The sequence below is a fragment of the Panthera uncia genome, chromosome F2 (genome assembly GCF_023721935.1).
Source record: "Panthera uncia isolate 11264 chromosome F2, Puncia_PCG_1.0, whole genome shotgun sequence".
In the NCBI taxonomy this organism is placed as follows: Eukaryota; Metazoa; Chordata; class Mammalia; order Carnivora; family Felidae; genus Panthera; species Panthera uncia.
In genome coordinates, this window is record NC_064812.1 from 58,705,747 (window position 1) to 58,841,951 (window position 136,205).

The 136,205-nt window shown below is 41.1% G+C and overlaps 2 protein-coding genes across 2 annotated transcripts in view; one reads left to right on the forward strand and one right to left on the reverse strand.

The window, feature by feature from the left end:
* GDAP1 (ganglioside induced differentiation associated protein 1) overlaps nucleotides 1-9,699 on the reverse strand; it is a 17,961-nt gene extending 8,262 nt beyond the window's left edge. The window contains exons 1-2 of the mRNA XM_049633238.1: nucleotides 9,545-9,699; nucleotides 8,638-8,830 (exon numbers count right to left, since the gene is read on the reverse strand). Of these exons, the coding sequence (XP_049489195.1) occupies nucleotides 8,638-8,830; nucleotides 9,545-9,661 (310 nt within the window). The 5' untranslated portion in view covers nucleotides 9,662-9,699. The remainder of the gene's footprint in view (nucleotides 1-8,637; nucleotides 8,831-9,544) is intronic.
* A 27,112-nt stretch (nucleotides 9,700-36,811) lies between these two features.
* On the forward strand, nucleotides 36,812-120,327 carry JPH1 (junctophilin 1). Its single transcript, XM_049633239.1, has 6 exons — nucleotides 36,812-37,398; nucleotides 43,057-43,816; nucleotides 95,809-95,927; nucleotides 110,976-111,625; nucleotides 117,747-117,842; nucleotides 118,013-120,327. Exons 1-5 carry the CDS (start codon nucleotides 37,020-37,022, stop codon nucleotides 117,825-117,827), a joined length of 1,989 nt encoding a protein of 662 aa, XP_049489196.1. The 5' UTR covers nucleotides 36,812-37,019; the 3' UTR covers nucleotides 117,828-117,842; nucleotides 118,013-120,327.
* The last annotated feature ends 15,878 nt before the right edge of the window (nucleotides 120,328-136,205 follow it).

The following is a 136,205-nucleotide window of genomic DNA, read 5'->3' on the forward strand; positions in this document are numbered from 1 at the left end:
CCAACTCCGAAATCTACATTGGAATAACTGAGAATGAAGTGTCAGCCACATACTGCTTGTCAACAGTGAATTTACCCAACTAGAGCACACTTCCTTGGTGATCTTTGAGGATTTCAGTTTATCACTAAGATCCCAACCAATGCATGGTAGAAATTTCCATAAGGACAACAGACTGGAGTCCTTCTCAGGCCCTTGAAATACTAAAGAGTTCTTAACCTAATGTCCTTAAGTGCATACAAGACATAGGATTGCAAAGGAAATTGATTATATTGAAATATATTTATCAAATTATTTTTAAATTATAAAACATTAGTATGGGTGCCTTTTTTTTAACACATTAACAATATCTAGAAGCAGGTCTAATAACTACCATAATTTCAAAGTAATTATGAGCATAAGTTATTTTTAAGATATCTACAATAACTTGATATGCTATGAACATACCTGTGATTTCTATTGGTAACAAAGTCACAGGCACTCCTGATCAATTGCTGTGGTTTATCCCTACACTAGAAATGAAAGGAAGTAATGTTTCTGTTGGAAATTAGTGAAAATAAAGATATAATAATTTTTCTCCTCTAGGATCTCAAATCTCCTGAATGCTATTCATAGACCACTAAGGGCAACAGTTCTCAAAGCGTGGTCTAAGAATCCCTGGGCTTCCCCAAGACACCCTCAGGGGGTCCACAAAGTCAAAGCTACTTTCATAGTAATACTACAATGTTAATTGGTTTTTCACTCCTATTCTCTTTCAAGGATACAGCAGAGTTTTCCAGAGGCTACAGGACATGTGATGGCTCCATCACTCTGACAGTTAATGAGGTGTGGGCTTATGTATTTGCGTGTTTCAAATTTTTCTCAGTTTTAATTTCTAATTTGGTAAATGTTGATACAGCCCACAGAAACTAAAGCTCTCCAGTGTTCTCCATAACTTTTATGATAAAGGGGACTGGAAACCAAACAGTTTAAGAACCACTGCTCTGAGGGTCCAAAAACCTCAAGTTAATAACCAAAAATGGTACAGCATTTTAAAATGCTTACAAGTGGTTAAATTTATGGCCAGTGGCTCAGGCTACTTTCTGGTGCCAGGCCTGGGGCATGTCTTCAGAAGAGCATACCACTTCCTTCTGGGAAAGTGAATAAAAGCAGGAAAAACACTGTCTAGTAATTGCTTTCTGGGGAAGTTCCATCTGCCTATGCCTGAGTTCTCAAAGGAATATAAATGTTTAAATCCATGAAAATAAGTTTCTTCTACTCAAGGCACCATTACAATACAACTGTCTCCTCTAACACTTTGTCAGACAGACCATAAAATATCCACTGAACCAAAGCTCTCATCCAGCCTCACGGTCTCTCTTCCAGGACCTCCAGAGCAACACCTGCCATGTGTTGGTCATTGTCCTCCTCAACACCAAAGCACAATAGTGTCCACTGCCCCTGGAAACAGAGGTTTTCAAAAGCAATTGGGAATTTCCTTTTAATTATACAGATCTTCCCTCTCACTCTCATTCTATTTTATTTTTCAATCCTTCCATAAAGCATTTGTGTTAGAACACTAAAAGGAGAAGAAGAAGAAAAGGGATCACCTGGCTAGCTTAGAGCTATGCAATTCTTGATCTTGGGGTCATGAGATTAAGCCCCACGTTGGGTGTAGGGATTAAATAAATAAATAAATAAATAAATAAATAAATAAATAAAAACTGTTCTTGCTATTCTACCTCAGTCAGGAGCGAAAAAGCAAAAGCAATAGAAGGCCTAAAGGGGCAGGGCAAGGAATCAGGGGACTTTTAAGAAGCAGGCATTGAAAAGAGTTTCCAGCATTAGGGAATAGGGTTGCTGTACTGGAAACCAGGATTAGTGACTAAGCTGGAAGAAAAAATAAGAATAAATGAATAAATTGGCAGAAGACCTGACTTCCTAGAAGAACTGAGTAGGGGACAAAGGCAGGTCTTGTATTGCACCAAAATTTTGGCAGCAAATTAGAAACAGACGGGTAGACACAAAGCAGAAATATGAGATAACGAGAGAAAAACATAGTTTTTTAAAACCAGAAAGAAAAGACACAATGCAAGTGTTCTGCAGCTATTTAACAGGGACAAACAGTTCCCCACATTCTCAAGTCCCTATACTGCCTTGTAGAAAAACCATGGCCTTGAGCCATTAAAAAAAAATTACATTGTTTATATTACATTGTTTACCCAAGAGCAAAAATTTAAAAGAATTTAGGGTCTTACAGGCTAAGCTTCCATTATTTTACTACATTGACTGCTCTGATTTCCTACGTTCCCCAGTGATGGCAGACAAAGAAGGCATAATTATGTCTTGTTTTCAAGAAAGACTTCCCCCTAGGTCTATTTGAATAATTTTCAGTTCTTACTTACTATTAGTAGTTCAATGAAAACAGACCTCATTTCTATCTTTACTCCTTTGCTGATTTTTTAATTTTACTTAGTAGATCACTTTGTGATGACATCGATATATAAGAAGGTATGCATCATGTAGCAGAAAAAAAACTGTACCCTTCAACTAGTCAAACACCAGGCTATTAAAAAAATATAATAATGTAAATAAGTTATAACCTGAGGCAAAAGTTATGGTTACAAACTGACTACAATTCAAAGCTGTTACAACTTTGCAATGAGAACAATCAAATCTAAACACAGATGAGGAAAAAATACATAATGTCAAATTATAGAAGTTCACTATATGCAGTCATGATCTGCTGAGACAGAGACAAATTTATACCATCATTTTCACTAAGCTTTATACCTTAAATGTTTAACTTCTCTTTATTGGTATTTAAGGCTTTTAACAGAAACATTTGTAATTGGGAGCAAAACTCCTTTATCAGACAGTTTGTTCCAATTATTGTTTGCACATAATATAGAACCAGAGTCTCTGCATTTTGACACCCCTACCTGTCCACTGAAATTGGACAAATCAAAGAGGGGAGAAGAAGTTACTTTTTAAAGCCACTTTCGTTGGCACAATCATGAGTTTTAAAAGGTTCATTTTCTTTTCCTTACCACATATTTTCTCCACACTTGGTTAGAACCTTTGTGCTACTCTACAATTTCAGTAGATGTGCTAAAATACATATAAAGTAATTCAACTATTTATGAGAGGCTTTTATTAATATACAAAAATATTGTATAATTGGAATAATCGGAAACCCTTACATAAATAACTTTTTAATGTAATGGTGACTTCAGAATTAATGTTCTTTTTAAAAATCTGAGTTGATATTCAATAGATATTGACAAAGATTTTATCTACAAAATATATTTCCTAATGAGACTTATAAACAATATTTTAATATCATACCAGAATACTTTATTTCCAAACCAAATTCCATTTCCTAAGAATAAATGATGTATATACAGACCTAAGGTATCGGATATGATCTTCAGAGAACTGTTCTATATTAAATTACCAAAATTCGATATCACCATATGAGATCCTTGATTCCAAGTTACCACTGAGTCATTTGGCAATAATAAATAGTAATGTTCTAGTATTTTGTAGTTATTTCATACTCATTTTTTCAAGTTATCTAGAGGTCAAATTCACTGAATGAGGTTATGAACAGTATTAGAAATATCCAGATTTTTAAATCTATATTAATAGTGCATATATTCAATTGTTATGTCCACTGTTCCTGAGTTTCCCTAGTTTGCTTCATATCATGCCTTACCTAGTTTAATGAATTTCATGCTTTAATATATCTACTCTTCTTTACATGCACAAAGAGAAATAGGTGTCATGTACATGAAAAAGTCTGTAAAAGTGAGTAGTAATAGCACACGCATGTAGTAAAGACAGGTTTGGTATTATTTTCAAGTTTATAGAATGAAACTATCTTTTTAGATTAGTAAGATTCCAATGATTAGGAATCTTTGAAATATTCCAGGTCCTTGCACCAATTAACACCCCCAAAAAATAGCTACTAAAAGAATAAAGAGATTGTTCTTCACCAGCCCTTGGTTGAGCAGCCATAACTGAATACTTCTAAATTCTTTGTTTAACCCATGTTCTGACATCAAGAATAACACTGATATCTACATCTATAGCTTCTTTCAAAAAAAAAACACCATCATCCAATTTAGATATTAACTATTTTTAGGCTAAGACTTGAAAAAGATTGCCTTGGCTACCAGATTTCTCCCCTAATACTATTAGCTATCTAATGGACTTATCCCAAAAGCATAAGGATGTAAATAGCAATTATATACAAATGTTGAGAAATGTCTACAGGTCAGCAAGCCATCATTTTTTTTTTTTAAATTTTTTTTTTCAAAGTTTTTAATTTATTTTTTTTGGGACAGAGAGAGACAGAGCATGAACGGGGGAGGGGCAGAGAGAGAGGGAGACACAGAATCGGAAACAGGCTCCAGGCTCCGAGCCATCAGCCCAGAGCCTGACGCGGGGCTCGAACTCACAGACCGCGAGATCGTGACCTGGCTGAAGTCGGACGCTTAACCGACTGCGCCACCCAGGCGCCCCTACAAGCAAGCCATCATTTTTAGTACAATTTCTAGCTGGTAAGCAAATAAGATATGACAAATAACAGCAAAAGAGATACCAGTTGACTATATTCTTCAGGTGAATAAATTCACTTAAAGTCTCCTCTTATAATCATGGGCAACTATACATCTCATGAAATCAACTCACTCATTATTCTAAGTTGTAAATGTTCTTTTAAGTTCCACTCATAATTGAACAAAATGTTGCATATTCTGACCAGTTCACAATTTGCCATGTTCCAGATAGAACCTATACTTTTAAAACAACTTCAGATCATACCAGCCTTTTATTATTAGCTTAAATTATTGATAACTTTTTAGCAAGCTAGGTCTCCCATCCTTCATTAATGCAGCTGATTTTTAAAAATAAAATGCACATACTACATTTAGTCTTGTTAAACTTCATCTTAATTATTTTTCCCTTTTATTGTTCCATGACAAACATTTCACAAGCTAGCCGTTAACTATCCCAGCTTTTGTCATCCCTTATTTCCACAATGTCTTATTCAAGTCATTTATAGAATTGTTAGGCTCAAGTCAGAGAACAGAAACCTATAAGGACATCAGTAGAGATCCCTGTCCAGGCTCACGTCTATTTTCAAAAGTGCATTTTAATCATTTTAATGATTCATTTTCATCATTCAGAAGTATTAATTAAGCTCCTGTTAAAGAGCTTATATGAAGCACTATATGAAGAACTGGGGATTCAGCTGTTAGTGAGACAGACACTGCCTCTGACCTTATGGTGTTTACCGTGGTCTACCAGTAATTGAAATAAATGTAATAAAATTATATAGGATAAATCTTTAGCTAAATGGGCAACATGTGCAAGACATTTATAAATAAATATTCTTCAATATGGTGGTTTGAATGTACATCACTTTTATCCAGCCATATTTGGTCCTTCGTTCCGCAAGGGTATCTTCTGAGACAATCTGAAGTGCTCTACTTAAACCAAGATACGTTATATCTAGAACCATGCCCAGTACACAATAGATTCTTTTTTTTTTTTTTTTTTTTTTTTTAGGCATTAAAGCCATTCTTCAGTAATGTAAAACTTGTAAAACTTACGCTGGTCTGGTTCCTTTTAACGGAGATACTCAAAAGTTATATATGTGTATATATATATATAAAATTATATATGTGTGTATATATAAGTAATTTATAGTGCTGCTTACAGCTTAAGCAATTAACACACAGTAATCTGCATTAGTGCTTCTGAAACTTTATATATGAATCACTTAAGGATCTTGTTAAAATGCAAATTGTGATTCAAGAGATCTGCAGTAGAGTTTAGGATTCTGCATTTCTAACAAGTTTCAGGTGATACCAATGCAGCTGGTCAATGGAACACACTTTAAGTAGCAAGGATTGCTAGAGTTCACTTTACCCCATCCTTGACAATTAGGATAGTAATATCTGTCTTGTCTGGTTCTTTTCCTAATATCCATAAGTTCTTAATGACAAATATAAATTATCTTAATGATAATTGTGATAACCCACACATGTTTATTTTTTATTTTAATACTTTGGGATAAACTTCATCTGTAGACTACCTTTCATTTGGAGCGTCTGTGTGAATCAGTCAGTTGAGCATCCAATTCCTGGTTTCAGCTTAAGTCATCATCTCGGGGTTCATAAGATCAAGCTCTATACTTAGCATGGAGCCTGCTTAGGATTCTCTCTCTCCCTTTCTCTCTGCCCCTCCCCCATTCTATCTCCCTCTCTCAGAATAAATAAACATTTAAAAAGAATTAAATAGACTAGCCTTCATTTATATAACTGTTTTCTTGCTGTCTTCATATCTAAGGGTTTGGGGTCCCTTAATCTTCTTTTAACTCTTCCCAATGGAGTGACTACTCTCCTGGGAAAGAGAAAAGAGTTAGGTAAGAGTTTATTGGACTTGCTTTATGTCTGCAATTGATAAAGCTCTATCACCTAATCTAAGAGGATAAACAGAGAAGTCAAGTCACCAAGGATATGCTACAAGTTAGCCACAACTTCAGACTAAGAGCTAGGATCCTTCATTGTTTATTCTATTGATATAGCCAGAGTTAAAGTCCTTAGTTTCCATATTTTCATCTTAACATTTAGCCCACAGTGCCTTCTCCTCTGATTCCGTAAGTAGTAAGAAGAAGAATTTAATATTTCCCTTCTTTGAGTAGGGCTCAGAATGTATTTCAGTTTTGTTTTTATATAATCAAAGCAAAAGAAAAATTCTAACGAACACTTTAAGAAAGCCTAATAATCATTACCATGTCGTAAAGTAACATATTTTATATTACTGAATATCTTAGAGAAGAAAGAATGCAAGAAGAGGAGGAAGAAGTGGAGAATGGCTAGCAATAGTAGTTCAAAGGATGCCAACAAGATATTTAAGTATGATTTTCCATTTATGTATCTTTTGGAGACTTTTAATGATTTAAAACAGAATTATTATACCATGATTTTGCTTTATTCACATTATAACCACTTCTCTCAAGAAATACAAATTACTTAACAGACCTGTCCATTTCCAAAAAGCTCAAGGTTGAGAAAAATTGTCTTAAATCAATTTGCCACCATTTTCAGTACTGTCCCCAGCATATAGATATAAAGAATAGGAAGTAATTATAAAGGAGAAACAGTTCATGACACTCTTTGGTTTAGGGGCGCCTGGGTGGCTCAAGTCAGTTAAGCGTCTGACTCTTGGTTTCAGCTCAGATAATGATCTCACAGTTCAAGAGTTTGGGCCTGTGTTTGGCTCTGTGCTGACAGCGTGGAGCCTGCTTAGGATTCTGTCTCCCTCTCTCCCTGCCCCTCCCCTGCTCTCTCTCTCTCTCTCTCTCTCTCTTTCTCAAAAATAAACTTTTTTTTTAATCTTAAAAAGAAAATAACTCTTTGGTTTACACCAATGGCCAACTCTAATTAAAACCTCCAATCAGAGTCCTAGGAAACCAAACACTTGGAATAAGAATAGGGGCAGCCCACTGTCAATCTAATTCCCTGGGGTTCCCTCTACACACTTTTAGGTCCCATACCTATTTTCCTTCTAAGTACCTCAGGCACTTTTTTAGCCTAGTAAGTTCCTTTCTCAGTTTCCAGTAATGTGGGGTTATATTCTGGTTTTATCCTGCCCAGTTAACATCAATGTAACTAGTGGCAGATGGAAAGCAACTAGATCTCGTGTAGCTTCTTTTTCAGAAGAGCACTCAGCTGAAAGCTAGGAGCCTTCTGTTCTCTCAGTTGTGCCAGTGATCAGCTATATGATCTTTGGTAAATATTCAAGATATAGTTCATCTCAAAGGATTGTCATCAGGAGCAAACAAGATGATATACAAGTGGCAATGACTATGGGAGACAGCTGGTATAACATGAAGGTATGGATAGGAAAGACCTGCATCCCAGCCCCACTCTGCCATTAAATATCTGCATTATCTTGGGCAACCCCTTTGTTTCTCTTTCCTCATGTACAGTGGGAATAACTAGTCCATCATGCCTGTCTCAGATGGGTTCTTTTGAAGACTAAATATAACAGAATTATAAAGCACCTGACATAAGACAGGCTGTCAATAAATGATTATTACTTAAAAGCACTTTACAAAGTATTAAAATTCTTCACAAAAGATATAAATTTAAACTATAGAGCAAAGATCTCCACATATACCAACATTCTATTCTCCCCTGCCTACATTTGATTCCTCTTTTTTTCTCCTATGGTGTTTAAGGTGGAACTATTTGGTAGACTATATAAAGCTGATTTTCATAGTGTACATTTCAAATAATTAGGAACTTTTACTTCGAGGCTAAAAATTCATCACCACAAACCACACACCTACAGAGGTGTTTCGGAAGTGAATTTAAAAGGAAAGTTCCAACATTAAAATTTGTAGTTTATATAAAATCTTTTAAATGGAGTTACACTGGCTTACATAAATTTATGGTATTGACCTATTTTATATTTGTGTGCTTATGGAAATGGAAAAGGTTTTTAGCATGAAACCATCATCATAAAACCAAAAAAGGAAGGAAGGGAGGGAGGGAGGGAGGAAGGAAGGAGGGAGGGAAGGAAGGGAGGACATATATATTTGTGTTGAAAGTAAATCCAAGAAATCACAAATAGCCTTAACATTACCATCCAGGAAAGTCTGTTCAAGATAATCAATGATCTGAGTGGCCTCACAAATAATGTTTTCCCCGTGGATAAGGACAGGCACTTCTCCAGTTGAGTTCAAACGCATAAACCAAGGCTCATTGTGCTCACTCAGGGGCAGACTTACATCATGTTCCTCGCACTTCAATGCCTTTTCAGCAATTACCAATCGCACCTGAAAGAGTTCACACTGGTTACTACAACACATGTAGGCTTTGAATTAAATGACATCCTGGATACCATTAAGCAGACTTTCTGTGCTTCCCTTCGTTATTAATATTCTCCACATTCTTTTTAACTATTCCTAGTCTAGGAATTAACAAGTGAGATATATTCTAGCATCTTACTCATATAAATTAGGATAATAAGGAATGAAAATAATTCTGGCTATATTTATTCCACAGTGACTCTCCATCACCACTACTATCTTTGCGTCCTAAACCTAATTATGTGTCCTCCCCAGACAAGAATCTGATATATAGATGTGCTAGGCCTTGTTGACGAGAGCGAATGCGTACCAGAAAGAGTAAAAGAAGGAACTGTCAATTATGCATGTGGTTGCATGAAGGAACTTCCCTCTGCCTCACTCCCCCTAAGCCCAGGGGACAAGGCCTCCTGCCCGAATACCTAAAGTGATGCTTTTTTTTTTTTTTTTTTTTTTGGTCGCATCTCATGTGTGGCAAAGCCTGAGTCATACCCTTTCCATCCCAGACTGATCATCCGTGCTCGCTCGCAGCGCGCATCCCTGCCCTCAGGGAGCGCCTGCCCGGGTTAGGGCTTTAGAGGCCTACTTGCAGATGCGCTGGAGTACCCGAGACAGCCCTGAGGGAGCTGTCCCGGTGCTGAAACCCGAGCCGCGCCGCCCGCCCCAGCAGAGGCCTGTAATTACCTTTTGAGAGCTGAAAGAATGTGTCCAGTGGTACAGAATGAGCCTAACCTCCGCGTCCGACTTGCCTTCCGCCATCAAGGGCGCGCCCCCTCTCTGCTCGTCCTGCTTCCGAGCCATTTTGGGGTGCGCGAGTACAGTAGGGCCTTGCCCGTCGGCCCTTTATTTCTCCCACCCACACTGCCCCGCAAAGCGTCGTTAGTTTTTCCGAGTTGCCGCCCGGATCCGGGAAAGATGGGTTCGCGCGGACGAACAGACCACTGGGAAGTGTAGTTTCACCGGCAAGAAAGCTGCAGCGCCGCGTCCGCCGAGATGCGGGCGTGTCTGCGCGCCTGGAAGTCTCTGGCGTGTGGAAGACACATGGAAGGCGCAAGTGGATGTGTTTGGGGAAATAATCTAAAATTAGAGTCCCTGAATACTAAAGTTAGTAATGAATAATGTTGACTGCAAATTACTCATTGGTTTGGTAGAGTGGAGTAGAGGTTGCTCACGTATAAAAGCAGCAACTTCCTAGGATACTTAGGTTTCCTCTTGGAGGGTTTGTGCCCCAAGCGGAAAGGAAGCTCTGGTTGACAAAACAGGGTGAAGATCCGTGAGTTTTCATTAGAAGATGCTCTTATGGAGTCATGCAAAGGAATAATAATAAATGATAATAGATCTCATAACCAACGACGACTTAAAACAGCCTAGTTGTTAAACACAGAATTTTTAAAGCAGAACTACCCCGGTTCATGTACTGGTTTTTGAAGTGGAGGTGATAATTCTCTTTAACCCATAAGGTTTTCCTGACAAATAAGTAAATACAATGTTAAACCCTCAAAATAGCCTGACATGATGTAGACAATAATATTCACAAGTTCGGTTGCTTTATAATATCCTCTTCATAGCCAGAGTGAAAACCATAATTTTATACTAGTTATTATTGTAGATCTCTTAAAATTTGGCATAATATTAAATTAATAAAAATTCTCCATTAGCCAATGTGTTAATATGACCATAAAATGAATGTTTGTATAACTCATTCGGTAAATCCTTACTGAACACCTACTACATTCCAAGCAATGCAGTAGGCTCTGAGAATACAAAGACCCAGCACTCAAGAAATGTCTGGTGGCAGAGACAACAATATCAATAGACAACACAATAGAGATGAGAACTGTCAGCCTTAGAATGAACACAAGGTTCTATAAGAAAAGAGAGGCAAGTATGCAACTCAGGTCAAAAAGGAAAGACAAAATCTCATGAGGTCTTTCCTCCCCTTTACAACACTTCACTGTTCTTTATAATTCTTTTATAATTTTTAAAGATTTTAAAATGTCTTTTTATGGATATAAGCTATGGGTTAATAAATTAATATGTTAATTCAATATGCAAAATGACCCTTACTAAACTTGTTTTTTTTTTTTTTAATCAGTTCACTCTTTATAGTAGAAGAGGGAAAAGTAAGACTTTGAAATGAGACAGAGTGAGGTTTAAATTCTGGCTCCACCCCTAACTTGACCTCTCCTGAGACTTCACTTTGTCATGTGTAAAATATGGATATATAAAAATATATGGCTGCTGTGGGAATTTAGTAAGAGAATGTATATAAAACACTTAGGATATTGCCTGGAATATAGCGGTTGATGAAAGTATATGTGGAAACCTCCTCCGTGAGATTAAGAGGATATGATATACTTTCAAAATTTTTACAACTACCTATATAATCCTCCATTTCCATTCCTCTTCAGAAAAAAACTTCCTTTTAAATTCTTCAACTTCAGTTTCCAACAAATACTATACAGTTACCTTTCTTTAATTCACTCGCCTCACTATCTGAATAGAATCAACACTCTTGGCATTTCTTTTGTCACTTGCTGCTGAAAGCATTCTCACAATAAATCTCAGGTCTGTCAAACACTGAGTACTTTCTCTATCATATCTTCCACAAAGCCATATAGCAAACACTGAAGGAACTGATCCATTACTGTGTGGGTGTTTAATGTTAAGTATTCATAGATGTCTTTGGGAGTACCAATGTATACATAGCTTCTGAAAGGAAATTCATACATATGCATCAGAAACCTTAAAAATGGGCATAACTTCTAACCTAGCTATTCTTCTATTTTCAGTTTAACTAAGGAAGTAACTTTCAGCAAATCCCAGCAGATGGCCCTAAAATTCTACTTTCTCTTTCGTCAGTGGTAATGGAAATTTTAGCTAAGCACATACCTGCTGAGAATAAAGACTGCATGTCCCAGGTTCCATCGCACCTAAATGTGACTTTATGACTACATTCTAATAAATGGGATGTAATGGACATCCCATAGGGCAAGTTATAGGAAGTTTTCTTAAGAAAACTGTTAGTCCTGTGCCTCTTCTTCTTTATCCCATCCTGCTTCTGGGAGGGTGAAAGCTGATTTGGACCATGAGGGGTGGGACCACATCCCAGGGATGACCAAAGCCATGAGCTGCAGGGTAATTGAGCCCCTAAGGACCTGGGAGCAGAACCAACCACCACACCAATCTCAGTCTGCAAACCTCCAATTATTAGCTAAGCCATTGTAATTTTTTGTGATTACCAGGTGCTATTGCCTTAACCCATCCTCACGAATGTATCAATCTTGTAAAATACAGATGGCTTTTATGTCTTTATGCTTCTACATATAGTAATTTTTCTATAAACAGATATGTGTTGCTTTTACCTCTTAAAGATGTGAACGTTAAAACAACATCATTAAGTAAACAAGATAAGGAAACATGGTGGTGTTTGGGGGTTTTGTTCTGTTTTAATCATGCTAGGGGTAGGAAAAAAACTGTTACATCTTTTCTCATTGATCCATAATTCCTGTTATTTTCCATCCCACTAAAATCCACTTGTAGGTTATATGAAAAATGTATTATCCATTCACTTGTTTATTCAGAGATTTGACTAAATTGTGTATATATTCTGTAGCTGTGTGTCCGTAATAATAGATCGTGGGTTCCTGGAGAACAGCAGCCAGATAAAGGTCAATTAATCTCTTCAATATGCATTGTTGATCTTGTCCCAGGAACAGTGCTAGATACAGAAGACAAGGAGTTCAAACTCATAGTCACTGGGAACTCAAGTGTGAGGAAGAGAAATGAGATTTCAACATATGTGGTAATTGCTTTGATATTTAGGAGATTATGTTAGGAATACAGACAAGGCACCTCATACAGATGGTCTTCCCAGAAGAGGTGATGATCTTTACTGTAACTAGTACCATAGTAGTGCAATTACCAGTATATCCATTGTTATGCCGCCTCTGGCTCATACAGGCTCTTGAGAGCTGATGGTTACATTTTCAGGAATTTTACAAGCTGGATGTTCAACCCAGCCATTACTAAAAATTATGTAAAATTGAACTGCATTTAAACGAATGATTTTTAAAATAAAGCTAACAAGAACTCAAAACTCCTATTTTGTTAATTATTATTTATACTCTTGAGTTTATTTATGTCTCTTATATCTGTGATGGAAATCATATATAAGGGTGTGCTACAATGCATCCCTTCCTAACTCCCTGTTCAGGGATGTCATGTTAGTAACTTGAAATTAGTCATGGTAGGGGTATTGACACTACAGAAATCAGCAAGTAGTATATATAATCTGTTTGGTTTTTTTTTTTCAAGAAAGTTGGTTTTTAAATATTTACCAGCACACCACTGAATGCACATATTTAATATTTAATAAACTGTCTTGATGATCAGGAGAACTCTAAGTATATTTGTGAATGCATACATTTGTATATTAATTTGTACTTGGTACCTTTCCCAACCGGCTTTAGTTCTGCTTCCTTCTCCACTTCTCAGACAACCACTCCCTACTTCCTTTTCATTCCTGTCACTGTGTTTAGGGAATAAGTAGATATGCATGCATCTATCAGCCCACTTTCAAACAATGAGCACTTTCTCTAGCACATCTTCCCAGCAGCACAGCCATGAAACACAGTAAACACTGAGTGAATTGAATACTGCATTGGTGTTTAATACTAATAATACCTTCTAAACAAAAGGCATAATGTAGAATTTTTTTGCATTAAAGATCACAGACCACTTTCTTACAGTTTCATTTGATCCCCATCATAGCCTGTAAGGCAGCTACCGCCCCTAATTTATAATTGAGGAAATAAGGTTTAGCGACTGAGAGACTAGTCCAAAATCCTATAGTAAGTGAAAGAACTATAACTCAAATGTGACTTTTCTGACTACTCATCAAGGTATTATTTTCTACTACATTATGCTAGCTTTAAGCCAAAGTTGTGGACTTTCAAGCTTTACACAGCCTGTGATAGACTTTGAGGAAAATACAGTCACCTTCTTGAAGATTAGCCCCACAGTTATACATACTTCTATTAAAGCATAAACTGTCATATTAAATTACTGTTTACATATCTTCCTTCTGTGTTGCATTCTGAGCCTTGGTATCCCTAGAAACCCTAAATAGTGCTTGGTACATAAAAAAATGCTCCAAACTGCTTTTTTAAAATTTATTAAATATTCATTTACTTATTTTGAGAGAAAGAGCTAGGGAGGGGCAGACAGAGGGGGAGATAGCATCTCAAGCAGGCTCCACCCTGTCACAGCAGAGCCTTACGCGGGCTCCGTCTCACGAATCACAAGACATAACTTGAGCCAAAATCAAGGGAGACGCTAAACCAACTGAGCCACCCAAGTGCCCCATCCAAACTGTTTTTTAATTAATAGAAAAAAAATATTAGCTAGCCATCACCGCCACCACGAGCAGCAAATAATGACAACAAAAAATAATAATAATAAATTGTAGCATGTTTGGTTTATTGCTCTAGAAATTCTGTGTAAAGCTAATTTTATTTGAAAGAATTTGATATTTACAAATCTGGACTGTGGATCCTGACTCTGAACTCTGACTCTGAACTCATGACTCTAAAGTGAACTGCCTTTTATATTAATATGTACTGAAGTTCTTTATTCATTTAAATATTTTAAAGAATGAAGTGAAAATGAATTTGATTGTTAGAAATAATAGATCACATAACCTCTCCGTGCCTGAGTCACCTGACCTATACAATTACAATAAAAATCCTCCAGATATTCTGGCTATGCAGATATAACCAGTTTGGGAAAGGTCCTTGTGCTAGACAGTTATAATATGTCCCTTTGGTGTCCTGCTTCAATCAAGTCTTGATTTATCATAAAGAACTGTCATGAAGGAATGATGTATATATTTATAAAAGTTACTATTATTCAAGGTCCTACCAGTCATCTATTTTGGCAGGTATTAGATAATATACGTATATGTTTGGGTGTGTGTGTGTATATATATATATATATATATATATATATAATATATATTATTTTAACGTATATCAACTAAGCCAGAGATCTTGAAACCTTTTGACAAATTGTTAATACTCTAGGTTTCTGTTTTTTAAAGTACTTTTATGAATGACCACAAGAGGTCTCTATTTTTTTAAGAATAGTCTTTTTTTTTTTTTTTTTTTGCTTTGCAAATTAGAAAACAGAAATGGTGGTATTCCCAGGAGAGTACACTTAACTAATTAAGCTATCTCATTCAAAATCAAATTTTCCAAAATCAGAAGAAAATCTTTTACTCATGTAGAAAAACAGCATTGTCTCCACTTCCTCCTGATAATAGCAACCTTAACACTAAGCACCCAGAAGCTACTTCCCCTGCTCTGCTTTGACCCATGCCAGTTATCTGACCCATGTGAATTGCATAGAATTTGTAATTGGTGTGAGCATTAGAAAAAAGGAGGGGAAGTCCTTATTTAAAAATTATTTTTGAGATTTTTTTTTTTCAAACGTGAATAAATCCTGTTGTCTAACATTCTCAAGCATCTGCAGGACTCAAGGTATTATCTAATTGAATGGGCTAAGAGATGGCTCGTGGAGTACATTGATTTGGTAAAAGAACTACAATAATTCTGGCTAGTTGACCAGAGCTCTAATCAATGTGACTCCTGTACTTGATTTATCATAGTGGTTCTCAAAGTGTGAACCCCTGACAGACAGATCAACCTCACTTGGCAACTTGCTACACATTCTACTGAATCAGAAACTCTGGAGCAACTGGTGTTTTAAAAAGCCCTCCAGGTTTCTCTGATGCTGGTAGGGTTTAAGAACTACCAATTCAGTATAAAATTGATGAACGGTTCCAATTCTCTATCCCTGCTTTGCCCCATCTGTAAAATTTATAAAGAATAGGGTATGGAAGTCAAAAGCCTGACTTATGGTATCTGGGGGAAAAAAGGCAAATAATTTGAAACTACTTCCACAAAACAGTCTGGTAAAACCATGGTGCCAAGTTACCAGTTATAGTTTATAGGCCCAAGATGCCAAGACACCTCCACCTTCCTCTCAAAAAAATGCAGATTACCTCCTGCAGGCTTCTGAGCAAAAGTCCCAATGACCTTAGAATAGCCCAAACTTCACTTGTACCCCAATGTTTATAGCAGCACTCTCAACAATAGCCAAATTATGGAAAGAGCCTAAATGTCCATCAACTGATGAATGGATAAAGAAATTGTGGTTTATATACACAATGGAATACTACATGGCAATGAGAAAGAATGAAATATGGCCTTTTGTAGCAATGTGGATGGAACTGGAGAGTGTGATGCTAAGTGAAATAAGCCATACAGAGAAAGACAGATACCATATGGTTTCACTCTTATGTGGGTCCTGAGAAACTTAACAGAAACCCATGGGGGAGGGGAAGGAAAAAAAAAAAAAAAGAGGTTAGAGTGGGAGAGAGCCAAAGCATAAGAGACTGTTAAAAACTGAGAACAAACTGAGGGTTGATGGGGGGTGGGAGGGAGGAGAGGGTGGGTGATGGGTATTGAGGAGGGCACCTTTTGGGATGAGCACTGGGTGTTGTATGGAAACCAATTTGACAATAAATTTCATATATTAAAAATAAAAAAAAATAAAGGGATCTCTCCAAACCGCCCCCCCCCCAAAAAAAAAAAAAAAGAATAGCCCAAACTTGCTTCTGAAACTCTAAAATGTTGCCTCTGGTCTTTCTTGCATCCCAGAGCAAATAATCATATTCAATACCAAGTGCAACTTATTAATTCAGGAGGCTCTAGCTGTGAGGTTACTGTAGACTTATAATAATTTGATTAATTTTCTAGTCCCTCAAAGAATGGCTACTAATGTTAATGCACTAAGTTCTTTATTTTTGAGTAGAGAACTCACTTTAAGCCATATTTCTGGTGGAAAAAATTTGACATATCTGTTCACCCTCTCATCTATCTCATCTATCTCTGTGATGAACGGTATATACTTCAGAATAAACACATGAATATGGACTAATATATACTTTGAAGAAAGATGTATTTGTCTTACATGGTTGCTAATATTTTTTGGAGTGTTTACTGTGTGTCAGGAACTGTTTCAAGCACTTATGTGTAGATTGTATTTAACACTTGCAAAATCCCTTAAGACAGGGAGAAATATCATCCCCGTTTTATAGATGAGGATATTGAGACATAGACAGGTCACAAAATTTCCCAAACCCACACTATTAACCCCAGAAGTCTGGTCTAGAGATCATGTTCATGCCACTACAAGATGCAGCCTCAGTATATGAGGGACAACCATAGCGTCATCAGCTCTGATTTCTCTAGCCTCATATGCAAATATTACCTATTCCTTCAGTCACCAACTGTTTTAGCTCAGGAATTTTTTGTCCAGGATTGTTTAGAGTTCATAGAAAACAATGGGGAATAACAGGACGGAAAAACTATGCTCTTAAAACTAAACACTTATTACAAATTTCTACCAACACTCCTCTAATAGTATCTAATATCTTTCAAGAGTTTACAAAGTGCCTTAAAAACAGTATTCATTTGATTTTCCCAACAATCCCCCTTTTAAAGATAAAGAATCAGCACTGAGATATGACGTATACCACCTCACTGATCATTGGTAGAGCAGGAACTAAAGGCTTCCAGCTCTAAATCCTACGCACATCCTATGCCACCCCACATCTTCCAAGAGGCTCCCCACTTGCCTCAGCCAAGATACAGGCCAACCCAAGAGCCTTCCATTGCTTATTACATCACAGTCTGACTTCGGTCCATTTCTTGACTGTCCAATGAAGGATTTGGACACAGCGATCCCATATCTATCATGGGATCCTCTCATTGTATGGGTGTGGTGCCTGCAGTTATACTTCATTGTGTAACTTGTCCACTTTAATTTAGTGCCACCCCCCACGGCAGACCACAGCATAGCAGTTGAGAGCTCGGACTCTAAAGTCAGAGCAGGAAACAAATCCTTGCTCCACCGCTCACCAGCTATGTGATCATGGGCATAGCTTCCTCACTTATAAACCAGGAAAAACAATCATACCACTTTCATTGGGATAGATTGAGGATTGTGACTTATAAAATGTTAAGTATTTAACACAATTTTTTGCATAGGATATGTAAGAATTAGAATAGTGATAGGATGGTAAAAGTAACCGGTATTTTTTTTAACACGCTGGGTAAATGTTACCTCTCCAGTCAGAGGAGTTTCGTTGCCACATTGGCTGAAACTTGGAACTTCATTTTTGGCAATTCTCTCTAATAATTTCATGTAAATTTTAGCTATTTACACTTCACAAATACATAATAAATCATCAGCATTAGGTGGAAATTAAATATTTCCAATGAAAGAAATAACAATAAAATACTTAGGTACTACGCATAGATCTACACAAGTTCATTTCTAGACTTGATGCTAGCCACTGGAGTAGATCACTAGAAGAACATTTTGATGATTGTATTAATCATATTAGGCAAACATCAATTATAATATGAAGGTAAGAGAGGTCAAGGAGAAAAAAAGGAGTCGCTTCCCAGTGTGCTTAACTAGTATTTGGATGATATCACTAACGTTTCTTTCATTAATGACAATAATAAAAAGGTCTATTTATAAATGTTTGTAGCTCTAAAAGCCTCTAGGATTCTTAGACACAGTCTTAGAAAAAGCATATTCCCTACAAGATACTTACAGCTTGGCTCTGAAATTACAGCTTTGTATTAGTTATCTTTCCTAAAGTTAAGAGTTTTCTTACCAATTTACAATGTGCTTGTGTACTGTTCACCCTTTCATGGCAGAATACCATTCTCTCAGTGGAAAGTGACTTTTTCTCCCCATTTCCCAATAAGTGCCTCAGGTAGCCTTCCCAAACACCTTATCACTCTCTTTTTATGTTTAAAGGAATCTTTCCAGGGATGTAAGATCATTCAGCACTTACCTTTGTAATTCAAATTAGAATATTCAATAATACGTTGGAATTTATTTTTCCAATACCTTTGCTTTTGTGTTCTTTCAGTCACTAATAAGTGGAGAAGTTAATTTATGCCTACACTGTCTCTGGCCACATGAGAAAAATGGCATAAAAACTCAGAGACGTAAGCTTTAAAGAAAGAAAATGCTAATGTTGCAAGGATTGCTCTAAGTAAGATTTTGCTTTGTTAATGTATAAATAGGACAAGATAAGGTTCTGGGCAGCAGCGTATCCTGGGCACCAAATAGTCGTCTATGTTCCTTTGGCACCAACTCCAACACAATGGAATGACTTTCTTCTTAACCACCCAATGTCACCAGGGATGCTGGGAGAACAAACATAAGAGCTAATGCTACAGAAACGACTTCATTTATCTTGTTGATCTTAACAAGATCCTAAAGAAGCATAAGATAATAGTGACAGTAAAGTACGGAATCTTACATGGAGATAGCAAAGTCTAAAGCAGCATTTGCTTTAATTTTTTCATGCCTTTTTTTTTCAGATAAAAGCAATATTCTGGTTCATAGAGAAAAGATTAATTTAAATCCTAAGCATATAACTGAGACGAATGACAGCATGGAATTGAATCTGTACTTGTTAAAGCTGCATGAAAGAAATGGGTGACATGACCACAACGAACCTGCTTACAACAACTCCCTAAGTGACATTGGGGACTGGTTGGGGAGACCAGTGAGCCTCACAGAGAAAAGGAGCTTGGCTTTAGAAGGAATTACATCCTTTTAGGGCATGGCAGTTCAATAGAAAGAAAAAAAAAAAAACTGGTCAAATTCAGGTGATACTTTGGGTTCCAAAAAGATGCGTACGTCAACTTTTCAGCCTAAAAGACTAGTGTTACATGCAAGTTCTGCAAACGTAAAAGCCCAGTTTTGCCAATTCCAAGTGGCAAAACGATATGAAGATGGTAAGATCACAAGCACTCAGAGAAATAGCCATACAGTATGTGACACTGAAATACACACGAAGTGGGACAGAGGAAGATGAAGCGCCACGAGTCCCAGAAATGTCTAGAGCCCAGAAACTTGGTCTGGAGAGGAGACTTGAGTAGGTTTAGAGGGAGGGAGACGCCCCTTCCTCCCAGACTTTCCCAGAGCAAAGGTGCTGATTCCGTACAATGAAGTAGCTGAAATCCGATGGGCCCTCCTCAAATAACCGATGACCAACAAGAGCCCTCTTTTTCACCTTCCTCGTTACACAGGTGCCTTGATGGCTGTGGCAGCTGCAGATAACAGCAAGTTCTCAGGCAGACGTGCAAGGAAGTTCACGGCTCAGCTCTCAAGAGCCCTGAGCCAGCTGTCCTAAAAGCTGATTTAGAACTTAGTCCCCTGGGGCCAGAAGGCTGCAGGGCCCCGTCTAGCTCTGTGGTGGGTTCTGTGCCCTCTCATGTCGTGTGCTAAATCACAGCTCCAAAATCAAGCCTCTCAGTCGGCATCAGCTTTTGTACATGTCTCCTCCCAACTCCTGAGCCAGCCCCCCATCGCCAGTAGGCCTGCTTGGTGCTGCAAATGTGATCCTGTCTGTCGTTTCGGCCTCAGCAGAAGAGCGACATGACCATATTTATTGCTGTTGCTATTCTGGGGCCCGGATGACGTTTTTCTCCCCTTGTGGCTGAGCACTGCCCGTTCATCTTTCACCACTCCCTCCAAGTCTGCTAAGGCTAAAACCAGGGATACAAATAGACTCTATCAGGAGGAGAGTTATAATGAGAAGTTCTTAAGTATTCCCAGTCTATTTGCTTTAACGCTATGGCTTTAAAAGCTTTAAATTCTGTAGTCCTAAGTTTTACATGTGTACCATTTGTATCCCACTGTTATCACAAACCGCTGTTGGTGGTAACTTTGCTCAGGAAAGAAAACTTTGCAAAGCCGGAGGGGGGGGGGGGGCGGGGATGCAGGGAAACCTGACTGATAAACACAATTTGGAAATTTGGCAAATGTTGAGTTTTCCACTGCTGTCTGTTGGGAATGTCCAAATGTTACCAGAGCACTTGAAGACCTCACTTGGTTCCATCCCTTCACTCCTCGTTACTAAGACACTCCCCTCTTGGGACATGGAAGGGACCAAATGACAAGCCGCAGAAATTCCTATTAAGGATACAATGATACAGGGCACAGGTGACAGCTCCTGGAAAGTAACTATATACAGATTTTCTAAATGAAGAACGTGGACACATAAATAACTAATTACCACATGCATTACCCCATGCACCAGAAGTGAGTGGCTCTGACTTTACCACTGGCCCCTAGTCATTTCCCAGTCCGTCAGGTCTTCAGCAAAGCTCATAATCCATCCACGTTAGTGCTCACCTTGGCTGATCATCTGCACTTGGCAATAACCACGTCTCTAGCTTTGCTAACAGGACTCTTTAGGTTTCACGTGCCCTGACACAAATCACATTAGTAATGGACACAGAAGCAGAAAGCGTGGGGGAAGCAGTGGGTTGCAGGGGTGACATGTGTGCCTGTGTGGGCTAGGAACCAGCCACCTGGGTTTGAAGCCCTGCTCAATCAAGGCCCCACTGGGGGACCTCTTTAAGCTTCCATTTCCTCTATAAAAATCAGGATGATAATAGTAGCCCCTCAGGGGTGGTTGTAAGAATTAAATGAGAAAACTATATGGAAACACAGGAAGATTAAAAGGCTGAGAACGGAAGCCTTGTTTTTTTCATTTTAGGGCAGAGAAATTTAACCTCACTCTAGCACATTGTGGTTCTCCTTCCGTCTGGGCCTCTTAAAATGACAATACGCAGGAGTTGTGCTCCAGATTCTGATGTTTCTGGCTGCCAGCCGGGGAAATACCTTTTCAATATCCAGGGTAGTATTTAAAGTGTACTATCAGCTGGCACTTGGATAATTTTCACCTGAACGGTCCATAAATTACAGAACAATTTAAATAGAGGCCCTTAAAACAAGGCCTGATTCTTAGTGTTAAAGTGATATAAATATATATCACATATGCAGCCTTTTGTGCCCTGATTTATGTTTTTGTCTTTACTCCCTCTTTTCAGTTGCATATTTCTGCATTCATTTCCACTGATGGTGGAATAACTAAATAAGAGACCCATTTCCACCCATTTCCTCTTAATTTTGTCCCTTTCCTGGTAATTCAGGCACCTGCCATATAATACAAGTCTCTCTGAGGTAAATACTCATTCTCCATTATCCCTCTCTCTGGTGGTGAACATGGGGGCGGGGAATGGGTCTAGTGTTCTGGTGCCTTAGTTTTCACCTGACCTCAAGAAAAGGGACATCTGATTTGACAATCGGCCTCTTGTCCTCACTGGCCTCCCTGAGGTATCTTGTCCAGGTGGATCTTTGGAACTTGAGCTCTGGCCTTGCTGCATGTGCTGGAGGGTTTATGTCCGAGGTCATGCATGGCCGGTCCCTCCAGCATGGCCAGGCGTAGTCAGCGTGTGGCGGTCTCCCCTCCCCAGCGCGGACTCAGTCTTGGCTCTAACTAATCATCTGGAATTCAACCACATCTTCCATCCAGTCCCTGCCCTTGTGTCATCTACCCCGCTGCTGATGGATGGGAAGACTTGTGACAACTTCCAACAGTAAACTTTAGTTGACATTCCACATATATTAACCTGATCAATTTACTACTACATCATCTTCTGCCTTGTCAGGAAATGCACATTTTACCAGCTCTTCTTTGCATTTGGAAAATTATACAAACTGTTGAGTGCTTAGTTTTACAGAGTCCCCACTCACATTTCTTTGAAAGCTGTTCTTTATGTGCCTGAAGGCAGAGCTAAGCTTTCCCAGGACCCTTAATATTTTCTTCCCATACTCCAATGGATGGGTTTGTGTACCTGACTTGGGAAGCTAGTGCTAGAAGCCTTTTCACCCACAAGGCCAGGGAGGCAGAGACCTCTGGATTGCCTCTTTCTGATCTTGTCTTCCTTGCCGTAAACAGGAACCACGGGCACTTGTTGACGACACCCCAGTTGGTCTCTCCTTAGGCTCAAAACTTAATGATCCCTCTTGACTCCACCAAACCTTGGATTCCAAAGATCCCTTTGGAGACTGTTAAAAGAAACAATTCATCCTGTCCCATGGCTCTGTGAAAAGGAATAGTTTCCTCTAGGAAGACTCTGGGAATAATCCACTCTCATATAGAACTGTCTTCCAAACAGAAGTCCACATGCCCGTGGGAGTTAACCCATGTATTCTAAGGGGTCTAGTAATTCCAGATTTTTCCATCTCCATGGACTGTTGCTGATCTTGTATTAACATTTAGGCTAACTTTGGCACTGAGTCTTTCTACTTTGTTTATGACTAATGAGAAGAGAGGCAGACCTAGTTGTAAATGATGCACTTCTACCAAGCAATAGTCAAATGGCCTGCCAGTACACCGTACAAAGAAAGGCTTCCTAATAGATCCTATACAGGAGTCCTCAAAGGCATCACCATGTGCTGAATCAGGAGAAGCTATGTCTCTGTGGGCATGGCTATAATTTTTTAAAATGTAAGCATTAGTTTCAATTCATCAAAACATCACCTGTCACATTAAATTCAGGTTGTTAATTTCAGTATCGCTTTCAACTTATGTTGTTTCATGTTGTAAATAAACTAAGCATACAGAAGTATACTTTGTGGTTTACATATTTAAGTATACATATGCAAAGATCACACATTCAAATAAAAATAAAATTATTTAAACCACCATGGGAGGAAGATCTGGATAATTTTTTTTTCCTTCAAAAGCTATTTGTACATCTCTCAAGATTGAAAAACACCGTTCTCTAGAAGAGGGGGGTCACATCTTGCTTCAGGGTGTGTATCAGAATGAACAAGGAGAGGCTGGCATTTAGCACTAATTTCGTATTTTTCTTTCCAGCACTACCCTTCTTCCTCTTTTTTTTTCTCTACCCTACCTCCAACTATGGCATAAGTGACAAAACAGTCATCATTTCTTACTGACCTCTTAGAATAAGATCACAAATATGCCCTCATTCCTGCCTCCCTCCCCACTATCATCTCTCACCAAGATCCTCTCCTTTGCTCAGTGAGCCTCAGCATATTTTCCCACTTCAGTTCCTTCTATGTGCCAAGCTCTGTTCTACCTCACAGTTATTTCCTCTTCTCCAGCTGATCTCCTATGTACTTTCCAGGCTATTTCCTACTCGTTCTTCAGAGCTTAGCTTAAATGTCACTTTGTTAGAGAAGCATCTGAGCAGTATCTATTGATATGATGGATGGCTAGATGGGTGGGGAGGCCTTTCCTGACCCTGCAATCTAAATGAAAGTATTGCTTGACATTCCTTTCCATAGCATTACTTTTTCTTCTATATTACAGCGATTTTCAATATTAACTTACTATCTATCCACACCCCCCTCAGTGGACTGTACATTACATGATTATTACATGTAATTAAATATATATTACATAATATATATATTATATAGTGTATATATAGTATATGAGATATATATATAACATATATATAGTAAATGAACAGAAGGAAAACCTGAAGACTACATTCACAGGAGTAAAGTAACTGAAAACACTTTAATGTCTTTTAAGTAATGATGACATTAACATGGGACAATCTAAAGAATGATAAATTTTGAGGAAAATGATAAATTTTGGCCTTTGAGGTGAAAAAGAACCACAAACTGAAACCACCCTTGCATACAGCCAGCCCCCGAGACTCTAATCAAAGAAAAAATATAGCATTATATTTTCACACATTATAGCCAGTGTGAAAGTGACTATAAAGACTACAGATTTTTTTTAGTAAAATTCAGTTAGCGATTGGGCAGAATGGCTCTTAAGATATGTATGATTCAGTCTTCTCTAAACCATTTGCTCATAATAGATTTTTTTTTTCACTTAACGGATATAATTATTTTTTTTAAATCTAGAAGACGTGGTCCCAGGTTCATTTGGACACATTTTCTTCCCATGTGTTTAACCCTAAGCCCCTCCTATCTCAACACTGCTCTAAACTCCCAAGAGTGACAGAAAACCCAGCTAATCCAGGTACCAATAATCAGTAGCAGGGGGCAGGCCAGTGTGCCGAGTTGCCACAGTGTCCAGCTAGTCCAAGGCCACATGACACTTGCCAGGTAATTCTAAACTGTCTGGAAACCTCAGGAGCTGGGGCTCGAGGTCCTTTGCTGTGTGGCAACCCTCAGGTCTTCCCATCTTAGCCCAGACTCTGTGCCCTGCTGCTTCAAGATGGATGAAGGACACAGTCCTCTCAAAGCCAGTGATCACTAAACATAGCATAACTCCCTGAGTCAATGCTCCAGAGATGTTAGGGGAAGGAATGGAGATTGTTCCTGGCCACCAACTGATTTGGTCTAGAGTTATCAGATTTTTGTTAAGGTCTAGATTGCAAGGCCACCCCATTAATGGCTTGTTTTATTTTGTAAGTATTCACTGTCTGCTGTGCATTTATCCTCAGGAGACAGGCTCTTACATAGTCCTTTTGAATTTTGCTTTTAAAATGATGGGAGAATATTATTTGTAATATCACAGCATTCTGAAAGAGAATCCATGCAAGAAAGATGAACTAATATTAGGATCACTGGTGTCAGGCAACATTGAATTTGTTTTATAAATTTATGGACTATAAGGTAGTCCACATGGAGGGACTGCCTGCCCTACAATGTTTCCCTGAAGAACACTCTGATTCCTGAGCCCCAACTGAAACCCACTAAATCAGAATTCACCATGGGAGACACTTGAGCATGTGTATTATTTCACAAGTAACCCCTGGTGATTGTCATGAGGGGAGTTTTGGAAATTGCCCTACATAAGTGATTCTTCATCAGGGAAATACATTAGGATCATGGGGATGCTCTCAGAATGTATGTGATGAGATTTTGCTAGGGGAGGGGGGAACCTGAACAAGCATCTTTTGAAAGTGTTCACCAAGAGATTTGAACCTGCACTTTGATGAAGTATCAGTCCTAAAGGAATATTTCATATGGATCTGAGGTGTGGAAATGAGGCATAATTTAGCCTAGGCTGTAACACAGAAGAAAAAACATGGTGGTGCCTACTACCTCCCAGAAGTAGCAAACTTTTCAGACCAGCAAACACAGCAGGAATGATACACCAGTATACAGCTGGAGGTTTCTAAATGTCCACTCTGCCACAGCCAGGCAGACAACCTATGAATTATTCAATCAGTTGGTGAGTCAGAAATCACTCATGCCATCTGGACTACCCAGTCTTTTTCCATTTGGGACGCTGTTTTTGAGGGTCATAAAATTCATTAGGTCCACTCACTACTATACACATTACTGTGTCATATGCCAACCAGCAGTCTATGCAATCATGTATAAAGTACTGACTTTTAAAATAACATGCTAAGATGCAAAATTGATTACAATTATCAATAGGTAGTACAATTTCAAGGTTCAAATTAAAAGCAAATCAAAATGCTCTTCAGGAAGCACTGCCACCCGCTTCCCTTTATTTTTCTCTGTTATCTTTACAGGTTGTTACATACATACAAATAAAGAAAAATACAGCCATGTTACACACACTATACTGTACCTTGTTTTTTGCATTTAATAGATCTTAGGGAGTTTTCCATATCATTTCATAGAGAACTTTATTCTTTTTTTCAAAAAAATGTTTATTTTTGAGAGGGAGAGAGAGAGCAAGACAGAGAGAGCGCACACACAATTAGGGGAGGGGCAGAGAAAGAGGGAGAGAAAGAATCCCAAGCAGGCTCCGTTCTCTCAGTGCAGAGCCTGACGCAGGGCTCGATCTCACAACCGACCCTCAAAGATCATGACGTGGGCAGAAATCAAGAGTCACTTAACTGACTGAGCCACCCAGGCGCCCCTAGGGAGCTCTCTTCTTAAGGGAAAGCTTAGAAAAGGGGAGTTAATGGGACAAATAGGAGCCCTGTAGTAGGTCCACAGTAGCAGTAGACTGTAGTAGGTCTTGGGGCTGTGAATGATTATCTTCTCCCTTTCCTCTAACCATTCTAAATTCCCCTCACCTACCTTAGCTGCAGGTTCCAGTGGTTTACCTGGTGGTGTGACCTAAACTTTCATTCCTAGAGGGTCTGAATCTTGGTAAACCATGCCTTTCTCATACCAGGGACGCTGAATTTGTGCATCCATAGTCATAAAGGGTCAGTGGAGTACTAGAAAGCACCCAATGGACCACCTGTGTTCCACATATCTTCCCTACTGTCCCCATTATAGAAAAGCCTCTTCCTCCTCAAAACTTGCAGTTAAACAGGACTCTCATTTTGTCCTCTTACAAAAGTACTTCCCTACTAGACACCCTGCAAAGCCCAGACTTACAGGGACAGGAAGAACAAAGACCATGAACAGGTCATTGGACATGAGGTTGAGTGAAGTACACTTGCTTCCACCTCTTAGTTCCCAGGCCTATGGGTTCTTCCTAGAGAGCATAGTGCTACACAGAAACTGATTTAGTGAATATACTGCATCCTGAAGGGCACCACTCCACCTTTGCAGATCACTACCAGCAAATTGGAACTTGAGCTGTGCCTTTAGACCATTCCATCACTCTGTGAGGCTAGCTCCTCATAGACAATAGAGGTATGCAGTATCTAATATGTAAAGCAGCATGTAGTAAGACCAATGGATCCCACGGTCAGGGCTCATTTTAGGATCTCGTTCACTCTGAAGTAGGTCCCCTGGTCACTCGTGACGTGCGAAATTCCATGCCTGTGATCAGGTATTCTATAAGTTCCTGGCTAGTGGTGATACTGGTTGAGGTTCTGTGAGCAGAATAGGTAAACCCATACCCAGAAGAGAGTCTCTCCCTAGAGAGGATAAACCACTGGCTCTTCCAGGCTGGAAGGGGCTCAATATATAGTCAACTCGGCACCAAGCAAATTATTGGTATTCTCAAGAACTAGTCTCTGTTGCTGACAGGTTGGACATTCAGAGGCAGAAGTAGCTAAATTAGCCTTGATAAGCCTGAGTCCTTCTTGGCGGGCCCATGTATAACCTCCATCTCTGCCACTGAGGCCACTAAATTCATATGTCCCTTATTCCAGATCTGGGGTGGTTGATAAGGAAGAGGGCTGACATCAACTGGCTGAGTACTTTTGTCTGCTTGGGTTTTCAGTGCTTCTCCCATGGAAGGCATTGGCATGCAACACAAAACTCTTTACATTTCCTGTCCATTCCCATGTGTTCATTCCCACGTCTCTACCCTAAACTTCCATGTCTCCAATCTTCTAGTCTCTTTCCTTCCAGGCCTCTGACTAGATGCCCAGGCTGTTACCCATTACCCAGAAGTCTACATGCATTCCTACCTCAGACCACTTTTCCTTCCACACAAAATAGATGACCAGGTTTACCACTCACAACTCTGCCCCTCTGAAAGATTCTCCCTCTCTAGAGACTTTCAAGACCACTCCTGAGTGCAGCCTCCATTCATTTTCAGCTTCACCCGCATACTGAGCCTGTCCATCTATAAACCAAGTGCAGGCTTTTCTTCCTTTTTCAGCTAGTTGTATAGAACCCCAATCTTCCCACAGGTGAGAGTTAGGGAAGGGGTCCTAGTGCAACACTACAGATATGGGGGTCTGGGAAACCTGTTCTGGCAACTTACTCATGCCCCTTGCTTCCACTCAGCTTGACTCTGTACATACTGTATCCAACTTACAGTATACTACTTTGACCCCTTCTGATTTTTGTTTTGGCAGGCTCCACAAGACCCAGTTTATAATGGGAAATTCTAGATGACTGGTCCCTTGGTGTCCTATGATCAAGCATTCCTTTTCTACCAAGGTCAAGCAACATACCAGGAACTGTTTCTCAAAAGATAAACAATTCTAGGGGCTCTTAGGTGGCTCATCAGTTAAGTGTCCAGCTCTTGATTTCGGGTCAGGTGATCTCAAGGTTCGTGAGATCAAGCCCCGTGTTGGGCTCTGTGCTGACGGCATGGAGCCTGCTTATGATTTTCTCTCTCCCTCTGCCCCTCTCCCCCCAAAATAAATAAACTTTTTTTTTAAAGAAAGATAGACAATTCTCTTTTGCAGATGATATAGCCTTGCCTCAGATCCCCCACGGACCTGCATTGTGATTCTTCCACTGGGGCTTGCCATGATCTCCCTACTGTATCTTTTCTCACCACTGACACCAAACACCAACACGAAAGGATCTGCCTGATCGTATGGCCCAAGAGGCAGGGGTGCCTGCATTACAGCTTGGGCCTTCTGCAAAACTCTTCCCTGCTCTGAGCCCTCTCCAAATGGTAGCTTTCCTCCGTGTCACTCAGCACATAGGCTGCAGCAGTTTGCAAGTGTGATCTGTGTTGCTTCCAGGGCCCAAGAGGGCTACCTTTCTGGATAAGAAGGCATAAGATACAGCAGTTTGCCTTTTGTTTTGGAGGGGGCATCCTGGGAAGAATGTGGCCTTGATGTGACCACCACAGCATATCCGAAGTTGCACCAGCTAGAGGCTGTCTGATAAGTACCCTCCTCACTGCAGGGTCTCTCTAAGGGAGATCTGAGTGCTGCTCTCCATGGCCACCCCATAGAGTGTTTCTACTTCTCAGTAAGCTTTACCAAGTGCTTGCCATGGGAAAGTAATAAGTAAAACGCCAGCGATGACAAAAATGCTAGGACATGTTTAAGGAAAGGAAGAGGAATTTAAGCTTTATCTGGAACACAGTCAGCACCTGAAGAATCCAACAAGGCTTCGAAGTGTGCATGTTGAGGTGAGCTGTGGATCAGGACAGCAACAGTTGGCAAGGATAAAACATTCTCCTGTGTCATTCAGTTAGAAGACAGCCTTTTCTATTATTGGCTATTATTTCAAATTCCATTCCAGAGCTCTTCATGCCCCAATTGTAACTTGCCTTTCTTTTTACTTCCTAATGATTGATTTTTTTTCTCTCTCCTTCAGCTATCAGGCATCTACCAGCTACTTACCTTTAGTTGTGCCTTCCGCAAATTGTGTGCCTCCGTTCTTCATTCAATTCATTATAAAAGGGTTATCTCATCAATTTTCAAAACTTTAAACATCTTAATACCAACACTCCCATGAACACCAGGTGTTGTACAAAGTGTTGAATCACTATATTGTACACTGGACACTAACACTACACTGTGTATTAACTAACTATATTTTAAGTAAAAATCGAAAAAATGCCAGCACTTCCAAATATGTTTTTATATTCCTTTGCCACCCCCAATGTGTGCTATTTCCAATATCCAGTTGCCTCAACATCTTCCTATTTTCAGAATAAAGCACTGTGACTTTCCAGGTAGCACAAGAGAAATGAACTTATCACCTTATGTCTGCAGATTCCAGGAGGCCTCCTCTTGCTCACCATCGCAGGCATGGGTTCCCTTCACTCCCTCCCTCTGTAGGGCAGCTCTTCACGCAAGAAGGTCATCCTGTATAGATGTCTGCAAGAGAGCCCCTTCTATTTTACCCACAGAGTGAAACAATATGCATGTGATTCCTACAAACAGCTTCAGGTACTGTAGCCCACAAAAATCACTCTGTCCTCTGAGCTCCTAGGACACTTGGCATCTATTTGCTGCTTGTAGTTGTCTCCCTTGTCCCTTTATTACTTTTCTTTTTAGATCTTCTGCCTCTAAAGAGATGTTTTATACCCTTAGGAGCAAGGGCTGAGCCTTCTACTTCTCTGCGTCTCCAAACCTAACCCACTACTCATATATACATGTACATATCTGCACACATATGCACATAAACACAGACACACGTACATTTTATGTTTGGCTTCATTCAGGTACTGGGTCTTTGGTACAGACCTGCAGCCACACGGTGTCTTCAAGCTTACTGCCTGTTTTAAGTCTCCCTTTAGTCTGTTTTCATCTTTGTCACTGTGAGAACTTTCCTGAAACCTTTTGTAAGCCTTATCATTGGACATGTACACTAAGTCCACGTGGATCTCTGCCCATTAGGAAGAGCAGGCAGAGAGCCACAAGGGACAAGTCATGGGAAGAAACCAAAGCACTGCCCTTAAGACTTAAATAAGGCTCAGCTGGTGTTTTTATACCTGAATTAGACTATTTCTAAATTAGACTCTTAGCCCCTAGGGCAGGATTGCCTAGTTGGATAAGATAACCCAACAAGTATCCAGCAATTATACAAAATTCTGCTACCAAGAAGCTAATGCTTAGAACACAAAAGACAGCCTAAAATTAAGGAGACTAGAAAGGGATAAGAAGAACATACAGGGGATGAGACAGCCGCAGTGGTGGGAGAGGTACAGAGCAAGCAGAGGCGAGAGATGCGGGTTTTTCAGAAGCTGAGGGAGAGAACTGCTCACAAGTATCAAATTCACAGCTGCCACTAGTGGGATAGAAATTGAAGAGCTGCCATTATATCTGTCAGCTAGGAGGTCCCTAATGGTGAGATTAGCTTCATTAGACTCATGAGGACAGAACCCAAATCCAGAGGCCTGCGAATGAGAGCTGGGATACGTGAATGTATATATGAACATATATGATACTTGAATATGTATGTTTTATGAATGTAATAGACTTTCAAGGAGGTCAGCAGTTTCGAGAAGAACAAACATAGAGCACTTGAGGTGAACCAGGAAATTCGGACTGTTTTTACATGGAGGACACATGAGCATGTTTGTTGGACAGAAGAAAAGAAATTACAGCATATTCAAATGAGAGGAGGAATTGACCCAGAACAAGGAAAAGAAAAGGGATATCTTTTCCTCTGGGACAGAGTAGATGGGAAAAGGAAGAAAATGAGAACCAATGTTAAGTTTCAAAGAGAGGAAAAAGAGGGAAGATGTTCCCAAGTTAGCCCTTCTCCTCTGTGAGGGAAAAGAAAGGCCCCTGTTCAATGGGAAGCAGCTGGGGCTGAGAGGGGAGCAGGTGACAGGCATCTGGAAGTTTCCTGGGAAGAGATCTGCTGTGTGTGTGGAAAGACTGACATTTGCCATGGCAATGGCATTCAGTACATGATGTGATTGTCTCCAGAAGGGGCTTCCTAAGAGCAGGGGATGAGATTGGGGATTGGGCAGGCACCAGGAGATCACTGTGTAAAGCACAGTGTGGTAGAAATCATTCACCAGGGCCTTCAGGCAGGGTAGGGAAGGGCTAGGAGGACACGTAGTGCATGAAAGGAGTAACGGCTGGTTAGTCAAGGGCTTGTTCAGTGTGTGGAAAAGACCAGACAGTGTTGTCAAAGAGTAGGATTGTAAACTTCCAGCTTTCAAGCTGGCCTACATCACAAAGTAAGGTCCAGACTGTGTCTGATGATACATTAGGATAAAAGTCATGATGCTGAGAAAGACAATGGACTGTGAGGCAGGACAAAGCTGCTCAGGACAATGACAGGGAACAGTGTGTGGGGTGAAGAGGGCATGAGCCACCAGTCCTGGATGAACATGGGGCAGTGACTTAGAGAAGATGGAGCCAAGTTAAGAATTATTTACTTATTGACTAATTTATTTCTAGTTTTTGACCTGCATTACCCAACTGTCTACTGAACATCTCCCCTGGGATATATGTCTGAATCTTTTTCTCCTTAACAAACCTATCTTCCCACCTCTGTAATTTACTCTTCTTCCTCCATTTCTCTATTATTTCTTTAAATGTTTGTTTATTTTTGAGAGAGAGAGCACAAGCAGGGGAGTGGCAGAGAGCAAGGGAGACATAGAATCTGAAGCAGGCTCCAGGATCTGAGGTGTCAGCACAGAACCCGATGTCGAGGGGGCTCTCATGAACTGCAAGATCACAACCTGAGCCAAAGTCAGCCACTTAACCCACTGAGCCACCCAGGTGCCCCTTTCCTCCATTTCTTTGATTTTATACAGTAGTATCACCATTCATCTGTCCAGCTAGTCTAAAATATAAGAAATGTCACCTTCACCAGCCCTTCCTGCTCTCCACCCAGCCACTAACTTCCCTCATTTGAAAGCTCTAATCCTTGCTCCAGTGAAGGATGGTAATAAAGAGAACCATGTCTGAGGTGCCTGGGTGGCTCAGCCAGTTGAGCATTTGGCTCAGGACATAATCTTATGGTTCTGAGATCAAGCCCCACGTCAGGTTCCATGCTGAGTGTAGAGCCTGTTTGGGATATTCTCTCTCTCTCTCTCTTTCTCTCTCTCTCTCTCTTTCTCTCTCTCTCTCTCTCTCCATTCCCTGCCCCTCTCCCCAGCTTGCTCATACTCTCTCTCAAATTAGAGAGAGAGAGAGAGAGAACGAACTACCTCTAGAGTCAGACAGACCTGGTTTGAATCCCAGCTGGACCATTTCTACCCAGAATGATCTCGGGCACATAAATGTCTTAAACTTTATTTTCTTCTTCTGTAAAAAAAAAAAATTATACCACTAATATTAATCACATGGGTATTATGCTATTATGAGATTTAAATGAATTAATGCATGTAAAGAACTTAGCACTGCATCTGGCACTTAGTATTTGCCTTCAAAGTTTTGAAGACCATTAATTTTGGAATTTTCTTCCCCTTTTGATATCAAGTTGTCTGCAGAGCTTATAACCATATTTCTTAACTTTTGTATCTATTCCACACCACATTAAATTTTTATGAATGCTGTATTACAAATGCGATAATGATACTCAGTTTGATTTATTTACCTAATGCAGTAATTTTAATTGCATGTGATTTTTTACACACGTTGAAGCAGCAAACACACTTCAGACCATACACACCTACAGATTAGACTTTGTCATTTGTAAATATTTACCAAGAATTTCAACAATTCCAATATGTAAATAAAATGGGGTCCCCAATACATTTTTAAGCACATCTTCATCATAAAGTATTAAATTCTAAACAAAACATCCTCACCAACAGGTTGTCACTAGACATTCACACTCAAAATGGCTTACGTTTTGTTACAAATTTTTTTAGAATAGAAGCCTATAATAGTTGAATCTTGAGCATGGAGAAAAAGAAACTGCTAGAGTGGTTGTTGGCCCCTGGGCTTTGATGGCCTCCCCCATCCCACCTGTCAAACCAACATTCACATTCTCTTCTTACTAATCCCTTCTTAAAGCTAAATTCAACTCCCCCTTATCCAGGGCAAAGGTTCAGAGTGAGAGGGAAAATAAGGACATTACTAACCCCGACTAGTGAACTACAACATTATTCCACTTCTTACTATATGCAATGCCCTCACTGTCAGCACCTCCTCCTTCTCCTACTTCTCTTTCCCAGTCTTCTCCAACCATTGAACCTGAACACTTACATTAACAAACACATCAGTGTGACTGGGGAAACATTCCATTGTGATGGCAGCAGGTTAAGTGGAAGCATGGCTTAAATGGTTACTGTGCCAAAGTTGTTCTTTTGAATTTTGAACCAAAAATTCGATACTAATTTCCTCCCATGAAGAGAGCCAATGGCAGACTCAGGTTAGGATTATAATTACTTGAAATGGAATACCACATATCTGGTGGTGGATTATCTCTTTTAATGAAGATTCCTTCCAAAGAAGACATCTATTACGGACAGCAAGAGATAAAGAGACAAATGGCCTTGTCTCTTATCTTCCCCTAATCTCCATATTCTATCCAGATATGTGTGCATCATCATCCTCTGTCCACCCACCACAGATGGAGTAGACATCCGTCACAGAAGCCAGAAACTTGCTCAGTGAGAATTTATTTCAGAAAAATCCATCATTTGCATGAGAGCTCATTAGGAAAAGTTTTTTTAAAAAAGTGTTTCTGGGGTGCCTGAGTGGCTCAGTTGGTCAAGCGTCCGACTTTGGCTCAGGTCATGATCTCACGGTTCCTGGGTTCAAGCCCCACATTGGGCTCTGTGCTGACAGCTTGGAGACTGGAGCCTGCTTCAGATTCTGTGTCTCCCTCTCTCCTCCTTTCCTACTGTGCACGCGCACGCTTGCTCTCTCTCCCTCTCAAAAATAAACATTAAAAAAAATTTTTTTTAAAGTGTTTCCACCATGCTTGCAAACAAAAACTTAGCCGTGAGATGTTCCTATATGGATTCTAACACAAACGGGTGTAGATTTTTTAAACAATAAAAAGGCAAAAGGACAAAAGTTACTTCATGAGAAAAAACAGTTTAAAAAGAAAAAGATGTTGACTTGAGTAACTACACTGTTTTTCACATCAAATAGAACCCCACAATAGATGGCAATGTGCGTCTCTATGCTAGATCCTGATCGTGGTGTACCCCATAACAGAGAAATGGAATTATGGCTCAGCTGCAAAGTCCTGGGCCCTTGTTTTCCCAGTGGCCTAAATCAATCCCTAGTCCAGGACAAGATGCTGAGCAAGACGCGTAATTATTCCAGGCCACTAGGGTAAGCACTATTCCGGGCGACTCTGCAGGCGGTGCCGTGGATGAGGGTTTCTAATTCTCTTTGGTGATTTCGTTCTGTGTAAACTGAGATTTTTTCTTTCAGTATTTCAGCCAGATAAGCAGGAAAGGCCAGCTCCAATCCTGAGATAGAGCCAATCAAGGTCAATTTCGGTTCCTTTCCTGTGTAGTTTAATCTATATTTCTCCTGCTCCCTTACCCTGACACCCTGACATCAGATCATTTTTTATGATTATCAAATACCTACTGAGAGAAACTTTGGCAGCCTCTGGTGCTCCCCCAGTCATCCAAAAGCCTCTCAGCCTAGGAATATCATGAATACTCTGCAAAGCAGTATCCTTGAGAGGCCAACCTAAGACTCCCGGCGCTGAACCACAGAAAGGTGTCTCCCATAAACATTTTGAGGGTGAGGTTGAGACCAATGCCTGCTTTCACCAGAGACAATACTAACTTATTCAACTTGCCTTTTACCAAATCTCTAATTCTTGGTTTTGCACTATACCACAACATACTCCGTTATTATCTAACATAGAGAAGGGCAAACAAATCTTGTCATTCCCATTAGGCAGATAGTGACACACAGGTTTGCAAGTTCAAAAGAGTTGCCTAAAGTGAATTCAACAAAGCAGTGTTGTAGCTGGAAAGTAGATCAGCTGACACCTGTCCCCAGTTTTTTAGGTCACAGGCTTTTTGTAAGTTTAGATTAAGCACTGTCTTACTTACCATATTCCTCCTTGAGATCTTCTATTTACTTTGGTAAACTGTGGATACCGGTGGAGAGGTACCAGGTGTACATTCCAGATACTTACACAATATTCAAAGACTGCTCTGTCTGCCTGTTGGGTACATAGCTCCTGACTGAAGAATTTCTAAGGTTGTCAGAAGAACAAATGAGGCATTAGGGGCTCTGATGTGAAAGGAAATAGCTTATACCCCTGGAAAGACAGATGAAAAACATCCTCTTCGTTATTAGAAATAAAAAGCTAATCTATTTAGTCTGCGCCTTTTCAAATTTCATTGCTCCCCCCGCCCAGTATCTTCATTAAATAAATGCAAACACATGTGCTTAGAAATGGGTAGGTGTAAAAGAACATTCTGCACAATTATATCTAGGCTGCCGGAGATTTATATCACATGCATACATCTATCTAGGAGCTGTTAATTCACGATGACAGCTGAGCATGACAAATGCAACAGTACACAAGTTGGAATGCCGAAAAAATGCAACTACAAACCCCATGCAGACAAACACGCATACAGGAGTTTTCCCTCAACGCACACGTGGTCGCACTTACAGGAGCTTAACCACTTTGATAAACCCCAAACACAAACACAGGAGGCTCCGCCGCCCGCGAGCTGCCCCCACACATGCAGCCGCGCCTTCGTCTACCGGCAGGGATTCTCGCGCGTCCCTGGGTACACTCGCCCCCCCACCCGCATCCCACTGCGCGAACACACGCGCGCCAACCGCTCCCCGCGCTCGCCCGCCCGCCGGGGAAGCGTTGGCTCCCGGGGCTGGGGGCAGGGCCGGGTGGGGCCGGAGCGCCGCGGGGCCGGGCCTCGGCGCCCGGGGAGGGGACGAGGGGCGGGCGCGGGGCGGCGCCCGGCTCACGTGGGCGGGCGGGAGCAGCTGAAGGTCCGCTCCGGAGCCTGGGCTGTCCTCTCGCGCGCGGCGCTGGCCGGGGCGGCGGCGGGGAAGGAGGAGGAGGAGGAGGAAGGCGGCGGTGGCGGCGGCGAAAGAAGAGGGGAGGACGGGGGCGGCGTCGGACTGGAGCCGAGCGGCGGCGCGAGCTGCCCGGGGCGCTGTCGTGAGCTCGCCCGCCGGGCCCCCATCACCGAGCTACACCCTGCCGTGCCCAGCTCTGCCCGCGTCCGTGCCCCCGCGGGGAGCGCGCCGGGGCTGCCCCCCGAATGACGGGCGGAAGGTTCGACTTCGACGATGGCGGCACCTACTGCGGCGGCTGGGAGGAGGGCAAGGCGCACGGGCATGGCATCTGCACGGGGCCCAAGGGCCAGGGCGAGTACTCGGGCTCCTGGTCGCACGGCTTCGAGGTGGCTGGAGGCTACACCTGGCCCAGCGGCAACACCTACCAGGGCTACTGGGCGCAGGGCAAGCGGCACGGGCTGGGGGTGGAGACGAAGGGCAAGTGGATGTACCGGGGGGAGTGGTCACATGGTTTCAAGGGGCGCTACGGGGTCCGGCAGAGCCTGTGCACCCCCGCTCGCTACGAGGGTACCTGGAGTAACGGGCTGCAGGACGGGTACGGCGTGGAGACCTACGGGGACGGAGGTGAGCAGCGTCGCAGGCGGCTCGGCTGCTCCGTGAGCTGGTGCGGTGGGCTTTGCCCAGGCTGCGGGGAAGCGGGGAGGACGAGAGGCGCACGTGTCCGGAAACCCGCCAAAACACCTGGGAAAGCCTCCCACCCACCTCCCGCGCCAGCGTGGAGACGCGACTAGTGCGCGGGGGTTTGATCTGCCCTGGTTCTTGGAACGGGCTGTGTGTCCACACCCGGGGGAGCAAGGCGTGAATATACCTGGCCGGCGCCAGCGCTGCACTGCCACCAGGAGGGAGCGCCGCCCGGGTGGGTTGGGCTGGAGAGAGGACGCTGTCACTTGAGCCCGTCACATTACGTTCCTGATCCCTCCCTCTCCCGGCCGGGTTTGAAAACGCCACTCCCGTGGAGTTAGAGCGAACGCCCTGGGCTTGTGAGCCTGGCGGTCGGTGCTGACCGCTCCCCGGATTGGTTTCACGTGGAGTCGTATTTCGCTTCTGGTCCTCTCGTAGCCTAAAGATAGAAAACAGAACCCCATAACTAGGATGTAGGGGAATTGTGCCTTATTTGGAGTGCATTTGGAAATATCCTAGCTATGGAAGTGGAGAGGCCACCTGATGCAGGTGGGGCTCAGAGGGTGTGGGTTTTTCTTCCTAGTTTTCATTCGTTCCTTAAAGTGGCTTTCAATCAAAAGAATGGTTGGTAGTCATTGTTGACCTGGAGAGCTTTGGGCAAATTACTAGGAAAATGTCTCAGAAAGGAACGAGGAAGCCTCCGTTTTAAGAAATATATTAGAAAGCTCTGGTCCTGCAGTTGCTAAGTTAGCCACTTTACTCCAGAGAGTGGCAATATGGAATCACCAAATTGCACTAAGGTGTATGACCTCAACATGCTGGCTATGCACAAAATCACCTTATTTTAATATTTAACAGTATTTGCAAAATGAATTGTGTAGAGGCAGAGTCCTTTTTTTTTTTCTAATTACAAAAAGTATACATTACTGAAACAGGTGCAAAACCTGATGAATTTCCTTGTGCAATAAGTGGAGAAGGATGAATGGGTTATACTTTGGCAAAATACATTTTCTGGTAATAAACATAATCATAGTTAATTGAAAAGGGTTATAGGAGGCAGTGTCAGCTTCGTAATTATGCAGCTCAGAGCTGAAGGGTATGAAAAGGATCCAATTAAAAGTTTCTCCAGCCCACTGCAACCTCAGGCCACTACTTATATAAAAGCTTATACAATTTGTACACTTCAGTTACTCAGAACACTTGGGCTGTATTTCAGATGCAAAACAGTACAATGGTAGAATTCGATAAAACGGACATCTTTCCATCCCACAGTATAAATAAAGGATATGGTTCTCATGGATTAAGAGGCGGGCGGGGGTGGGGGGGGGGGAACTGTTTCCATAATACTTTTATAAGGGTTGCATTGGTCTTGAGCTCCACAGTAGTTAATTCGGGCCCTTAAATGTTCTGAATGGGCATATAGTGCCTTGGTTGACAGCCCTATAAATATGCTAGCTTGTGATTGGATTTTATTGGAGGCCCCAGATCTGTAATATAATTAAATTCCATGCTCAAAAGTAGAATGCAAAATTTATTTTTTAAATGTGTGTGTTATTTTACAATCTTTTAAGAAGGACAAGGATAGTTCTCTTCAGTTTGGGAAGGTTAAAAATAGTCTTTTAAAAGTTACTACTCATTAAACAAAATCTCTTAGTTTAGAATATTCATTACACTTAGCAATAAAATACATGTATATATATAATATGTAGCAATAAAATACATGTATATATATAATATGTAGCAATAAAATACATGTATATATGTGTGTGTGTGTGTATATATATATGTGTGTATATATATATATATATATATATATATATATATATATATAATATGCAGCATAGCAAAGGTCCTCTATGTGTTTTAGAAGCTCAGTTAAGTGGGATGACTTTATGGATAATCTGCCTTCTGTTTTAAAACTAACTTAAAAATTTTTTAAACCCTTAAAATTTGGCATCACCATAGGACTGTGGTTTTCCTTTTCTATTAAAAGAAATCAAATATGCTACCAATTAGGAAGGGAAAAAAACCCTTAAAAATCACTTTCAGGGTCTCCTCTGTGAAAGTTGATTTTCTGCTTTCTTTCATATGTCACTCCATTTAATTAGAAGGTCCTTAATCATGAAGTGGTGCTCTAAGTAGAGGTATATTGCAATAACTTATTTTATACAAAAGTTTTGGCCAAAATAGGAAATATCACCTTCCCTATTCTTACTTAAGAATTAGCTTATTTTTGTCTCTGCACCACCACATGCCCATCCCTGTGCACCTTCTGTCAAACTTAGGGAAAATCTGATTCCATGTATTTTGTGATGACATTAAACTAGAAGTTTCATGTGGGAAGTACCACTTATTTTATCAGTAATTTGTGTGAAGTGTTGCTGGCATAGAACTTGCCTGAAAATTAATTAAAAATAAATTAGTACCATAGTAATGAAATCACATCTAGGTGCCCAGAATTTTTTGCATAACTTCTGATCTGCACCTCATTTTTTTCTACCAGTCATAAAACTATTGAAAATATCTAGGAAGATGCATTGCTTTATCAACTGTATATGCTTGCATATGCCCATTCATAGCACGTAGATGTAAGTTTGGCATAGCACAGTATACCTTTTACTGGAACTGGATGCCTTCCACTACAAGGCTGTAGTTAAAATGGCTATATCTAGAAAACCAGCTCCCAGATGAAAAATCATAGAACGTAATTTAAAAACCCATCAAAATACTTTTTACACTTGTGAAATATGCATCTTTATTTGAGGAATGGAGAGGAACTAATTAGAACTTTATTTGGACAGCGGGGAGAAGTTGGTACCCACCTGCTTCATAAAAATAGAAGCCCTTTTTTCCTAAGTTCATTGACTAACCCTATTTTAAATTTCAGATGAACTACTAACAGTTTGACTGTAAATTGGTTTTTAGCAATTCTATGGAGGAAGTCTTCCATATACTGTGATTTAACAAAATAGGATGGGAATGTGGCCAATGCTGTTGCCCACCCCCCTCTTCCCTGTTTGACAGTTAAGCATAGAGATAAACTTTCTAATTACTGCTGTTGCCTCAAACTGCTTGGATTTTCAAGCAGTACTTATTTGGAAATTCTGAATGCTTGTCTTTTGGAGATACCAGTTCAAGGAAGCTACTTATTAATTCTCCCTCACTGTTAAACATTTACTAAGATGATATGGTTGCATTTTAAAAGTATAAAACTTAATTGATCTCAGATAGCACCTTTGGAAACTATTTTTGCAAAATAAACTTGTCATGATGTAGAAAGGTAGGAGTTGATTATAGGATCCCTTGTTTATCTAAACAAAATATTTTTTAAAAAGGTTGTTTTAGTACATGTAAGTCAAGTTGTAGAACTTTTATCCTAGAACTTGTATTTTATCTATATAGACAAAGGAAAAGTCAAAGCTCAAATTTCCTAATAATTTAATTCCCTTCCCTGTTAAGGTGGTGTATTTGGAAATGGCTAATATTCAGTAGAAACCTTCTTAACCTGAATTGTCTAAATGACTATCTTATCCTTTTGGATTTACTCCTTTTGAGAAAGCTATGGCCCACCTACCTTCTTAGAAGTTCATAAAGGTCAGGTTCAAACTTTTACATTTGCCTAGAATAGGGCATTCATAGTACCAGGCATCCTAGAATTTCATTGTTGCCCTGCTGTTAGGTCTGTTTATAGGACATAAATATATCAGAATAAACAAAAAGAGAAGGTAGTCTTGAAATGAGTCAAAACTTTTGATTTTGGATCCATTACAGTTTTAACTTCTAAATGCAATGAAATAATCAGCACGTATTAACACAATGGTACAAAACCACTAGCATCATTGCTCAGTATTTAAAAAGTAAATGTATGCCACACAGTGGAAATCTGTGTGTAGCAATATAAAATGAAAGGCAACTGCAAGGTGGATCTATATAATCAGAAACTGAGAGAGGTCAAGACATTTGATTACATCAAATACTTATATCGCTGTAATTTATCTTCTATGATATTGTGAGTTACTATGAATCATACAGAAGTACTTACATCTTAAAATTTCTAGATAACTTCTGGGGGATACTGTAATTTAAAATGTGCCTTTAAGTAAAGGAAACGGCCTTGATTTTGAAAAAATTCTAAACTCCTAAATTTAATTTTTTCCCTATGTTCCCTAATATTTGTTAAAGTTATATTTATTTTGAGAGAGAGAGAGAGAGAGAGAGAGCAGGTAAGGGGCAGAGAGAAAGAATCCCAAGCAGGCTCCATACCACCAGGGCAGAGCCCAACGCGGGGCTCAAACTCCCAAACCATAAGGTCATGACCTGAGCTAAAAATCAAGAGTCCTGCAGCTGACTGAGCCACCCATAAGTTCCCTAATTTTAGTATTCAGTTTTTCATGTGATTATTTTAAAAGCAGCACTATGTTATTTTGCTAACTTGTTTAATAGAAAAGTCTACTGAGCACAAATGCTTTAGATTAGAGATTATCCTATTCCTAAAAAGGCATAATATTCATTGAAGTGATCTGGTGTCAACAGAGTTTTGAGGGACACTGTCAAACACCCCTTTGCTCTGAAATGAATTCCAGACTGTTAAAGAATGGAAGTTTTACTTTGGCCTTAGTCCAGTTTTTCTAGGGGTAAATAGCATATTCTTTTGAGCCATCATAGCTGTTTACTATAAAGTCATCTACACCTGCAGACCACAAGACACATAAGCCGTGACACTGGAAATTTTGTCCTCGCTTAGGAGGGAACTCCTGCTCTCTGAGTGCTTCTAGTCCATGATGTGGCTCATGTAGTGGCAGTGACTAGGGAAATCCATGAAGAGAATGACGGGGAGAAAGCAGAAATCTGGCAAGGAATACAGGGCAAATCTTTGACCATTTCACCTGGAAGTACAAAATGTTAAATTGCCCATTTTTTTTCATGTCCCACAATATTCAGGATCTGTATCATATTTGTCAAATCACTCTTCGCTTCAAAAATTTCTCCCAAATCTAAGTAATCCTAAATATTAAAGTTTTCCCTGCCCTAAAAAAAGATGGTGAACATGGAAGACAGAAAATGTAAAGTAAAATAATGTGTTTGATGACCCATGTCCCGATCATTAACAATTTTAAGTCTTTTAGCTTGTTGGAATGTTATTGTGACAGACCTAGAGCTTTTAGAGCTTTTCAGCTGAATGAGTAAAATTAAAATTCAGAAAGAGAACTCATTTCATCTTCTGTGACACTGCCTTCCGATGAGGGATTTTGATCAGGGGAGAAAAGTTGTTTTCTAATGATCACTCTTTTTGTATTAGAAAGTGGTGGTTTCATCTGAAACATTCGTATAAATTTTTAAATGAAAAGGAAAATTACCAAACTTGGAAAATGCTAAACAATTACATTGAAACCATTGACACAAAATTACAGGGCGGGAACTCACAAGTGGATGAAACGTAACGTGTCACTTAGAGTTGACTTGGATACGTGTAGGATTTGACCTTGAGCCTGCCTGCTCTGAGCACCGGGCTCTCCTGGGGCGCACCCAGGTGCTGGCAGGCGAGATCGCACCCCTTCCGCCCCCAACTCACACTGTGCTTTCTTGCCGTCTCTCTCGAAGGTACTTACCAGGGCCAATGGGCCGGCGGCATGCGGCATGGCTACGGCGTGCGCCAGAGCGTGCCCTACGGCATGGCCACCGTGATCCGCTCGCCGCTGCGCACGTCCATGGCCTCGCTGCGCAGCGAGCAGAGCAATGGCAGCGTGCTCCACGACGCCGCGGCCGCTGCCGACAGCCCCGCCGGCACCCGCGGCGGCTTCGTGCTCAACTTCCACGCCGACGCGGAGCTCGCGGGCAAGAAGAAGGGCGGCCTCTTCCGAAGGGGCTCCCTTCTCGGAAGTATGAAACTTCGCAAGTCCGAATCTAAGTCTTCCATCTCCAGCAAACGCAGCTCGGTCCGCAGCGACGCGGCCATGAGCAGAATTAGTTCCAGCGATGCCAACTCCACGATCAGCTTCGGCGACGTAGATTGTGATTTTTGCCCGGTGGAAGACCACGTCGACGCCACCACCACGGAAACGTACATGGGCGAGTGGAAGAACGACAAGCGAAATGGTTTTGGCATTAGCGAGCGCTCCAACGGCATGAAGTATGAAGGAGAGTGGGCAAATAACAAGAGGCATGGATATGGCTGCACCGTGTTTCCCGACGGCTCCAAAGAAGAGGGGAAATACAAAAATAATATTCTGGTCCGTGGAATAAGGAAGCAGCTTATACCAATAAGAAATACAAAAACTAGGGAGAAGGTGGACCGAGCAATTGAAGGCGCGCAAAGGGCAGCTGCCATGGCGAGAACCAAAGTGGAAATAGCAAATTCAAGGTATGTAAATGCAGGGCGGGTGGTTGTACATGGTCGTTCAAAACAGTGGGATATCAAATATTTTGGTTGTCATTCTGTTGGTAACATCGCCATATTTGCTTCTGTAACTGCCAGAATCAAAGTTAGAAAATGATTAATTCCAATGGAATGAGAGTCAGAAATGTACCTGCACTGTTCTGAACCTGGCCGTCATCGCAAAATGTGGAAGCACATTGAGATCCCCTTGCTGTCACAAACTACTTCCCTAATACTTAACGTCGGGTCACTCAGACTGTGCACATTTTCAGGAATCGAGAAAGTTACTTTCAGGGGTGTGTTGTTTTGTTTTAATACTACCACAGAGAATGATTTTTTCTTTTTTTCTTTCTTTTTCTTTTTTTTTTCTTTTTTTTTTTTTTTTTGAGAAAGCCACCAAGATCTAGATATGGCAGAAATGGAAAGTTACAAGACCAAATCTCCTATGCATTGTTTAAAACAACAGAGCTCAACTGTATGGGAATGGCAGAGGGACTAAGGCTGATACAAATTGTCACATTCTATGCTGGAATGATTAGATCACCGGTGTATTAAAAGGAAAGGGGTGGGGGGAACCTGCCATGGACAGATGGGACTGTCAGTGTGCCAAAGTTGGAAGAAAGTAGAGCAGTAGAGAAGGGATGGAGTGAGTAGGAGATCGCGATGAATTATAGATTGAGAAGTGGGGTGTATGTGGGCACAGAAGGACTATGTGCTTGAAGTTTTGCCATGAATAGCTGAATTTGGGGTCCAAAGAGAGGGATGGAGAAATCTATTGGGAATAGAATTGTCATATTGTAGAAAAAAAAAGAAAAAAAAAGATGGTTATAAATGGAAAATATGATTTTTAGGCTTATTTACATGGCCACCGAATGGCCACAGTATCATGTGACTTGAGGCGTACATTTAGCATAGAATATTAAAAACCCTTTTCTTGCTTCAGTAATATTTTCCTGTAGAAGTAAATGTCCTTTGGAAGCCACAGAATATTAGCGTGTCTTCAGATTTTTATTCTTAGCATTGAATTAAGCTTCTCTTTTCTTTGGTTGAACCATACAAAATTTATGATACTTGAACTTCTTGATGTTCAAAAAATGGCACTTGCACAAGGTTCAACCTTATACTTTCAGACTTTTGAAGTTTCTTTAAAAAATAAAAACTTTATGGTCACTGTTTACTTCTGAGTATCTGAAACATTACTTGGAAAATGAAGAGGTCATGTTTTTTGTGTTATATTGACATAGGTGTCAAAAGTTTTCAGGGTTTCCATCTTTATCCCAAACTCCACCTATTTTAATTTTTTTTTCAACGTTTTTTTAATTTATTTTTGGGACAGAGAGAGACAGAGCATGAACGGGGGAGGGGCCGAGAGAGAGGGAGACACAGAATCGGAAACAGGCTCCAGGCTCCGAGCCATCAGCCCAGAGCCTGACGCGGGGCTCGAACTCACAGACCGCGAGATCGTGACCTGGCTGAAGTCGGACGCTTAACCGACTGCGCCACCCAGGCGCCGCCTTTTTTTTTTTTCAACTTTTTTTTATTTATTTTTGGGACAGAGAGAGACAGAGCATGAACGGGGGAGGGGCAGAGAAAACTCCACCTATTTTAAAGTTAATATTGCTTATTGTTAATTAGCATAAACTTTCGGGAAGGGCCTCTCCGCTCTTCTCTGTTGAGCGTATTTTATTTTAGACCACAGTTTCCCTAATAGCCAAGCATTGAATTACTTGCTTTTCGGTTTGCTTATAGATGGGATACTTGGCACCTCTAATCTTATTGGCTTCCTGGCCCTCAGCTAACTTTTGAGCTAGTGCTATACCTTTGGTTATGCCCTGGCCTCTAATTTTAAATGCACTCCTGGATTTTTCCATTTGCTTTCACCTTACAACCTAGTGATCCTAGTAGAAGCAGTTTGATCTCTGCAGATGCAAAGTAAAACTGTGCAGGACACTCTAGCAAATGATTTTCTTAAGCTTGTTTTAATTATTGACTTTTATGATTAGTTTAAATGGGAGGAATCTACATAATGAAAGGGAAAGGCTTGTAATGCAAGGATCTCTGATTATACTAGTATCATAAACTCCTACCCAAGTGCTAGCCACATCCTCTCTGTTGAGAATCTTTTGGGGGTAGTGGTAATATAGTTTGAGATTACTGTGTTGTACAGTTTTTAATCAAATATACTTTTGGCCAGTTAACTACTTCCTAAAAATTTCACCTAGCTATCTTTTCAATGCTCAATTCATTATAGTAAGTGAAATAAGCCGGTCACAGGACAGATATTGCATGATTCCACTTAAGTGAGGTGTCTAAAATGGTCAGACTCCTAGAAACAGAGACTAAAATTGTGGTTGTCAATGGCTGGAGGGAGGAGGAAATGGGAAGCTGCTGTTGAACAGGTATGAAGTTTCAGTTAAGCAAGACGATTGTGCATGCAGTTAACAATATTGTGCACATAAAAATTTGTTAAGAGGGTAGATATCATGTTAACTCTTCTAACTACAGTAAAAAATATATGTATACTATTTGGATGATGCAATAGAGAAAACAAAATTCTCAAGTAACCTTTTATGTCTTCCTTACTTTCATTGTGTTACTCCTCTTTCCAGATTCCTTGCTTTAACGATACTTCAGATATAGAGTTTTGCCACTTGTTTTTGTAGAAAATAGCTGATGGATTGACATTCCCCTTCAGTAGCTCTGAGTTTAAAGTTCTACATTCTTTTAAAAGCTTTTTTGTTTTTTTTTAAACAAAGAGAGGGACACCTGGCTGACTTCATTGGTTGAGCCTCAGACTCTTGATTTTGGCCCAGGATCATGGGATTGAGCCCCACGCTGGGCTCCATGCTTAGCCTGGAGCCTGCTTGGGATTCTCCATCTCTCCTTCTGTATCTCCCCTGCCCCAGCATGAAAGCATGCTCTCATTAAATGAATGAATGAATGAATGAATGAATGAATAAATAAATAATAGAAAAAAAAAAAGCTTCCATTAAGGTTTTGGAGATTGCTGGCGGGGGGTGGGGGGAGGGAAGAACTTCTTGCTATATTGTCATAAACCATGGCTCTTTATAATGTCTCAGTATCTGCTCAGTACTTCCTGGACCCTCCAGTAGTTACTGTTAGTGTTTTGGTTTTACAAAATAGCAAAAGTTTAAGAACATAAGGTGACATTCTCCCCCTCATCCTGCCCCAGTAATGGCAGAATAACAACTAGAAATAACTACCTCCTGGCAGCTGCTGCTCTCAAAATCACTTGTTCGCCATTAGCAACAGAGGGAGATGATAACGTTAATAGTTACTGACCATCTTAGTTTGCCACCCAGATAGTGCTAATCATTATTCTGTTGCTGTTATTTCATAGGCTGTGGAGAATTTTTGTTACTTAAGTCTCAGGGAGTTGGATCCATTTGTGTACCATCACCTTATATTATCCTGAAGCAAAGCTTCAAGTTGGCTTTGAGAGAAAATAATTATATCCTCCTCAGGGAGATCAGGGGACATGGAACCAACCAACTTGAACCCAGAAGGTCTGTGGACCTTTCTTTTGCTTTGTTGAATAGGGAGTAGTGGTGTATCTCCGTAGGAAATGCACAGGAGGCATATTTCAGAAGACTTATTGTGGGCCCCTGTTTAATTCTTACAGATAAGAGAACGTGGGGAATCATGTTACCAGTAGATAGTAAAAATAATGCAGCAGATAAAGAATCAGTAGATACTGATCCTTTACTAGCAGGTTAGCACTTAAAAAGTGATAGCTCTGGGGCGTCTGGGTGGCTCAGTTGGCTGAGCATCTGACTTCAACTCTGGTCATGATTTCACAGTTTGTGAGTTCGAGCCCCGCATTGGGCTCACTGCTGTCAGCGTGCAGACCCTGCTTTGGAACCTCTGTCCCCCTCTCTCTCTGCCCTTCCTCTGCTCACACTGTCTCTCTCAAAAATAAACATTTTTTAAAAGAAGGAGTGAAAACTCTAAGGGGTGCTATTAATTTGCTGACTCCTGTAACTTTTCCTCAGGTTTCTGTTCTGATCTAAAAAGTACCAAATGTATAAGATTTAACAAAATGTTTTCTTCCCTTTTTTGTCTTGGTCCTGCGGGTAAAAATCACCTGCTAGAATTGAGAAACTGTCTCAACCTTGTTTTTAAAGAAAGGTTCAAGATGTAGGGGAGCAGCTCTGAATATCTCAAGCCCCTCACATTCAGAGGCCGAGAGCAACGCTGTGCCCAAGATCACCCTTCCATACCTGTTGTTTCAATGACAGTTCTCATTTGGGCGTTTTTACCCCATTTAACTCTTGTCTTCAGTAATTTCTTAAGACATGTTCAGAGTACTGTTTCTTGAGAAAAATATTTTAAGGAGTTTTAAAGTGAGGCATTTGGCTGAGATAGCATATGAGTGGCCCTCAGAGAACCACTCTTCTCTGGAAAAAGATCGTTTAGAAAAGGATGTAGACAAAAGAAGAGGTTTGTAGACTCTGAGCCCCAGAGGACATGGTTATCATGCTAAAGGATGGAAGAGAATTGGCTTAAAGCAGTTGAGAACCTGGGGCATCTGGGGGGCCCAGTCAGTTGAGTTTTGAACTTTGGTCCAGCTCATGATCTCATGGTTTGTGAGTTCAAGCCCCACATCGGGCTCACTGCTGTCAGCACAGAGCCCCCTTCGGATCCTCTGTCCCCCCCTCTCTGTGCCCCTCCCCCATTTCCACTCTCTCTCAAAAATAAACATTTGAAAAAAAATGTAAAGCAATTGAGAACCTTAGGCGTTTGTTTGTACTGCCTTCATTGAAGCACACAGATTCGAAGAAAGGAAATAAGGTGGGAGTGTAGAGTGGAATGGAATAGTTACCCTGTTCTCTGACTCTGTGGCCAGACTGCCTGAAGCTGGGACGGTGCTCACTCGACTGGGCAGGCTTCCAGGACTACCGTGACGTGTCAGTGACTGCTGCTCCCAGCCTCTCCTGAACTTCAGGGGGTAACAGCAGGGCCAGTAATGTCAGGAGGGAGCCTTGTGCTGTCCCTGGCCCAGCACTCTCCCTGCCAGGCCTGTCACAGATGTAGTTGTACAGGGGACAGAAGCACCAGGTCGGATGTGGAGGCCTAAAGCCCAAGGAACTGGTGCACAGGTGTGCCTGCTGCACCTGTTTTCACAACTAGAGATTGGATTCCATGTTGCCAGGTTTGGACTTGAATATGAAAAATGACATCATTTTTTTCAAAACTCCTACATAAGAGACATATTTTCCATACTTTTTTTAATGCTTATTTTTGAGAGAGGGATAGAGAAAGAACGAGTGGGGGAGAGGCAGAGAGAGGGAGATGCAGAATCTGAAGCAGGCTCCAGGCTCTGAGCTGTCAGAACAGAGCCTGACACGAGGCTTGAACCCATGAACCTGCAAGATCATGGCGTGAGCCAAATTTGGATGCTTAACCCAGGCACCCCATGCTTTTTCATTTAAAAAGGTATTTTAAGGGGCACCTGGGTGGCTCAGTCGGTTAAGTGTCCGACTTCAGCTCAGGTCATGATCTCACAGTCCATGAGTTTGAGCCCTGCGTTGGGCCCTGTGCTGACACCTCAGAGCCTGGAGCCCGTTTCAGATTCTGTGTCTCCCTCTCTCTCTGCCCCTCCCCCATTCATGCTCTGTCTCTCTCACTGTCAAAAATGAATAAATGTTAAAAAAAAATTTTTTTTTAAATAAAAAGGTATTTTATGATTTCTTACCACTCTCCCTGTTTCTTCCATGGCTTGAATGATTCAGCCACGACAGCTTTCCTGAAGTTCTAAAGGACATCTTTGCTCATCCCTTCCCTCTTCCTGGTGGCCTGGCCCCAGCCAGCTGCTCAGGGCTGCTCTGTCTTCAGGTCTAGGCATCAAGTCTCCTCTTCATGGAGGGTGTACCCAACCCCATACCCTCCCACTCTACTGCCACCCCCTTCCACCTAATGCCCATTTGTCTGAGCTCTCGTCTAGTTCAGTATGTTTGTTTCACATCTCTTTCTCCAACTAGATCAGAAAGCCAGGCCCTGAAAGCAGCTTTGCTCACTTTGGTACACCCCAGGAGCTAGTTTAGATCAGGGCACTTTGGTAAGGGCTCCGGTAAATATTTGATGAATGAGTGAATTAAATTCTCACTACTTAGGCTGTAAACACTGCCAGTGCTTCTAATTCTGTTTTCTTGGGCATTTATAAACTAGCTTTAAAGGAAGGAAACATAGCTGTCATAATTCATCATGCTATAATCTGACCGTAGTGAAGGAAGTAAAGAAAATGCGAAAGTGCATGTTACAGGTACCTTTTTCCTTAACTATGTCAACAGCATTAAAAAATCATAACAAAGGCAAGGCTGGGAAATAAGAACTTGAGGTTAAGCCAAACTCTTATCTCCATTCTTCATAGGTGTGAGCTGGTCTAGTGATACATGTGAGTGCTTCCCATAAACAGATATGGAAACTCCAGGAAGTCAGCTTATACTCACTATAAAAATATTAGCTCATCCCTACCTGGTTGACATCACCAAAATATGGGATAAATCAGAGCAGAGCCTAAGAGCTTACTGTTTTTTAAAAACCTGTTCACCGAATGCTCACTTGTCTTTTTTTCCTTTTGAAAGTTTTTCTTGTCTTACCTCTTTCTTTTTCCTGGTCATTTTTCTTAAGCTCAAAAAATAGCGTTCAATGGAACAGTTCCTCACAAGATTACTTGACTTGATTCATTTCACTTATTAGTAATTAAAACCCAGAGTCAACCATGAGTCAGTGCACATTATGGATCCAAATTAAACTTCTCCCAATTTTAGAAAAAAAAAAGCTGAGTCTCTTCCAAGTTATTGTGAAGAGCAGGAATTTGAAATTCTTAAATTCAGTTGGAAAAAGGATTCTCGTTCTCTTTTGCAAATCAAAATTCTACTTTATATTCTATCTTTATTTCTTTTGTGTAATGTTAGTAGTCCTATCATATCTTTAAAAACCATTGTAGATTATCAGACCATTGTAGATGATCTTCTACTGGGGCTCTGGTTAATGTTCAGTTTTTAATGTAAGTGATTTTTTTTTTCAGGAAGGTTGAATTTTTCTGTAATGCCTTGTAAGCCATTTTAATGAAGAGGCTGTTAAGTAGGTAAAGTGATTTTGGAGGAAATCACCTAAAATATGGGAATTCACTACTGAGGAGAGCGTTAATTATTTGCCTTATTTAGGCCTCCTGTACTCTTCCATATCAACCTCTGCTACCCGTTTCCCTGTTATCACCAGCTCTTCTACAAGCAGATTCCAGAGGCTTCGTTAATACACGCAGGCTGAGGTGCAAAAAAGTTATTGTAAATGGGAATTGATAGTTGCCTCTTTCTTCACAGGAGAGTTGTTTTAACAGTTGAATGAGAGAGTGGGTATCATAGGGCTTTATAAACTGTAAATAACCATATATAGTTTACGTTTTGTGAGATGTGTCGCCATTTAGTGGGTCATTACACATACCAGGGGAACCTACTGTGTTATGGGAACCTTGTGAAAATTTAGTGGGTCATTACACATAACAGGGGAACCTACTGTGTTATGGGAATCTTGTTTCTGAGGATCTTTCTTGAAAAAACTCTTTCACCTGCCCTCTCGAGTCCAGCCCCATTCAGAAACTGAGGCCTTGAGGTGGCCGGGTGTTCTAATGATTTAACAAGTAGGTTCAAGCAATACAAATTTCACGAAAATTAGTTATATGCCGTAATAATGAGAGGGTCACACAGTTATCCAGACTTCCGGGCCATTAGAAACATACTTTTTTAAACCTGGGGATCATAGAGGCATGGCTTTCCACTTTGATTAAACAGAGAACATAAGGAGGAGATGCTGTGTGTGGTGTGCATGGGATACGAGGTAGCGTTCAGTCCTGCGGAGATCAACTTGGTGAAAACTGGAGCAAAAAGACAACGTTCTAAGGGGAGGGTAAGCCAGGTTTTTGGGACACATGTCACCCTTGTTTTAACTATAGAAATCAGAGTTGGCTTAGACGGTACAAACCGCAGCAGGTTCGATCTCCTTTATCTCTGAAACGTGACATTTTCCTGATGCTGTAAATACGAAGAGTTAAAGCAGCAGTGGCTTTCTCACATACATGATGAAAGCCACAAGTGTGATAGCATCCATGTTCCATCCCATGTGCTCCTGGAGACAGAGCCTCTGTCTGCTGGCGAGTGGCAGAGCTCTGCATGCACGCTCACAGAGCCAGGAGACTCCTCTGAGCGGCAGCTGCCCGACAGCCAGAGGACCCTGCTCACAACTTTCCATCATGGATTAAGCTGACTCCGCCAATCTCACTTTACTCAAGACACCAAACTGGCCGCTTGCAAGACTAGTGCCTTGCAAATCTTTGAGATGCTTTTCTTATTATAGATGAAATATGAACATTGTGTTTAGGAACAGGATCCAACAAATGCCAAAGGTATTTATGTAACTCATTCAGCTTTAGTACAACGGCCCCTTGAGAATAAAACTAAATAAGCCTTTAATAATTTTGCCCTTCTATTTTAGTCGGTGTTTCACATTTATTTGTATAATATGCTTCAATTCAAAATAAGCTTCTTTATCAGAAATTTAATTAACATGTAAGGAATCAAGATTGCCTCCAAAAGAGTGCAACTCTTTGAAGTCAGATCTTCTTAGGAATTCCCTGTGTGCCGAAAGAAACTTATTCAAGTTAAGTAAAATACATTAATTCATTTTCTAACATTTTAAAAATAATTGTGCCAGAGATTAACAAATAACTGTTAGATTTTTGTCAGTTTTCTTTTGAATAAGTTTAAAATTTTGCTGAGTTTTACTACATAAAGTCCATCAAATTTTGATCTCAATTGGCTTGGTCCAGAGATCCCTGTTTAATTTTTTACATTGGTGTAAGAGCTTTTTGAATTAGTATTTCAAGATTTCCTAACTCACTTCCATCCATTAAGGGAAAGGTTTGATATTCTTGTGGGGACCCTACTAAGTCAAAACATGTTAAGGAAAAATCCCAGAGAAGCTGGACTTTCAGGTTAAGGAGTAGGAATGGAGGAGTGTCTGGTGATGGGGCCATACCCACCCACTGCCGGCCCTTGTCCCTCATTCCCACCCCTGCTGTTCACCCTAGCAATTTGAGAATGAGTTGAGCTGTGACTGATAGATACCTTGCAAAGATGAAAATGCCCTGGAAGGGTCATTAGCTAACACGTTAGTTAACACCCTGGTCTGAACTTGCAGAAAAGAGTCTAAGTTACCAGCCCATTTTATAAGGTTTGGTTTTTTATCTCAGGGAAATAATGATTTTAATCACTCTTATAATATTAATCGATGACATACTATGTAAATGTAAAATTATGATTAGGATCCAGCTCTTCCCATCATAGAGCCTGGTTAGGACAGATAAAATTGAAATTACCCAGGCACCTGGGTGGCTCAGTCCATTATGCAGCCAACTCTTAATTTCTGCTCAGGTCGTGATCTCACACTTATGAGATCCCTCCCTCATTTGCTCACGCATGCACGTGTGTTTTCTCTCTCTCAAAAAATAAAAATGCAGTTACCTCTCAGGTGATTGGCACCTGGCTACAAGCTTAGCACATAGGAGGAGCTTAGTCATAGCCTGGGGCTGGAGGCATGATTGTGCAGGTGGTATCCAGCTTGTATCCAGCTGGTACAAAGGATAATGGCCCACATGTATTTGGGGTATTGTAAAATGTTTGGTATGGCTGGAAAAAAGACTACTTAGGTGTGGGGGGTGTTGAGAGATGAAGTGGAGATGAGATGAGGGGCTCACTGACCTATAAAGGGGGAGTTTGGACATTATCCCAAAGTCCGAGGAGAGCTACTGATAGTTTTAGGCAGAATTACATGATCAAATTTAGAAAGATCACTCTGGATGCAGGTGATATAGGGACTGGGAAGAGTAAGGGGCAATACAATTGGAGGCCGATTAAGTGGTAATGTGCTAACTAGCAATCTAGGTAAGAGCCCATGGGCTGAGCTAAGCAGTGACAGCGGGGATAGAAAGAAGAAAATGTATGGTGACAGCGTCCCAGGCAGACTCCATAGGACTTGATGGTTGGTTGAATAAATGTGGCAAACCTAGAAGAGGCAGAGTCAGAGTGACCCCTGAGTTTCAGGATTGGCCAACTGGATGGATGCTAGTACTGTTTATTCAGACAGGGACCGGAGAGGAAAGTATGGGTTTAGAGAGGAAAATTGGTTTGGATTTTGACTTCTTGAATTGGGAGATGCTGGCCCCAAAGACAAAAGGGAACATAGCCTGGAATTCAGATTTGTACCATACATAAAGAGCTCAGACCCAACCCTGAGGAACAAAGACATTTATGAGGCACATTGCAAAAGAGGAATTCCACGTCCAGGATACTGGAGGCAGCTCTTTTAAAGAAGTACAAATAAAGCACTTCTCATGTTAAGGACTAGGAGGAATCTGTTGCCTTAAGACCATGCAATTCAGGTATCAGAATATCTATTCTTGAATTTGTGAAATTATGCTTTCTAAGATTTGTGCTCAAAGGACCTACCCAGTGAGCAAGATCTGTTGGCCTGTTTCTTTCTTGGCAACATCCTGGAACAAAATATCACCCTCACAAATTATTGTGCTGAAGAAACATCCTTTGGCAAACATTTATTTAGTGCCAGCTCTGTCCAAATACGATAGATACTAGGCCCTAGGAATACAATGATGAATAAGAAACAAAACTTGCCGTTGAGAGCAAATACCCTGAGGCGGTGTGTGTTGGGGGTGGGGGGTGTCATAGCACTTCTGTGTGGCAGGTTGGGAGCTGTGAGCCAGATGGGGGCTGTGAGGTGGAAGCACCCACTGGGAAGCACCTGACCCGCCTGGGTGAGCTTGTCACCAACACTCCCCTGCGCTGTTTGCACAAGCAGCTCTCTGCCTGGAACGCCCTCACACCCACGCCCCTTTGCCTAACCTCTCTTAGTCCTTTGTGATCACGCTCAAGGTCCATACGGGACTGAATTAAGAAAACCTAACAAAATGTCTTTTCGTAGATGTAATTTTACCCCTGACAATAGCAGTGCTATCAACGGAATATACATAGGTAAGAGTTGAATAGTACTAGGGAGAGGATGACTAGCACTTTCTTTAAAAAACAACAGCAACAACTAATGGGGCCCCTGGGTGGCTCAGTCACTTGAGTGTCGAACTTCGGCTCAGGTCAGGATCTGACAGTTCATGAGTTCGAGCCCCGCGTCGGGCTTGCTGCTGTCGGCACAGAGTCCGCTTCAGCTCCTCCGTCTCCCTGTCTCTCTGCCCCTCCCAGGCTTGCGTGCAGGTGTGCATGCTCTCTCTCTTTCTCTCTCAAAAGTAAACGTTAAAAAAAAAACCTGTTAAATTTTTCAGGGTGCCTGGGTGGCTCGGTCTGTTAAGCATCCAACTCTTGGTTTCGGCTCAGGTCATGATCTCACGGTTTGTGGGTTCTAGCTGCATATCAGGCTCTGTGCTGACAGTGCAGGGTCTGCTTCGGATTCTCTCTCTCCCTCTTTCTCTGCCCCTCCCTCACTCGCTCTCTCTGTCTCTCTCTCAAAAATAAACTTAAAAAAATTTTTTAAGTTTTTCAATAGTTAAATAATTTTAAATCACATTTTAACTTATCTCTGCATAGAGTCTTTAAGATGTGACTTTTGATGGTAGCAGAATCCCAGCGTCATTTGGACATAGAAACATCAAAGTTAGCTATTTTGCGGTAAGTTGATTTTTTGGCGGTGTTTCCAGCTGAGGAAGCAGTGTCGACACCGCTAAACATTTCCCCCACGTATCCTACGCACCAGTGCAAGCACTCTTCCCCTTTTGCTCTGAGGATTGCAATTTCGGTGATGCCTTTTGGCCACATACAAACAAAGCTGACCTGGTTGAGTGCTTACCTGGTGCCTGAACCTGTGCCGTGACCTTGGCATCTGTAACCTCCCTTAATCCCCACAGCAACCCCGTTAGTGACGTAGAAAGGTCACAAAACAAGTAGGTGCCCTGTGTAGGGTGGACCCCAGGCAGCACAGCATCAGAGCCCAAGCCACTAGATTTTGAGAATTGGGGTAGGAAATTTTTTCCTTTTACCCCACGTACCTGCCTTAGGCTCATAAAGGAAGATCCATCTGGGAGCAGTGTGATTTAGTCATATGCTTCATTTTGCCAGTTTCATTTAACCAATATTCGTTTGATAGCCACAAATCTTGTGGATGAGACAAACAGACGGATAATGTCAGTTTAATATGGTAAATTCTAAGAAAAACTGAAACCACATCAGAAGAAAGAACACTGAACACATGTGGGGCTGAGCCTGTGCTGTGCAGAGTGAATCGAGATTCTGCAGGAAGCAAATGGTGGCAAGGATGCCCCAGACAGAAGGAGTATCTGGAGGAAGATGGAGTGGGATAAAAGTACATAGGGTAGGTTCCTACTGGCCTTTGGATAGAGGTGACATTGCCTCTCCAGGTGCGGTCCATCCACCCCCTGCAGCAGATCAGAAGGGGCACTTAAAATCTTCTGGCTCCCACCTACTGCTGATTTCACATCTCTTTGGGTGAGGCTCAGAAGTTTGGTTTTGCAAGCTTCCCAGGTTATTCTGAGGTATGCTGAAAGTTGATAAATGTAGGTTAAGATAGGATAGCAAATGATGTCATGAAGGTTTGGGAGCTGGATTGTCTACTGTTTGTTGGCCTTGGGGAGTCTTTGAAGGAAGGTGAGCAGGGAACCATCTGTCTCTGAGATGGATATAAGTGGGGCCAAGGCTGTGGAGGGCCTGGGCTGTGGACAGATGATAAAGACCCATGCCCTTGCCTGAGAAGCAGGAAATGAAATTAGCAGGAATTGGTGGGTAGAAGTGGTGGGCAAGGAACAGAGGCACATCTAAGACATTTGTGCGTGTGATATTCTAATGCTTCTGAATAAGATTAGTGAAAAGGTTCATCATTCCTGGAATGTGGGTCATTTATTTCAAACATATAAAGTAAAGTAATCTTTCTGGGTCTCTCATCAGTGGAGATGAGGAAGTGAGGAACTGGACCACACTGTCACAGAAAGCCCAAGTCTGGGCCTCCACTGTTGTGTGAATTCCCTTCCTTTGCCAGTTTTTGCACTTCACAAAACCACACCAACAATATTTCTTACAGAAATTATTCAGATAGGAAACATGGTGGAACATATCACTGACGTTTCACTTTTCCAACTCCAGATTTGTCCTCAATCAGAAGATGGTGTACTGAAAGGACAAATGTCCTATTGTGTATACTGTTAGGAACAAGATTATAGTGAGGGACATATCACCAAAATCAAAACCATTTTTGAAGTACCCATAAACATTCCAGGAGCAAAACTCACATGCCAATCATTCTTGATCATCTGAGGGGTATTATTCAATGCTTACACACTTAGTACTGCCCTAGACCTGCAGTGAGAGAAAGGAAGCATGGGCCTGAATCTTCCACAAGTTTAGGGTTGATTGGAGAGACCTCATACCTGTAGGGAGTCGTTAAATAATAAGACACCAATTCATTCAGTCAGCTGTTTATTAGTGCCTGCCTCATCCCATACAGGTCTTGAAGTAGTTTATGTAAATGTCTGAATGGTCAGTCTTACGGGAATTAAAAAAGAATAGATGGACCAGTCCATAAAGCACCTCCCAAGGTTTTTTTTGCTTGGCCACTAGGAATATTTTGAGGTCTTTTTTTTTTCATGTTACCTCACAAACTTGACAGAGCATTTTTCAAAATTATGTTATTCTTCTTAACTCCTCACTAAATCAGAATAACTTTCAGCCCATTGTTGGAATGATTAAAATCTAATTATAGAGTGAGCAGACAGTCTCTAATGTTTCATTCTATAAATGAAAACAAAGGAAAGACAACCATGTGTAACAGTTTTCTCCCCGCCCCCTTCAGAATCTCCAGTAATAGGTTAATTTTGTGGTGTTAAAGTTCAGTTACTAACGTTTACTCTTGAAAAGTTTTCTTTAAATTACAGTTTGCTATATTTGTAACAGTTACAGAGCCTCCTCTATTCAGTGCCTGATAATGGAAATTTCAAAGGAAACAGAAGGCATAAGCCAACAAAGGGAAGGAAAAAAAAGCCTCAAGAATCCCCCCATAAACAGTGTCTATGTGAACGTGTATGCATATGAATCTATGTAAATTCATGTGTATAAGATGCTGGTCCTAAGGGAATGCCGAGTAATGAGAAGGGGGAGAAAAATGAGAGAGACAGCATGAGTAAAGGATGTTCTGGTATAATTGGCGTGTCAGGTGGAATTGGTCTGGAAAGATTTCATAAGGAGTTTGAGCCTTGAGCGATATTTTGAAGGGAAGCGAAGGCATGATTTGTCACAGAGGCAACAGAGATTTTACCAGGTAGGGCAAGAATAGTGTCTCTGATGACTCACAGCCTGAAGAGAAAGAAAAATGCTTCAAGGCAGTAGAGATCACCAGTGTTCATTATCTATGGGCATTACTGTGTCCGTGTGCTTCGCTGCAGTAGGTATTACTTTTGGCCTCATTGCCTTATTAACCTTTTGATGTTCTATGTTGATATTCCGTGGTGACTCCCATGGCCAACAGAACATGCAAACAAGGGTCTTTCACATGCAGACCCTTCCCTCTCCCCCTCCTCCTACCACCCAGGAAAAAAAACTATCCAGAAAGTTAGTAAATTTGGGCGTAGCAGTAGTGGTGCTAGTCTGAAGTCCCTGAAAGCTAATGCGGTTGGTTTGTAGAAAAGAATAAAAATCATAGGAAGGTGGGAGGCTAGGGACACCGGATCTAACATTTCTGTTAGATCTTTACTCTGAAGCTTCATCCTCTTTTGAGAAATCTTACAATATGTGTACAAAAACATACTCAAAACCCTTCTGGATTGTACACCCCACTGCTGGTGTGTAGAATGTAAGAGGCACAGTATTTTGCTTTGTAGTGGGTGGTGTAGAGTACAGCTGAGTCATGGTGAGAGAGGAGGACAATTAGATAAGGGTGCTGACTATTGAAGGATCTTAAAAGCTCTAATCAGGTGTTATGCAACACACAAGTGGAAACCCTTTCAGAGTCCTGAGGAAGTTAGTAACATGATCAAAACAACATCTGAGGAGAATGGTTTTAGCTGTCATGCACAAGGTGGACTGGAAACGGAGTTGGGACAGGACCATCAAGGGCATGAACAAATCAGTCTACATGTGAAAAACTGGATCCTTGAAAATGGTAAAGGAGAACTCATCTTGTATATCACTGGTTGTGTGCAAGAGAGTTAAAACCCTAAGGATCTGAGCATAGTCAGCTAAGAGCACACATGGACCGTATATAATGGTGGTGACACTTTGGGGAGAGGGATAATGAATCTTTGAATCCCGGACTTTCAGAGAAGAACAAAACAAAGAGATTCCTGTAAGGATGGTGCTCAGAAGCCTCTAAATGGTGCATTTAAGAGCTTCCAACGGAAATGAAAACATCAACATCAAAGATTTCCATAGTCACTTGTAATAGTTGTTAGGAAAATGAGTAGAGAAGGCTGGGGTAGAGAAATGTAGAAGGAATCATTGGAGATAGCCATTTGTGGAAACGGGAATTATTTTATACTAAGAGAAGTTTTAGGCAAGATACTGGCCAAGGTTTGGGGTTATAACCAACATCTCTATTCGCATAATTCTGTTGTCTGAAATCAAGTCAAATTAGCAAATCCTTTTAATTTTTTATTTACTCCATTAATAGAGTAGCCATCGAAGTATCTAGATGGTCAGCCGTATAGTAATCAGAGCTTTCATTAACTCTTTATGCTGCCTGTTGTAAAAGGTTGAAATTGACATCTATGATTTTCTTTGCCTTAGAAAAGGTATCTTTGATTTTTGATTCGTTGTTGTATATACAAAATGGATCAAGAAAATAAGCACATGACTTGCATGAAGATGCCTGAGTTACTAATTAAACAAAAAGCGTGAAAACTTTGCAGAAGCTAATTTCAGGCCCCAAACCTTATCAGCTGGGACCTCCCTCCAGAAGGACATAAGTAGGCATTTTACCTACACAGAGGAGGTAGGACCAAGAGCAGCAAGTGAGTTACGAGTCTTACAAAGAGCACGTGAGTTCAGCTTAAGATCAAAACCACGGGAGAACCGGGCGTCTGTTTTGTGATGATTGTGTTCCACAGTAGCATCTACATTTTTTTCTCTCCCCGGGTCTCCCCCTTGCAAACTCGTTGCAAGTTTATTTTGTTTGACCCCTCTCTGGTTTGTAATAGAGAATCTGCCTGGCCTCCCAGAGCAGGAGTGTCCAGGAACACAGTCCACCCTGCCTGCAAATTCTTGCAGTGGCAAGTCCCAGCTTGAAGAGGCCCCCTGCTCAGCAGGGTCTGACCAATCACCTGAGAGATCACCCCTCCTGCTGGAAATCAGGCAGGTGCAGGCGTGCTTGATGAGGTCCAGGGGTCTCTGTTGAGCGGTCTCAATTTTTCCATTAAGAAGAAACTGGTTACCTGTGTATTGTGGTCTAGTCGGTCAGCAGTTTTTCTTATTCTCATGAAACAGGAAAATATGAAAAGAAAAACAACTTTCACTAAATGATGAACACTTATTAAATGAATCAAAATATAAAATTGTAGCTCTTTCAAAAGCGTGGATTATATCGAGTCATGCTTTATAACTTTTGTCTGTCGGAGAGGACTCTGAATTAGCTAAGAATGTAAAAGTTTAGGTGTTCAAGCCATGGAGATTAAGGAGTTAAGGATTCCTTAATCAAGGATTCCTTAATTAAGGATTAAGATTTTTTTTTAGGAAAACAAAGGTAAAACTTGTAGACAAATAAATATATTTACAGTCCCTGTACCAAGCAGGTGTAGTGACTTTTAGGAGCTTAAAATAGGCCATATGTAGCTGGTTTTCCTCATGACATTTTCAAGATTTTTTTTTCTCTTAATTTTTTTTTGTTTTCCTTTTCTTCATCCATTGTATCTCTGTATACAGTTAGTATGAAATTCTGCTCACCTCAGTACTAAATAATTTTTAGAAATCTGAGTTGCTGCTGAACTAATGAACTATAAAGCTGTTTAGAATTACTATAAGTTTTTCCTAATAATTACTTACAAATCTAAATATGCTGGAATCATTCTTAGTAAGAGCTATGAGAGTTATGCCCAGAATAAGATGTTTCTTATACCTAGTAAGAAAATGATAATTGTGAGTAAGTGGTCATTTTTGGTCATTTTTAGACTTCAGTAGTCTACTTTATGTTTATTAATATAGACTGTGTAGCAAATAAAGCTAATTCTATCTTACACGGTACATGGGATCCAGCACAAGTATCAAGAACTCATAGGCACTTGAAGTACTTGGTTTTGATTCGTTTGTCATCTCTTTCTTTAAAATTTTTTAATGTATTTATTTATTTTTGAGAGAGACAGGGACAGAGAGAGAGGGAGACCCAGGATCTGAAAGCAGGCTCCAGGCTCTGATATGTCATCACAGAGCCCGATGTGGGGCTCAAACCCGTGAACCCCGAGATCATGACCTGAGCCGAAGTCGGACACTTGACCAACTGAGCTCCTCATTTGTCATCCTTGAGTTGATTTTCTCCCCCAGGGATTTAAAATCCACCTCAAAGCTAAGACCTCATCAGGTTTCTGATGGTTCATATGTCAGTTCAATACTGCATAAATATATATATTTTTTAATTTCTGTGCTGAGATCATTGCTTAAAAGTTTTTAAGTTTAATGAAAACGATCATTCATTACTGAGTCCTTTATGGCTAGTGACACCGATTTCCTAGGGCTCAGTTACAACACACACACACATGAAACCTGAGCGATAGGAGACAAGCAGGTGAAAGAGTTGAAGTTTGAGAGGTCTGATTCACTCATCACCTGGAGACTGTATCCCTTTCTCAAACAGGCTCAGAGCAGGGCCCAGGAGCGAGACCCCAAGAAACCCATTCACAGTCAACCTGAAGAACATCCCGCTCTTCCTCATGGTATTGGCCCCACCTTATGTTTGGGGACCAGGATGCCAGAAAGACTCTGGGAGCTGAGCAAACTGGGCTGAGGTAGGAGATTTTATTCAGATGTCATCTAACCATGTGACATATTAAGCCTTAGATTACTCATCAAAAAATGGGATGATTTGGCATCCAACTCACGGAAGTTGGGAGAATTCAATTTGCCCCTAACACAATAAGTAGCACTCAGTAGGTATTAAATGAACTGATAGAACCAGCAGTCCTTGAATACTTCCGTGTCGAGTACTGTATAAAAACAGCCCTCACCCTCTGAGGCATATTCCAAGGCAGGAGAGGGAGGAGAAAAGCAGCAGATTCTATGATGTGATACAGCAAAAGACAGTGCATATAAGAAAGCAACAGAAGATTGCTAGGTATCTGGAGGAACTGAGAGAGACTTCAAGGGGCAACTCTTGGGCCGTCTTGAGACAAGTAGGCATTGCCGGGAACAGAAGGGGAAGAAAGACTTGCCTAACAGAGGGAGCCACATGGGGAAAAGCGTGGAAGATTTAGACCTCTCGTTTGTTCCTTCCCTGATAAAATGCTATTGTCATTTATACTCCTGGGGTTCCAGGACATAGAGAGGCAGTGTGTGCTCTTTGTGGTTAAGAACACATGCTGTGGGGGCGCCTGGGTGGCTCAGTTAAGAGTCCAACTTCAGCTCAGGTCATGATCTTGTGGTTCGTTTGTTAGTTCGAGCTCGGCTTCAGATCCTCTCTCTCCTTTTCTCTCTGCCCCTCCCCTGCCTCCTTTTCTCTCTGCCCCTCCCCTGCTCGCACTCTCTCTCTGTCTCAAAAATAATTAAACATTAAAAAATTTTAAGAAAGAACACAGTGGCTACAGTCTGGGTTCAGATCCTGACACTGTCAGTGATGAAACTCGGGCCTCACTTGCCTTTGTCTGCACAGTGGGGAAAGAACAATAGCTCTTTGCAGGATTATTGTGAGGGTTAAGCGAGGTAATAAATTTGAAGTGGAAAGTGGATGCTGGTTCACGTTAGAGTAAATGTTGTAATTATTTCAATCAGTGGTTCCTGAATACCACTCTGCACAAGCAGGAAGAGTGGGTGCTTTGGGAGAAACCAAAATGAGAGAGAGAGAAATGGCCCTGTCCTCCAGGAAATTTATAACCTAGTGGCAGAGATGGATAGGTCAACAACTTGCAGTGCAGCTGGAAATTAAACAAGAGCTATGTGGAGGTTAAAGCGGTGTGTGGGAGCATCACTAGAAAAGAAATCTGTTCCAAGGAGGAGGAGGAATTCTTCAGAGAAGTGCGGTTGGTGTAGACTTTTCACCCAGTGCTCATTTGGGCTTGCTTTGGCTCTGTTGTGTGTGACTCAGCACAGGACCATCCAGGCGCATTGTTGGGCCTGTTTCCCTCTCCAGGGCCGACTTTGTCTTGGCTCCTTTGCCATTTACCTGGACGCCATTCAAATGCTTCCCTTAGAACTGAAGCTGGAAGGGTGAATCAGGTAGGTCTTTATATCGTAAGCCAGGAAGAGCAGGAGCTGAGGGCAGTCAGGAACTGGGACTTTATCTGCAGTGGGAAGAAGTCAGGTTACAGGGACGTCCCCAGGCCTTAGGCTTTGGAGCCCATTCACGGAGTTCCCCTTCCAGCCCCTGCACTGCTTCTGTTTTGTTGCTCTTGGTTCCAGCGCCGACTCCCCACATTCAGAAGAACCCCCTCAGAATTTCAGGTCGCCACCCCCACTGCTCCCCGAGCACAGACTGGAGTGAGGCCTGCACTGTGAATGGGAAACCGGATGTGAGAAAGCAGAGAAGTGATAGCAACCCTCCCCTATAGTGAAGGAGCACCTGCCATGCTCTCCAAGAGTCCCCATGTCCCCCAGGGGCTACCAGCTCACAGGTAAGAGGTGGGCTTCTGTTGGCCCGTGTCTTCCAACAGTTGGGTCCATGCTTTCCTACTTCTGGCAGAACTTGTCTCACGGATGGTGGTTTGTGCCTGACTCTGCCCCACAGCTTGAGCTCTGATGACGAGCCATCCCCTCTGTTTTGGTCAGGCTGGTCCTGGCAAGAGAGGCTTGTAAGTCAGCTCTAACCCAGTCATCTTTGCCTTTGAAAATCAAGGAAGAAGTGAGTGTGAGCTATGGTGCAAAGAGTTTCCGAAGGGAGAAAAGAGGGAAACAATTCAAATAAATGTGTAACTGACAGCCCAATTTTCCCCAGAGAGGTTTTGGGAATTCTCTCTGGAATATGGTATAGTAGTTAAGAGCACAGATATTAGAGCCAAAGCATCTTCATGTCTTGGTTTTGTCACATTTTTAGCTGAGTGGCGTCAGGTAAACAATGTTACCTATCTAAGCCTTAATTTCAGCATCTGTGAAATGGGTGTGATCATTAATAGTGCCAAGGGTTAAAATGAGTGCTCCCTGAGTTGGTGTGTGTTAAGTATTCGGAACAGTACTAGACATCAGGAAGCATTGTGCAGGCATGAGCTCTTTTTCCTGTTACAGAGCACATAGAGAAATCTGGGGTGAACTTGTTCTCCTGAGGCCTCATTGGGCACACGTGAGGATACAATGCCTCTGCGGCACTCACTACCCGAGGCTTTTTTGAAGTTTAAGTAATATGCATGTTCAGTCACTGGGTTAGTGGAAGCCCATCGGCATTCATAGGTAGCTATAGAGGTTCTTTCCCAAAATTCTGGAATAGGATAGATGATTTTCTCCTAATACATCACTTACAAATAGGAAGACAAACTCCAGCCTGCGGGGTACGGAGCCACACCTCTGTTTGAAGTGCCCGAAGGCTACGCCAGGGTGTGTGCATGCTGTGAATAGAAAGACAGATTTCGGTGGCGCAGGTTTCCTTTCTGAGACTCAGACCAGCCTGATTCATTCACCATTGTGTGCTGTGCACTGTGGAAGTTTAAACAGCTTTGAGCCGAACACCTGTGTCTTTGTCCGGGTCCTGCCTTGCAAAACAGGATCTGATTGGACTTCTCTTTTCCACAGTTACCCACCTGCATGCCTGCATTTCTGCATTCCTGCCTCGTAGTGCTTCAGCCAACTTTTCAGAAAAAATAGCCAGACTTGAAAGTATGAGAAGATGACGTGAAAGTTAGATAGAAAATTCTCCTCCTACTATGTTCATGTTTGGTTAAAAACAGAGAGGGGGTTCCAGGTGGCTCAGTCAGTTAAGCATTTGACTTTGGCTCAGGTCATGATCTCGCGGTCCGGGAGTTTGAGCCCCGCATCGCACTCTGTGCTGACAGCTCAGAGCCTGGAGCCTGCTTAGTATTCTGTGTCTCCCTCTCTCTCTGCCCCTCCCCCACTTGCACTCCGTCTCTCTCAAAAATAAATACACATTTAAAAATTTTTTAAAAAGACAGAGCATGAAATGTCTATTGTATGATGATTAAAACATCCTCCTATTGTCTTTTCTTGGGCATGTCTGTTTAGGCTTTAGGGAAATAACTGAAACCCGCCTTTTCCCCCATATATAGTTGGGTAAATTTGCAGTCTGCGAAGTTACATCATAAGAATGGAGTAAAAAGTAGGGATCTAGAAGTCAGTACTTACAGACCCCTATGCAGTAGGCCATTGTGACAAATTTGGAAGACGGGAAGTACTTGAGGATGCTTCCATGGGTGAACACTGTTAGGAGTTCAGAAGCGGGTCTGAGATCTTCCTGGCGCTCTAGCAGGATGTCCTCTAGTAGTGCGGTTGTAACAAATCACCGTGGCGGAGAGTAAGTGCCATGATAGGGTCCATTGCATTTTTCAGACTCTTTTTAGTCCTGCGTGAAGTTTAAGAGAACAAAGGGATTCGTTTTTCCATGTGGGAGCGTCAGGAAAGGCCTCTGGGAAGGGGTTAGAGTTGGATCTTGAACGTTGGGAAGGATTCCTGCACACAGAAATGGGCAAGAGCACATCTTAAGCAAAGAGCATGAGAAAAGGGCACAAAAGCGGATATGGGGGCGGGGGGCAACAGTGACACGATGGGGACCATCCCATAATGTACCCAGGCCCTGGTGTGCTACTGAAGGTTTGTGATTATTGTGCATTTTCCAGTTAAATACCTTTGGGGATATCCTTTAAAAAAAAAAAAAAGCTTTAATTACCATTATAAATCTGTTAGGCCATCTTGTTCTTGCTGAGCAGATTTGTGTTCTCTCTCTGAAGAGGGCCATATTGTAGCTGGTGGTGTATTTGTGATAGATGCACTCATTGCCATAAATGCAGCTATGGTAATCTCAGTAGTCATTTATTTCCTTTTAATGCCATAAAGCAATGAAAATTGGATCTAACTGAATTCTCTCGCTCCATTCTCTCAGGTGAGGTTTCTATAGAAAATGTTCTTTTCCCCTTTTTGACGGTTGCTTGGTTTAATGGACCTTGTGGTTTTAGTGCGGGTGTATTTCTTGGGACTGGTTTGTTGGTATCCTTTGTAGTTTACACAGCAGCCTCCTTTCCAGTAGTCCATCCACTCCCTTCACGTATGGGTGAGGCCATGTTTGCTAAGCAGCAAACTCTTAAGTAAAATCCTCACTCCATTGCACAAAAGAAATGCATAGTTTGAAAGTCACTTTTAAGGCTAAGTAGCTCCACACGGTGAAAATATTTACTACCTCTTAACAGAAACATGTGAACAAAAGGTTGTTCAAATAACCTAAGACTGTCGTTACAATTAGGTAAGACCGTGGTTTCATGGCCTCTGTTTAACTTCGTGCCGACTAAGGATGATAATCAGATTAATCTCTTTTGAGAAATTGTCCATGGGCTCAGCTTTCTTTTTGTTTCATCCTCCTCCTGAAACATTTCCTTGAATGCTCATTGTCTGCTCCTTCACTGCGTCTCCTTCTGCCTCTTGCTTGTTCTTGACTTCTGCCTACATCTGCCTTTCCCCACCCCCAACCTTTCCCACTTCTGGACTTACCATCCATTTCCCTTCTGGATGTCCAGCTCTGCGTGGTTCACTTTTACCCCAATGTCGTTTGTAGATGCAATTCATTTAATGGATGTTAATTGAGAACCTGCTCCTTGCTGACATGATGCATGTTCAAGAAATGGGTTTTCAAAGGCAGCACTTGCCCTTTGGGTGCTCATCATGTCATGAGGTGAGACAAACAAGTAAACAGCCCATTACAGGCAGAAGTGCTGGTGCGGCTGAAAATCTGCTGGAGAGGGCGGCGGGAGGCTTAGCGACCCACGGATGATGGGAAGATGAAACCTGCCCCAGCCATAGCCCCTCCTGGGGCCGCCTTCTCCAGTCCCCTCCATCTTCCTCCCTGCTCCTTGCCATTCCATACAGACCTCTTGTTTCGGTACTTCTTAGACTATACGTATGTGCTTGTTTTCACCAGCCAGTTCTTACTAGTAATCGTACACCTAACACTGGATGGGGAGTAGGACACATCCAGCAAACGGACTTGCTCAGGCTCGGTCTTTTCCTCTGTAAAGTGAGAACAGTGACTTCGAATTCTTGCCAAAGTTTTCCTGCTTTAAAAAAAACAAAAAACAACACCTTATGATACTCCACTAAAATAAGTACATATTTATATTGAAAATCCTGTAAACATTTTGTCTTTATTTTGTGATGACACAGACATGATTTAAAAGTTAATTTCTTTAGTAGGATTAATTTCTAAGGACAAAAAGGAGAGAGATCGCAGTTTTTCTTCTTGGTGTTTTTTTTTTTTTTTTAATAGTTCTGAATATGAAAGTTTGTTACCAATGCCAAAACAGTGACCTTGAAGGAAATGTATAGTCAGAGGGAAGTTTTACTTCATTGGATTGAATTTTAGTCTTCTTCGAAAGGCTGTGTTTTTTGTCTTAAAAAAGAAAAACTGGACTAATTGTTAAATTGAATATAGTAATGCAGTTTTGTGACCTTTTCAAAAACCATTTTGAAGTGATTTCAAAGATTCTAAAAAATATAAGGATTTAGTTGTTTCTAAATCCAGTAGCCCATGATTTTAAAGGTTTTGAATCTTAGTTTGAGTCCTCAGGATTCATCACAATTAGTCGAGAACATCCTTTTTTTTTTCTTAATTTTTTTAATGTTTATTCATTTTTGAGAGAGAGAGAGAGTGTGTGAGTTAGTGGGGGAGGGGCAGAGAGAGAAGGAGACACAGAATCTGAAGCAGGCCCCAGGCTCTGAGCTGTCAGCAAAAAACTCTACGCAGGACTCGAACCCACAAACGGTGAGATTGTGACCTGAGCTGAAGTTGGTTGCTTAACTGACCAAGCCACCCAGGTGCCCTGAGAACTTACTTCTTAACATTACAGGGAACAAATGCAATTTTTAACTCGCAGCAGTTCTTACTAGACCACTTCTTATATGCACAAGAACACCAAAATTAAACTGGGTTTTCTCCACCATCAGTGCACATCTTAGCACTTAGAAATTGGGAAATTTCAAAAAGCTCCCCGTCAGCCCAGGCTCTACTGCTCATTGTCATTACAGGTGGCATTTGAGTCTTCAGAAGCCTGCCTTGATTTATTTTTTTTTATTTCATTTTCATTATAAAGCCTTCCTGGGAAATGATTTTTGTTTTGTAGGCTTAGTTCAGTTTAGCTAATATTTATCATTTATTATTTGGGCAGGCCCTGGAAGGCTCATTAGTACGACCAAATACACACAGTATAATTAACCATCAATGTAAGAAAAACTGCCAAGTAGAATGTTTAAAGCCAGATTATTTGATCACTCCTTTCATGAATTTCCAGTGTAATAGAAAAGATGGGACAAATAGGGAGCATATAGCTGGCCAATTCCATGGGTTTTATAGAGTGACAGGCATAACTGAAGTAACCACAGGTGAGTTAGGAAGACAAGAGCTTCATTTAAGAAATGAATTGGGGGCGCCTGGGTGGCTCAGTAAGTTAAGCATCTGACTCTTGATTTCACCTCAGATCATGATCTCATGGTTTGTGGGTTCAAGCCCCATGTCAGGCTCTGTGCTGACAGTGTGGAGCCTGCTTGGGATCCTCCCTCTCTCCCTCCCTCCCTCTCTCCCTCTCTCCCTCCCTCCCTCCCTCCCTCTCTCCCTCCCTCCCTCTCTCCTTCTGCCTCTCCCCCACTCTCTCTCTCTCTCTCTCTCTCAGAATAAATAAACTTTAAAAAATGAATTGAGGGATTCCTGGGTGGCTCAGTCGGTTGAGTATCCAACTCTGTTTCAGCTCAGGCCATGATCTCATGGTTTGTGGGTTTGAGCCCCATGTCGGGCTCTGTGCTAATAGCACAGAGCCTACTTGGGATTCTCTCTCTTTCTCTCTCTCTCTCTCTCTCTCTCTCTCTGTGCCCCTCCCCTGCTTGCTTGCACACTCTCTCTCTGTCTCAAATAAATAAACTTAAAATTTTTTTTAATAATTTTTAAAAAATGAATTCTAAATGGCATTTTGAAGGCAGTGGTGGTGGCATTGGAAAGAGCTGGGCTTACAATGAGAGCCAAGAACAACTTGAGTTCATGGTAAGGAGGACTAGTCGAGGGGATCCACTGACAGTGGGTATAAATGTAGCCTACTGAAGACTTGTTAACAGAATGTACTTTAAATAGATGAGGCTTTGTCGTGTGCTTATAAGTGGAGATTTTTTTTAATTTTAACCTTATTTTTCGGATAAATGATAATATGCTCATGGTTCAAAAAAATTTTTTTAATGTTTATTTATTTTTGGAAGAGAGGGAGAGCACAAGCAGGAGAGGGACAAGGAGAAAGAGAGGGAGACACAGAATTGAAAGCAGGCTCCAGGCTCTGAGCCAACAGCACGGAGCTGGACACGGGGCTTGTACCCACGAACCACAAGATTATGACCTAAGCTGAAGTCAAACGCTTACCTGACTGAGCTACCCAGGCACCCTCACGGTTCAAAATTTTAAAGTCACAAAGTGGTAGAGACTCAGTGATAAATCTCCTTCCCACTGCTGACTTCAGCTAATCAGTTCCTTTTCCTAAAGGCAGCCAGTTTTACTAGTATCTTCATAAAATTTTTCCGATATTTATACATACAAATACACATTTTATCCCCTTTAACACAAATGGTTACATACAAGTCCATAGTTTTCTCAAGACATGTTAGGTCCAGATAAGTTTTAGAATTCAAAATTTACTGGGTTTTAGAAAAAGCAATATGGTGCTTATAGCATAAATTACATAATATCTACAGGTGGTCTGAACAGCAGAGTAATCGAACATACTAATTCTCCAAGGAAACTGAATATTCTCACCATATGGGGTAAATAAGAAGTAACTAGGAACCATAAATAGCTTGTTCAGTTGCTCTCAGGTGTTACTGTCAAATAAGTTCTGGCATTAAACTTATAAAAGAAAGTTTTGGTTTTTAAAACTTTTTAGATCTGGAATTACAGATAAAGGATTGTAGCCTAGAATGTGCACTATTCTGTATCCTGTTGTTGTTTTTTACTTAATAGTATATATTGGAATTCATCCCATGCCAGTACATAACTTCCTCATTCCATAAACAATTAGAATGGACTCATATACTTGACTTCTTGTAGGAAGTAATTTAAATACATATAGTGGTTTGTGTACGTATCCATTTATGTGTGTATAGTTAGCAGAGTCAGGTCTAGATCAAATTATTAACTAATACAAGCCTCTTTACGAAACTCTAATGCCTGTTTTTAAAAAATAATAGTATGAAATATACTGGTTTATGAAAAAAATAAAAATAGTAATAATCGTCTTTGTGACACAGTTTAGCCAAACCAACAGAGCCATAATACACAGCATTATAATTTGTTCGGTGTTGGGGGAAAAAAGCCTGAAGAACTAGAATTTCCTTTTCAGTATTCCTTCTGAGAATTCTTTGCCAAGCAAACATATGCAGATGTATTTGTCGTGTCATTATCATCATTCTTTGTAGAATAGTTGCTACTAGGAGAGGCAAGAAGCTGTTTAAATATCGGAGACGCTCTTTTTAATTGGTGTGTCAGCACCAATGACTGAAAGGAGAAAGCCTGGTAATAGCATGTGCCGTTGTCACCGTGCACCGGTGTTTGGGCAGAGGAGCCTGACTAAATAAGGCAAAGCCCAACTGAGCCTTATCAGCGTTTGAGCGCAGTACGGAGGAGCAGCTGATGTGCGGAGCTTGTCCGCCCTCTGCAATTCCGTAACGTCTTGGCAGATGTGCATCTATCACCTACATCCAAAGTTAGGACCTGCAGTGCTCGCCGTTGTCGACACCTGCATCTTATTTTCTGTAGAGTTGAATGTGAAACATAAAATCTCTAGAGAGGATGAAAGAGAGAGCTCAGTTTACTGTTCCAAAAATGTGTTATGCATGTAAGCATACTTATTTTTAGTGATGTGTCAGAGGAGAGTTTGTTTAGGAGTTCATTCACCAGTCCTGGCTCGCGACAGCTTTTTCCCCAGCCACCACAGCGCCTCCCCAGCCGGCCTCTCCTCTCTGAGGCTGGGGTCCCAGGAAAGGAGATTTGCAGCCACTGCTACCCCTGGGACTCACTGGGTGCAGGTTGCAGGGGAGGGAAAGGAGGACGAGAGGGAGAAGAAGGGAGGAAACGAACTTTTAATCACATCCAGTCATTAGCTTGCCTTTTTTTCTTTTCTTTTTTCTCCTTCTTTTTTTAATTTTTCGTCTCCATTCTGCACTGTTTATGCTCTACCATTCTATGTAGTTATAAAAAGAAAGTGGCTTCTTTTTGTAGGAGTAAATCCAAGGGTTCAATTCTAATGCCAGCAAGTATGATTTTCAGTTAATATTAGTATTCAAGCCTACAAACTGGGCTCCTGATCCGGGCTTGGTTGTGCACGGCTTGGGGGTGAGGGATGACTGTGTACACATTAAAGAGCTTCCCAAAGCTGGTGATTAGGTACTGTACCACTAACAGAGCTAAGAGATAAAAATGAGTGTGGAGACAAAGCTCCAAGCTGGATTCCTAGCTGGTGTCCATCCTCTGTCTACCTACTTCTCTGTCTTCCCTCCCTCCTCTGGCCTTCTCCTCCTCCCCGCCTTCCCTCTCTCCCTCCCTCCTCCCTTTTGTTTTCTTAACCCTTTGGTGTGGAAGGTTAAAGTCATCATGGCCTCAGGTTCTGGCTTTCTGTCTGCAACCATTAATACAAGGCCCCTCTCTTCTTTTCCCTCTTTCCCTTTTATCTGTTTCCCCGGGGCCCATTCCCTTCCCTTCCCTAAGCACTCAGTAATAAATGTTGATCCCATGCCATCGATTCTGTATAAATAGAAAAGTATAGTGTTGTTTCTATATATTTTTAGTTTATATGGCAGGCACTATGTTACACAGTTCATTTTCTTTTATTTCTAATTATGTTTAACATAACATGTTACATTTTTTATATAATGTTATAGTTTTGGGTTTGTTTTTGGGTTTTTGTTTTTTTTTGTTTTTTTTTTTTTTTTTTTGCCACTCAACACTATTTAAAGATGTACACCTGGTATTCATGCTGCCATATGTACACCTGGGCCATTGGTTCAGACAGCTGCACAGTATTCTGAAGTACACATGCATCCTGTTTTCCTTACCATTCCCTTAGTGATGGATGCTTACGTTGCCTCTAACACCCCACTGTCACGAACAGCACTATAAAAACATTATGTTCAACTACCTTTTAAAAGCCAAGTTGCAGTTCATTAAAGTACCTCTAGGAGAAATCCTAGGGTACCTATTAAAATTCAAATGTATGTATTCTAAAGTTCTTAATTTAAAAGTTTTTGTATAGTTTAGAATAATGTTGGTGCCCACCACAGAATGAGTATTCTTGGCATCTCTGCCCTGATGGCACAGAAAAAAATAAAACTTTCTGATAGAGGATGGAATGCATTTTGTGGCTGGGCAGATAGCCTCTGGGTCTTCTGTTTTAGAATTAAATACTCGCACATCTTCCCTACTAATACTTTGGGTCTTTGAAAAGCAGAACTTGGAGGAACATTCTAGACTAGTGTGGGGGACTGATCTTATTCACACTCTGTAATTTAAGGTCATAAAGTATGGGAAGAACACGTGCTTTGGAGTCCAGGAATGTCTTAACTCTACCTTGGGCAAGTTATTTAACCTTTTTTTAGCCTTCATTTCTTCATCAATAATGGTAGGATTGTAGAGTCCTCCTCATAGGGATGTCAAAAGGATTAAATAAGCTAATACGTGAGATGGATCTTTTGTGATCCCTGACACATAGTGAGCCTTCCATATGGGGTAACTGTGGGACATTAGGAAAGTCTCACCTCAGACTGGATTAGACAACTTCTCAAACATGTTTCCAAGAGCCAGCTTGGTCATTTCTCTGCAGCCTCTCCCCATCTTCCATCTGTTAAAATGTCAAAGATGGCGGGTAGTAGGCACTCCTGGGCAGGGAGAGGCTGGCAGTGGGCGGCACCAGTGGTTATAAGAAAAGGACAGGGTGTAGGAGGGGGAAATCCAACTGTGTTTAAGAAGATTTATCCCATGACCTAATATCATCAAAGTGTGAATGTGAGGAGATAATTGTGGGCTGAGTTAGGTCAGGGTTGAGTAGCTCCCACTAAGCACAAAGGACAGATGAGAACGGGTCTGGCACATTGTGAGGAGCCGGGGCTGGGTAGTTGGGCTCCAGCAATTGGAAGAACATGGAGCGTCCTTTACAAACTCTCATGAAAACAGTGTATTCTTACCAAGTTTCCATTAGAAACTTGTCCATGCACACTTGCTTCCAAAGAAGAATGGGGTTATTTCAGTGTGTTGGCTACTAAGACTGGGTCTGTTTGCCTGAAATAAAGGGGTAAACACATCTGTCCACTTAGTATTTTCAGCTCTCTTAACCAGATTGGCTCACTGAGGGATCAGTAGGCTTTTTGCGCCTACTATATTAAGGCAAGTTTTAAATGCCTAAGTGACCACTGGTAACATTCTGACCTGGGGAGGACAATGGTAAGCAGAGTTGGTTCAGCAGTGAATTTCCAGCTGATTATTAGTTTTATGTGTAGCTCACAGGATTGATAAGAACCTTTATCTGAATGATCAACTCAGTGGAAAGTTGATTTTGGGATTACGTTAGACTTAAATACAAAAACCAGCGTAATAGGTAAACCATTATCACAGGTTGGCAGATTTCCCCCCATAACATTTTAGTTATTTCCAGAAGATGGTCAGCATAATGTGGAAGAAAGAGCATGGGCTTTTTCATTAAACATACCTGGGTTCAGTCCCGATTCTGCTGTGTGCTTTGGATTTATTTGTTTTTAAAGTTTATTTACTTATATTAACAAAGAGAGAGCACTAGTACACGAGCTGGGGAGAGGGAGAGAGAGAATCCCAGGCAGGCTCTGTGCTGTTAGTGCAGAGCCCAATGCAGGGCTTGATCTCATGAATCGGGAGATCATGGCCTGAGCTGAAATCAAGAGTCGGACACTTAACCTGCAGAGCCACCCAGATGCCCCTCTGCTGTGTGCTTTGGGCAAAACACTACCTGTGAGAACTTGCTTCCTTATATACAATAGAGAGAATAATAGCCTTGAAGGACTATTGGCAGGAGTCCAACACAGTAATTTTGTTCATCAAGTGTGTAGCACAGTCCGTGGAATATAGATGCTCAGTGATTGCAGGGTAGTATGTATTTGTGTATGCACACACACACATTATAGTAGTGTAGTAAATATGAAAACTTTAATTTTCATGCTCCTCTCAGGGACTTAAGATCATTTTTCAACATCAGCCTTAGCTCTAGGATACTTGCCACGCGGTTGCCCTCTGCTGTGTTGAACCCAGGGTAGCCCCGTGCATTGCCATCTTTCCTCCCCCCACCCCCACCCCCTCGCCTTCCCAGTCACGTTCCTTCCTTTTGTATGGGCTGCTCGTTCCCTGCGGCTCCCCTCTCCCATCCATTTCATCACGAGTAAGCAAGGGGAATACCTTAGAAGTATAACTAATGGGGAAAAAACGAGTGGAAAACACCTGTCCACTTTGCTGAGGAGTAGCCCAGTTGTTGACAGTCACACCTGAAACTGCCATCCCCATGCAGGGGTCCTGACTGTCCCCTGAGGATGGCAGGTCCCCTTTCACCACCTTCTGGCTGGTGAACTGGTACCGTTTACCCAACTAGTTAGGAATATTACTACTTCACATCCTCTGTGTCTGTCATAGAGCCTCCCATCAAGCAGTCCCCGCGGGCACTGGCCTGGGGAGCCTGGGGTCACCTAACACAGACAACCATGTGTGCATGTGCATGTGTGTGACAGAACCGTGACCCCTCTAGACCTGAACTTCCTGGTCTACGTAAATGAGTTGGAGCCAAATGGTTTCTGAGGTCTTTCTTACTTTCCGGATTTTGTAAAATACATTGATGTACTATTAATAATTCCAGCTTTAATTAGCTGATTACGGGATGTTTAAAGACTGCGGCCAGCATTAGGTATCCACTTATAAGAATGATCTGCCATGAATCCTCAAGGAGTCTTGGGCTATTATGCTCATATGTATTAGCACCTATTGCTAGATTTTTTTTTTTGTATCTGTTTTGTCATGAAACACATACGACTTGAGTTTTTACTTTCCGCAGATGATCTGATTGCTGGGTACAGGCTGTTTTTAGAGTTCTTTATCATTCAAATTGTAGGAAAGTTGTAGTTAGAAGGTACAGCTGCCTTTCCGACTTGAATCTGATGCCCCTATCTTTATTTACCAAAGCAAAACAATTCATCAGATTTAGTAGGAAGACTATCATCACTTTAAAAAAACAAAAGGAGGCCTGGTTCTACTTACATGTAATAAGCAGATTTCCCTAGAAATAAGTGCACCTGCCACAGTTCTTGAAAACCCAAGTCGAGGAGAACTTTAAAAACTCTTGACTTTTCCAGGGTAGTTGGATACCTCAGAGCTGTCAGGTTTTGTGGAGGGGCGGTGAACAGGAGGCAGGGGAAAGCCAAGGAGGTGGAGATCGGCATCTGTGAGCTGGAACATAAGCACTTGTATCCTATTTTAAAGGGGGTGGGGGAAAGTAGGTTAAGTTTGGTTATAAGAACAAATTCAAATTGTTCTCATTCTGATTCCTTAATTTTATAGATGAGGACGCTAATATATCAGAGGAAGGTGAGAGTAAGGAATCAGCGATAGAAGCCAGATCTCTTACATCCCAGGCAAAGCTTCTCCTGGACAAGGGCTCAGCCCCCTAGAGAAGCGATGGGCCCAGCTGCAGCCAGTGTCACCACACAAAGTGAGAAGGCCCATCAGCCATGCCTTCAGGGGACTGAACGCATTTGGCTGCCTCTGAGGAAGTGAAAACCACTAGGTCCTTCAGTCTTCTCTTCTCCTTCCCAATTTACCTCTTATTTATTTTCAAAACTTAAGCCTCGTGTCAGGTAAACATTACTGGTGATGCAATTTTAGATCAGCTCTCAAAAAATTGGATCCTGGTTGGAAAAGTTAACCAAGGTAGATCTAAGATACAGAGTGTAGCCCATACCAGGTGTTTGTTCCTCAAGGAAAAGTAGACCATTGCCACCTTAGACAAGGAACCTCACCTGGCAGACCACATACCGGATCATGTGTAGAGACTTTGTGTCTCCGTATCCACAAACAGGTGTTTCCAGGATACAAGGAGTGGCCCTGTGGGTTGTGGAAGCTTCTAACTGGTAATTACACTGTGGGTTGGGTGTGTCTGTGTGTGTCTTCAGATTTGCATATCTCATAATAAACACACAACCAATTTGTGCCTCTAAGACTTTTAAGTAATCTGTCCATGGCTGCATAGTTTGCAGATGGTGGGACCAGGACATACATATAGGTCTTTTGACCAGAGCCCTTGTTACCTCTCTGCTGCCCCCTCCCATGAAGGTTAAGGGTTACATTAGTTTGGCACAAGATGATGCCTAATGCTGTCTGGTCACCACTTTCTTGTTGCATGTCACAAAGGTACAGACATATTGCATATATTACTTCCTTTTGTGTAGAAAAGGAGAAAATAGGAACTCACATTCCAGTTTTCTTGTATATACTTAAAGAAACTCTGGAAGAATTTTTTTAAAAAAACAAACACTGGTTAGCTCTGTCTGGGTTAACACCAAGGTATGAATAACAGACAAGGTAAGAGGGAGAGTTTTTCTGTTATTATTTTTTTTTAATGTTTTTACTTTTCGAGAGGGGGGGGGAGAGACAGAACACAAGCAGGGGAGGGGCAGAAAGAGAGGGAGACACAGAATCTGAAGTAGACTTCAGGCTCTGAGCTGTCAGCACAGAGCCTAATGTGGGGCTCAAACTCACAAATCATGAGATCATGACCTGAGCCAAAGTCTGATGCTTAACCAGCTGAGCCACCCAGGCACCCCTTCCATTATTTTTTTTATATTTTATTGAGCCATTTGAATATATTATTTAGCAACTTAATATATTTTTAAGTTATTAAATTAGTTAAATGGATAAGTATTATCTATAATGATGTTTTCTGTGCCCAGCTTCATCTGCATTATGTTTGTAGTGTCTTACTTGTATCACCTGTGATCCTCATAATGATTCTGCAAAGTAGGTTCTACCACTGTTCTCAATTTATAGAAGAAGAAACAGCATCATAGCAAGAGTAGGTAACTTGCCCTGGGTTACAGGCTAGTGAGTGGTTAGAGCTCATTTGTATGCAGGCAGCCTGACTCTAGAACCCATGTTCATAACCAGTAGAGGCAAGGATTAGACAAACAGCAAGAAACTCAGTTTTGAGTGTGTTCCAATATGACACAAGAGATGTTTTTAGTTTGGCACTTTTGAAGTCTGTGAATCCTAAAGTGTCCACATCTATAGAGCAAGTCCAGGGAGACTGTGAAATTCCCATTATGCTAATCTAATCCAAGGATTACATTTATGCTGTGGTTGTAACAACATGCTGTAGATTGAGATATTGGGTTTTCAGTGCCAAATATTACAAATGCTGAGACACCCAAGGGCATGCTGAGGGCAGTAGGTGGGGAGGGAACAGTTCAGAGCCTCCAGATGGCAGGAGACAGCAGGGACCAGGATGGCTGGCAAGGTGGCCTCAGGGTGGCCGGGCAGGCAGAAGGCTTCAGATGCCACTACCGCAGGGGTGAGGTGCCCACTGCAGGGGGTTTGGTGTGTGTCACCCACTGAAACCCCAGTGAAAGACAGCAGGACCTCAACATCTTACAGAGGTCGGAGGGAGGTATTGCAACCTGGTTAAAAAAAAAAAAAAATCCCACAGCTTGGAGTAAAATCATTTGAAAAGCTGGTGCAGCTAACAATCACTTGTTACTTGATGGCATCGATTATACTCTTACTTAAACTAAAAATTATCACTAAAAGATTATTCTATACAAGGATCAATTCATGCAAAAAGGAGAAACGTATATGCTAATTTAGATAATACCTGGAAGAAAATGTTCATCTTTTAGTAACTCAGATGATGAGGAAAACCAAGTTTTCCATAGGAAATGAAAAGATTACCATAGGAAAGTCTGTGGCTTGACAAGGACTGGGGGGGGGGGGGGGGGATGGTCAGTTCCTATCTGCAATTCAGATTAGCTCCCACCACTCCACTCACTAGCTCATAACCCAGGGTGGATTTCAGGAGGTATTACACATAAAGCTCTTGGAACAGACAATGCAAGTTAAACCTGGTGTGTAAAAAGCACTCAGTAAATGTCAATGGTCATCATCATCAATGCTTGCTTCACCATCAATGCTTGCTTGGTTAACTTAATACAATAAGTATATCCCAGGTGTTTATATTTTTGCAATGGTGGTATTTTGTGGAGTGTAGCTCATTGACGAGAAAGGACCTGTCCCTCTCCTTTGTGTCTGGTCCTGTCAGGGCGGCCTAATGACCAGAGTCAGGGCTGACCTCCAGGCCACAGAGGACAGAGCACACAGGTCACTAACCTGCTTACAACGTCACAGCTTACTGTGGCTTGTTGTTGAGGTTGTGTGAAACCGGGGCCCATGGCTGCTCTAACCTTCTGGGACCTGTCCCATCCACTTAGCCCTCCTTATACCCTCAAGCCCAGAAATTTGGCCTGTGCCCCTTTGTTTTCAGCTCCGAAAACACCTATGGTTTTAGGGTTTTATTTGTCTCTTTAATGTATGTTTCTCTCCCTGGGCTCCTTAAGAAATATGATAGAATTTCTCTTCTTTTCCCTGTCCTTCCTAGAAATGATGACACATATGCCCTCTGTTTATTTTACTTTTGGGACATGTGTGATCTGTATATATGTGTGTTCTAGTTGATAATACCAGAAGCACACAATATAATAAAAGTTGAATGCTTAAGACCTTATTTAAAACGTCTGTTAAAGTGCTAGTAATCAGGGAATCTGGATGGCTCAGTCAGTTAAGCATCTGACTCTTGATTTCAGTTCAGGTCATGATCTCGCAGTTTGTGACATCAAGCCCCAGGTCAGGCTCTGTGCTGACAGCACGGAGCCTGCTTGGGATACTCTCTCTGCCCCTCCTTTGCGCTCGCTCTTGCTCTCTCAAAAAAACAAAAAACCAAAAGAAAATACAGTGTTAATAATCATTTATTTTTTTTAAGCCAGATTTTTTTTCTTCCCTGCCTTGATTCTGTCCTAAGAGGACAGCTCTCACAAAGACCTTTCTGTCTCTGTGTTCTCAGAGCAGGGAGTGCAGGAGAGCCCCCGTCATATCCTGGTTATAGGAGGAACGTCCTGGTGACCGTTAGCACGGTTCCATGAGGGGATGTGAAGTTCCTTCAGGGACATTATGTTTCTATTAGCTGTAGCCACAGTTATATACTCCCATTGGCAGCATTTCCAGGGCAGGTTTCTGATCCAGACTTATAAATCCATGATTTATCCTAAATCCTGATGCATGGTTGTGGTGGAACAGTCGCTTACGTGTTTTTATTGTCTTGCTGCCTTTAAGAAAGTGAGCTTGGACAGTATGTGAGGAAAAGAAAAGGTAAACTGGGAAACCTGAGGTAATTTTCATTCCTAAAAGAATACCAGGGAGCCTGGCAATGAATGCATTTGGCAAAGAAGATGGCGTTGTATGGATTGAAATTTGGAATTCGCTCTCCAAAAGCTTAGAGAACGAAAGGGTCATTTATTTTTTGCCTTGTGTTTTCATGATACTCAGAACGTAATGATATTCCGTGACACTTGTGTGCCTTCTAGTAAAAACATGCAACTCTGTATTGATCAGTTTTCTTCATCTCTGGTTTGCTACTATGTAGAGAAGTTTGAAAGCCTGTAGCCCTGACTACATGTAACCAAATAGTCTACTAATGGCCCTTCCTTTGTCAGGGACATTTAAAAGTGGTTTCATATTAATTGACAAGTCTGTGCGAGTGAATGCTTTCCTAACATAGTATGTCTAAAATGGTTTTCCTGTTCATTCCAGAAAACAAAAGCTCAGTCTTCTTTACTCCCTACTTGGGCCGTAAAGTTTATGCGGCAAAAAAAATCAAGTAGAATCTTGGCTGACAGTAAGTCAGTAAATTGATCATTTTTGAGAGTCCGAGCAGTTAGAGTAAGTATCTGTCAAGTAAATAGGCAGGAATCTGGTTTTTGTATACTTCAGCTGTCTAGGCTGGCTAAATGAATAGGGTCATGTAACTAGTCTGCATTTTAATCCCACTGCCAGCAAAACAAGTATGTTAGTACCAGCATTTGAACGTCAAGGTCTAGAGGCAAAAGTTCCCAGACTTGTAAAATATTTCCTTAAAAGTTAAGCGTCTTCTGGTTCTTCATCGCAGATCCTGCCTTTAGGCTAGCTTTGAACTTCGAAAGCTTACGAGACCTCAGCGGAGTTCTCTAGAAAGGTGTTTTTTACATGGTATTTAACTTTTAATGATCAGGGTGCATTTCAGACCTGTTTTTCTTCTCTGAAGGAACAGCATAACTGCAAGTAAAAACTTACACTTCTGTGCTAGGTAGAAAGTATATCAAGTGTTAGCACTGAAGAAGGGTGGGGACCCCTCAGGAGGGGCAGGTTAGAACCAAGTGTTTCTTAGAATGTCCACTTCTAAAAGCTCAGAAATGAGAAAGCTGGCTTTCTAGGTGCATGTAATTTCTCTTAAGGCTCTCCCAATAGATGCGTCATATTTTACAAAATTCAACATTCGTATCTGGAAGTTGGTCTTTGAAAAATTATTCTGCAAATATGCCAGTAGCACTTAGCCAAGAGCTGGAGGTGTTTTTACTTTTCCTTTCATTATTCGTGTTTCTCAGTTTACTCTGTAAGTTTTTGGTGACTACTCCACGGGTCCCTGCCATGGCTCATCGCTCCTGGGGAATAGCCCCCCGCCCCACCTAATGGATAGTAGGCACCTGGAAGGCGGACAGTGGGACCAAGCCAGTGTCGATGATACAGAATCTCACACAGCTGAACGCACAGCCAAAGCGCAATTGGATTATGTCAAAAAGGGAAAAGGTGCCACGTGCATTTGCCCTGTTTCTTCACAGAGCAGGCCAACTTAAATATAGCCTACTACCACAACTTGTCCAGAATTAAAATAGCCCAGAACAAGTGGCAAATGGCAGGCAGTGGGGCTCTTTGCCAAGAGATGGCTAAGGGACAGGGAAAATGGGCTTTGGAGATGGATTGTACATGCTTGAATAACAACAGCAAATAGGACACCCCGGGATTCTGCTTTGTAACTTAAATTTCAGGTCAGTGGACATTCCCAGAGCATAAAAGAGAAAACTGGTCAAAACACTCAGAAGCTTCTACGGGTATCTCAGAAACAGATTAAAATGTGCTGTATTATTAATTTTAAATTAGAATCTGGTTCCTGAATTCCAGTTTAATGATTTCTTATCATGAGTCAAGAACAATACCATTGCAATTAGGTTTTCCAGGCATAGGAGATGTTTTAACCGGTGAATTGAATTACATCATAACCCTGTGCTAAAGCCTCATTTTGACAAAGGAGCCTGGTGCTGTACATAATGACATTATAATTTAAAAATATAAGCAGCCCTAAAAAAAAAAATACCATAAAAATAAATAAAAATGCAAGCAGCCCTGATTTAACTAGTTGCCCAGGCATGTTAGTGGTCAGCACAAGAGTTTTAGCTAGTATTTTGGTTAAATTATTTATTCCTAAAATTATTTCTTTGGTTGGTTTCAGTTTTCCTTACTTCCAACTCTGTCACGTTCCCTGGGATTCACTAAACCAAAAAACACTTTATTAGAGGACTATAAGTACAGTGAAATATTTGCCCCAGATGAGAACAAACAAAAAACTTTCAGACACTCATAATAGTGGTCAGTATTTGTTGGTACAGATATATTTCAATCAAATATAATGTCCACATACTAAAATGTGTGTATATTATATGTTTACATATATTTGTGTGTTCTTCCCCTAAAACTCACTGTCTGATTAAACCTACCAAGTAAACATTTAGTACTACTTTGGAAGTGTTTAATGATAGAAGAGATTCATGGTCTTACAGCATTTAAATTGAAAGCTGAGGGGTACCTGGGTGGCTCAGTCGGTTAAGCATACGACTTTGGCTTAGGTCATGATCTCGCAGTCCAGGAGGTTGAGCCCCACATCGGACTCTGTGCCGACAGCTCAGAGCCTGGAGCCTGCTTCGGATTCTGTCTCTTTCTCTCTCTCTGCCCGTCCCCCCACTCACACTCTGTCTCTCCCTTCCTCAAAAATAAATAAATATTTAAAAAAATTAAATTGATAGCTAATAGTTGCAATTGATAGTTACTTTTAAGATTACAAAGCAGGTTTAAAAAAATCATAATCCTGGGTCTTTCTCTTATATCTAGAATAAAAAATATTTGCTTTAAAATTAATTTCAGATTTGTAGAACTAAGGTGATAGGTAAGCTGTTTACTAGAATTATGCCAGCACTATGGAAAAGAAATGTTAACATAAATTCCATGAAGTTATTTATCATATTAAAATACATCCCTTGTGCTAACTTATTATATATATAGTGTCTCAGAGCTCATGATACGACAGAGGCCTCTTTCTCAGACCAGCATCAGAACCTTTCTCATTTCATTTTGCCATGCAAGATCATTCGTGTGAGCTGCTATTGCTGTGATGTCTCAGAAAAACATTGCAGAGAAATTTCATATTTACAACTGACTGTTGCCAACAGTGATCATCTGCCAGAGAGAGATTTAAGGGAAAAGAAGCTTTAATTTCACCACCAGCATTGTTGGAATTACAGTGGGGTCAGAGCAGTATGGTGATGTGTACAATATAAATGTAGTTAAGTAGGGAAAGAAAAGTGAGCATGATATTTAGAATTAAGTAGAAGTATATGTGCCTGGAGTAGCAGATAATTTGAAAGTATTTCTAGACATTTGTAATAATTAAGTACGTGGAGGCTGTGTTTGAGGTAGGAGACATTAGGAGTTGATCATGAAGTGAGGATTTGCATCTCCATGGAAAGATGTCAGGACACACCAGCCAGGGGTGATTATCTTAGGAAGCCAAATCCAAGGTCTGAAACCTGGAGAAGCATCAGCAGGAAGACAAGGAACAGCGGGACATTCTGAACATTATGTAGGAGCTCCTAAGAGCGTAGATTGCAGCTAAGGCTGCTCCCCAGCCTTGGTCTTTTGTGTGCTGTCTCCTCCTTGTTATGGATGGAAAGAGCTTTTCTCAGTCTGTGGAACTCCTCTTCTTACTCTGGGAACAAATGCTATTTTTCAGGTCATTCTAATTCCTCCTTGTGAGAAGCCCTGTCTCTAGGGCAGCAGAGTCCACACATACTCTAGAAGAACGAGGTCTCTTCAGGACGGGTGTGTTTTGTGCATTATGATTGACTCTCAAAGGCATCTCCTTTCTTTGATGTCCTTCATGTTTTCAGGGTATCTGATGGACCCAAGGGCGCCCATTTCATTCTAGAACAAAATGAAGACCGTGAAGTGTAATACTCCATTGTGCCCATTGTGACATTATTTGGGTCCAGAATTATAAATACATTTTACAGGTTTCTACCAGAATCGTACAAAGCCTCTCATGCTACACGGTCCTCTGCCTTAAGTGCAAGGGGATTTTTCACATTCCTACCTCAGGGCAGAGCAGCCCTAAGGCAAGAGCATGTCCTATTGTCCCCAAGACTGTTGTCATTTCAGTAGATACCGTGATTGTATTGAAAAGGAAGGAAACACTATTTCCAGTACTCTTGCTGTGACTAGAACTTAGCACAATCAGGAAATCCAACTTGGAAAGTATAGCCCAATGCTCTGAGGTAAACCTGAAGACCTCTAAAGCATCTGTCAGAAAGCAGTGAAGCGGCACGTAAGACCCTGGATCTCTCTGCCAGGGGAAGAGTGGGCTTTGGAGTTTGCCAGGTAATTCTTCCTGTCCCTCCAGAGTTCACTCTGACTTTCCTCCAGTCATAAGATAGCAATTAGTAGATTTTTAATTTGGGGCCTCAGAAATCCTTACTTTAATGCAGATCACATCCTAAATTCCCCCCATTCTTGGGATGTGCAGTATTCCTTCTATGCCTGGAATTCTTCCTGATATTCTTTGGACTTGATCTGAACCTCGGATTGGTGAGAAGTAGCTCCATTTGGGTTAATGCATCTGTCTCCTAAGGAATGGAGTCCCGGAAGACAGCCCCTGCATTCCCTGGGGCCTGCAGCAGGGGCCCATCCATGCTGCTGAGAGGCATGGCATCCCAGGCCCCTGTGTCAATCCCACAGAGAAGAAAATTAAAGGTTAAAAGTTCATCAATATGTGTCTAGAGTAGAAACCCAGGCAGACAGCAGGCGGACAACAACAGGAATATTCCAAGTAGCATAAGCACCATAAAAATGTAGTATTGGAGCAGATCACTCATAGTCTATTGGGATCAGAAGGAAAAGATTATTATTATTTGAGCCAGAATATAACATGATTTTTTTTTTTACTTCCTTTGAATCCTGCCTTGTGTTTCTACCACCATCGCTAATGAAATATACATTTTTATCTCAGTATACATATATTCATCTTCAAGACTGCCTCTGCCCCCCAAATCGTATTGTTACTTTTATTGAAAGATGCAGCACAGAAAACCAGTTACCCTGGTTTATATATCTGTTTTCTGTTTCCATTTTTCTGTGTCCCAGGGTAGGCTATTATTTTATTTATTGAATACTGGGATGAAAAATTGCTGTTCTCAGTTTAACACAGCAAATACTGAATACAGGTAAAATTACAACAGAAATTTTTTGAGATTCTCATGGAGATGAAGAAGAAAACTTTTTAAGAATTCCGGAAGAACTGGATGATCTTCTGATATCTCCTTTTAAAGTCGGAGGCGTTAATTACTGATTTAGTGATATGGGGAAAGGCAACTATGAGTTGGATGAATCTGTAGTATTTTTAACACCACCTAAAAATGTTCCTGCTAAAGAATACCCTTGATGAAAACCGAATCTTTCCTATAGTCTATAGTGAGATGTTTTCTAAGCTGTGTTATTTTCATTTGAAAGTCAGCCAATGTATGGAAACCAATTTGACAGTAAATTTCATATATTAAAAATAATAATAATAATAATAATAAAAAAAAAAAGAAAGTCAGCCAAGACTGATTTTTTAAAAATATTTAAAGAAGAAAGCTCAAAATTTGCATTTTTCAATGGGAGTCATAAGTCTGTTAATTTTAAAGCATTGGATAGAGAAATGAGGGCAACAGAGAAAGGCATGAATATAAGAACAATGGATATGAATGAATTTTTATAGCAGAAAGAAGTTTATTACCGGAAAATGAAATTAAATACAATGTTTGCTAAAGCAAAATCCAGAGGATAATAATACAGAAATCATTTCACAACATAGTCACCCCACTTTGCCCTAAAGTTTCAAAGACGGGTTCTGCCCTTTCATCCCACTGGGGACCGTGTGGGCTCTCAGAGGCCCTTCCAGTTCTAAGTGCGTTTTTTCATCTGTCTGGTGAAGCAGAACTTTCGAGAGTCACTTCCTCAAAACCAGAAGATTAACATAAATCAGAGCAAATCCTGTATGCTTTTTATATTGTCCCCAGTACCTGTTGCAGCAAAAGACTGAAGATTTAAAGTAAACATAGTCAAGGATTCTTAGTCGAACTGTTGAGTGATTCGTTGTCACAAACCAGTCATGAAATAACTGGGTTACCTGAATTACAGTTTCTACAAGGAAACATGAAGTGACTAAAACTAGTTTGCTGAGAGAATAACTACAGCTGACCCTTGAACTTAGACATGGATTTTTTTTTTTTTTTGGCACAATACACTGTAAATATATTTTCTCTTACTATGTTCTTAATACCATTTTCTTTTCTCAGACTTCCTTGATTGTAAGAATATTAATACATATTTTAAAAATACGTGTCGATGGACTGTTTACGTGATCAGTAAAGCTTCTGCTCAACAGTCGGCAGTTAGTAGTTAAGTTTTGGGAGAGTCGAAAGTTGCCCGTGGATTTTTGACCATGCGGGGAGCTGGTGCCGCTCACCCCTATATTGTTCAAGGGTCCACTGTTTATCCCTTCTGTTTCGGCATCCCTGTCAAAGAAGTCTCATAAATTCTACACCTTCAAAACATGCACATTTAGCATGACAGAGCTCAAGATGCAGGATGGTTTTGCACGGCCAGTCCCAAGTCAGCTTTTGCTAATACTGTTCCACATCTAATGTTCAACAGAGGAATAGGTTCCTTGTTGTTCACCATCAAAGCATATCTAAATAGAACAAAGTGAAGTGGAAACTGGTAGATTTGGGATATTTAGAGAGCCATTTTAGGTCATCTGAGATAGAAAACAGGTATCTTATTACCTAAGAGAATGTGTTTCAACTATGAGTTCACGGAGGAATTCTGAGGGTTTTACGTGATTTTTATGAGTGAATGCTGTTCTCTTAATTTTTCCTAATGTAGAAATATTTATCAAATGGAATAGCTTGAGCACCATGGTGTACATTTAATGGGTATTGGTGGCAGGAAGGTGGAGATTAGGTCCACCTGTGAGCCAGTCACCCTGTCAGCCTGTCCCTCAGCTGAACGCCATTGGCTGCTATCATGTGTCTTGATCGCTGGGTAGTCTTAAGTTGCTCTTCTTCTTAGTCATACTGTACTTTAATTTGTAGCCATAATGGACCCCTGGTAAAGGATAAGAAGTATAACAACACTGATGAAGAAATAAAAATAGCATTGACATGCCAATTCTTTTTTTTTTTTTAATTAACTTTTGAGAGAGAGAGAAAGCACACATAAGCAGGGGAGGGACAAAGAGGGAGGGAGAGAGAGAGGGTGGGGGGAATCCCAAGCAGGCTCATGCTGTCAGCACAGAGCCCGGTGTGGGGGCTCGAACCCACAAACCATGAGATCATGACCTGAGCCAAGATCAAGAATCAGACGTCCACCTGTCTGAGCCACCCAGGTGCCCCTGACTTGCCAGTTCTTATTACCCAGGTCTTCTCTGTTCTGAGGGTTGCAAAGTTCTTACCAGACACATCCAGATGTTTCTGTTACAGTGCTGAATAGAAAATAAAGTCATGGTGTCTAGTGTCATTTTATTGAACGTGCATCCATTTTCAAATAATTTGACCCATCTTTTGTTACTAAGAGCCTCCTGGCTGATAATTTGAACTGAAAGTATACCCTTTAGTAGTATATCAGATTCAGTCTCAGAATAAGGAGTTTCTATGAATCTGCCATAGGAAAGACAGAAGCCTTACTTTGATCAATTAAAAAGCACCTAAAACTATAATAATAGTCTGCATTGATAGGACTTCGCAATTACCAAATTGCCTTTACATTTTTCTCTTGGTCCTTATTTAACCCTTGCTGTTTCCCCTGGTCCACAGTCCACCATTGGCTATGTGCCCTGTCTCCCTACCTAAGGTTCTGTCTCTGTCCTCCTCGTTGATGCATCTACCCTGCATCAAGGCCATCTTCTACTTTCTATGCTTCTCCCAGAAGAGAGAGCCTTTCAAGAGGAAGATGTGATGGAGTCATGGAGACCTGAAGTCAGGTCCTCCTGGTCCTGTTCAGCAATTCCAGTACTCCTTGTTTCCATTCCCTAGAACTTTTGTACAGTTCTGATTCCAAATCTTCACCTTTTTGACCCCTCAGATTCTTCCCACTGGCCCTAAATTTTAGCAGAAGACTAATAATGGCCATTTATTGATTCCATACCCTAAGTTAGGACTGAGTATTTCATATCAATCAATTGTGATCCAGAACAACTCTACAAGGTAATATCCTGCCCCATTTTATACATAAGGAATTGAGGAGAAAGGAATACAGTATGTGATAACCTGGAGTTTAAACCCAGGCCTGTCTGGTTTCAAAGCCCACTGCATTCTCGAGCTCTTGCAGGCTTTCAAAGGATCTTTCAGATAACCTTAAAACATTGGATGGATCCATCACTGTTCTTATGTTTTTTCCTGTTTCCTTTCTTTTGCCTCATCCAGGACCTGTCTCCAGCAATTGTCACCTCAAAGATTCTTCATTTTCTGCTGTTGTCTGGGCATCTTTCTTCCCACCTCGTGATAAGATCAGTTTTCATTTTCTTAAGAGTAAAACGTCTTTTCCCTTGGCCCAGCTAATCGTTCTGGTTACTGTCCACATTTCCTCCTGCCTTTCTGTGTCAAAGGTCTCCAGCATGTGGCCCACACCTGCTTCCTCCACTTCCTCTGCCCATTTCCTCACCAGCCCCCCATCCGACTGGCTTCTGCAGTGGGACTGCTTGTTAGTACTACCCTCTCAAAGGTTCTTATCAAGTTCAGCAGCCTCTCCTATGCCCTCCCCTTTCCCCAGCACCATCAACCCTTACTCAGATTCTAAATGTGCTTGTTTCAGCACCATTTCTATCTGTAGTCAGTAAGCAATTCATCTGGATACCGAGTTAGATACAGTATTTTGGGGTTATCTTCTGTGTTTCTCTCCTTACCCATTTACCATTCCACCAGTATTCAGCCTCTGTTCCAGGATTTTTATTAAGAGCTGGCTTAACACAGAGGCTGCCCTCATGTTTCAGACTTCTGATAGTCCTTCCCTTAAAACGTCCATGGATTATTCCTTCCAGCTCTTGCCCTCACTAGATACTTAGCATGCCCTGGCTTGGACTAGTGCAGTGGCTTCTTATCTGAGAGCCTAACCTTTGGTCTTTTCTCCTCACTTCCCCCAGCACACCTAGGATGCTCCATAAATACTTGTATATCGGGTGATTTTTTTAAATTTTTTATTGTAAAATATACACAACATAAAATCTACAGTCCTAACCATTTTTAAGTGTGCAGTTCAATAGTGTTTAGTACATTCACACTATTATGCAACCCATCTTGAGAACTTTTTTATCTTGCAAAACTAAAACCTATACCTGGTGAATGATAGCTCCTTGTTCCCCTTGCTTTAGCCCCCTGGCAACCACACGTCTTTCTGTCCCTATGAACTTGACTTCTCTGGGGACCTCCTGTGAATGAAATCATTGGATGTGTGTCCTTTTATGACTGGCTTGCTTCACTTAGTGTAATGTCCTCAAGGTGCATCTGTGTTTTATAGCATGTGTCAGAATTCCCTTCTTTTTTAATGTTGAATAATATTCTGTGTATGTATACGCCATGTTTTGTTTATTGATTCATTCACTAATGGGCACTTGGGTTGTTTCTACCGTTTGGCCATTGTGAATGAATAGTGCTGCTAAGAAAATGGGTGTACAGATCTCTCTTTGAGACCCTGCTGTCACTTCTGGCCAGACACCCAAAAGTAGAATTGGTGGATCATACGGTAAATCTATTTTTAATTTTTTGAGGATCCTCCATACTATTCTGTATAACAGCTGTGCCATCTTGCGCTCCCTCCAGCAGTGCACGAGCTTCCAAATTTCTTAGCATTCTCATCAGCACTTGTTGTTTTCTCTTCTTTTTGTTTTTCACAGTAGCCATCCTAATGAGTGTGAGGTAGTATCTCATTGTGATTTTCACATGCATTTCTGTTATGACTGGCAATGGTGAGCATCCTCCCATGCTATTTGTATATCTTCTTTGCAGAAACGTCTATTCAAGTCCCTTGCCCTTTTTTTAGTTGGCCTTTTTTGTTACTGAGTTGAAAGAGTTCTTACATATTATTCTGGATATTAACCCATGATCAGATAAATGGTCAGCAAATTTTTTCTCCCACTCGGTGAGTTACCAGTGATTATATTTTAAAGAGAAGTTGTAATCTTATTTAGTGCTTATTTAGTGCTAGTTTTTAAACTTTAGAATGACCTTCATTAAAAAGGACTTTTTCTAAAAATTATTTAAAGAATAAAACATACCTTAAATTTGTTTTTTCATCAGATTTTTCTCAGTGCATAAAATACATAGGGAGGTGACTTTTAGGTAAGTTGTATAAAATTCAGAATAAAGTAGACGATAGCCAGTTATTTATTTGGCCTCTTTCAGCTGAGGATTATAAATGTGCTTTTGACCTGGCCTGTCCAGAGAATACAGCCTTTAAGCTTATTAAGTTTGATCAAATGTTAGAGAGTAAAATCTGTAATATACATAAGAATGAAGATTTGTTTTTCAAGCTTGAAAGTGTTCTGAATATAGAAGAAAATCCTATAAACGAAGTTGAATAGTAGGCTCTGCTCATCCGTAAGTTATGATGTGTGTTCCTCGGCTTTAACACACAGTGAGGGGTTAGAGTTCAGAAAACTTAGTATAACAAGAGCTTATTGATCTGGTGATTTTTTTTTTTTCAATATCCTGCCAGTTTCCAAAAAAGGATTTGCAGGACATTATGGTTCACATTCATAGTAGCATCCTGACATTGGGGAATGTTAAAGCCATGTAGCTAGAGAAGATAACCATACACATAGATTGAGGATAGTTTTACTCCCAAGATTCCTCGTAGCCTTAACAAAAAGAGAAATGATAGATTATGTAGTTCTCATCGTATGATACAAGGAGGTGCACAAATTTATCATCAGAGACCTTTTTTTTCCCCCTGGGACTAAACTGTAAGAGGAATGTGTCACCAAGGTCTGTATAAACATAATGGTGTCACACATAATGGACAACATTTTACAAAAGTTATGTAAACATTCTTCATATGGATCTTGGTTCTTCCTCTCTCCCTTTGATAAAAAGCCAAAAGTACGATATGAATTATGATTCTATGAAGGGATTCCTATGATAGCTAAGGAGGTGTGGTTTGACTTTTGATCTCTGGGACAAGAATCATCTGCGGCCTAGACTTGCCTCAGTGTAGTCTCTGGCTAGTAATGCTTTCAAAGCCGGTGTTATCACACCTCTGAGAAAGTTTGAGCCCTTGAAAGATCAAATACCAAACTTCAATGGGAATATCATGCTCCTTCGTTTACATTTTATGTCTCAATCACTTGCTATCACTTTTAGGAAAAGAAGCATTGGGACTTCCGCTCAGGTCATGATCTTGTGGTTTGTGAGTTTGAGCCCCTCGTCGCTCTCTGTGCTGACAGCTCAGAGCCTGATTTTGTGTCTCCCTCTCTCTCTGCCCCACTCACACTCTGTCTGTCTCTCTCTCTCTCTTTCAAAAAATAAACATTAAAAAAAAAAAAAAAGTTGAGACAGGCATCTAAGGGGCCCATCTGCACCTTAGCAGGAGGGAGTATATGCTGAGCCTTGCCAGGCTGGTCTTATCAGAGAATCAAATCAAGATTGAAAGAACAGTTTCTTCCGGGTGCAAGAACTCAGAAATCATGCCTCATTTTTAAGCCGAGGTCTGTGTAGTCACCTCACTCTTACTCCTGTCAGGAGTATTCCTTAACAGACTGATTTCTTCTTAAAAAGGACTACAATTGTATACACAAGATGATTGGCTTTCACAAATCTGGGTCTCTTGTAAATGAATAAGGTCACAGTCCAAAAGGAAGGCTAACAGGTCATATCTGTTGCATTTTCTTACCATGATGTCTTAACCCAGCAAACAGTTTTAGCTCTTATCAGGCATTTCCAAGAGAACCAGACGGGAAATAGGATGGTCGGCAGTAAAGATAGAAGCAGGGTCTGTTCTGCCTCTGTGGTAGCCCCAGTGGGAGACGGTGGCTGTGACCAGACCAGGCGCAGGGATGCGAACAAGAACCAGCTGGATTGAGGATGTGTTTTGGAGGTAGTTCCAGCTGGATTTGCCGACTGTGGCTGTGGCGTGTGACCGAAAGGGAGGCCTCAGGGGTGACTCCAAGGGTGTAGGCTTCAGGAACTGGAAGAATGGGGTTGCCATCACCTGAGATTTGGATTCTTAATGTACAGTTGCTCTCATTTTAAAGTTTTCCTAATAATCTTCTTTAAATGTTGGGACATCAAGGCAAATCACACGTATGACCCCTGAACCAAGTAGATCATAGGCTCTGCCATCAAATTTTAAATCCTATCAGTGAGCTGACTTTGATTTAATATAACAAATTTTAAAAGACCTCAAAATCCACATTTTTTAAAAAGCAGTTACTGTTGGGGAGAGAATATATAAAAAGCAGAAAGAACAAAATTTGTAAATGTGGTATACAGTTTGTCCATTCTAAATTAAAATCTTCATCAGCTGTGTCAGCGAGTGGATGAGTGAAAGGTTGAAGTTAGAAGTTGGGACAGACATCCAAGCGGTCAGCATGTTACCTTAGCAGGAGTGAGTATATGCCAGGCATGTTTAATATATTGTCGATAGACTTTTGCGTGTGTGTAAAAGCATTACTAGGTTTAAGAAAAATCAGGAAAGCAGGACTATTTTGTTCTGAGCATGGTGACTTGAGAGTTTGTGAAAAAACTATTTCATTAAAGAAAGAAACTCCGATATTCATCATCAAATTACTGATTGGAAAAATAGGTTGAGATTAAGTACCTTTATACAGAGGATGCCTCACATCCAGAAATTTCACATTTACCATTTTGGCTTTTCACACATGACCTTTGTGGGGCTTATGTCCAGGGGGACATCACCCAGCTGCTTGTGTGAGCTTAGCCAGCCTCTCAGGTCTCTTTGCCTCTTCACCCATACATAGTAACTCTCTACAAGCTAAAACTGTGGGTCTATTTGTAAAATTATGGCCCTAACAGAAAGTCGACAGCCAATGCCCAACTGAAAGAAGTTGCTTTCTACTTACTTTTCACTGCATTTTATGGGAGCGAGTGTATGTGATCATGGTGTTTTGAGATTGGTGAGGGTCTGACCACTTACAGGTATCAGCAGTGTTTGAATATGTGAAAGACTTACTGGGCATGTGTGCTCCGTGTGTGTGTGTGTGTGTGTGTGTGTGTGTGTGTTTTCCACGTGACCAGCTACAGCAGCAAGGCGTCCACTTTGCATTGTTTCAGCTGACCTCCCCAGACCGACTTGCCTGAACCCCCCACCCCCCCAACCCATGAACAATGGCATGTCTTACCACTTGGCTGAATAAAGGGGTTGTGTGTGGCTCTGGAACTGAGGCTGGGATTTGAACACATGAATTCACTAACATGAGCCAGAGTTAAGCCCGGATTTTTCCCCGGGCTAATATCTAGACCTGTCAGTGGCCTGGCCACCCCAAGCTGGCGGTGACAGCAAACTCAGATGGGTTCCTTTTCTCTTCTGCTTCCTGTCTTTGGGTCCAGGGCGACCAAAAGAACTCACGCAGGCCTCTCGTTTAGGTTTTGAATGTGGTTTTGACTCATCTTGCTGGCTGTGCAGGAGCCTTGATGCAGGGTGGGGCACTAGATGGAAAGGTTCCCCTCCCTGTTTGGGCTTACAGGAAGGAGCAAGTAAAAAAGTAAAGGGTCACGGCCTTACTGACACTGTACTTCCAAAATATATTTGTAGAAAGGTTAAGCTATATCTGTTTATTCTCCAGCTTAGCATATTGTAAAAAGTGGTGGAGATAAATGGTACCATTTTATGGTGGTGCATTGTGATAGTATCAGAATAAACTGTTTGTACTTAGGTTTACAAATTTATCATTGAAGGGCTAGCAGATTTTATTATAAGGCAGCATAACTGTACTCTTCTGGCTTCATTAATTATGATGCCTAGACATAGTTAGGCTCTATCTAAGAATAGATAAAATGGAAAATAATTCTGAGAAAAAGGGTTGGGGATTCTGAGAAACTGAAAGAACATAACACAGAGCATCCATTGATTCTCAGACTCAACACGGGGACTAACCGTTAAGTTTGTTTCCATTTCATGGTCCCTTATAACCTAAAATGTCCTCTGTGATTCAGAAATAACAATTTTGATGATTGGAAGTTGATCCATTCATTTTTAATTAGTGAATTTTATTTTTTAGAGCAGTTTTAAATTTATAGAAAAATTGAGCAGAAAGCATGGAGTTCGTTCCCATGTATATATACCTCCTCTCCCCACACCCACAGTTTCCCCTATTATTAACATCTTGCAGGAGAAGTACATTTGGTACAGTTGAACCAGTATTGACATATTAATATTATCTAAAGTCCATAGTTGACGTTAGAGCTCACTCTTCTTTAGTGGGTTTTGACACATGCATAATGTCACATGTCATACAGAGTAGTTTCATTGCCCTCAGTTTCTCCTGTGTTCCACCTCTTCATTCCTCCCCCACTTTTGCCCTGAAGCCTTGGCCACCACTTACCTTCTTACTGGCTTTATGGTTGTGTCAATCTGTTCATTTTTAAGCAACTACCCAGATGTTCCTAAGGAAGCATCATTCAATCCTTTATTCATAAAATGAGCCCCCAATAAACCCTGTGTGCTAGGCAGTGTTGTACACATTGAGAATCTAGCAGAGAACCAGAAATGTAAAATCCCGGTCTTTGGGAAGCTTACATCCTAGTACAGCCAGCCTCCAAGCTTCGCTAAGTCCTGCAGAGGAGTGAGGGGTCCCCTGAGGACACAGAATGAGAGGAGGTAGTTGGAGAATTTGAGAACGGGACCTCCTGCCAGTGAGCCCCCACCCCCGTCTCAGGTCAGACCCCATCTTCCCCACGTCCTCCTGCAGCTAGTCCCAGCTGGCCTGCACCAGCTGCCACCTGCGTTTTCCCCACTAAGAACTGCTAGGGCACAATGCTATTTCCCAACTTTTCGTCTCCTGCTGTTTCTGAAATAAGCGCAAGCACCTCTTTCAGACTTTCATTTAGCTTTTACTACTAGTTATCTACAGCCGTGCCTGGTGCTAGTGAAATAGGATGGAAGGTTAACAGGATTCTAAGAAATATATGCCCATGACTATCATCTAAATACTAACTGGACAAGATCTTCTTTGGAAGGAGATGACCCAGAGCTCCCCGTCTTGCCCTCTAAATCCTCTCTGCTTGGGCAGGTGGACATCAGTTCTCCTGCCTTGCCATAAGAACCCCACCCCACCCCACCCCCGCCATTCTCTACCCAGCTGCCTTCTCCCTCACCCTAGTCCTCTGGAAAGAGAAGAGGTTTTGTCAATTGAGGATGGGCCAAGGGGCAGGTAGAAGGTTGAAAGACATCTGTTTCTTCCTCCCCAACTCTGTCTCCTTGTTTCACACAAAAACATATACATAAAGTTAAATGGGCTCCTTAGAACCTCCAGAGCACAATCCTAAGAGCACACTCTGTGCTCTGCTTCTACAGGCTGGTGAGAGCCCATTGTGTGCGTGTCTCCCCAGCTACACATTCAGTGACATCACATTGGTCGCTTCAATTGGTCAAGGAGGGAGTATTTATACCACAGTAATCAGTGCCACAAATAAAGAGTTTTACTACTTTTTTTCCAGAATTACTCTTCCAGCATGCTATTGGGCAGACCCTTGTCGATCAAATTCTTATTTTGATTCTACCATAGGAAATTAAATTCACAAACACTATATATTCATAAGCTCTAACTCTACTCTCCATGGTTTGGAGCAGGGGAGATTTGATCAGTCAGCAGGAGTCAGCAGGAGATTTGATCCCGTGTTTTGAAAACCAGGCTTTGCATCAAGCTGCACAGAACTTGCTCACCCTTTTCATTTCCCTTGAAAGGACTGAGGCAATATACGGGTGGTTTCATCCATGTCGTCGTCATTGATCTCTCACAATATGACCATAAAGCTTGCAGTTGGAGGCATGTGACCACGATCACAGCATTTTCCTCCCCAGACCGCAGACAGCTTGCATGTCCGTGTGTGATTAACAAGGTGCCGCCCTTGCTGACTCGTCCTTTGTGCTCCGTGTAGGACCGCACACGCACGAGCGAAAGCTGACGCCGCTGACCAGGCAGCTCAGGCTGCCCGCCAGGAGTGTGACATCGCAAGAGCTGTGGCCAGGGAGCTGTCACCGGACTTCTACCAACCAGGTGAGACTGTTGTCTGGTGATGGGAGAGGTAGGGGTATTGCCTCTGGTTTCCTTTTTTTTTTTTTTTTTTCCCTCCTTAAAGGTCTATGCTTCGTGAATACCAGCAGTACTGCAAAACAAGTAGGTACAAAAAGTCCTAAGCATTTGAAGTCTGAGTGTTAGTGGTGGAGATTTGGCTTATTGCCCAATGTCTCTCCCTTCCTGCCTCCCGACTCCTAGGCCACAAACTTGGAGCTGACAGCAGTAAATGAAATGGGAATCTAAAAGAAGCATCTGATTCTAAGAAACGGTGCTAGTGTGTTAGTGACCACTGCAGATGTTGTAACAAATCTCCAAAATCAGAGGCACGTATAACAATACCATTAGCAGTAGTAAAGAAATGAGCTAGTAACTACTGTGACTAATTTTTTTAATATACTTGAACTAAAGTTCAAAGGACTGTGGTTAGGTAAGGAAGTAAATCACTTAAAAACAGATTAATTTGCACAGATTAAGAGGAAATTCCAGGTCATAGTAGAAGAAATTAAAATAACCTCAAAAAAAAATCAATCCAGATCGTCTATCTCTCAAATGTCTTAAAATAGCAATATACAAATATTTGCAGTAGGTTTAAATATTTAAGTCCCTTTTAGTGGTTTCCTAGTAGATTGTTTCTATCCCTTTCTATAATGCTCGCCTCTTTTTTATATATGTTTCTTCATTGTTTTAGAACCCACAGCTCCCTAGTGTTTGAGGGGTCAACAGATTTCTAGATGAAGGGATCAAAATCAATGCTTTAAATTTCTTAGTATCACAATTTATAGTTTCTTGGTAAAGAATCTTTCCACACTGGTTTCTGTTAAGCTGGAAAACAAGCACCCTGCACAACACAGGTGTTCAATCCATGTTTGCTTCCAATAAACGTCCTAGAATCCTGGAGCCCACAGGGCACCGTAACTAAATGAACAAGGCAGGTCCAAGTGCACAGAATAACAAGATCCATACCAAAGCTACAAACTTGGCTGTAATAAAGGATGGAGGAATGAGAATGAGGGACATGGTGATTTTTTTTTTCCTACGAAGAATGAAGACCGGGTAAAAGGCTGGGTTGAGAAGACCCCGTTCTTCTAGGAGAATGGAGAGGGGCCCAGTCTAGCCGCTGAGCGCTAGGGCTATCAGAGTACCTTCCATAGTAGTTCACTTCCAGGGAGACAACCACAGTCATGGGGGTTTTCTTTCATGTGCCTCCTTTTTAAACCTCTGGGTGAGATTTCAGCCATTTAATACATGCATATATTTCTAAGAAAGGGAAACTCTGCTCATTGCAGTGACCGCTGCTAGGAATAAACTATGTTCTGGTGTGAAATGAACTCACACTTCTCTGGTGCCTAAGTACGTCAGTCACTACCTGTTGGTGTGAGAGCTGCAGACAGAGTTCAGCCACCCAGGAGGGACCGTCCTTTGCCCTCCCCAGTGACACTGCCATTGGGAAGCAGCTCAGCAGTCAGGAGCTAGTGCCGCTTCATGGAGGAGCCCTGGGCTGGAGCTACTTGGAAAGCAGACAAACTTAGTATTGTTGTCTGTTGTTAATTCTCCTGGGGAATAGCGTCCCAATAGATTTCTGTTAGGTGTTACCAAGAGGTAAATGATACTGAAGGTCATCTCAGTTGCCCAGACTAAATGGTTTTAAAAGCCTTTTATGGCATAAAAGCATTGGAGGGAAAAAAAATATTGTGGGAAAATGTAATTCCAGCCTCAGAGCTAACATGCCAGCTTCATACACGCAAGTTGTCCATCAGTAATGAATACATCACAGTAGCACGAGATGACAACGGGTCTATTGGAGACAAGAGCTAAGGGGAAGGCTGCAATCCCCTTTGACCCATAGCCAACTCTTCCTTCAGCAGCTGGATAGAAAGCCTTTTCTGTACTAAGTATTATTGATCTTCTCAAGGGAGCATAACTCAAGCTTTCCACTCTGCATTTATAGGGTGATCAAATCAGATAGACATTTCTAAAAGGGCTTTCAAGTCCTTTTTCTAAGTCAGGCTGCTCATTTAATTCACATATCTTAGATATAAATATTTCCATTGTTTGAAACGCATTTGTCGTACATAGAAGCTGTTGGCCCTGGAATAAAGGAGGTCTGTTGTAGCTTACACTTTGAACACTTTCTCAGGAGCAGGCAGTATTTTCAGATATTTACCATCTTAGTTAAATCTAATGCTTTTAGTTCAAAACCACATTATTCTACAGTTCAGTTAAAAACTAAGAGAAAAATAGGAGCATGTGGGATGGCTTTGTCACTCAAAGGGTTAAGTTCTAATGAGTAACAGAAAGCATACCTGTGGAGGTATGTGAATGTATGTGTAGATAATTGCACGTGTACACACACAGAAACCTACACTGTCATGTGTGAGCGGCACGGCAAGGCATCCCCCAGGAACTCAGAAATGAGAGTTCCCTCTGAGAGTGAAATATTAAAATGAGCCTGTGATGCTGCACAAAGATATACAAAGTGAGTATAAGTAATAGCACAGCTGTATCACAGCAAGATTTCTTTGTAACCTAAGTGTATTAAAACATCTAAACAATTGGTCACGGAAAGTAGTATAGAGAAAAAAAAAAGAAAAAGCCACAGAGGCAAAAATTGGCAAAGCCCACCCAAACACTGTCCAGAGGACAGAGAAGCTGTGGCCAGAACCTTGGAGTATTGCAGTGGAATTGGCAGGGACGTTTGTGTTATGGGGCAGGATGCAGGGAACTGTGGCCAACTGTGTATGGCCTTATTGGCAAGATCATCCGACTGGGGAAATGGATGCATCAGCCCTGCTCAGCCTGATGCCTGTAGATATTTGATTGATCCCATGCGTCTTGTCCTGAGTCCGTGCTCACTGTAGCCTTCTGATTTCGGGTGAGCTTGTCATGGAGGTCTGCCATCAGGAACAGCATGCACTGGCGTTCCAGGAGTAAGCCCCTTGGCCTGTGTCATGTTTACATTGCCCATTGTGAACTAATGACTTGACCTTCTGGTGTTATACATGAGGATTGTGAGCTCTGGTGATGTGATTCTGCCCCAGGGGATGGCTCTACTTCAAAGTGCTGATGAAATTGGGTTTCTAAGCCAGGAAAGCTGAGATGAGATTTTGCATGACCGCTAGGGAAGTGGAGGGGAGGATGACTGGGAAACTATGTGGTGGTTCTTTGTCCCACTGTTTACATTTCCTTTCCATCAAGATGCTTGATTGTTTTTAATTCCAAGTGATATTAAGTAAGGTGTAAAACTTATATTTTTATCAATTGGGAGTGACTGGGCTAAAAAAGACTGAAAAACACTGCCCCAGAATGTGGTAAAGATATTTACTTTGAGCCCTCTTAAGAGATTGCCAGCTTATTCCCTAGGCAACATCCTCAGCAAGTTTTGCCTTCCTGTGTTTAAGCATGTGTATTAGTCAGCCCAGCTGCTGTAACAAAGTAAAATACCACAGACTGGGTGGCTTAAGCAACAGACATTTATCTCTCACAGTTCTGGAAGCTGGAAGTCCAAGATCACAGTGCCAGTATGGTTGAGTTCTGGTAGAGAGCCATCGACCTGGCTTACAGATGGCCTTCTTCTCCCTCTCTTCACATGGCTTTCCTGGGTACATGTGTATGGAGAGAGAGAGAACTGTGGTTTCTCTTCCTCTTTAATGAGGGCACTGGGGTGCCTGGGTGGCTCTGTCAGTTGAATGTCTGACTCTTGATTTCATCTCAGGTCATGATCTTGTGGTTCATGGGGTTGAGCCCCACGTGGAGCTTCAATGCTGACTGTGTGGAGCCTGCTTGGAATGCTCTCTCCCTCTCTTTCTGCCCCTTCCCTGCCCATGCTCTCCTGTCCCTTTCTCCAAATAAATAAACCAACAATAATAATAATAATAATAATAATAATAATAAGGGCACTAATACTATCATGAAGGTCTCACCTTCATAACCTAATGTAAACCTACTTACCTCCCAAAAGCCGCACCTCCAAATACGAACACATTGGGGGTTGGAGCTTCAGCATATGAATTGCAGGAGACACATACATTCAGTCCATAATAGCATGTATGTGCACACACATACACTCTGTATATTATTTAAAGTAAAAGTGAAGTCTTTAGGTTATTATGAGCCAGGGTTAACTAAGGTCACGTTTGTGGTATGAATGATAAATCTTTAGAAATCAAAGCATATTTTCATTATTTAATGGTCTATGCTTATCATTAATATGTAGTATTTTTGGTTAAGAAAAGGGAAGTATCCTGAAACAGATGACTTCTAAACTCACTTTCCAAAACCCAGAATTCAGAGTAACTGTTTTCATAGCAAAAGGGAAATACAGGATGCCTGGGTGGCTCAGTCAGTTAAGCATCTGACTCTTGATTTTGGCTTGGTTCATGATCTCCTGGTTCATGAGTTCGAGCCCCATGTCGGGCTCTGTGCTGACAGCACAGCGCCTGCTTGGTACTCTCTCTCCTGTCTCTCCCCCTCCCCCTGCTTGTGTGCTCTTTCTCTCTCTCTCTCTCAAATATTTTAAAAAATATTTTAAAATATTTAAAAATGATCTATTGACATGAAATTAATAATTCATGAGTTTGGTTATTCTTACCGCTTACTCATTTCAGTATATTCGGTTCCACAAGCGTGTGCTAAGAGCCAGCCCTGCGCAAGGCAGCGGAATGGACGTACCACAGCCTGCAGACAAGAGCTCCATGGCTACGTTCAAAGAAGTAGCAGTGTTTTTAAGGATGGGACTCTGAAGTCCTGTAGGAAACGGCTGTTCTTTCCACATAGAATATAAAAGTAATCCTGCTACCACTTATATAATCTGTTTAGAATCTTCCAATCTTTACTGATTGGCAGTCTCCACAGAAAATATCTGATTTCTATTTAATGACTTCTGACGTTGCCATAAAGCATTTGCTATCCGCCCGGTCCTTGCAGACATTTGTTTGGGGGAGTCTTCATGGCACTGCTTCTGCCCATACCCAGCCCTCCACGGCTCACCTGTGAGGAACTAGGTGCATACCCTGCTGTTACCATCTGCCATATCTGTTCAGGGCCTCCATGCCAACTGTAGCAAGTAACCTCTCAGTGTTGGTGGATGACACGTGCTGAATGTTGTTTGATGTCGTGTGGCCTGTATCTGACTTCTTCCTCATATGAATCCCTGGGGTGGGGGAAGAGTCCCTCAGGATTCATAGATACGGTCTGTAAAAATAGATGAAAATGCTTACTGCAACAACTATCAACATGTATCCTAATTTTGCTTCCTGGAAATATTCTGACAAGTCTTTTTTTAATTTTTTTTAATGTTTATTTATTTTAGAGAAACAAAGCATGAGCAGGGGAGGGGCAGAGAGAGACGGAGACACAGAATTCAAAGCAGGCTCCAGGCTCTGAGCTGTGTCAGCACAGAGCCCAATGTAGGGCTCGAACTCACCAACCATGAGATCATGACCTGAGCCGAAGTTGGACACTTAACCGACTGAGCCACTCAGGTGCCCCCTGACCAGTCTTTTTAATGAACTACTGTGGCTCCTCAATCCTGTGTCGCTGGTGTGGCCCTGCCTGACCCACATTACTCCACAGAACAAGCAGCAAGCGCAACACATGCCTTCCAAGAAGATAGTCCAGGAAAAACTTCTGTCCTCTGCATTATATGTCTTGTTTAAAAAAGCATTTAATCTCACTCTAGAAAATCTAACTGTATATCCTCCTTCCTGGCCAGTCTCCACATGACTACACCATGTTGGAACCATTGCCAGCTGGATGTAATCATGTAAGGCTGGCGTTAGGTCCATCTCTAGTCAATGTTTTTTTTGTTTGTTTTGGGGTTTTTTTTGGCATGCTGTTAAATGGCTGTATCTGGGTACATTAGAATCACCTGGAGCATTTGTTAAACATCAAGATTTCAAGGCTGCACTTCATAGTTATTCAAAGTCTCTGGGAATCATATCCCAGGTGCCTCTGCTTTACAGTACATTTATTTTCTTACCTAGCCATTTATTAATGATAGTAAAGTTGAGAATTTTTTTAAGATGTAAAGTAGGCCCTAGAATGTACGTCCACCACTCTAGTAATTTTTTTTTTTGTCATAAACTTGACATACAGTGTTCGTGTCAGGTGTACAACACTGTGATTGATATGACCATCCTATGCATTCTGCAAGCCTCACCTTAAGTGTAGTTACCATCAAAGTTATTACAGTGTTACTGCAATATTGACTATATTCCCTGTGCCGTCATTTCCATCCCCTTGATTTATTTAGTTTTTACCTCTTAATCCCCTTCACCTATCTCACCAATGCCCTCTCAACCACCAGTTCTCTTCATAGATTTGTGAATCTATTTCTGTTCTTTTTTGTGTGTTGTTTTTTAGATTCCACATATAAGTCAAATCATATGGTATTTGTCTTTCTCTGACTTACCTCACTTAGCAAAATACTCACTAGGTCTGTCCATTGTTGTCACAGATGGCAAGATCTTATTCTTTTTTATGGCTGAGTAATATTCCTCTGTGTGTGTGTTTGTACCACATATTACTTACTGATTCATATATAAATGGACACTTGGGTTACTTCCACATCTTGGCTACTGTAAATGCTGCAGTAAACATAGGGGTGCATATATCTTTTTGAATTAGTGTTTCTCTTTTCTTGTGGCAAACACCCAGTAGTGGGATTACTACTGTAGCGTATGGTATTTCTACTTTTAATTTTTTGACGAATGTCTGTACTGTTTTCCACAGTGTCTGCACCAATTTATATTTCCACCAACAGTGCACAAGAGTTCCATTGATTGATTGATTGATTGATTGAGAGAGAGAGAGAGAGAACTAGAGAGCAAGTGGGATAGGGGCAGAGAGAGAGGGAGACAGAATCCCAAGCGGACTCTGTACCGTCAGCACAGAGCCCGGTGTGGGGCTCAAATTCACGAACCAGGAAATGACCTGAGCCAAAGTCAACAGTCAGATGCTTATTAACCAACTAAGCCACCCAAGTACCCCAAGGGTTCCTTTTTCTCCATACCTTCAACATTTATTATTTCTTGTCTTTTTGATACTAGCTAGCTATTCCTACTGGTGTGAGGTGACATCTCATTGTGGTTTTGATTTGCATTTCCTTGATGATTAGTGATATTGAGCATCTTTTCATGTGTCTGTTGGCCATTTATATATCTCTTTGGAAAAATGTTTGTTCAGGTCCTCTGCCCATTTTTTAATCAGATTATTTTGGGGTTTCGGTGTTGAGTTGTAGGAGTTCTTTATATATTTTGGAAATTAACCCCTTAATCAGATATATCATATGGAAATACCTTCTCCCATTCAGTAGATTGCCTTTTCATTTTGTAGATGGTTTCTTTCTCTATGCAAAAGATTTTTATTTTGGTGTAGTCCCAATATTTTATTTTTGCTTTTGTTTTCCTTGCCTCAGGAGACGGATCTAGAAAACCTTTGCTAAGGCCAATGCCCAAGAGCTTACTGCCTGTTTTATTAGTTTTATAGTTTCAAATCTGATGTTTGGGTCTTTAAACCATTTTGAGTTTATTTTTGTGTCTTGTATAAGACAGTCATCCAGTTTCATTCTTTTGCATGTAGATGGCCAGTTTCCCCAACACCATTTATTGAACAGACTGTCTTTTCCTTATTGTATATTCTTGCCTTCTTTATCCTACACTGACCATATAAGCATAGGTACAATTCTGGGCTCTCTATTCGGTTCCCTTGATCTATGTGTTTCTTGTTGTGCCTATACCATACTGTTTTGCTTACTATATAGCTTTGCAGTATAGCTTGAAATCTGGGATTGTGATGCCTCTGGTGTTTGTTTGTTTTTTCAAGATTGCTTTAGCTATTTGAAGTCTTTTGTGGTTCCATACAAATTTAAGGACTATTCCAGTTCTATGAAAAATACTATTGGTATTTTGATAGGGATCTGTAGATTGCTTTGGGTAGTATGGACATTTTAATAATACTAATTCTTCCAGTCCATGAGCATGGGATATCTTTTCATTTGTATCACCTTCAGTGTCTTTCCTCAGTGTCTTATAATCTTCAGAGTACAGGTCTTTCACTTCCTTGCTTAAATTTATCCCTAGGTATTTTATTCTTTTTGATGCAGTTGTAAATGTGATTCTTGTCTTAATTTCTCTTTCTGCTACTTCATTATTAGTATATAGAAACACAACATATTTCTGTATATTGTGTAACCTGCAACTTAACTGAATTCATTTACTAGTTCTGATAGTTTTTTGGTGGAGCCCTTAGGATTTTCTATATATAGTATCATGTTATCTGCAAATAGTGACAGTTTATTTCTTCCTTACAAATTTGGATAAATCCTAAATTTGTAAGCTGCACTGTTACGGTCTCATATTTTCCAAATGAAGCACATGGGCTTTGTGACAGCTTTATTTCTCATGGTTCAGTGACTGTATCTTTTCCTCACAACTTAAGAACATATAAGCAATCGTGTTTGCCAGAGTCTGTTTTTTCTCCACTCTCTTCTGTATGGCTATTTAAGTTAAATATTAACTTTAGATTTGATCTTTAGATTTGCAAAAATAACTTTTGCTTGTACCCCTTAGATTGAAGACATTAAAAGAACTCTGTGGGACACCTGGGTGTTGAGTACCCAGTCAACTCAGTTGAGCATCTGACTTCAGTTCAGGTCATGATCTCATGGTTCATGAGTTCGAGCCCCACATGAGGCTCACTGTTATCAGCACAGAGCCTGCTTCAGATCCTCTGTTCCCCCTCTGTCTCTGCCCCTCCCCCACTCTTGCTCTGCCTCTCTCTCTCTCAAAAATAAATAAAATGTTAAAAAAATAAAAATAAAAGTACTTTTAATTTCTGTATTTCCGTAATGCTGTAAAATTGAATAATAGTGAAGTACATATAAAACCAACCAACTCTGATGAAATTTTGAGTAGAAGGAGTCAGAGAAAAAGTATGTAAGGAACACACTGCCTCAAACTCTATCAGATAATATCCCTTATCACAGGAGGGTAGGAGGGGTTTTATAAAAAAATAAATCTGCCATAGAATAATGAGGTTCTTTCTCCATGAAACACCAGCGTAAATGATCCTAATGGGTTTTTTGAAATAGGGGCAAATCTGTTGATGAAAGGTCACTTTCTGGTGCCGCTGCCACTTCTTTCTCTTGGTGGAGGTATGTGCTGGTCACAGCACCAAGAAAGAATTCAGAAACAGGCAGATCTCACCTTTTGAGGGATTTGCAGATCCCCCTTTCTCTTTGCTCCACTGAGATACCTTTTCTGGGCCAGGAATTCATACTTTCAAAGAAAATTGCCAAATTTATTATTATTTTTTTATTTTATTTTGAGAGAGAGAAGGGGCAGAAAGTTAGGAGAGAGAATCCCAAGCACACTAAGCACAGTTCCCCATGTGGGGCTTGATCTCACGAACTGTGAGATCATGACCTGAGCTGAAATCAAGAGCCAGACACTTCACTGACTGAGCTACCCAGGCACCCCGAAAATTGCCAAGTTTAAAAGGGGTGGTAGCCTTTGAGGGAGCTTATCAGGTTTAGAGAAGAAAGCACAATTGGTGATATAGGATTTTATCCTATTTGGGAAGTTTGCATCCTTCAAACTTCTGGAGGATGGAAAGTGGGATAATGCTGTTTGTTATGTTTTCACCCCTGAATATAACCTGTAATTGTGGATCCTTGGGAATTGTCATTTCTTGGCTTAAGATATTACATTATATGTTGAATTACATTTTGTCTTAAGGAAACACAGGAGCTATGTGATTTTAGGTTTTCAGCTACTATAGCTATTTTCACATCAGATTGGGATAATAACGCCTGCTTCCTAAGATTTTGGTGAGGCTTTAAGCTTTGAGAAATACCTTGTATAAATAGTACATAGTCTCATAACAATAAGTTACTACTCAGCACAGGAAGAGCAATTAAAAGTCTAAGTGGACAGGATGTATTTTAAGTATTAAGGATAATTGTTTTTAAGCTCCTCTGTAAATCCTTTAAGTTTGGTGTGAGGGATGGGAGTGGAGGACAGGAAGGAAAGTGAACAGATGCCAATTTCTGTAACCAAATTGGTGGGGTGGTTTCTCCCTATTTACTCAAGAGATGATGTTGTCAGCTCTTGCCTGTTTGCAGAGAAAAGAGCCACCTGCACTCTGTGACCTCAGGAGATGAGAGTGGCTGATTATCCACAACAAGAACCTGTATCTCCCACTCCCCTTCACCCATTTTTCCCCTCCCACACCCTCCTCCCCTCTGGCAACCATTAGTTTGTTCTCCATATTTATGAAGCTATTTCTGCTTTTTGTTTGTTTTGCTTTTTAGATTCCTCATGTAAGTGAAATCATGTGGTATTTCATGTGGACTTATTTCACTTAGCATAATATCCTATAGGTCCATCCATATTATCACAAATGTCAAAAATCTTATTTTTCATTGCTGAGTAATACTTCAGTATTTCTATATATGACGTTTTTATCCATTCATCTATCAAGGGACACTTGGGTTGCTTCCATATCTTGGTTATTGTAAGTAATGCTGCAGTGAACATAGAGGTGCATATATCTTTTCAAATTAGTATTTTCATTTTATATGGGTAAATACCCAGTAGTGGAATTACTGAATCATATGGTATTTCTGTTGTTAATTTTTTGAGGAACCTCCATACTGTTTTCCACAGTGGTTACACCAATTTATGTTTCTACCAACAGTGCGGAACAGTTCCTTTTTCTCCACTTTCTCACCAATGCTTACTTCTTGTCTTTCTGATACCACCCATTCTGAAAGATGTAAAGTGACTGTGGATTTGATTTGCATTTCCCTAATGATTAGTGTTGCTGAGCATTTTTTCAAGTGTCTGTTAGCCATCTGTATGTCTTCTTTGGGAAAATGTCTGTTCAGGTCCTCTACCCATTTTTCAATCAGATTGTGGTGTTTGGGGAGTTGAGTTGCATAAGTTCTTTCTATGTTTTGGACATTAACCCCTCATTAGATATATCATTTGGAAGTATCCTCTTCCAGTTTTAGTAGGTTGCCTTTTTGATTTGTTTGTTTCTTCTTTGCAAAAGCTTTTTTTTTTTTTTTTTTTTGGCAAAAGCTTTTTATTTTGGTGTAGTCCCAATAGTTTATTGTTGCTTTTGTTTCTCTTGCCTAGAAAAGTGTTGGCTAAGTCTGATGCCAAACAGATTATTGCCTATGTTTTCTTCTAGGAGCTTTATGGTTTCAAGTCTCACATTTAGGTCTTTAATCTGTTTTTATTTTTGTATATGGTGTAAGAAAATGGTCTAGTTTCATTCTTTTGCTTGTAGTCATCCAGTTTTTCCAACAGCCATTTATTGAAGGAACTGTCTTTTCCTTACTCTATATTCTTGCCTCCTTTGTCATAGATTAGTTGACCATATAAGCATGGATGTCTGGGCTCTCTATTCTGTTCCAGTAATATATTTTTGTGCCAGTACAATACTGTTTGATTACTATAGTTTTGGTAGTGTATCTCAAAATCTGGAATTGTGATACCTCCAGCTTTGTTCTTTTTCAGGATTGTTTTTGGCTGAATATTCAAGGTCTTCTGTAGTTCTGAACAAATTTTAGGATTATTCTTGTTCTTTGAAAAATGCTATTGTTATTTTGATAAGGATTGCATCGATTCTGTAGATTGCTTTGTATAGTATGGTTATTTTAACAATATTAATTCTTCCCACCCATGAGCATGGAATATCTTTCCCTTGTGTTATCAGTTTCTTTAATCAGTGTTTTTGGTGCACTTGTAAATGCAATTGTTTTCTTAATTTCTTTCTGCCACTTTGTTAGAAATTGTTAATAGGGGCGCCTGGGTGGCCCAGTCGGTTAAACGTCCGACTTCAGATCAGGTCACAATCTTGCGGTTTGTGAGTTTGAGCCCCACTTTGGGCTCTGTGCTGACAGCTTAAAGCTGGAACCTGCTTCAAATTCTCTCTCTCTCAAAAACTGAATAAACATTACAAAAAATTTTTCTTTAAATGTTTCTATACAAATTATTAGTATATAAAAATACAACAGATTTCTGTATATTAATTTTGTATCCTGCAACTTCTGAATTCATTTGTTCTAATAGTTTTTTGGTGGAGTGTTTAGGGTTTTCTATATATAGTATCTTGTCTTTTGCAAATAGTAAGTTTATATCTTCGTTACCAATTTGTATGCCTTTAATTCTTTTTCTTAATCTGATTGATATAACTAGAACTTCCAGAACTAGGTTCAATAGAAGGAGCAAGATGGACATTCTTATTTCTGATCTTAGAGAATAGCTCTTAGTTTTTCACCACTGACTATGATGTTAGCTATGGGCTTGTCATATATGGCCTTTATTATGTTGAGGTATGATCCCTTTAAACTCATTTGTTGGCAGTTCTTATGAGTAAATGATGAATTTTGTTAAATGTTTTTTCTTCATCTATTGAGATGATCATACAATTTTTATCCTTAATTTTGTTAATGTGGTATATAACGTGGATTGATCTGCAAATATTGAATCATCCTTGCATCCCCCAGAATAAATCCCAGTTGCTCATGGTGAATGATTCATTTAATGTGTTGTTAAATGAAGTTTGCTGATGTTTTGTTGGGTATTTGCATCTGTATGCATCATATCTATTGGCCTGTATTTTTTTTGTAATGTCTTTGTCTGGTTTTGGTATGAGGGTAATGCTGGCCATGTAGAATAAATTTGGAAGCTTTACTTCCCCTTCTATTTTTTGGAATAATTTGAGGAGACTGTGTATTAACTCTTCTTTAAGTATTTGGTAGAATTCACCTTTTGAATGCATCTAGTCCTGGACTTTATTTTGGGGGAGTTTTTTGATTACCATTTCAATTTCATTACTAATAATTGATATGTTCAGACTTTCTATTTCTTCTTGGGGCACCTGGGTGGCTTAGTCAGTTAAGTGTCCAACTCTTGATTTCAGCTCAGGTCATGATCTCACAGTTCGTGGGATGTAGCACTGCATAGAACTCTGCGCTGAGCCTGCTTGGGATTCTCTTTCTCCCTCTCTCTCTGCCCCTCCCCTGCTTGTGCACAAGCTCTCTCTAAATAAACAAACATTTTTCTGTTTATTCCTGAGTCAGTTTTGGAAGATTATATGCTTTTAGGAATGTATCCATTTCTTCTAGATTATCCAATTTGTTGGCATATAATTTTTTGTACTAGTCTCTTTTAATCTTTCATATTTGTGTGGTGCTGGTTGTTCCCCCTGTATTTCTATTTTTTCCTTTCATTTTTCTTAGAAGTCTGGCTAAATGTTTATCAGTTTTGTTTGATTTTTTTTTTCTGTTGTATATTTACTCGCTATTTCCGCTCTGATCCTTATTATTTCCTTCCTTCTACCAACTTTGGACTTTATTCCATTTTTCTAGTTCCTTTAAGTATAAGGTTAGATTGAGATCTTTCTTGAGGTATTGTAACCTGTATTGAGATCTTTCTTGAGGTAACCTGTATTGCTATAAATTTACCTCTTAGAAGTGCTTCTGCTGTATCCCAAAGATTTAGATCACTGTGTTTTTGTTTTCATTTGTCTCCGTGTATTTTTTTATTTCCTCTTTATTTGTTGACCCATTGGTTGTTTAGCAGCATGTTGTTTAGTCTCCACATGTTTGTGGGTTTTTTCCTTTTTTTTTTTTTTTTTTTTAATTTGATTTCTGGTTTCACACTGTTATGGTCAGGATTTTAATCTTCTTAAATTTATTGAGATTTGTTTTGCAGCCTAACATGTGATCTGGCCTAGAGAATGTTCCATGTGCACTTGAAAAGAATGTATGTTCTGTATATAATCTGTTAAATCCATCTGGTCTAATGTATCATTCAAAGACACTGTTCCCTTATAAAGGGACAAAATATGACAGTAATGTAATAACAGTAGGAGACTCTAACACCCACTTGGGTAGATCATCCAGGCAGAAAATAAATATCTGTTAATATTTGCTTTATGTATTCAGGTGTTCCAGTGATGGGTGCATAGATGTTTACAATTGTTATATCCTCTTGTTGGATTGATCCCTTTATCATTATGTCATGCCCTTCTTTGTGTCTTGTTACAGTCTTTGTTTTGTCTCATGTAAGTATTGCTATCCCAGCTTTTTATAAGTACATATCTATCAATAATTACTTTAAATAGTCTAAGTGCTCCAAAAGACAGAGTAAAGGGATGGATGGAAAACAAGACCCATTTATATCTATATGCCTACAAGAGACTCACTGTAGACTGAAAATGAAGGAAAGAGTAGGAAGATATTCCATGCAAATGAAAGCAAAAAATAAATAAATAAATAATAAGTCCAACTAGCAACACTTTCTTGAAAGGCAGATTTTTCCATATGTAAAAATAACATGATTGTTGTAAACAAACCTAAAGTATTTAGAAAAAGAAAAAAAAAATCCTGGGACTACAGAGTCAAAGACAACAACTGCATTGTCATGACTTTAATGCTGACAGCCCCTGTGAAGAGACTACATGAAGTTTGAATGACCCATTGAGGAAGTTGCGTTAAAAATGTCATCTGCAGGTTCTATTCTTACTTACTCAGTAGACGCTTTATTAAATGTCAGTTTATTAAATAATTTAAATATTTTAATATACTAAACGGACTCTTGTCTGTTTAGTAGAGTATGTACTCTATGTTCTAATTATGCCACATAATTTGAATATGCAGATTAATTCTGGTGTTATCACCAGTGCTGCATCAACCTGAATTTCACCTCGGTGTTCTGCAAGCAGGCAGGAATGATGCAATTATTAGAGAAGTCAAAACTGTTTAACTTTTATAGCTATCACAATAGTATAAATAATGGTAAATGTTAATGTTTTCAGCAACAAATAATCTTTTCCCCTGGGAAATGAAGTGTGCTCATGCTTAATCCAAGCCTTGTCAATATTTTTAAAGGAAAAGAAACAAGAGGAATGGCTAATCTGACTAGCAAAAAATGCATATAGATAGCCCTAAGGAACAAGCCTTAACGCCTTGCTTTTATTTTATTACCTTCCCTTCTGTTGTCAATTTTTCCCCAGGCCCAGATTATATCAAACAGAGATTTCAGGAAGGTGTAGATGCTAAAGAAAATCCAGAAGAAAAAGTACCAGAAAAGCCACCTACACCAAAGGAATCTCCTCATTTTTATCGCAAAGGCACGACACCCCCCAGGTCTCCTGAAGCAAGTCCCAAACAAAGCCACTCTCCCCAGCCCTCCTCCCCGAAACCCACGAAGAAGCAGAACCCTAGCTCAGGGGCAAGACTCAACCAAGACAAACGGAGTGTGGCTGATGAGCAGGTGACAGCCATCGTCAACAAGCCTTTGATGTCAAAGCCTCCCACAAAGGAGGTGGGAGCCATGGTGCCCCTTTCCAAGTACTCTGGCCGCCACCACATCCCTAACCCCAGTAACGGGGAGCTGCATTCTCAGTATCACGGCTACTACGTGAAACTGAACGCCCCCCAGCACCCCCCGGAAGACGTGGAGGAAGATGAAGGATCGAGCCAGTCTTCCTCAGCGCTGGTGCACAAGCCATCACCCAACAAGTGGAGTCCCCCTAAATCTGTGACAAAACCAGTTGCCAAAGAAAGCAAAGCTGAGCCAAAAGCTAAGAAGTCTGAACTTGCTATACCAAAGAATCCAGCAAGCAACGATTCATGCCCTTCTTCGGAAAAAGAAGCCAATTCGGTAAGTTGTGCAAGATGTGTTTTTTCTTTCTTTTGGTTCTTTTCAGGTAGCGGCGTAGGGTAACTTGCATCTCGATGACAGCTTGGCTAGCGAAAGTTCTGATGAATGAACATAGGACTGTATAGGGTAGAGCTTAGCATCTTTGTAGCCTAAGACAGCAAAGAACTGTCAGAGCAGAAATTCCTCCCTGCTGGCTCAGCCACCCACCTTAGACATCATTCAGATAGCCGGGCTATTGGTGTGTCACATGTTAGCAAGCCTTTACCCACACTTCTTGGTAAGTCTTGTGGTCACTTAGTTTGAGCTGCTGTAACAAAAATGCCATAAACTAGATGGCTTAAGCAATATTTCTTTCTTGTAATTCTGGAGGCTGGGGAGTCCCAAGATCAAGGTGCCATAGACTTGATGTCTGGCAAGAACCCAATTCCTGGTTCGTAGACCATCTTGCTGTACGTACCCTCACATGGCTGAGAGAGAGAGAGAAATAGCATACTCTGTGGTGTCTCTTCTCGTGAGGGCCCCACCCTCATGACCCAGGGCCCATCTCCCAAAGGGCTCCCCTCCAAATACCGTCACATTGGGAAGTAGGGTTTCAACATACAAATTTTGGAGAAACACAAACATGTAGTCCTTAACTGTAGCTAAGAAAGGAGTCATGGGACCCTGACCAGGGCCAGCACCTCTCAGAGCCCGAGCTGGGAAGAGGCTTTTCCACTACCATTCACTAGGTTCTTAGCCCTGCTTTTGACCCTCACGAAACACATAAAGGAATGGATGGAAAACAAGACCTATCTGTATGTATATGCGTATAAGAGACTCACTTCAGACCTAAAGAGACAGACTAAAAGTGAAGGAGTAGGAAAAGCTACTCCAGTCAGCATCTTTAGAAAAAAGAACATCTTTGGGGCGCCTGGGTGGCTCAGTCGGTTGAGTGTCCGACTTCAGCTCGGGTCATGATCTCGCAGTTTGTGGGTTCGAGCCCTGCATCAGGCTCTGTGCTGACAGCTCGGAGCCTGGAGCCTGCTTTAGATTCTGTGTCTCCCTCTGTCTCTCTCTGCCCCTCCCCTGCTCATGCTCTGTCTCTCAAAAATGAATAAACATTAAAAAAATTTAAAAAAAAAAACATCTTTTCTAGCTAGTGCGAATTATTCCCCTAAATACTTAGTTTGGATTTTACTCAATTAGCCAGGCTTTGCAACTAGAACATTTTCTTTTCAACTACTTGAGAAAATTGCCTTGGTCTTCTAACTTGTCAGAGATTTCAGTTTCCTGGTAAATGCTAGTTTTATTGTCAGTCTGGAGCACTTAAGGTTTTTCATTCTTCAACCGTATTATTGCTAATGTCATTTGATAAGCATGTAGAGATTTATTTGTTCAATGATATAAGGAATTCATACTTTATCAAATTCTATAGAGTTTATAAAATCTGGAAGCTGACCAACTGATCTTTTGACCTAGTCACATGTTTTTTGGAACAAAGGTGTTGCTTGTTAAATGTAGCTTAGGGAAGAAGCCACAGCTGACCCAATACTTAGTAATTTCTGAGACTTTTCCGTAAATGTTCAGATTAATAAATTGGGCAACAAGAATATAATACCACTGTAAGTTTTTTTTTTCTTTTGTCTGTTAAGTTTAACAGGGTTAAACTGTTTACAATTAAACAGTAACAATGTTAAAAAATTGAAATTCATCTTTTTTATTAACTTACCTTTGATGTTTCTTAGGTTTATTTTGCTAATATTTACAAACACCAGTTCTCATCTTTTTAATCATCTAAATATAAATTAGATTAACTCCGTTAACTTCCTGAGAGTCATCCTCCATGGGGATAAATGGTTTTCAAAACAGACTAACTCTATTAGTGCTGGTTTGCCGGACTTACAAGGGTGAAATTCAAACAATGCAAGGCCATATACAGTGTCTTGTAAACTTTCTTTAAAATGTTACTAGTGTGTGATAAATTCACCACCTCCTTGTTTAGAAAAAGTTATCTTTTTTACTTCTGTGCAGAACCATCTGATTCTTGGAGGTAGCTGGGCACCCTCCAGCTGGGTAGGTCGGTCTCTAGGGTCCCTTCCACACCTTAAGGTACATGAGGCCTAGCACTCCACAGCCTCTGTGCGTGACAGGAACCAGAAGTCAAGAGTGCCTTGGCACCTCCTTGTGAAGATTTTAACAATTAACCTTCTTTTCCTGATAATAACAGAAAGCTGCCTTTCACACTCCTGGTGACTGCTTTCCTGACAGTTAAGAAGTGATAAAACCGTCATAAAGGTAGTTAATGAACCACCTTTAGAACAAAGGAATAGTGCATACAATTTTGACATAGACACTGTATAAGCTAGAGGTTTACAAATAACTTGAAAGCTCATAGGAGTATTCACAATAAAGCACACACTGGACGGAAAAATCAGACTGAATCGGTGTTCCCGGTGGGCAGCTGAGAGATCTGGTTTGAGTCAGAATCGCCATTTTTAGGCTGGTTGGATACACTGGAATCTGGACTTTCAGTCACCAGCCTATTGACTGAGACAGTATAGGCTGGTGGCTAAGGGTGTGGACTCTGGTGCCAGATTTTCTCTAAGTTCAAATCCCAGTTGTGTTGCTTCTCAGCCATGGGCCCTGGGGCAGGTTTCCTACCTGTTCTGTGAGTTGCTCATCTCCACTGGTATCATAGTGTTGTTGAGGAGATTAACTGAGTTAGTGCTTCCTTCCACAGTTCTTAGCACAGTGCCTAGCACCTGGATAGGTGCTCAAAAAACAATGGTTATTACGGTTTCAACACTGTAGTTGCTAAAGCATAAAATAGTTCACAAATATTCCAATAGATTTGGACCCATTCTCAGGATCACCCTGGATATTGATCTTCTAGAAATAGAGAAAATCTTCTGGGACACAGGCTGACACTAAGCAAATAAGAGAAGGGAGGTGATGCCAAGGGATTACTCTAGCATCCCTTCTCAGGAAACATGTGACTCCTATGGGCCATGGTTGCACATGGACTAATGTCCCAGGGAAACCGTTCTGTGTGGTACCAACATTTTTGTAGGATTTTGCAACATTGACAACTTGTAGGAGCTACGAGAGACATCTTCACAGCCTTATCAAACAGACCAGCAAGGGCTCTCCTAAGCAGGAATCTTGACTCCTTCTGAGAACTACCTGCACTTTTTCTTACCCTTTACTCTCTTCCAAGTCTATTTTGAAATTTACCTAATCTTGCTTTTCAATTGTTATAAAACTTTAAGGCATCCCTTGAAGTTACACACACCCTGAAACCCTAAAAACAGTAAATACGTAAAAACTTGGCTATTAATACTAAATTGTGTGCTTTCCACGTTTTTAGAGAAGTTTTAGGTTTAACATAAACTGTAGTAGCTCACCAGACTATTCCTCACAGTTTTAAAAGAGGAATAGTCTTTTGAAGGAAAAACGGTAAATTTCTTGAGCTAGAAGTTCTTTCCACATTTTGCCGTCCTACACTTTCTTTTCTAACTGCCTGAAAGTTCTTCCAATCAAGACTTGCACTTTGCCGGCTACAGCTTCTTTTATTCCACCTGTTTCAGTCAGTCTTGAAAAGCAAGACTGATTTTTTTTTTCATTTGGCTATTTTAAGCTACAACTGGCTACCACAGTCATGTTTATGAGACTTCACCTTAAAGCTTTCCACCCCGTGCCCAGCCTAGGTATCTGAAGAACACAGAGGTCACGTCGCAATATCTACCTATTAAACATAACATCCCAGAATTTATTTTCCACCTGGTTGCTGTTTGAACTTTTTATGCCTGGCTCACCCTCATCTTTACCGGGTCATCTTTAAAAATGGCTTCATAAATGGAGTTGTCCTAGTTGGATAAATAAATATATATAGGTGTTCAATATATACATACGTATCCATCCAAAAATGCTAACCAATTCAAAAAGATAAATTCAGGGAACTTGTACGGATTTATGAAATGGGAAGTAAAAAGTCCAGACTCACCTTAAACTTTTGAAGTTAGATTCACCAAAGGCACTTTCTCTGTTAGTCTGCTTTTCCTCGGTCCACTATAAAACACTGAACTCTACATTATGTTGTTCTGACCCCATATACTTTTCCTTGCCTTTCATATCATGGTCTTTGGGAATTATAAATTAAATCCCCTGACTCAGAAGAGTTAAGTGAATCCAAACTCCTTAACATACTCCTGAGCAAAATCTAATCAAAGTTTGTGATAGTAATAGCATTTCCTTAATTTCCATGCTGAGTTACAATGTCAAAAGATTATTTCAATTATTTTCTGAGGTATAAATGTTTCTTACATTATACATTTTAGGTTAATCATTATTGATGAGTTACATAGATTAGGACCCTTCTAGTGACTTAGGACCAACTGTTCTTCTAGAATAGTTGTATTCTATCAAGATTTGATGTTTTTTTCTGCTACCATGAAATCATAGGGTATAGATGAAAATGACATTTTTAAGAACTTGATTAGAAATTAATTATTTTTAAACTAAGTCCTGTGGCCATAATAGGGATGTGGGGAAAAAAAGGGGCTCTGAAGTAGACAAAGTTTAATTTTAGTTCTGTAATTTGTTTAAACTGGATGAGTAACCTCAGGCAAGAAACTTACCCTCTCAGAGCTCTGTGAAATGGAACTCCTAATCACCTGTGAAGAAGAAATAACCTACCCAGAAATGCTTAGCCCACTGCCTGGTATATAAAGACATGCAGTAAATGTTGCTTTTTCCTCCCATTTACTTGGGGTTTTTCTTCTTCCTAATACTCCCTATCTCAACCCATGTTTACTTCCTTTTCTCAACCACCCTGACTTTACTAATCACCCTGTACATCATTTAAGATGATGAATTCATAAGGTCAACTACCACACCCACAGTACCTGGAAAAGTACCAGATGATAGTAGGTGTCCATAATGGAAACCTGAATGAATTGGACAATCCGTATGCGTGGGCACACGGTGGTGATCAGTGCAGGGCCACTGTGGAACTCAGTCTAGGACAAAGACAGAATTTAACAAGAAGTGACAAAGTATGAAGTGTCAGGATAGACAACGACCAGGACACTCTGACCTCTGCCTCTGAGGTTGTGGGCCCATCTGGGGAGGAAACCTCCTAGAAGGGTATATGACCCAAGCTCTAGACCTTGTGACATGAGCAGTGGACCAATGACAGTTCCAGTCTTTCTTACTTAACACCCCCCACCAAAAATCACACAACTGTTTCCTCATCTGTGAAATAAGAATTAAAATACCGACGCCACCCACCTAAAGCCAGTTTAGAACACATTTAATACTACTTAAGAATTAGACTCTATTTTAATAGTAAATACCAAGATCATGTCTCTGTAATAAAAATGGCCAAGCATGAGCAGCTCTGAAAAGATGGGTTATAAGGTTGCTTTTTGTTTAAACATGTAAACAAAGTTTGGGTACCTTGGCTAGCTGGTATTTGTTGTAGCCTTATTTATCAAAATAGGAGTCTGCAGTTCATCAAATAGAACTTGATTTCTGAAATGTTGTGGCTGAGAAAAGACGTAAAGAATTAGACCTGTAAAATAATTTCTGCAAGTGTTCAACTTCCCGCTCGCAATTTTTACTTCAAGGATGTGGTGGTGTCGAAAAATACGACCAGGAAAAAGAGAGACCCTCATTTTGAGTTTTCCTAAATTTTTCCCGAGAGGCCTCAGTATCCTAAAGATCTTATTCTTACTTTCCAACTGCCTTCATGAAGAAACAATTCTTCCTCATCTAAATTATGCCTTAACAAAAAGTCATGCCCACTTTCCATTAGTTCCTGACCCCAGTGTGGCAAACTCTCTCTCACCCAGACTGTTGTCAAATGTTTTGAGGTGAATGTTGAGATTATTTGTAAGTCATTTTCTTAGATTAAATCAAGACTGGAGTCATTTCATAGTGAAAGTGCAGAGACGGCTCCATCTAAATACGGCTTTGCTATTTTTAGTTTATACTTTTTGGAGCTGTTGTCATTTGTTCATGCCATATTTACTGCAACGGGGTTGAGTTTTTTTGTATTTTCGGTAATCGATTTTATGAGCTAGTTTACATATTGATGTTGACATGGAAATGTTATGCCTTGTTTTGTTCTGTTCATTTCCAGGGCCCTAATTCAGTCATGATTGTCCTTGTCATGCTGTTGAATATCGGGTTGGCCATTCTTTTTGTTCACTTTCTAACTTGATTGGAATTAGGAAAGGTAAGAATAGCCTTAATTTCTACATAAAAATCCGTTTCTAACGTTCTTTTCCCATATTCAAATTTATTTTTTTTTTTAACAACTGCATATTGTCCTTCACTTTCATTTTGGCTGTGCCTGAATGTGATTCAACATAGTTACTTAATGATATAACTGTTTTGACCCCTCAGTGAAGTCATGACAACTAGCGGTGTTAGCCCACACTTCCCTGCCGTGGCGTCATCAGCCCTTTAAATGGCACACCCCAGTCAGACTCAGACTCAGGGAAGGAGGCTTGGAATTAGGATGGGATCGCGAAAGAGATGACACTTGGAAAATTCAGCCAGAGGACCTGTTCATGTTCCCCTGGGAATGCTTTGTGGCTTTGGGGTCCTCTGGGAGCTGAAGCAAGCAGCCGTGTTGGAGAGCAAAACTTAATAATCATTCTTTTTTAAAATCTGCTGAAGCAGCCCCATCCGGCGAAGTTCTTGGCATTGGCTACTCCATCTGTCCTAGCAGAGTGTGACTAAACTGGAAATGTATGGAGCTGCATTTTTTTTTTCTTGATGGAAGTCAACAGCTGCCTTACTATTTTGCCATCGGACGTTTTTAGTAGGGAGCTGGGGAAACGAGCGACTGCCCGAGGAATGCGGTCGGAGGATTGTGTTGCTGTGGCCACGGTTCCAACGCTCACTCCTGTCTCACTGGAAGAAATAGGTAGCAGCATCACTCACCAGTCTTATGCCGTGACCTGCTGCTTTAACATCTCCTGGAATGTTCTGGGAGAGAACGTTTCGTTGGCTTGTGCACGACTATGTTCATTTTTGCCGTTTATTGAAGTAGGATGTATAGTCCTCTACAACGTGTGGTCCCGGCTGGATGAAACACACTTGTTGCATCTCAAGGAAAAGAAACGACACAATTCTAGAGAAGATGTGTTCATTTCGATAGCAATACATCATTGTTTTCATGTCATGCAGTCTTCCAAAACCTGTAACAGGCTGTTTAAAATTTAGCAATGTGAAGGCATTATACCTTCCTAAGAAAAAAATTGAAATATTTTTAACATTACCGAGATGAATTATTTATGCACTTAGGAGGTGCTAAATTTTAAAAGCTGAAAGACAACAGAATTCTAAGAAGTATAGTCAAAGTGTTGCATGGATTGCAGTAATCGGTGTTTAAAGGATTCAGTTTCATTGCTGACGTACTTTACAACCAAATAAAATCTTGTCAGTGACTATGTTAATTCCCATGAAAGTTAAGCAAGATGCTATTAATAACTGCTCTAATCTTTTTTTTTTTTCCTCCAACTTAAATTTTTGTTGAATACATTCAGGTAGAGCATAAAGCTTTGTTAAACCTCTGCTTCTCGATTTTATGCCTTTCGTGTCCTTCAAAGTCCTTTCGTAATTTTATTTCACATTTTAAAGGTTTAGACGTTTTTATTTAAATATTTGTCTTTTGCAGTCCTTTGTTATTCTGACATAATCTGATTTTTTTTTTTTGCTGTTTTATAATTTATCCTTTATTACTCATACGCATGCTTACTTAGAGACACTACGTGGTCTTTATAAAAATAATTATTTAAAAAGAAATCAGGGGAGGAAAGGTATCTTAAATCTCTGTAAGACATTACATCGTGGAGAAGGAGCTAGCTATTCCTAAATATTTTTCACAGTCTGCATGGTTTAATCAGATTCTTGTTACCTTGTTTGCTACCTTTTCAATGCAGAAGAGACAATTCACAGGTTAGCACAGGTGTGGACTGAATGCTTTGTCCCCTGCAGGGCAGTAACCCAATGGTGTTTCTTGCAGAAGTGCAATATATTGGGAATCCTGGGTGTGACCGATATGGAATAAAGAAGAAAGCAGAAAGAGAGCAAATGAAAATTACAACTTGTATATTTATTTTTTTTTTACATTTTGCTTTGACTTTTAAATTTAGGAAGTACGTTTTTTTAGCCAAGAAACGTTTCAGCTCCTGTCAGTCTCCATACACTCACTGCGCCTTCCTAACCCCATAGCTCTTGATGCTGGGAAAGCGGATTTTTTTTAAAAAATAAAACAAAATATTTAATCTTATTAAGTGTTTATTTAAAACGTGTAATGCTTTGGAAATAATGGGTAACAGATAACTAAAGGATATGTTTATAAAGTCAGCATGTTCCATTTATAAATATGTGTATGATTTATAAGCTTTTTTAAAAACAAAGCTCAAATTGTTGGTATTTTTCTAAAATGTGCACAGCTGTATTTTACATGAAAGGCTCTTTCTAATGGGTTGTTATACTGTACTCTACATTTTGGACAGCACATGAAGTCTGCCAATGTACTTAATAAAACATGACCTTGTTTATTTAAAGTTTCTTGCTGTGAAAAAGAACTCCCTACCTGTGAGTTCCTTTATTTATAATCCTTGAAACCAAAATGTATAATGTACAGTTTTCACAACTGTATCTGCTCTAATAAAAAAAAAGTTGGTTATTAATAAAGTTGCAGGTGTGTTTCCTTTGTGAGTAAATTATGTGGAATTTTTTGATGGTGGTTGTATTAAAAGAAAGATCTGAAAAATTAACAATAGAAATGGGGTATAAAATGCTCAGAGAAGCCACATGGTTAGGAGGTACTCATACCGTGATATTTCTTTCTGCATTTCTTTCTTCCCGGGCGTTTCAGATAATTTTGTAAAATAAGATTCGTTTTTCTGCTGAGTGCCTTCATTATTTGTATTAGGGCCTTATCCGGGGTTTTATGTCTGCTCCTGTTTTTAAGGAAAACCCAGAGTTGGAGTAAATCCCCCTCCTGCTTGGGTGCTTTTCAATTAATTAAAGTTTTTGGATCATTGTGCCCCAAATAAATTAATATTTCACTGTGGCCCCTGTTTAGACACATTTCTGGAAGCTTAAGCACACTGTGCAGTTGAATAAGCTTACTGCCACTAGAATTTCCAGCCCCCGGGCTCCCTTTGAGGCCGTCTGATGCTGGTCTAGGCAGCCTTGACGCACCGCGAGCTGCCAATGAGGTATATAATAAAAGGACCACCTCCAAAACGGCTTCCCAGGGAGCTGCTGTGGTGCTCTTAAATTCCCAAATTAGTCACTCCTGTTGAAGGCTAAGGTATTGGAGACCCCAACATAAATAATGCATAAAGTTATCGCCTCTTAAGTTGTAACTGATTTATCAACTTAAATGATTAATCTCCTAGTAAATCCTAAAAGAATGGAACACAGAACACACTGTTTTGGAGCAGGCGGCAAAGGTACAGGGTGCAAGAAAGAGTATTGATTCCAGTTTCATGTCCAAACCACAAGTTTTGATGGCCGAAGCCAAAGCTGGGGTGAAGTCTTTGTGGTTGGGAAATCTGGAAAATATTCTGCATGCCCTTTTAATGCAATAGCTATTTCGGGAGCTATAGTAAGCAGGCTCCCCAGGCATACGCTCAGTGCAACTCGCGGCCCTCCTCCCATGCTTCGGAAACTTGTGTAGCCTCCTCTTTCCAACTTACTATGTGGCTGTACACGTGGCATATTTCGCCAATACAGGAACCCAGCAGTTCACCAGGCTGAGTTTCGTGATCCCAGGTTTGTGGTCCAGCATTTCCTTCTTACCCCAAAAGTACTGAAAAGTACTTCAGTGTTCTGTACTAGCCTCTATAGGAGTCTCATTTATGGGAGTAGGAGCAAATAACAAAACATACAGAATAAAATGACTACTGCTGAATGAATGGATATGGATAGAATTCTGGCTACGGTCATGATTAATTGTGGATTTTTCTCAAGCCCAGACCCTGGTTTCCTCATTTGTAAAATGGGCATAACCGTAGCACTTAGCACACACTTCGCAGCGTGGTTGTGAAGGAGAAATGAGCTCGTTCATGTTAAGTGCTTAGTACAGTGCCTGGCGCATAATAACTGTTGTGTTAGCTTTTACCAATTGGAGGAACTAGGAAAAAAATTTTAATTTCTCTAAGTGTCTCAAACGCATTAAAAAAAATACAGTGAGGGGCGACTGGGTGGCTCAGTCGGTTGAACATCGGACTTTGGCATAGGTCATGATCTCGCGATCTGTGAGTTTGAACCCCGCATTGGTCTCTGTGCTGATAGCTCAGAGCCTGGAGCCTGCTTCAGATTCTGTGTCTCTCTGTCTCTGCCCCTCCCATGCTCACTCGCTCTCTTCCGCACTCTCAAAAATAAACGTTAAAAGTTTAAAAAAAATAGATCCCACTATAAAGGCCCCTTTTTAAAGGTTATGCCATAGGTCAGATTATGTTCTTTCCTCAGTGGTGAACACTTAACAGAGTTCCTTCTCTACACTAAAATGCCATTTTCTGTACAGTATGATGTGAGACATTGGCTTTACAAAGAATTTTCACGTCAATGACTCGTTAGATTCTTATGAGATCCCTAGGAAAGAATTCTCCAGTTAATGACTTGCCTGAGGCTACCTGCCAAAATGTTAAAAAAATTATATTAGTCCCAGATCTGACTCTCAATGTGCTATTTCATTTCATATGTTGGTTATCATTACTCCACACTGTCATCCTCCTCAACCATAAAAAAGTAGAAAATATGATGAAATTGAAAGTAACAGTATGGGTTGAATGAACCCATTTTCATAAGTTCCTTAAGGACACTTGGTTGATTTAACTATAGTAAAGTTTATTAAAAGTTCTGAATAATTTATACTCTACTGTTTCATGACTTTTAGTCCGGTATTTATGATATTTTTGAACCTCAGAAAATATTAACTAAAGTTTCACATTTAAATGGTATTTTGGAGTCAGAAGCATGTCATAAATGAATTCTGTGTGTGTATGTGTGTGTGCTTGAACTTGATCTCAAGAATTAACCTGGAAATTGCACATTGTGCCTAAAAGACTTAAAAGATTTAGACAGATACTGTAATGGTCTTTTGATACTTCATCACAGTGTTCCATATAGTTTCTTCAGTGTTCTCTTGAATCCCAAATCTGATTTAGGTCAAGTATTAGAATTAACACAAGAGTGAGGGCCTAACCTTTGTTCGGCTAGTGATTGGTAAAGCAGTTCGCTTACTATGATAGTGTATCAATCTTTGCCGAGAATTTTGGAGAGAAGATGTGGAGGGAGAGATAGACTCAGCAAAAGATATGACAGTATTGATGTACAAGTCTTTTCTTATTCCCATCCTTGCCCCAAGCAAACTCATTCATGAAACATCAAGAACTGTATCAAGCATTTGATGGAATTATGATATTTGTTCAAAGGAAAGCAACAGAGGTCTTTGATTTCAGGAATGTAAGTCACATTCCTGCCATTGATGGCACATATTTGGAAGAAAAGAATCTGATAGATAAATATCATAGTCCCATGCAGTCAAAGTAGAAGCAAAGGTGAAAAGCCAAAGATCATCTAAAATTCTCCAGTTCTGGGCATGTTCTAACAACAGCTTCTGACCGCGGGAGCCAGTACCTGGAATCACATAGCTGCTGCTGAGATTGATAAAAGCCAAAAAGATGCTCACACATAGCATTGTTGTAGAGCCAACAGGTGTGGACTCCATCCCTTAAGGGCTAGACCTAGCATTTTGAAAACAGTTTTACATCAGATAATTGGGCCAAAGAAAAGCAAAGGTTAGAAACATTCAAATCTATGGAACATTTAAAAGGATAGACAAGTGTCCCTTCAATCTGTTTCTTACTCCTCAGTCCACTGAGACCAAGCAAGAATTTGGGAAGTAATCTGAACACAAGAAAGCCGCAAAGAATGCAGTGCATCTGTGCCCAAAATAAGGTTTGATGCTATCTACATCTGTTTGTCATGATACAAAGTAATGTGGGGGACTCAGCATAATTTTTCATTTCTCACTGTCCACGTCATTTCCCAGTATTTACGTACTTTACAATTTGGTTTTCTTCCATTCGGATTTTTGTGTATAGAAAGAACCCATTTTTTCTAATAATCAGATCTATATTTTCCTTCACAAAAGAGAAGACCTACACTGTATTTTTGAGTTTCCATTGGCTCACTCCAGCTATCAACAATTTACCTGTATTTGTGTTGACATTCTAAAGACTACCTGAGTAAATTATAAAGGAAGCACTGTAAACCTACTTGCTACCCTGCTCTTTCAGGAGTTTTACTTAATTTTTAACTTTTTTAAAGATTTTATTTTTAAGTAATCTCTACACCCAATGTGAGGCTCGAACTTATAACCCTGAGATCAAGAGTCACATGCTCTACCAACTAAAGTCAGCAAGGCACCCCCCACCTTTTGTTTTTTTTTTAAAGACAAGTTTTCAGGAATTTTAATGTGGCCTACGTGTTCACTACACTGCCTGACCCCTCCGTGCCCTGCAAAACCTGAGCTCTCCATTGCACTGAATCATGGTTCTTTGTCAGTCTCCCCAGACCAGCAGCATGCTTAGACATACACAGTTTGCTGGTGCACTTTGACAAACATGTCAACTGAATTGAGGATATTAGTTCAAATAGAGAAGCATAAAAAGGCTTCAATTCAGCCATGCCACTTTCTCAGATGCCAGTTTATGGAACCAGCTACACACTTCCTTATGAGTTGTCCCCCTGTTCATTGGCTGTGCCAGCACCAAACAGCACATGTCCATTTTGGTACACTGTGAGGAGAGTTTTCATGTCTGTAAAATGGGAATAATACCTGCCTCTTAGTGTTTTTATCAAAGTAGAGAACTTCAGTCAACTCCCCAACATGCGGTAGACTCTCAACATCTAGTAGGTAACTATTACATTTAATAGTCTCAATGTTACCAGCAATTTTAACTTATTCTTTCATCAAACATTTGTTATGTTACTGTTGAAATAACTTTCAGGTGCCTGGGTGGCTCAGTTGTTAAGCATCTGACTTCAGCTCAGGTCATGATCTCGCAGTTGGTGAGTTTGAGTCCCACATCAGGTGAGCTCATGTCCCGTCTCAGGTGAGCCCTGCTTCGGGTGAGCTCATGCCCCGCTTTGGGGAAAAACACAAGCCCCAAGTGAGCCCTGCTTTTCTCTCTCTCTCCCCCACCCTGTCTGTGTCTCTCTGCCCCTTACTCACTTGTGCCCTCTCTCTCTAAAAAAGAAGAGAAATAAAGGAAAGGAAAAGGAAAAAAGAAAAAGAAAAGCACACATTCTAAGCCCACAATAGAGCCTCCTTTGCCTGGAGTGCTATGTCAACAAATCAGAACTTGAAAGAGAGAAAGAGAGAGATAGAGACAGAGAGATAGAGATAGAGATAGAGAGAGGGAGGGAAGGAAGGAAGGAAGGAAGGAAGGAAGGAAGGAAAAGAAAGGAAGAACATTCTAAGCCCAAGATGGAGCCTCCTTTGCCTAGGGTGCTATGTCAACAAACCAGAACTTCAATAACTTTTGAATCGCTGTAAATGTTCCATTTGACCAGAAACACAATATATCCAGTCGGCCAATCCCCACACCCCAAGCCAACTCTGGGTCTGCTCACGCCAAACAAGGTTGAGTGTTGTGGCCCCAACCAGTCAGATACTTTCTATTTTTCCTCATTCCTGTTCTTTATATTTTAACCTATAAAAGCATCCTGACTTCTACCCTATTTTGCAGTTCTCCAGAGGGAGACTGTTCACTTTTTGAAGTGTTAAATAAAGTTTGTTTACATCGCCTAAATTGTTTTCTTGAATATTTTTAATAGTACTTAACTGGTGTTTATTTAAATTCATTGAAATGGAATTCTTTGTTCATTAAGCATCAGATCCTCCTGCACTAAGGAATGCATTCTGCATATAGAATCAGTTGGACCTCAAATAGTTAAAGGAGTTCTTTCTCAAAAGCAAAGGACAGACAATAAAAATCGGGGCTCTTACTGATCAGAAGATACACTAGTGAGCGTTGATGCATTTCTCATTAGAAGTTTAGGCATGCTTGAATACGGAACACTCATACTAGGTACAACTGTTCATTAATGTCTATTACTCACAAAAACTGTACAATAAGAAGATACAATTAAAGTGTACGAGAAATGAGCCTGACACAGATTTGCCACAATGATTATACTCTTGGTTGTAGGAACAAACTTCCTGATACAGGTAGAACATCAAGATGTTCACTGATATGCAGAAATGTGTTAATGGACCTAGCTATTATGTTTAATCACTATGATTATGAACGTAGGCAAATGACTCTGTCTTTCAATGAAATTAAAATACATTTAATCAGAAATAGCATAGCAAAATATCATAATGTCAGATCTTCCAGTAGCATCCATTAGTGTATAAGTTCATTAATATTTATAAAGAAAGAGGATAAGAAGTTATCTGCTCAGTTCAGGGTATACATCTTGATAGCTTCTCTCAAATCCTGCATTCAGCTGAACTTGGGTGCTTTTCTTCAATAGAAAAACAGGAAAAAATTCTCCTGTTTGAAACATATTTCACTCACTATTTTAAGGAAAACCTGACATGAGATGAAAGTCACCTCCCGGGACTTTAAATAGCTTTTATATCATGAAAACACACACAATTTTTTTTCTTCTCACCAAATCTCATGCTATATAGACCACAACAGGAAGGAAACTCTATTTCAGTGGTTTTCAAACTTCAGTGAGCATTAGAATCATCTGGAGGTAAAACATTGCTGAGCCCCACCCAGTTTCTGATTTAGTAGTTCTGGGAATTTGCGTCTCTAATTTGTTTCCAAGTGATGCTGATGCCGCTGGCCAGGGGACCATGCTTTGAGAACCATTGCCTATATAATCAAGCAGTGTACAAGTATGAGGTACCAACTACAGTTAGGTAAAGAAGAGAAAGTAGAAAAAAATGCATACAACACGTACTAACATCTGGTATCACAATATTATTTGATCCTTGTAATACCTAAGGGAACTAGGAAGCATTTTCCCCACTTTGCATACAAGAAACCCAAGGCCAAGGTGGGTGAAGAGAACTGTTTGACAAAACACAGCTAACTAGCCGAGCCAAGAGTCCCACCCAGGTACCTGGGGCTCCAAGTCCTGGGCGTCCCTTTCCCCTACATCTCAGCAGCTCTGAGTCTGTCCTCTAGCCACCAAAAGGTTAGAACACAAGGCACATTGCAAAGTTGTTCTGACTGCTATCAGGCAAAATATGAAGGTTGAGTCCTCGGGGTTACTTGAAACAAAACACTGATATCTAAGGTTGAAGGTAATGCATTGTCCATGACTTGAATGAGGGTCATTCTCAAATCCATGTAGTGGTTTATCTATAGACATTTCTCAAACCACATATGAAATTGGACCTCATTCTTTTAAGATCTGCAGACTCAAATGCTTCTGTTTTATCAGATGTGCTCACATTTGTAAGCCTACACATAACTCTGTCCATCTGTGTAGTATTTCTCCCCTAGTTTTGACAGGAAAAAGAAAACAAAACTATGCCATTAAAGACGACAACAGCATCTGCACATACAGATTCCATCACGTCCTGCCGACCTTCCTCAGCCACCACCAGGCTAGAAGAGGAAACCCGATTCAGCGAAGAGAGAAGGCAGAGATTGGCAGGAAGCAAGGGGGCTTTTAGGAAAACATCCTGATCCTTATTTTTGTCAAGAGATGTGTGTGGAATTTAGGAAATTAATCCTTCAAAGAGCATCAGACAAGTTCCCTACTGGCCTCAGAGGGTCTATCTTCAACACTGAGATTTTCCACAAATGGCAAGAATAGACAATATACAGAAGAGAAATACACAATGGTCAATAACCATGAAAGATGTTCAACCTGACTTGTAGCCGGGGAAACACGGATTAAAATAATGAGGTTTTCAAAATCCAGTGCCTGCGACACTGACTACATTCTTAGTTGAGATGGAAAAAGGGCTTGATGTGGAGTCAGCACTGATCTCAACTCTAGACATCTTTACTTTCTCACTCTGGGAACCTTTCCCAAACTCCAAGGAATGTCCCTCCTCGATGACTCCAAGCCACGCTGCTTGATTTTTATCCCTTTACTGCATGAACCATTTGTGTTTCAAATCTGTCTCTACTACCAGGCTGTACATTCCTTGCGGGTAGGGACTTTGTCCCATGTCTCTACCCACCAATGCCTGATACATACATATGTCCAGTAAGACTGATGAATGAATTAATAAAACTGGCATAACCTTGCCCACTTGGACCACTCACTTGCTGATGAAAGAAAGCCATCTTCTGCAACATGCTTTGAGGACATGACACTTACCATATTAATATTAGTAAGCTATATGTGGGGGGGGGGAATGAATGTTTGTGGAAGAGTAAGAAGTTTTAAGCATGTGTAGAAATCCTGTTCAGATGTCACTCATTTCTACTTGGCAAAAATTATGACTGAGAGCCTTTGTAAAAGCAGTTGGCCAAGTTAATAGATAATATATCCAAGAAGGAAAATAGGTAATCCACCTTGATTAAGAAAATGATTTGTAGGGGCACCTGGGTGGCTCAGTAAGTTAAGCTTCCAACTCTTGATCTCAGCTTAGATCATGATCTCACTGTTCATGAGTTCAAGCCCTGCATCGGGTTCTGTGCTGATGGCATGGAGCCTGCTTGGGATTCTGTGTCTCCTTCTGTCTGCCCCTCCCCCGCTTGTGTGCTTGCTCTCGCACGCTCACGTGCATGCTCTCTCTCAAAATAAATAAATAAAATCTAAAAGAAAAAGAATGGTTTCTAATAAACAAGAATAAAGTTTCAGTTAGGCAAGATGAGTAAGTTCTAGAGATCTGTTGTACAACATTGTGCCTATAGATAACAGTACTGTATTGTGACCTTAACAGTCTTTTAAGAGGGTAAATTTCATGCTGTGTTCTTACCACAATAAAAATTTTAATTACTTCTTAACACCTTGAAATATTTTCAGGCATTTAGGATTAAGTGGATGGCGAATGGATGCCAGGTGCTTATTATGAGATGAGAGTTCCTGATTCTTTATTTGCCTCACAGTGGCAACTGTCTAGGGGAAGAAAAAATGGACAGATTAGAGCAACACTGAGGAGACAGAATTAACCCAAAGTGGTGATTTGGTATGGAGAATAAAGGAAAAGTAGGAGTCCAGAATGGAATCCAGGGCTCAGGCTTGAGCCATTGAGCGCTAGTTAGAGTCCTTAACTAAGACAGGGAAGATAGGAGGAGGTATGCCCAGATGGCCTGAAGACATGGAATTTAGTTTGAAACATGGTGCACCTGATGGGCTTGCAAGATGGGAACAGCAGAGAGAATGCCATTGGATATAGAGGCCCAAAGCTCCAGGAATTCTGTGATCAAGATGTGCACTGAGCATATGGTGAAGGGAATGTGCAATGACGCGTTTTCCTCTTTACAAATTTTCTGTCTATTCATTAGAGCAGGTCTCTCAACAAGACTACACTCAGGAGATTTTTTTTTTTATCATGGTACAATATATATAACAGAAATTTACCATTTTAACGAGTGTTAAATGTATAGTTCAGTGGCATTCTATTGTGCAGCCATCACCACTGTGCATCTTCAGACTTTTGTTACTGGTATTTTTTAATTGCCTCTTCACAAAAGTAACTATTTGGTCATTCATTTCACTAATTCAGGCTTAATTATTCCAGAGGTGTTTGAAGTTATTATAATAACTTCTCTTATCCCTGAGTCTAAGGTCACTATCACATCAAATGTACTCTTTTTCTAATTCATTTTATCACGGGTTTTGATGGTTAGACCACTGTACTGATCTGTAAGCCCTTAAGCTATCTTCAGCTGAATCATGAAGGTCAAGAAAGTTTTCCTTTACGAGGAGGTGCCTGGGCCTGGCCATCAGGCCTGAGGGCAAAAGAGGGCAGCTGCTAATCACTCCTGCACAAACCCCTTCCCGCACAAGGCGGGACTGGCTTCGTGGTCCTCCTTCCGGTTATTTCAGCTTTGCGTGCCATTGAGCCTACCACTGAACTCATAGATACATTTAAACAGAAACAACAAAGTTTGATCTTGAAGTCCACGAGTATTTTTGAGTTATTATCTGGGTGGAAAGACCGAGTATTTGTTTACTGAAATAAAAAAGAAAAAAAAGGGAGTAAAAGAAAGAGAATTAAAGCTTCTGTAAGTCCTGGTAAACCAAAAAGGCAAACATATTTCTTCTTCTAAAATAGTCTTTCAACTCTCTTACCTCCTAGAAAACAGAGTGTTACCTACTCAGCCATGAAAATGTCTGTTGATCTACAGTTAAATGATAAATCACTGGATAAACCAGAATTCTAAGTTTGCCAAAATCTTATGCTGAAATCCCAGCTACCTAAAACCTTACTACTAAGGTAGGGAATTGTTTTCAGGGAATCTCCTTCCTCTTGGCTAGATTTTTGCTTTCTCGGAGTCTTTTAATCCTTGCAGGTGACCATGTGACCTAATTCTGGTCAGTGAAACTTTGCCAAGTCTTCTGGAAAGGTTTTTGCTTTCCTAATAAAAGGGATAGATAGCAGAGAACTCAGTGTTGCTGCACCTTCCTCTTTCATCTGTCTTGAATGTAGGTGTGATGCCTTGCACTGTGGCAACCATGTTGAAATCATGAGGCAACAAGCATAAGAACAGAACCCAACAAGAATGGGGAAGCAGAAAGTTGGGAAAAGCTTGCGTCCTTAATAACATGGTTGAAATGTTCTTGTTAAACAATAAATGTCACTATGGTTTAATCCTCCTTTAAAAAAAATTAACAGCTGCTGCTAAAAAGGTAATAAAAGGAGGGAAATGATCCCAACATTATGCAAGGATAAAAGAGATTATCAACAGTATTCATCCTTGTTGTTTGCACCTACTCTTAAAAAAAAAAGAGAGAGAGACCATTTTATAAATCAATTTATTTCTGTGCTTGAGAGAATTGGATTTCTAACACATTGAAAATCTAAAAAAACATCAGCACAAACCCTTGACTCCTCTATGGGCCTTCCCTGAACAACTTAACCAGAACTGTTCACTTTCCTCCCCAGGTGCATCCTACCACCACACCCCCAATCTCATACATTGCACCAATCAGACTCTACCCAGTCTCTACCTTTTGAGGGCTGATTGTTGGTGCCCCACTGTACATGCTTCATGACATTTTCTCATTAAATCTATTCTTTACAATAAATAACTCTATGAAGTATTCATCATCATCCCAGATTTACAAGTTAAAAAAAAACAAATCAGACTCCATGAGGTAAACGTATATCCAATGGCACCCTCACAGCTAGTAGTAACAAAGCTAGAATTTGAAACCAGGTCTATTTTTGAAGTCTGTCTCATAGGGTTTGTGAGAACAGGCTTCCCAGTTTATTCTAATGGCATCATCAACCACTGCGCACCCAGGGCTGAAAGCCGACTTCTCTCTGTGGAAGCCACTGTTAACCTCCCACACATTCTGCCTCCAGTGTCTCTCAAATGATCCCCTCTTTTCCAGTGCCTTCACCGTCATTCTAATTTGGCTCCTGGTAACTACCAGGCAGTGGATCACGGGAGCCTCCAAACTGTTCTTCCTGCCCCCAGTCTGCCCTTTCTATTGCTGCTGCTAGGACTTGCCAGAGAGACAAAGCCAAATATTTCTAGAACACAGCTCCAAACCTGTGACCTCCTCATTATATAATGTACACCCACTGTTTCAGTGCCCTAAAAATAAGAAGAAACAGGGTCCTGTGCATTCACAGGACCAGGGCAGACCCTTTCCAACATAGCTTTGAAGAAGGATGTTCGGAGGTCATGCCCAAGTGGGATCCAGTCCCCTGCCGAGTCTTGGCTTTCCAACTGGCCAGCATTTGCCCATGAGAACTCAGCCAGGGGAAGGTCAGAGAGCCACACAGAAAACTCACTGGATATTCAAGTGCTAAGTTTGTATAACCACAGACAAACCAGGTGTGCATACTCCCGTCACTGGTGTGTAAGGACAGTTCCTGGGGTCCCTGAGTTCCAGGAGCTGCTCAGCAGTGAAGGGACCCTCACAGCCCTGGCCAGCCAGATTTTCCAGGTTCACATCAAAACACCTCAGGCTGCTGGCTTAATACTAAGATAGTGCTTCCAATAGCGGAGTGGGGGCAGGGAATCTCAGTCTTAAAAATTACAGCTTTATATGCATAAAATGGAATAAAGAATAACTTGCTTCTTTCATCACCCAAACTATAGAAAAGACATCCCAATGGAACTTTCCTGGTGGAGGTTAGCAGATGTTGAGCTCTCCATTCTGCACATCAGCCTTCCTTCGGAGTATAAAAGGATCTCAAAAGACTGAGATTGCTAAAGTGCCCTTCCTAGAATCTGATTCTTCTGACTCCGTATGGTACCTCATTCCCAACCAGCGCCTTCCAGCTTTCCTTTCCCATGCTTTGCACTTGTCCCCATTCCACAGAGCAGCCCCAGGTGCATTTGAAAGATGGGTGCCTCCACTGACCCTCCTCCTACCTCCTGACCACTGCTGTCAGCTCCCCGCCCCCCCCCCCACACACACACACAAATACTCTGCTCCTCTCACCAGGCCTAAGAGAGAATGTCTATCCCAGACAAGAATTTCAAGGAGATAGATCAAAGGTGGTGGACCCAGACAGGTTGCAGGTCCTGTAAGAGAGTGGGCTCTTGGGCATTCATCCACCTTCCATGTTGATCTCTGTCCTCTTAGCCCCAGCACCTAGGGAGTGGTCTGACCTTTGTAGACTCAACCACAGTCCAAAGCTATAGGTTATTATCTGAATCTGGATATCACAAGTGGGGATCCCCCAGGAAGCTGACTGAGATAGCGGTAAGCTTGCAGATGTCTGTCATGGAGTGCTCTGAGGTCAGCACCTGCAGTAGGTTGGGGGAAAGCAGCAGGAAAGGGAGGAGAGCGCAGCTGAGCTGCGATGCTGCCTTAAGGAGGGCCTCAGCTGAGCAAGGGTGGGGGCACGGCAGCTAAGGCTGAGGTGCCCTTCAGAGTCTTTCCAAGTTGGCTGAGAGGACCGGGCCTGTCACCCGCCTTGCATCATGGGCAGCACTCACAGCCTGCACCACCCCAGCATTCCCTCTCTTCAGAGAAATCCAGGGATGCCCCCGTCACCCCGGCCTCTCGCAGGGACCGCGTTTCCTCTGAGCCCCTCCAGCACCACAACACTCACAGTCTATCTTCCCATGTTAGAAGGGGTGGATGGTCAACTCCTTGAGGACAGTGACACATACCATAACATACTGCCCTCCTCGGGTTGACCTTTCACTCCATGAAGCAGTACATTTTGAAGGGAAGAATGTGGGCTCTGGGCTAGAATCTGGACCTGAATCCTTACTTGCTCAGGCAGCTTAGACAAGCTAGTTAAACTCTTTCAACCTCAAACATTTCAACTATAACATCAGATAAAATACCCGTACCTCCCTCTGAGTCGTTTCTTCATGCAGCAGACTTACACCGAGCGGCCATGACCTACTAAACACCCCATGTACATTATCCCCAGTCCCTCCAGCACTTCTCTTCTTACTTCAGCAATACCATTACAGAAGGGCCTTCCAAGGCCACAGGGCTCTGAGGGGTGTAATAGGACTCTCAACCTAAGTCCGCCTGATACCAACATCCGGGTACCTCACACTGCTTCTACACCTGTGAAACCCCTCAGAGGGCTGACATCATGCGCGGTGCACGTATCACCACAGTGATCAAGACCCTCTTCCATTTGGCTCCAAACCACTTTCCAGACTCATCTGCCATGATGTCGCTCCAGCCTCGCTAGTGTCTTCCCCCAGCCCAGGATTCACAGCCCCATCTGCCCTCTCTGCTGGCCCCCAGCTGCGACCCTCCCATCTCCTGAAACCCAGCTGAAACCGTGCTCCCTCTGTTGAGGCTGCCCTCCCCTGCCATTTAGAACAAATGGCTCCCAGGGGCACCTAGGTGGCTCAGTCGGTTAAGCGTCCGACTACGGCTCGGACCATGATCTCACAGTTTGTGGGTTTGAGCCCCACCTCGGGCTCTGTGCTGACAGCCTGGAGCCTGGAGCTGGCTTCGAATGCTGTGTGTCTCTCTCTCTGCCCCTGCCTCGCACATGCTCTGTCTCTCAAAAATAAACGTTAAAAAAATTAAAAAGGGGGCGCCTGGGTGGCTCAGTCGGCTGAGCATCCGGCTTCGGCTCAGGTCATGATCTCACAGTTTGTGAGTTCGAGCCCCGCGTCGGGCTCTGTGCTGACAGCTCGGAGCCTGGAGCCTGTTTTGGATTCTGTGTCTCTCTCTCTGCTCCTCCCCTGCTCATGCTCTGTCTCTCTCTCTCTCTCTCAAAATAAATAAACATTTAAAAAAATTAAAAAGAACTAATGGCTCCTACGAGCAAAAACACTGTTTCTTACTTCATATAAGCTCTTCTGTCATCCTTTCTCCACTTCTACTGGTTTTAGTCTCTTTTCTTCAGCAGATTATAAACTCCTTAAGAGAAGGGCAATCTCAGTCATCATTATACTCCTCAAAATGCTCAGCAAAAGGTGTTTTCTTTTTACAGAAATAAGTGCTCAAAATGCATCTATTGAATTTCTTCAAAAAACCATAATTCTTTAGTTCCATAAAACCTCCTGAAAGCTCCAATTTCTTCCTCTTAAGAATTTTCATGATTTTTTTTCTTGGTAAAATTCCTTTCTTACCTTGTCTGTGGAAGGAGTTTGCTTTGGAGAGTCACCTGGACCCGATGCCCCACTTGGTTTTTGTAGCCAGTGGCTGTGGTTCTTTCCTTGCTCATGAATCTGTGTCCCACACCCCAACCGCAGCCATTCGAGCAGAGAAGCTCAGGCTGATGGGGGCTCTGGCACACAAGCAGACCAATAAAGGGTTGGAGGTGGGCCTTTGGTGAGCCAGCAAGCTTGGGGAGGGCGTTCCCTCCGGGGTCATCAGGTCACCAAGTGAAAGTCATGTTCTCCAGCTTCAACCTTGTGGGAAAGTGTGAAATATTAGTGTGTCCCCCAGACCCCAAGGGGAGGTAAGCTCTTTCCTCTTCAGCTGATCCCTTAGCCATCCCCAGACACCAAGGAGAAGGCAATCTTGTGTCTGCCCTCTTGAGAGAGATCCTGGGAAATTGGTAACGTGAACACCTGCTCCAAGCCCTATCAGCTCACCTGAGAATGGGCCGGGAAAGGGAGAACGTGATGATGCCACTTTCTCAGAACCAGGCCAATTAAGTAAATGGACTTGAACTACCTTTTCTCTGGAAGAACAGGAGGCAAGGTGCTTTGGGAAACACAAATGTACAAAAGTAAACTCCACTCCCCTGTCCTCAGAAAGCTTGCATTCTGGCAAAGGAGACAGACACGCATTGACTCTCTGAGTCCCCTGGGTTTCCTGGGCCCAGCACTGTGCTACTGAAATTCTGGGTCACAGAAGAGGAAAAGTGGCAGTCAAAAGCCAGCTTGGTCACCACCCTGGTGGCCCCGCTGACAGAACAATACGTTAGTTAGAGCCTCTCAGATGATATATGCAATTGGACTGTCTCCAACCATCAGCTTTTACAGCTCAGATCAGTGTGTTTCTAATTCCCAAAGAAGAACAGAGCCTGTGTGCAGGAAGCACAGCTGAACTCTATGGCAGCTTGTTTTCAGGGCAGCGTCGGCAGGCGGAAGACAGCACGCCAATTACCCGCATTTCCTACCCTAACAACAGCTTTTCCTCCTTGTGAGGCATCTGCTGGTTCCATGCAGCGCTCTCACCAAGGGAACCAGCCAGAAAGTGAATTCCTTTGTATCCACCACAATGCAGGCAAGCACTGGGGGGAAAGGAGTGCTGCATAGAAAGGCCTGGGTTCCCCCGGGCGCTTTGGTGGTGGTTAAGCTTCCGATCCTTAATTTAAGCTCAGGTCATGATCTCACGGTTCATGATATTGAGCCCCGTGTTGGGCTCTGCACTGATAGCCCAGAGCCTGCTTCGGATTCTCTGTCTCTGTCTCTGTCTCTGTCTCTGTCTCTGTTTCTCTCTCTCTCTCTCTGTCTCTCTCTCTCTCTTTCTCCCTCCCTCTCTCTCTCTCCCCCTCCCTCTCTCTCTACACCTCCCCTGCTCATGCTTGCTCCCCCCCAAAAAAAATAAATAAATAAACTTAAAAAAGAAAGAAAGAAAGTCCTGGGCTCCTTCTCTCCCTGGCCAGCCATAGGATGGTTCAACATAAATTTGTAAAAGAATATTGCAAGGAAACAGAGGGGGAAGGGAGGACTGAGAGGAAAGAGAGGAAGGGAGAGGAACAGAAACCTGATCCAGTGGGGGGGGGGGGGAGAGAGTTACAGAGAGGGAAAGAGGCAAAACATAAGAGACTCTTAAATACTGAGAACAAACTGAGGGTTGATGGGAGGTGAAGGAGAGGGGAAAGTGGGTGATGGGCGTTAAGGAGGGCACTTCTTGGGATGAGCACTGGGTGTTGTATGGAAACCAATTTGACAATAAATTATAAAAGAAAAGAAAAGAAAAGAAAAGAAAAGAAAAGAAAAGAAAAGAAAAGAAAAGAAAA

Coding starts and splice junctions, on each gene's coding strand:
- JPH1 (XM_049633239.1), top strand. CDS start 37,020: ATGACGGGCGGAAGGTTCGACTTCGACGATGGCGGCACCTACTGCGGC. Junction 95,928..110,975: donor ACCGGACTTCTACCAACCAG/GTGAGACTGTTG, acceptor ATTTTTCCCCAG/GCCCAGATTATATCAAACAG. Junction 111,626..117,746: donor CGGAAAAAGAAGCCAATTCG/GTAAGTTGTGCA, acceptor GTTCATTTCCAG/GGCCCTAATTCAGTCATGAT.